Raw genomic sequence first — 144,179 nt, forward strand, 5'->3', positions numbered from 1 at the left:
CATATGTGATTACTGTGATTGTGCACACGGTTGTGGTAACTGCATATGCAGAGAATCAGTTAAACATCTAATTGGAAGGTGGTAATTCTTGAACTGCCATCAAAGCATCATTTCCAAATATACATTTTGGCTAAGTACCTATAATAATACATCTTTAATAATCGATGTGTCCTCTGTATTCTGGGAGACTATCTTCTTCTCCATCAAAGGAGGAGTCTTCTAGAGGCAGTACTTCAGGGAGTGACTGGAAAATATGCCCATGTTGTGATGTGCCAATGTTGGAAACAAGAGAATTAAGCAGTAAAGCTGTTAAGTAGGAAGCTCTACTAAGAACCCAAGGGAGAAGTTTCTTTCCTGAATACATATAATATGCACTATGTATTCTTTTAGTGTACCCAGGAATTCTAATAAAACTCTCAAGAGGATTATATAGTTCACTGGACTGCGGCCAAACCCGTCACACTTAAAGTTCAGTTCTACTCTGAAAAGTGACTGCTTAAAAATGGCATAATTGGGTTTCGTGTTTATTGTATCTTAATGGCCCTGTATCAAATGTGCTCAGTTTACAAGTGAAAAGTAGTTGGGTTTTTGTTTGTTTGTTGGTTTGTTGTTTTTGTTTCTTTTGTTTTCCCCTGACTGCTAGCCCTGTAAATCCAAATTTAGGATTAGTGTGTCACGCTATATTCTTTCCTTCTCATTTATCATCACCATCAACAAATCAAGGCAAAATTATGCCCTTAGTTAGATCTCTGCAACCCCCATGACATTCCCATTTAGATCCATAGCTATAAACTGGTTTACACAAGTATAAATGATCGGAATTTTGTGAACAATTCTGTTGCTGATGCACAAGAACAGAATCCAGCTCACTGTCTCTTGACTGTGTTTTCTTGGCAGAGCTAACACGCATTAAAAACTAAAATTTATGTTAGTTATGCAAGTGAAACAATACAAATTTAATCGAAGATTATATCATTCTATAGAATTCTGTAGGATGATTTAAAAAACTTAACAGAATGAGTCTATTAAATTCTATAAATAGGCTTGTAGAGTAATACAGATCCTTATTGGTGTAGAACCTGACCCACTGAAGTAAATAGAAAAATTCCAGTTGACTTCAAAGAACTTTGGTTTAGGCCTTTAGTTCCTACTTAGTTCTACAGGACTTTTTCCATAAAAGAATGAGTATTGGGAATTGCCATCTTTTGGAGGACATTGAGAAACAAGATCCTAACCACATGTAGCCACTGACGATCTGATGGCACATTTTGCAAGCATGAAAATGTTAATCTTGATGTCCTGATTTAATTCTAATCTGGATAATTACATCCTTCCTCCCAAAATTCACCCTTCAACTTGATACTGTATTCTTCATTTCCCATCTTAAGCTATTGTTCAGTGTTGCTGTTGCAAACATCAAAAGTAACAGCACTTCAGTGACAGGTAAAAGATCAGGTAAGCAAAACTGATTTGAAGGGAAAAAAATGAAAGGATTCCTCATCTTCACCTCTTCTTTATATTCTAACTGCCCCAGCTGGAAACCTTCTGGGCCTTTTTAAAACAGGATTAAAAAGGCAGTTTTCTGCATTAGCACAGCTCAAAAGGATAACCTCAGCTCTTTTCTCTGCCAGCCGGCTTTCTAATCCCGAATCACATGTCACTTCAAATTATGAATATGATTTTCATGTCCCCCTCAGGCCTAAATTTCATCCAAGTAAATCCTCTAATTCAGCATCTGGAGAAACGTGTCAAAAGCAGTGATCTTCAAGCACCAAGAGTGCTCTGGGAGAGATCAAACTGTCCCAGCCTGAACTCTGAGTGCCAGGCATCTTTCTGCCTTTTGCTTATCGCTGTTGACACCCTCTCAGCCCCACAGTCAGAAAGAAGAGGGGCCAGGAGTGAAGAGGGAGGGGAGTTCCTTCCTAGTTCTAAATATGTCTGGGCTTTGATTGTCTCTTCATTTCTGGATGGGCAGGGGGTGAACAAAGACACATGCATTGAACCGATTCCATGGCACTGAGAAATGAAACAATCTGACAAGTTATTGCTTTCTTTCATCCCTTATTACAGTGTTCTAAAGATATGTTCAGCCACTCAGATGATTGGCTCTGAATACCGGCATTCAGCCAATCAGGTTGCTAGATCAGTGGCATGTTCTGTTTTGAGCAGAGGGCACCTCCTAAGAGAAGACTCTTAATGGTGTGTAGTGATTAAATAACTTTTCCCATCCCCTCTTTAAAGTGCTTTATAATCATTAGCTCACATTACCCCTGGCAAAGTAGACATGAAGTATCATCTCCATTTTACAGACTGGAAAGTAGAGATGGAGTTTAAGGGATTTGGCCAAGGCTACAGAAGAAACTATCAGAACTGGGATTAGCATTCAAGAATTCCTGACTTCCAGTCTTGTATATATTTACACTTTGGGAGCCTTAAAAACATCTCCTATTATTGGTGCTTTATGGGAAGTTTTGATACTGGGTCTCTTAAGGTGAGCAGTTTTGGGCATCATCTTTGCTTACTTCAGTGATGTACAAAACCATGTAATAGGCAGACAGATCTTAGCAGTTCTGTAACCTGATGACTGAACTCTGCACAAGCAACAATAGTGATGGGATAGCTAGCCAGCCACAGAGGATTTGCACGTTTATTTCAGTTGGAATCAGTGTATGCAATGCAGTTGCTTCTCTGAACCAGAAGTTCAGACCTCTTTGGGGGAGAAACCAGACTGAAAAACTCATGAGAACTTCCTGGTTTTGAATGTCAAAAACACCACAAGGGAAACCTCTCAAAGGCCCACAAATTTGTTTTTTAGCTGACTGAATGGTTTCAGTCCTCGGAAAGACTGAGTATTGGTTCAACTCTGGACGTAAAATGTATGTCATTTTTAACTTAACCATTAATTATCACCATCATTGCTACATTTATTTCTAAGGTGCACCATGATATACTTTTAAAAGTTTATGACACCCCTCAACAAAGAGGTTCAAAGCTTCCCTACCATTCTCAGATTAAAGCCATTTAAGAGGAATCAGATCTGAAACTGGTTGCTTATTCCAGTGCCTCAGAGTGAATTATATGATGGGGTCAAATTTTCTACAAAGCTGCAGGCCAGATTCACAAATCCTCAGCACCAACAATTGGTGCCAGATTTTCAAAGATCAGCTCCCATTTAGACAGCCAAAGAAGGGCCAGATGTTCCCAACTGCTCAGCACCCAATGTTTTTGGCTCTTTGGATTATCTGGCCACTTATTTGCCTAAGTGGGAGTGGAGAAATTCTGAAAATCTGACCCTCATTGTCAGTGTTGAGGTCTTTGGAAAATTCTGGGCATAATGGGAGAGGTTCACTCCAGTTCAGGGGCTTAAATGGAGCATAGGTCTTGTGCTGGTCCACTGTCCATTGGTGATTTTCACCCTAGAGCAAACATTTAGTTCTATGTGCATCCTGCTGATCTGCATTAACAGTTCATTAATGCATTTTGATTTAGTCCCATTTCAAAGAAGACTAAATCAGTAGTTCTCAACCTATTTACCACGGTGGGCCGCACATACAGCTCTCTGTGTGTTATGTGGTCTGCATCCACACAATATATATACTACCTGTACAGCCCTAAGGATGTCACATGGGCCACAGCTGTGTGCTAATTGGGCCGCAAGTGGCCCGCGGGCAATGGGTTGAGAATCACAGGAATAGATCAAAGTACATTAAGAAATTGTCAATGTGCATCAATAGGGTCCACATGGACAATTAGTGCATGGCAAGCTAGTGTGCAGTAGATTCACATGCCCGCTTGCCACAAACTAAATGTTCGTGTAGACAAACCCTGAGATGATTGCTTCCATTGATGCTTTTCTCTGTGTTGGTACCCTATGTACTACCATAGTACAAATACATGAAAAGAGTGGTTAGGTCATTAGTTTGGTACTCATGAGCTCTGGGTTCAATTCCATGCTCTGCCACAGACTTCCTGTGTGACCTTGGGAAATTCACTTGGCCTCTTTGTGTCTTAGCTCCACATTTGTCAAATGGGTATAATAGCATTTTCCTATTTTTCGGTGATGTTGTGAGGAAAAATACATTAAAGATTATTAGGTGCTGAGTTACTACAGTGATGGAGGCCATTCATGTAACTAAGATATCTAGGTAAGTGAAACTAGGTACCCATTGTGCTAGGCACTGTACAAATAGTGAGAATTTACAATTAAATTGACAAGTGACAGCAATGATTCATCTCTGAATGTAGTGCTGATTAGAGATGCTGAACTGAAAGTCCTTAAGGGGGAAATCTTCTACACTGACTCACTTTTCCTTTGGGAACCAGACCTTTGCTTCTTGATATTCAAGAAAACAAAACCCAACACTCAACAAAGAGAGGTATAAACTTTCTACTTATTGTAGGTACCAATGTGATGCAACTCCTACAAATAATTACCCTGTTCAGCTATTCTTAAAGTTCTGATCCAGATGTTGGACTTGAACTTTCTTCCCAAGTCTGTGGCTAATCAGTTCTAGTTTGAGATCATCTACACTTAGCACACATTTGTTGAGTTTTTAACTTTTTCAACAAAGTCTAGGGAGCAAAAAAGGAAAATGTCTTAAAGAAAATGTGATAGGGCAATCTGAACTAAACCTCTGAGCTGTTTGCTTTAAAAGCTATTAAAGAGAAGATCACAAACAAACACTGAAATAAGGAATGATAAGTGCAGCTTTCTCCAATGACCCATGGTAAGGAACAAGCGTTAAAAGAACGGCTCAAAAGATATGGTTGTGATTATGGTTTCCAGTTTGAGCATAGAGCTTTCATCAGAGGGGACGAGGGTGAAGATCTACTGATGGCATCATGGAAGTTACAGATCATTCAAAACCACATTGCATTGCATTGCATTTCAGCACAGCCATGTCACATGTCTTCAGAGACAGAGTGACAAAACCATTTCCTATTAAAAAACCCATCACTAAATGTTTGCAGATGAGTAAACACAAATGTGGGAATGGCAGTAAAAAGATAATTTTACCTTCCCTTACCTTCCCATTCACAACATTCCCATCATCAACAACATGCTAGTGAACAATTGTACATGCCAGGACTTTTAATTTGCTGGAAGACATACTTTGACAGAATCATGGCATGTTGCTTTTGAAGCTGCTGCAGGTAAACAGAAGCATAGTAGTAGGCTGCCAATAGAGCAGGGTAGGAAACATTTTTTACACCATATGAGAATTTCAACTTTTTTTTTTTTATAAACGTTTTTACTATAACTTAAGATTCAACTTTTTTTTTAAACGTTTTTACTATAACTTAAGATTCCAAATAAAAAGTCATTTCAATCCCCCCAAAATCTTTGAAATTACAATTTTGAAGCTTTTTTCATTTTTTTTTTTTTTTTTTTTTTTTTTGAAATGGGAAATGTGTCAAAGCCAACCCACAAACAATTTTGGTTTCAGCAAATTGGCATTTTCAAATGAAAAAAAAAAAAAAAAGTTCCGTTGAAAACATTCCCAGCCAGAAATAGTTGCCAGTTCCATTTTAATGGCTGCCATGTTCCAGCATAGAGATGACATCATTTTGGTGACAGGTGAAGAGAAGTGATCCCTTTTGTATAGAGTTTGTAATTTTTTAAAAGTGCTTTGGGGCTTGCAATAGAAAATGTGTCACTACTTAGTCTAACAATGAATAAAAGCAATATTGGCTTCAGAGTCCCCCAGATGCTTGTAAAACTGAATTTGTAAAACACTGAGCTTTTTTTCTCTCCTCCCACTGAATGATGGAATTGTTTCATTTTAATTTTGGCAGAAGACTTTGTGAACATTTCTAAAAGAAACATTGAGGGCCTGATCCCATGGTCTATGAGAAGACAATACTCCCAGCTCCAATTCTCCATGGTCACTACAACTTCTGTAACCACTCACACAACTGCAAAGTGAGTGCAAAGTGATATCAAATGGCACTGTTCTGATTCAGCAGCATTTTACACCATTTTGCACTGGTGTGGCTGGCTACTTTAGATGTAGGGCAATGGAGAATCAGGTCTTCACTCCTTACTCAGATTTCGGTCCTGCTAGTCCTAGGTAGTGCTCAGAAAGGGGTAATGCCGCTTTGCAGCACAAGTGATGATGGTGGCTTACACGTGCATGCAAATCAGATGAAACGCTTCGTATAGTCCTCTCCACTCAGCTGGTATTAGTCCCAGAGCTCCTATGTTCCTGATTCCTTTGCCTCAAGAGCACAGGGTAAAAAAGGGGTGAGGCACATTTTCAGGCTGGGTATGTGTGCGAAGACAGTCTCAAGCTTGCTGATCACCATGTTAATGAAGCACTTCGTCGTGTGAGCCCGGATTTTTAAAGGTAATTAGGCATTGCTGCACTCGGCACTGCAACATCTAACTGAAACAGGAGCCTAAATCTCATTTTCAAAAAGGATTTAGGTACTTAGAAGCCAAAAATCCCATCAGCAATCAATGGGATTTAGACTCAGATGTATCTAAATCATTTCTGAAAATGAGACTTGGGATCCTAAACCTGTTAAGTGTTGAAATGCTGATTGTAGCAACACTTACGTACCTTTAAACATCTGGGCTGTGGTCCCCACTCAGGCATCACTCTTTTTACTAGGTTGGTGAAATTTTACCATGAGCAAAAATAGTGAATTTTCCAAAATTGTGTATTGTGTTTTTTTAAATAGCCTCCATTAAAAAATTTAAAAACTTACAAATGTCTGAAGTTACTAGTACCACAACCTGGCATCTTTTTTCTCCATTACAGTAAGTGCAATTATCTTTTCTTAAAGTTCTGGACCAAATCCAGATTCTATTTATTATGATTAAGGAGTGTTCTTCTCTATTTTGTCATCTGTTGTTTGCAAATTGTGCTGCGGGGGGGGGGGGGGGGGGGGGGGGAGAGTATGTGAGCAGAAGATGTGCAGAAGTGGTTTTTTAAAAAAGCATGTGGTTACCAAAGCCATTTGATTTTTCATACATTTGCAGTAAAATTGGAAACAAAGCAAATATAAAGAGTTGTGGTGGTTTCATCTTCATGCCACACCAGCCTAGAGGAAAATCACATGCTGCATTTCATAGAGGTCTAAAAATAAGTGGCTTGAGAAAAGGATACCCTATTCTGAATCCCTTTGCATTCATAGACTTTGGTCCAATCTGTGCTCTCTTGCAGTCTTTTGGGCTCTCAGGGGACACTCTTTATTACTGTTTAATCTTTTGGAGAAGGACTATAGTGTGAGACTGAGTGCTGAGAGGAGACAGGCATCACACATTTTATAGCCTGTTTACATGACCTTTAATCAATGCACTTCAATCCTTCTGTTCTGGTTTTGCCTCTTCCCACCACATCTCCATAGATATACCTCAGTCATGACTCGTAGCAAGCCACTGCTGTTTTTTGGTCCTCACACAGCTCCGCAGCATCCCAATAGACTAGTCACTGGCTTTCTAGGCAGACATGAACCATTGCGTCAGACTGTCAGGTACAGGTTTCATAATGCAGAAAAACTGCCCAACCACCAAATTATTGTGACTTGTGACTCAAGCAGGAGTGAAAGGTTGCTGGGTGGCTACCTCTACGATGGAACTCTTCTGGGCCAGCTTTGGGCAAAAGCTCTCCTCTTACCCAGATGCTGTGGGGATACACTCCAGTAGTACCACATCTCTGCTGGCTGCTTCCTCACAGCCAGCCTTGTGAAGGTACCAGAACTAGACTGTCCTGACCAGCTATTTCTTGACACCCATATCCTGCTGCCCATGCTTTGCCAAGAGCACATTGACTCCTTTACTCACTATTAAAGTTCACATTCAGTCAGGTAAGATCGGCACAGCCAGTTTTGGATTCCTGCCTCAACCGCTTGTCCAGTCCACATGGAAAAACACAGAACTAGAGGAATGATTATGGGTACAGCAGCCATTTAACTATCATGCCCCAGGGATAATATTCGGTCACTAAGGTGATCCTCAGGATGAAATTCACCCTGCTGCAGAAAGCCAGCACAAAGCCTATGCACCATTTAACTCCCACACTAGCTCTATTGTGAGGGGCCACGTGGGCAAGTTTCCAATAGAAGGAAGGGCCTCTTTGGAAACAGGACTGTTGATGGACGGAATGAGAGAGGACACTCAACTGGAGGTAGGTAGTGAGAAGCGATTACCCATAGCCTGGGGAGATTGTGAGAATAGAGTCTCACTCTGGCTCTCAGGCCTGGGTGGAAACTTTTCCTGAGACATCAAAACACAAGTGTTTTGTTGTTTTATTTAAAAGAAAAAGACCAACACCAACAGAAAAGCCGGGAGTGGTTTTGCTATGTTATTTGTATAATGGCTTTACTCTCAATGTGGTATTAGCATCAGTATATACTATGCTAGCCTCACATTAAACAGATGGCTGGGGAATTATGACATCTGAAAAACCCGTAGCATCCTTCACTTTTAGCTGGAAGTTAATAATACAGGTGGCACTGTGTGGAGGGAAGAGGCTTTGGCACTGCTCAGGGATTGAACTAGTCCACAGGGTCCAATTCCCAGTTTGATCATATTCCTTGCCTCCCCCTTACCAACACAGACATCTGGTGTTATTAAAAGCCATTAAAAGAACTATTTTCAGAGCTCACTCTCCAATACTGCCTGTGTAGCCATATGTGGTAAAATAGCATTACATTAAAAAAATAAAACCCAGCCTGCTTATTGAAGATCAGCAATTTTATTTTTTATCGGTATCCTTTTTCTGCTCATGTGTTTATTCATCCTCATAACTTCTCACATAGCCTCAAACTATTTCACTAGATGTGAGTCCAGATTCATTTAAATGGCTTCCCCATTCTGTTCCTTAGACATCTAAAGGCCTTATGGCTGGTTGTGCAAACTATCCCAGATCTATATGAATCCCTCCTTCTCCATCTACCTAAAGAGCATGGGCCAGATTCTTCACTCTGCTGCTCCCTCTACACTCACACAGAGCAGTCAGTTTCTATCCAGAAATGTCCAATAGGGCTTCTGCCCTGGAAAAAGCATAAAGCTGGTGGAGGTACCATAGCCACTTCCTGGACCACTGACTCTCAATCCCCAGCATGTTAGGGGAGTGAGTGGAATAGGGGCATGATGGAGTTGAGCTGATTCTTCACTAAGGTACGGTCACTTCGGGACCTTGCATCAATAGTGTAAATTAGAGCCACACAGAAGCAGGACTGAGCAGTGGTGCAGGATCAAGAAGCCATAACTAACTCCTTGCAGGATCCCCCCTTTCCCTGTATCAGAGAACTGAGTGTCCAAACCAAGGAAAAAGATGGAGAGGAGCAAAAGAGAATAAAAAGGAAGAGGAAGATGACAGGGAGAGGGGAGACCAGGCTAGAAATGGGGTCAAACTAAACTCCTGGTTGAAATCCTTGGCTCAGAAGTGGATTTTGATTCAAGTTTATTGCTCAAATCTCTTTGTAGGGGGTAAAGAAACCACTCCCATACCTGAACCCACCTGACATTTGGGAAAGTTCAGATTCAGATTTTGATTTCAACCCCCTTCCCTGAAACTATTTAGCTCTGGACGTGGAGGAAGTGTTGGGCTTGGTTTAGATCCAGATGCAGAGGCGGTGCGTGCATTGGGTCACATGGCCACTCACTGAAATTTGGCCCAGCAGACCCTTTGCACAGCAGAGGGTCGACCAAGTCAACACTGAGGGACATCCATGCTAAGTGAAAGTGAGTGTGGTTCAGCTGTGTGCACCGTGTAAATGATTTCTGGGGTCTCCCCTGATCCTGATTTACGGTCATGTAACTGAGACCAGAATCTAGCCTACTATGCTTATTTGCTGGGTGAGTCAGCCTGTTGACTTAACCACGATGTCACACAATACTGTGCAGGAAAGGCAAGAATGGGAGCTAACTTTCTGAAACAATGGACCTATGCCTGTGGAAGTGATGATCCCAGGCTTTAAAGGACTAATGGGAAATGTGGACCAATTTTCTATTGCTTCCTTCATAGTGACTGGTTAAGGGGAATTACGCGTGCATTGCGGGGAAGTGGTGGGGGAGGGAGAGAGGAAAAAGGGTCTTGCATTTTTGTTCACTGTGTGATTGAACAAAGTTGAATCTACAGCTCACCAAGCCACATTGCAGGGGAAAGGGGAAAACAAAAAAGACTTGCTAGTGCATTAAGGAATCTCCTTCACTGCAGACAGGATGTATATAATAGGAAGGATGTGGATATTGGATAACCCATCTCAAGAATTCTCCATCATTAAGGAAATGGAGGTACTGGAATGTGGTTTGGTTCACACGCTGCTGTAATGAAAAAGGTGGGACACTGCTATACCATTGTCCAAAGAGAAAGTGTCTTTCATTCCCTCTCTCTTCCCCACCCACCTGTTATTTTCACTGTCTACGGCTATTTTGTTAGAAAATTAATTCCTATTTCATTCTTGATTTGCTCACTTTGTACCAGACACAGGGTCATCTAAACTCTCCACTGCGTGGCATCAAAGGGGTGCAGCTTGGGCAAATACCAGCTAAATTCAGCTGCCACTCAAGGAAAGGGGAGGAGAGCCAATTCTCCCAATCCCATAGTTGCTTCACTGTGTGCAAGCCATAGGACTGGGGCTGGGCAGATGCTGGGGGAGACTAGTCAGGGATGCAGCGACTGCTGTAGCAGTGTCCCCTGATGACAACTTCAGAAGCATATCTCTTTTTAAAAGAAAGCAGAGATCCTCAACATAATCACTTTACTTGTCTCCAGAAGCTGGAGATTTAAGGAAACCCCGCTCCCTCTCCATCCCCCCAAATATCATGAGCCTTGCAAAAGGAAAGCAAGAGTTGGCTGCACTCTACAGTGCATGTTATTTAAATGGTCACAAAATGGAATTTTACATTAGTCAGTTTCAAAATCTTCAGAACGATTATATCCCTATGAATTCTCACAGTGAAGCGTTCACTATCAGTCCATAGAGTACAAAAACATCATCATAAAACTGTGAGTATATTTTGAATGAATGAAGACATTTGAGAAAATGGTTGTTTGTGTATATTGCACAAGTAGAAAAAGCAGCTAAACTCACAGAACAACTTATTTGCTGTGAATTATTCATTCAGCTATAATGAGAGGTTTGCATTTTTTTTTTATACACAAAGAAACTCTCTCCTTGAAGTGTTATTGTTTTTATATTGGAAGTGGGGGAATCAAATGAGGCTGACTCTCCATTTCTCATAGCCGATCAATTAGATTTCTCTTTTTATCTGGCCTTTCGTATTTTTATATTGTTAATAAAATAAATAGGTGAATGAATAAAAATAAATAATTTACAATTATAGCATTTTCATCCCAGAGCATCTCAAGGCACTTTACAAGCTATTTCTATTAGAATCATATTCATCTAAATCAAATGGGGTACACTGAACCTGGTTATCTGAATAATTCTAATAAGAGAAAATTGTTCTCATGTAAGTGGCCCACTTAGTGGGACAAAATCGCTTGTAAGTTCCTGACCATGCAGGATGCCCTGCACAGGAGGAGCTTTGTATCCCATAAAACTACCCTGAAGTGAATGGGTCTAAATTAAGTCAAAGAACCTACATTTGGCCAAAGGAGAATTTTAGATGATGTGGGTTGCACATTAGGTCATGAGCTCTTTGCAGTAGGAACCATCTTTTTGTTGTGTGTTTATACAGCACCTAGCACAATGGGAACCTGGCCCATGATAGGAGTCCTAGGCAGTTCCACAATGCAAATAATAAATCATAATAATACCTGAAAATGAAATGCACCCACATTTGGGGAGCTATCTAAAAACATGCACCAACACTACACAGTATTTTAGGATGAGAAATAAAGAAGAAGATCATGTCTAGAAGAAACTGCATTTTAGGTAGGCAGGAAATAGTTACTCAAATCAGAATTTAACTGGGAATTGGGGCTAACACCTCCACTCTTAAGAACAGGGTTGTAAGAGTTTTAATGGCCTAAGTTTTATTACATCTTACCAGGAAAGACCTAAGTTTAGATTTGACCTCCAAAACATTTTACAAACGGAGGAGGAAACCTGAGAAGCATTAAGATGTAGCCTTCCACAGGAAAAAGCTTCCCTTCATTAATGATTCCTAGTCTAGCTATTTGTTGCATCCTCTTTTCCTTAACAAAGTCTCACATTGTCATCCAGCCCTCTTAAACGTACACTGTGTGCCCATTATCGAAAATATCATTTTCAGCTTCACTGAACACGTGTAATGTAAAAAAAAAAAAAAACCCAACAACAAAGAAAAAGATAATAAACCCAGATTGTATTGGTGTAATTATCCTCCCTGGAACAGTCTTTCATAAAAGGATGTCTTTGAGTTTTGTTAAGTCATAAATCTAAACACATAAATTGTCACTGATTAGATTAGTAACTAAACAATTGAAGCCTGACACAAGAAGGCTGCCCCCTCCCCAGACTTGCTTTTAAAAAAGATAGAGTTAATATGGATAAAGAGAAACTTCAGGTATATCCAGATCCATTTTCAGGGCCTAGCTAATAACTCTACACATCCAAATGGGAAATCATTTGCAGTAAATCGGAGATGAGAACAAAGAGTCTGTGCCATTTTCTTTGTTGATTCAAGAGGATAAACCTACACAGAAAATGTCCAGCACTCAGATCAGCCTCTCTCTCTCAGTCCTTGCTCTTTATTACTCTTTACTTATTTTTCTTAATTTTTAAGTGAACTTCAGGGCTGATCCTGCTCTCCTGCAGGTTAGTGACCAAACTCCCATAGACTTCAGTGTGGGCAGGATTAACCCTTTGGTGCTAGACTGCAACCTTGGAAAATGAAATCCTCCAATTGCTGAACAGTTACATCATAGAAAGTTTCCCCGCTCTTTCTTCATCTCCCTGCATCCAATGTGCCTTCACCCGTGACCTGACTTCCAGGGGACTTCTTAGCCTCAGAGCTCCTGATGCTGCCCACAGGGTGCCAAATTAACCAGTTCTTGGTGTTTGTAATGTGGACACCTGTCCACTAGGAAGTGGACTGAGAAACAATTCACATCACATCCAGGCACCGAACACACATCAGATGGTAACAACTTTCAATCACTAACCTCTTGGACAGATGTTCATTTCTATAAAACACATGGGGTCAATTCATGGAACAAACCAGCAGAAAGAGTCTGCAGGAAGAAGGGTTGTATCAGTGCAGACCCCACACGGCCTTTACTTGGTTGGGGGACCTTGAGCGAGCCAGAACAATCCCAAAGATGAATGGGACCAACTATCAGATTTAGGAGAATCAGCACTTCTCCACTGGAAACGTGGCCTGAACTTCAAGCTGCCTTCTCAGTGTGGTGAATCCCCTTATTCTGGTGCAGCTGCCATCATAGGTGTGTACGGAGGAGGGACGTGACTGGCATTTCTTTCCTAGTGGGAGTGAATTGGGTGACCCATTTATTAATGAAAAGTATTCCCGTGAATTAGGTTGGATGCTATTTTACATATCGCCAACTCACACCACACTGCTGGATTTCTATCTGTCTCTGTTCTAAGCATCTGTTCTTAATTACATTTTTGTTAGCATTTACTAAATTCAAGACTCTTTTTGCAAAGGAAACCTGAATGTGATGTCTTATAAGAGTGATAATAGGAAGAGCTCCTATTAGGTCATGCTGCAAGGCAGGGCTGTCTTTTGCGCACATGACTGAATTGCTCTTTTAGGGGCTTAAGGCCCTGGTTAGTCTTCATCTGAGGGGGTGGTAATATCATGCACACAATAGTAAATCCATAATGTATTATGGAGTTCTGCCGATTAGCAACTGGAATACCTGGCGGCAGGTTAACAGGCAGGACAATTCTTCATTGTTAAAGGGGTGGGGGCTAAAATAACAAATGTATGCCTGTAGAAGAGTGACTAGGGTGAGCAGATGTCCCAGTTTTATAGTTACTGTCCCGATATTCAGGGCTTTGTCTTACATAGACACCTATTGCCCCCCACATCCTGAATTTCCACACTTGCTATCGGGTCATCCTACGAGCGACTCACCAGTCAACACAGTACAGTATATCAGGATCTCCTTATCTGGCATCCCCTACTGATAGTCACTCCATCCCTACAATGGTCTGTTTCTTCTTGTGACTTAGCTCTCCAGCCAGGTCACCATAAAGTCTCCCCCTTTCCAGGATATCAATGCATCCCACACAGCTGCAGTCATCAACACAGCATTTTCTGCCCATCCCGGCCTCCTCTGCAGTCCCACTCTTATCTCAAAGTAGCAGGTTTCCAGGCTTCCCCCCAGCATTCCCCAACACAATGCAGAAAACCTCAAATAAAGTAAAACCAACTACAGCGACCTCCACCCATTTGGGCTTGAGCTTTTAGTCCTTCTGGGTTTTCTGCAGCTCCCTATTGCAGAATACGGATGCACAGGGCTACTTCCCTGAAGCTTTGCCCCTTTCCCAGGGCCTACCACTAGGAATAGCCCCTTCCTTCAGCTTCCCTGTGGTTTCTTTCCCAGAGATAAGGAACTCCAACCCTCTGTCTCCTGGGTTCCTTTCTGAAATCTCCCCTGTAGTTTTCATTTCCTTCCTAAATAAAGAAGGTCCAGCTCCTCCCCACTGAGGTCTGATAACATCCTCCAGGTACAGCCAAGAGGGTTAGCTGAGTTTACAGACTCCTGTTAACCCTTTGTTCACCTGTGTGGGGTTTACACCTCATCACAACATCTAATTGTGAAATTTCTTTCAATTTATAAAAATGTGCTTGTCTTTGTCATTAGTGTTTACTATTGTTATGGTGTCGTCAGTGTGCATGGCATTCTACAGACAAGCAAATGATAGCTCGCAGCCCTGAGGAGTTTATCATTCTAGGGACCAATTGTAAATTTATAATCTGATCTGAGTAAGGGGTGGTACAGAGCTGCACTGCCCTAGGAGAAGAAGAGGGCAGGAACTGTGTCTCGGAGTCACAATTAATTATTTTCCTCCAGGAGGAAGTAATCCATGCCAGAACTCAGCCAGTAACAGATTGCTTCTCCTTCTATGCTGGGTCGTCTTGGCTACCTGGTGCGTTGGGAGTGAGGAATCAGAGTCAAGGTCCAATTGCTCGATGCCTATATATACATAAATGGAGCTGGGCGAAATATTTCAGCCAATTTTTTTTTTTTTTTTGGAGGGGGGGGGGCAAAAATGCAGATTCGGTGACATCGAAATATTTTGTGTGAGTTTTGCTGAATTGCTTGGGTTGAATGCCCCTCAAAATTCTGAAAAGCCCAAATGTTTTGTTTCAACGTTTTTTAAAGGAAACATTTTGATTTTTCAGTCTGAAACAGACAAGTTTTTTTCAATTTATGAATTTATTTTTCAAATATGTAAAAAAAAAACCCTTGAAATCACCAAATAAAACATTTCATTTCATCTCAAACAAAACTTTTTGTATGACCCAAAATGAATTTTTTAAATCAAAATTTTGATTTGCCAGAATATTTCGAAAAATTCGTCTTACCATCAGCCCATTTTTTTTTCAGAATTGTCAGTGATGGTGCCCAGGATGAGTGCATTTTAATTTAGTCCTCAAATTATTGTTCAACATGAGATGATGGCTTGCAGAGCCCTAATAACATGTTTTTCATCACCCACAAAATATGTTCCACCCCTGTAAGAGAGAGGAATCCTGCCCAAACTCTCAGCTTCTGAACTTTTCACACAAAATGTCTGACCAGGCAGGAAGCTTGCTTTGCTTGCATGCTGGTACTCGGTTAGCCAACACCCCTGTTTTCAATAACCTCTGCTGGTTTTTGGTTGAACTCTTCTGTGGCTTTGCATCACTTAAGGTCTTTTTGAGTCACAGTCTTGTTAACAAAGGCCTATGTTGGAGAGAGTCAAGCCATGATGAGAAGTACAGAGGACCTACGCTACACAGCACCATACCCAGTGAAAGTTTGGGTGGGAACTCTTGCTGTGAGGTTTGTGTTTTTCCATGGCATTTGTGTAGTTTACTGATTTATTCCCTTTTGCTGCACACTGCTCCAAAGGCCTTTGTTTGCTAGGGTTTAATTCTAACCATGCTGGTTTAGAATGAGTCTCTTCTAATTTATAAAGGGATAGCTAAATTGAAGAGTGGTCTTGGTTGGAGAAATGACTCTGTACAAATGACATTTTGCTGTTCAACATGTAGAGATGGATTACATTTACACTTACTTTAAGGCCCCTATACATTACCAGAGTAGTGTAAAGTGTCCTTAGTGTAAATGAAAGCCCAGCCCTTAGTCTCCATCAGCATCTTTCCAGATCAAATTAGCTCCAAACAAGATTATTCCAGCTGCCAGCCCTGCAAACTCAACCCACTGTCCTGAAACAGAGCTGTGTGCTCTGCTTTGAGCATCTTTAAGCATCTTGAAGATGCATTCAGCAGAATAGACTATGAATAGCTTTGTCAGCTTTCTAAGGCAAGGCATCTTTGTCTTAAGAAACGGGCCAGATCCTCAGCTGATACAAATAAAGGTAGCTGCATTAAAGTTATTGATGTCATGGAACTACACTCATTTACACCACGTGAGGATTTCACCCAATAATAGTGACAATGTGTAGCTATAGTGAAAATGTTGTGTTGATAGGAGTGAAAATTAAGGCTGGACAATACAGCCTAGAAAAAAGCAGAAACAATCGTAGACCTAAACACTGACCAAACCTGAAAAGCGGGAATCTGATTAGTGGCAAAGAGGCAGTTCTGAGCTGAGGGTAAATGGGAAAAATCACACTTGTAAATTTAGATTTAATGGGACAAAATTTCAGCTCATATAGCAGAGTTTCTACACCCTCAAAACTGCTGGTGCAAATAATTCTCAGTGCAAAATTACACCCAGAATTACCTGAGCTAGCATTTAGGCCACTTGGACAACAAAGGACCTGACTCCACCCATAAAATATAATAATCAGAAAACTCTCAAAGTATGTGAAGCCACATTTTTACAGAGCTCAGGACCAGATTTTCAAGTGCTGCTTTGAAAATTCTGGACATAGTGTTTTCTGAGCCCTCTACCATGGGAAAAGGTGAGGTAGGAGTGACTATATGTTATACTTAAAGCAATTTAAGATTTCTTCATGAAAGGCTATCTGGAGAAACTCAAGTGGAGTCTTTGCTGAGAGGGGTGTTTTGTTTCTGTTTTACACCCACGACTTTACTCTCAATCCTTTTAAGTTTTCCCATGCCTGCTTTAAAAAGGCTGAAATTCTCTGTATAACAGCCACAAAAATCAGAGCCTTGTTGTCAACATCCAGGCAGCTCAGAGCTGCAATTTATTTAAAGCTAGCCAGAAGTGAACCAGTTGGTAAGAGCTGGTTTCCTATCACACCTCATTCTGCTTTCTGTCTTTGAAGCCCACTTTACGTAGCTCTAGTATTCCTCAGGGACTTCAGTGGATTGAAGCAGGTCCCAAGATAATGCACTGACTGTTCCCCTTTCTGTATATGAAGAAAAAGAAAAAGAAAAGAAAGAAAGACAGCAATTGTGATGTCAAGATAAATCACTCTGTTATTCAGGGCTTCAATTAGCATTGCCAAGTAGAAGGTTTTTTTGTACCCCAAGTTACGAGTTGCTGAAGACAAGAAAGCTCCCTCTATATTAGAGGGGGTTGCATTTACTCCTGTTACTTTACCTGCTCATGAAGACCCAGGTTTAAAAGTCTGCTGCAGAGTTCAACTTACTGTAGCTGAGCAATTCAGAAGTCACGCAACTCCTGTTGGAGATGTTTATAACAGGATTGGTGGCTTTACCTCACCCCAGGCTGCTTGCAGCTGGAATAACGCCGAGGCAGTGTATAGCCACAGAGCTCTGTAGTTTTAGCATCCTAACAGCCTCTTATTGCACTTATGTTAGAAAGCCTGGTTAATGCAACTAAGGAATCACTGACGCAGCTACCAACACATTATACAAAATAGGCTTGTTTGCCCTGGGTTTTACTCTGACAGTCTCTGGAGTTTACTGTTGACATTTAGCAACATTTACCTTTGGGTGCTTCCCTTTAAGGTGTTCATGCAGACAGCCCAGGTGGCGAGGTACCTAAAGAGCTATGGGTGTTTAACAAAATGGCTTTTTATGGAAGAGAGAGACAGAGCCTGTACAGGTGCATGTGGTGGAGGTATGAAGAAGATGAAAAGTTGGGACCCCAGTTGTCCCAGCCAAAGCACATCATGCGGCAGAAAGAAAAGGTCTCAGCGAAAGTCAGTACAGAGTACACAGAGTAGCGAGAGCCCCTGGCACAGTGTTCTCTGGAACCCAGAGCTCTAGAGCAATATATACACAGGCAATGAACAGTGGCAGCCCTGGGCACCTGGTCTGAAAAATAGGAGCTTCCCTGAATCCTTCCCTCTGCCTGCTCTCAAGGGTTCACATTAGCAAAGCGAGCAAAGGAAGCATAACGAAAAACTGCTCCTAGTGGCTCAAACATCTAGGCAGACCACATAGCAATTTCATGGGAAAATCCTATGGAATATAATAGAGAGTACAGAACCCCATAGGCTGCTATAGAATCCCATAGGCTGGCATATGCATGCTACATGGCGAATATCCTTCTCTATTAAATTCTATAGAATGATCTGTGTAACGACCTGATTGCCTTTATGTAAGTTTAAAATCCAATAGGAATGAAATCAACAGCATGGATATGAGATCCATGTAGCATGCTATAGTGCACCCAGCCAAACCATGGTGAGGGCTGAATGAGCTTACAGCCTGTGGTGTATGTCACATGGGGAAGTGGGTGGAGGGGCAAGATAACATTGTGTTCTGATCCTTCTGTGCCTCTTGTTAGTGCCATGTGTTTACTGTGCCACCATAGTGCCCTGTATGATTTGAGCAGCCATTGGTCCATATACCTGTGTATTAATGTGGGTCAGGGGACACTGGCTCAGATGGGTGTCACAATTATCAAACTGGTTAGGAACTGGTATCATCCACTGGCATGACTGGCTTCTATCAATCTTTGTTTCCAGCTCCTATGTTTAATGACAGGTGGTTATATTTGGATGGTTTTCAGTAACAGAATGGGCCTCAGACTTTTCACCCTGCTATGCTGCCCTTGTGTATCATCCTCAGAAGATTGCTGCTGTGCAGGACTGACTGGCCATTAGCTAACCTCATAGGACCATCCTGCGTGATCATCAGGTGCCATAAAAAGATTGTGGTTTTATGTCACTGCTATAGCACAACTCTGGGAATCTGCAAGATCAGCCTTCTTCCCTGAATGGCCCTTCGTGGGAAAATTCATTTCCCATTGAGCAGTCCCACAGCCCTGCAAATCGCAGCGAAACATATTCCCGGGAGTAGTATGGCCTTTGCAGGGTGGTTGTGAGTATTTTGTGGGCATTCAAAACCACAACCCACAGACCAACCTTATTGGTGGGGTAGATAGGTTTACAATGGGACTTGTTTCCCCTTTTAGTTTTACTGGTTTCCTTCAATAATCATTAAGGGTCATGGCTTAACCATGCTTCTATGTCTTTCCCATGTGCTTATGACATCCTATTGTTCATGTAATGTAGGAAGCCCTGTATGGATCCCATAGGCTTCAAAGCAGGGTCGTTTATGTCCTTGGAATTCCTTCCTGGTTCTGAATGCTTTGTTCTCCATGGTGTAGACCAGCTGAGGAGCACAGCTGGATGAATTATGGATTTTTAGGTTTGCTGGTCATTTTGAAAATTCAAAAAAAATGTGTGTGTGTGTTGTTTTTTTTCTTTTTAATTTTCAGCAAATCAAAAATTTGGGAGGCAATATTTTTTGGTCAAACAAAACACTTCATTTTAATTTTGACAATTTTAAAATGTTTTATAGGTTTTAAAAAAAATAAAATTAAAAGACATTTTGAAATGAAAAGCCAGTTCAAACTGAAAAAAATCAGACTGTTTCATTTGGAGAAGGCTGAAATGAAACATTTCAATTTTGGGAGGACTTTTTTTTTCTAAACCGTTTGGTGAAATCCACATGAATTCACAAATTGTTCCAGCATCACCAAATCTGCATTTTTCACCTAAAAAAAGTTTTGTCTTCAAATTTTTGCCCAGCAGGACTGAGCAGTGCTCAGGGCAGCTGAGGCAAGGGCAAACTGCAAAGCCGGCACCCTCTGATCTTGAGGCCTCTGTGCGTTGGGTCTGTTGTGCCTGGTTTAAGTTAAAACAGCTTGGCCTTAAGGGATCGCCACAACACTCAGAGGCTGCAGTGCCCAAGGATTCTGGGACACATTCCCTGCACTCCTCACAGAGAAAGGGTGCAGCTTTAGGCTATCCTTCGATCCTTGTTATGCAAAACTTGGCCTGCAACTCTGGATTTCAGGCAATGGGGTGGCCCAGTAGCAAAGGTTCTAGTCCTGTATCTTTTGTATGAATTACCACTCTAATCCTAGGAAATTTAAAGGAAAAGAAAATGAAAACACGCACCTCTGACTGCAGGACAGTAAAAAGCAGTAGGCTTTGCAGGGCATAAAATCCGCTGTGATGTGCTGGCAACCAGTCTGTGTGACACTGCGATCGTGAACAGTTTTTGGGTCACTCTGCACATGAGCTCTCCTATTTAACCTTTTAGCAAAGCCCAAACTGCCCACTAGGAGCAACGTACGTCTTAGCAGTAACCATGGTAGTCACACTTATCCTTGTGCAGAGCCACGAACAACTCCTTCTTACAATTGCCCTGGGTGTCACTTCATTGGTTCCTTTATAAAAGTTAGTCTTGCTTCAAATCCAATTCATTTTCCTTATAAATTGGGCTGGATATTACCTTCAGAGCTCCTTGTGGTGAAAAAAGTACTAATGGCGCAAGCCACTGACGGTATGGAAAGATCAAGACTGACCAGAGTTGCTACCAATCATGAACGTAAGGCATGAGTAATCCTGCTCTGAGCTCTGACATGGAGAGACATGAATTTTTTGTGTGTGTGAGTAGCACGGATGACTGGCATTAAAATCTGCTTCAGAGCATCCACAAAATGCATTTTAAAAAATGAACTAAGGTCAGTTGGATCTCTGTTCATCCTTCCAGTAACCAAATGCCTTGTACTTTTGGCTAAGCAGAACGTAATTGATGAAAGAGTTAATGTATTCCAGCTAAGGACAATAGGCTGGATTCTGGTCTCACCAGTGTGAATCGGGGGCAACTCCACCGAAGTCAGCACACCATATCCTCAGCTGGTGTAAATGGGTGCAGTTCGATTAACTTCAGATTTTTTTCCTTTTTATTGAGCCAGGTATAGTGAGATCAGACATTGTACAAGATTTCCTCCCACAATGCCTTGTAATGCACAAGAGGAAAGGTGGTCCTGCAGTTAAGGAACTGAACTGGGTCTTGGATATGAATTCATTTTAGTGATTTGGCTGTAGACTTCTTGTATGAACTTGGGCAAGTCACATTACCTCTGAGGGTCAGTTCCCCATCTGTAAAATGGGAAAAATAGTGCTTCCTTTCTCCCATTCTTTGTCTGTCTTGTCTATGTAGACTGTAGGTTCTTTGGGGCAGGACTACTCTGTCTATGTATAGCTCCTAACACAAAGGTGGCGAGGAGGGGGGGGAGCTGATCTCAGCTGGGATCTCTCTGCACTGCTGTAATAAAATAAAAAAGTATGGTACACGCGGCCCAGAACACCAAATACAAATCAAATACAAACTTTTGGATCCAATTCTAGCACTAAACTGCATGACACATGCCCATCTCAACTTACTCTGGTCATCCCGAGTCTCTCCTGTGCAAAGATTGGCTGCTATGTCAGAACTGCAGGCTGGTTTGTGGTGTGGGCAAATAAACGTGCACTAGAGCAGCAGGCTTATTTTCAAACTTATTTTCTCTGGTAATCTAATCAGCAAACCCAACTTGGCTACATAGCACACAGTCCCTTAGGAAAAACATATTGTTCTCATTAACATGACACACCTTACACTGTAACTGCCAGTGCCAAGTGGTGGACATGGTGGAAAGTTTGCTTTCACATGCCTCTTCTAGCACATGGCACCTCTTCATAAAATAAAGATGAAGACGCAGAGTAGAGATAAAAGCTACAGAGAAACTGTCTAACCATGTACATAAAATTGCCAGAGAAGTAGCTATTAGATATATGAGTAAATTCTAAGGAGATTTTGCTGAAAAAGTGCTTACATTTTTTTTTCCAACAGAGTGTTCATATAAACCTTATAGGCAATAGAGGAAAAGGATACAGTGTCTATAACCAGCTCAGGCTGTTTCTCCCTCTGGGAGATTTCAAGTGATTTGATTCAGCTCTCTAACATTGTTCAAGGTAGACTTCATCTCCCCCAGCACTCATCAAAGCTGCTAATAGGTACTTCAGAACTCATAAAGAGATGACCAAATCTTGGGCATTGGGGACTCTGGCTCATTTATCTTCCACAGACAAAATCAGATCTGATTTTTTTACACTGCCTGCTCAGATGCTAATGCAGTGCATGGTCTCTGCCACTTCATGGAAGCTTCTCTTGCAATAACTGTCTGCTGCTAAAACATGGAAGAAGCTGACTTCATATGAGTCCTATATCTAGTTATAACTATATGAAGGATAGATAGATAGATACTAATTATGGTTAGTTAATAGTTGGTTCTGTTGTTGAGGGTATAGCCCAAAACAACCCAAAACTTCGCTCACACCAGTATCCACACCTGATCCATATAAGTAATTCCACTGAAGCATGTGAGACTACTCACTACTAGCCTGACTAAGAATTTGCAGGAGTAGGCTTGTAGTTAACATGAGATGAGTATATCTATGCCCCTATAAAGAAACTTATAGGTAAGTGTTGCTAATATCTGACTTGCCTCACTTTTCTTGAGTTATGCTGGTCCTTTCCTTACTTTGCAGAGAATACAAAACTCCTATTACTTTGCCCGTCATAATATGCAACATCTCAATTTAGACCTAGATATACAGAGAGAAGTTGCCACAGAAGAGTGATGTTTATGTGATACTTGAAATAGTTGCACATTTTAGGGACAATTTCATGGCGAACTAGTGTGAGAGAGAAGTGACACTTAACAGCCCTTTTCATCAAAATGACTGTTTTGATGTAAAAATGCTCTCTGTGGACAGCAAAGTTGTGCAAATCCTCACTGCTGGGGTTGTGATTGGGGTGGACTTTCTTTTAAACTTTTCTTCAGGAATGCTCAATTTCATAAGAGGGGCAAAACTTTTCAAACAGCTCTGACAGCTGCTTGTATTTTAAAATGAACTAGACTGTGCTCTGACAATCTGCAATATATTCATGTAGTCTACCTGTACAGAGTATTACATAACACATCCCCTAGAACAGAAAAATGAAAAGCTCAGAAAGTCTTGGACTGAGCTTGGAGGCAGCAAACACCTCATGCCTTGTGTATAAAATGAGAGGGGATGCAAGTCATTTTACCTCCTGCAATTGTAATTCTAAGAGATTCAGAATGTTCATGCCTACCAAATGCTCAAGGCAGCAACTAGAGATACCTGGATTTCACCCCCTTGTCTGTGGTTCATAATCCATAATAGGTGCTGCTAAGTATCTATTAGTAGCTTTTTTTTTTTTTTTTTTAACAAAGAGCATTTCCTGGGTAAGAATTTGAAGGACACTGGGATTAAGATATAAATTTCAGATTAATAGATCCTCTGACTGAAAACCTCAGACTTTATAAGGAGTGGAGTAGTTAAATGGTTTATTTCATATTGGGATACTTGGGTTCAAATCATGGTTTAGACTGTATTGTACAATGAAAACGAAGTAGGTAGCCCTTACAGGGCATTTGTCTACATGAAAGACAAACTGACCCATGATTAGTCGTGTCTTCCAAAATGAAGCCTATAACTGGAATAGCAGAGTGGGTTGCAGGTCAACACCAAGGCATGTTGATAGAGCTGTGTGAAGGAAAGCTCTTATTTATGCTATCGTCGCACTTGTCGTTAGTACCTGGCCCGGGCCAGGGAAGCTAATGATCCAGCCAGTGGACCAAATTCGGTGATGAATCCTGGTCACGTGCCACCTGCAGCATGTTATGCATACACTAAGAAGCTGGCCTGATTTCTGAAGCTACTGGTGATCAGCACTGCTGAAAATCAGTCACTTAGTTCCTCACTATCAGTCCTTATTGTTTCTCTCATTATTGTTTTTGTTATGAATTACATAACATTTTTATTTGTATCCAGTATGTTACCCAGCATGCTTTTGGTCCCCAGATTAATATTCACCTATGCCTCCCATGTGCTACCTTTGCTGTTCTGATGTGCAATCTGACTAGCCTTTGCTAATGGTTACATATGAACACTATGCACAAAGTTTGGCACTGGTTTCCCCTTCTTAGTGGAAGACCATTGCAAAGACAATGCTTGCTTTTTGCAGAAGAGACAGGAGCCAGCTGGAGAGAAGTTAGTTAGGTGAAACAGCGTGGTCTATGGATAGGACACTGGAGAGGGCATCTGAAAACCAGTGTTTTGTTCACATATCTGCGTTTGAGTCCTGACCTGCTGTTTGGCCTGGGGCAAATCACTTCCACTGTCTCTGCCTGTGATTCCCTTCCCACTCCTTGTCAGGTTAGGCAAGCTCCACAGGCAGGAATGTCTCTCACATTGTGATAGTCCAATACCTAGCACAATGGAAACCTGATCTTGGTTGAAGGCTCTAGGTGCAAGATGAATAATAAGCAACTCCTTACTGGCAGAAAAAGAAATACAGGCTGGATAAACAGCAATACATACAAGGGGAGTCTGGGAGAAAAAGATATATATATGCACACACAGATCAGCCTGATACTGGGAAGGTTACCAGTGACAAAACAGAAGAGCTCTTGGACAGGCAGGCCATTCAAGATCAATCACCAGCATCCATTTATAAAGAGGAGGTCATCCTTGACTAGTATGATTAACTTCTTGGAGATGAGGTGACAATGAGAGCTGACAAGGGTGAAGTAGCAGACAGAATTGATCTGGACTTCCACAAGGCTTTTTTGATACTGTACTGCATAAAAAGCTTAAGGCTAATAAGTCTGGCATGGATAGTAAAATTCTCAATTGGATAAAAAAATGACTTGATAACTGAGGTTAGACAAGTTAGAAAATGATAGTAAATGGATACAGATGGGGTAATAGTGGGAGGTGAAACGTAGAGTACAGAGAACAGTCTGAAGCCCAGGCTTGTTCATGCTTCAGTGACCCATGGATGAAGGAAATTGGAAACGAAGTGTGCATGTTATTAGATGACACAAAACTGAGACTCTTAGTGAACAGCAAAGAAGAGGGAGACCTCATTCAAGAGCACCAGGATAAAAGCCATAAGGATTGGGTCAACATAGGGCAAAAGGGACTTTTTTTAAATGGACACATGCTACAAGATAGTGATCAAGAAAAGGATGTGGAATGACAGCAGAAAGAATCCATCATCTCAATATCCAGCAAGAGTAGGGACAGCAAGCATCCTGGGATGGATGTAAAGGACTTGTCTGAGCAGTAATTGTTATGAGAGTGTACAAAAGTCTATGAAAATTCCATCTATGTATTGGGTGCTAGAACAGGGCAGATTATTAGCAGCAAAGTCAATTTTACAAACTCAGCCCCTTTAGTCTGTGTGCATATGGTCCACAAACAGACTAACAGTTCATTTGTCTATTATTTAGTGAATGTTTCAAACTACCTACTTATGTACTTATACAGCCCTCACCCCCGTAGTGGGGTAAAATGCAGCTACATTCTCATCATGATTATCCTTTGAACGAAACCAAAGTAGCAGCCAACACATCGAACCTATTGGATCCTGGTTACTGTGGACCTAGACAAGAACAAGAACATGGTGCAATCTCTCTCTCTCTCTTACACACACACACACACACACAAATCATAGTCATGTCTGAGCAGCTCAGTTATTAGTGGACTTTATCCTCTCACAACCCCTTTGAATTAGGGAAGCACCATCCCCATTTTATAGATGGGGAATTGAGGCAGTGAGAAATTAAAAGCTGTGTTGCCAACTCTTGCAATTTTATCACAAGTCTCTCAATTCGTGGCTCAGAAACCAGAAGGCAAAGAGAAAGAACCTCTCATTCATTATTTTCTCAGCATTTTAAAGACAATCTCTTGATTTTTGGAGGGGTCTGACACAGAGATCTTGAATTCTTGGGGTTGGTAATACTTTAAATGACTTTTCTAAGTATACTCAGCGGCTGTGTCAGGACCTGAAATCAGGTCTCCGGAGTATCAGTGTCAGAGGGCATCCTTCCTTCCATGGTTTATAGAATTGCATTTCAGCCTAAGAATTACTTGCCAATTATTTGCCACAACTATAGCTTTGAGTATTATTAAAGCTGATTGAAACTCAGAATTTTTTCCCATTAAAATAATTCTGTCAGCATTCCAAAATTTCAAAACACATCTAAGTATTGGTTATTTATGCTGTGTGACTGGTCACCTCAGTCACATTGCATAGTTTCTTCTCTTTAATGACTGAATGACTCCCAAGCCTACAAAGACCTTTCAAAATGGCCAAGTGAACATTTCAGGTGCATAGCCTAAACAAATATCACTTATACGAATGCTTGCATAAAGGGGGAAGGGGGGGGGGGAAAGGTGATGGTGGTTTGGGGGGGATTACAAATAAATGGATGGCGTTTATTAAAGAAATGTCCATGAATATTTTTACAGTATGTGCCCAGCTCTAGTTTTGACACTATTATGATGACTACCCACTGAGCAACACCAGCAATCGAATCAGTGACCTCTAGAACTAGAGCTATAAGTAGGAGTCTCTACAGCTTGAGTTAAAGATGCAGGTTCTCAAACCAAGAGCACACAGGGGCACAAGTAACACACACTGAACAGAGGATTACATACCTCCTCTGGAGAGAAGAAGCTCGTCCCGAGCTTCTGAGACCCACAGCAGTTCAAAATCCCAGGCTTTAAAAAGCAGGGGCCTGACCTAGGTCCCATTTGAAGTTAATGACAAAACTTTTATTATGTTCAATGGGAGCAGTATTGGATCCTATTGGCCACAGCCAGACAGGTGCTGAGCTGAAGGGTGGGATTTTCAAAAGGGTTGGACTGGAGGGTGGGATTTTCAAAAGCAGTGGTTGTAACTCTGCTGCCCTTGATGTCAGAGGTAAAACTCCCACTGACTTCAGTGGAAGCAGAATTAGGCCAGAGCCTCATGCTTTTGATAATCTCACCTTTAGGTCCACGTTGTGTTTAGGAACTGTTCAAATATATAATAAGACAAGATCTCTGCCCCCAAAAGATTATGTTCTAATTTAATATAAGAGGAAACAAGTGAGTGTAACACATGAAATCGAACGTGGGGTGGGATGAGACTAACAGTAACAAGACCACACAGTTCCATACCCCATGTACACAGCTTATTGGGTCAAACCACAGGAGGCTTTCCACCTTGCCATATATTATCAGCAACGTTAAAAAAATGAAACCCTTAAACAATCATTCTATTTCATGAACTAGTAAAAATCCTCAGACAGGCCCCCATTCAGCAAAACACTTAAGCATGTTTAACCTTAAGCACATACTTAACGTCCCATCAACATCAGTGGGACTTGAACGCGTGCTTCAATACTATGCTGACTTTGGGTCACAGTGCTGATCTGTGAAACCTTTTACATTGATCCATGCTGTGAGTTCAGATGAGACTGGGGGTGGGGAGGGAGTGGGAGAGGGGAGAAGGGGAAGGAAGAATATATGATCACACAACATCCCCATGTCTTGTATCCTTAACAGCAAAAGCCATTTCACTGGTGTCATGTTTCACTGGTGGTTACCCTTTGTCTATTCCAGGAGTTGTGCACTGAAGTTCTTCTTTCTCCCTGCTCAGCATTCACCTCCTGCTTCTGATCCCTGTCATTATTATTTATGGAGGGGGGGAGGCTTTTTTCTTTATCTGCACATTTTGAGATACAATTATTTTGGTGGTTATGCTTCCTAAGTTAAAAAGCCTCCTTGAACTCTTATTTTATGGATATAAAAAAAGCATACTTTTCTGTGTGTACCTTGACACATCCCAGAGGCGGCATGGCGTTCAATTACTTGATGAGACAGCTTTGTGGATCACACACATAATGGCCCCCTGAGAAAAATACAACCTCCAAGGCCTCAGCTAGAATCTCTTTGATGTAGAAGAAGTTATTATGAATAATATGTAGGGACTCAGGTCAAATTCTCACTAATTTAGGGTTTTTTTTTCATCATCTTCTCCCTGCTAACTGTATATACTAACACACCTGCTAGTACAAGGGACAAGGACTTGATCTAGCAATTCACTTAAGCACATGCTTAAATTTGAACACATGAACATCAATGACTTTGATGGGACTCCTGATGTACTTAACATTAAGTGCTTAAGAGCTTTTTCAATATATGTTGCACTGTAGAAATTAACTAGTTTTGCTAATTGCATTTTTCTTCTATACCAACAACATTTGAGTAAGTCAACAAAAAATTATAAGTGTTGCCTGTATACTGCTCACCATTAAAAAACTCAACATTTCCCAACCAGGTACTTGCTGTAACTACTACAGCTCACTGAATTATTCATTAAGAGCAATCTATTGCTAAGTTCATCCTTTTTTATCTGTTCACAAACTCTATGTGAACAGATCATGATTTTTTACAGATTTGTTCATTATTCAAATTTGTTCAATGAATAATTGATGAAAATAATTCCTGAAAACAAATTCCAGCCAATGGTTGTGATCTGCTCATAGAGTTTCTTCAAAAGTTCTCCCCTAAAGCTGTATGTTTGGTCACCTAAGTCACATGATCTCTCCCTATTTATTAGAGCTGGTCAACAAAACAAGTCATAGATCTGGGAATTTCTATGACTTACCATTCAGAAGAATCATTATCTTTTCAAGATTTGCCAGATCACCCACAGAATGGTTGCCTGTCACTAATATTTTGTCTCTTTCTATGTCTGATGACATAGCATTTCTTTGGTCCAATCAGCCAGTTGTTAGTAAAAGCTATTTGAGACATACCACTATATAAGTCTCCCTGTAGAAACAATTTGAGATCAACATGGGATATGTCTGTGCTTATTATCATATTGATTCTAAATAGTGTCATTCCTGAAAACTCATTAATATAAGGATACTTCCAGATCATGTGTATCAACTTGTAAACATTGCAAATTCGATTATATTGCATACAAGTTATTGCTTTTTTATTTTATTTTTATTTTATTTTTTTACATTTTGACTGAGATATTAAGGAAGTGAAATCTCACAGGGGTTTCACATAGCGCTGGAAGTTTATTATTTACTAGACTTGTAGCACTGCAAGCACTGGAGTATACAGTGATGACCCTTTGATTAAAGGTTCATATTTTGTATGTTAACACTGGGGTCTGTGATGCAAGAGCTCTCTTTGTAGAAATGGAAGTATATACATATACATATTGCCCATTCCTTTTAGGATCTCACAAAATCTGCCTGCCTGCCATGAACATTTCCTACACCTTTGATTGTTCCATTGTGCAATTATTAGAGCTGTGCTGATGACAGAAGTTTCATTTTGCAAAGAATTACAAGATTTTGAAATGTGACTCTGTTCTGAATTGGAACAAAACGTGAACGTTTCAAAATGCTCTGTGAAGGAAAAATTTTAAAAATTGTTTTGAGTTGTTTGAAATGCTTTGTTTCAGTTTTGTTTGTTCCCAATGCTATGTTATATTGTAATATACAATTTTAAAAAGTAAGAACATTTCAACATTGTGAGAACCTTTTCCCCCTCTGGCTTTCTAACAAAACTGAATTCCAGCAAAATCAGCCTGATTTCATGAATCATTTCAATTTCAATGGAACTTCACATCCAAATAGAATATGGGTCCATCAAAATTTCTCTGGTCACTCTCACAATTATACAAGTGTGTCATTAATGATACAGCTGTCACTTATATCTGTATTTGGGGAAAAAAAAGAAGAAACTTTGATTAAATCCTGTGGTGAATCAAAGTGCTGGCAATGCCTGCTTGGAGGCAGTTTAAGGGACAATGGCCAGGAGCCACCAAACACAATTCCTAACAATACATCCTTGTCTGGGGAAATTTGTAGCCCAGTACAGATAGTGGGTGTGCTGATTCAAGTGAGATGCCTATAGAGTCCTTTGTGGTTTATAACTACTCTCCCCTTGCAAATCCCAGCTGCTCTTCTTCATGAGTGCAGTGATACAGAGGTGAATCAAGCCTAATATTTATTATAGTTATATTGTGCAGGAATAAACCCAGTGGTCCAATCCTGCTGCCACTGAAGTAAGAAGCAAAGCTTCCCTTGACTTCAGTGGGAGCAGAGTGGAGTTAGCTGGTAGCTCCATGAAGAGAAGAGACAATCAGTGTCTATCTATGTCTATTCCTCTCAGTCCCTTTATATTCAAGGTGAAAAGAGAAGAAGTTATTCAAAAGGAAGAACTCTGCACCTTCGCCCTCCAAGTGTGAATCATCACAAAGGACACACACAATCTTAGCCTCTTGAATGGGAACAGAGACATCTTCCAATAAAGGGATTACCCTGTCCAAGAACTTTGATGGTATCTGTTAAACTCACTGCATCCCGACACCTGCAGAAACACCGCTGAGAAGATACCAGTGAAAGTTTGCCAAACAAGACTTTCTCAGAGCCAGGACGTCTGTTATTAGTATTTCATAGGCTTGGCATAGAGGCCTCGGATTTTTTTTTAAATGGCTTGTTTTCAACCCTGCACTGGATTTCAGATTTTAAAACAAAATACTTTCCCCTTTTAATCTGTTATTCTGGAAAGAAAGGGAAATCCCGAGACAAAATCTCAGGAGTGGGATACAATGAGATCGGGGGTCTCAGAAAAAATAGCACAAATTAGAACACTTCTATAATTTTGCGGGTGTCATTTATTTGTGGTTATCTGAAAAAGTCATGTACAGAATACTACAAACTATGCAGACCTTCTGTACTTGTGGCACTAACCCTAATGCACACAATATCGGTTCTAGTTATTTTTGATTCTAGGTTGAGTTTTTGTTTCCCTTTCCAGTGCATTGACTGTGCAGCACTCTGTTACTGCATGTGTGAACAATATAAAACACATTGGCATGACTCCTGCCGAATCCTGTTCCAGACACTGGTGGAAGCAAGGGTGATGGAGAGAACTATTTAGCTGGAGACTGGGCTCATTCTTTTATTAATTCAGGCCAATCAACAGTGTGTGGAGGTCTCCTCATAAGTAGATGGGGTTCTGAAAATCACAAGAAGAGTAAGGGGAAAGGAAGTTCTGAATGTGTCTATGCTCATTCTGGCATTGCATAGATGTGTGTTTGAAAGAGAGAGACTGATCATATAGGTTTGGCCATGATAAATCATACATCTTTCGGGCACTTGAAAGCAGGAATATTTCTCATCACAGTCTATGGATGAGTATAAGTACTGTGTCAAGTGTTTACCTTCCTTTCTTCTTCTAACTATTGTAAGCTTTGAGGCCTGATGTTTGAGGGGGTAAGGAACTCTGTTCCCTTCTGTTGGTGAATAGGGTGGTAGAATGACTACGGAGCTGTATCTTCTGCATGAGATATTTACTCAGAATCCCAGATGGACAGGAATGCTAGAGGAAAGGAGCTCTCTTTCCCATCTACTGGTGAACAAGAGAAGTACAGCTACAGAAAGGTTCATTTGCATAAGCTTTCTACCCAGAATTCCTCTAGCAATACTTTGGGAACCACTATAAATGAACATAAACTCAGAAGTAATTAGGCAGTTGATCTAAACTGAGAGAAGAGAGAGGGAAAATGGACTACTATTTTGTGGTAAAGAGTGTATGTCCAATTGCAAGAACTCTGGTCAAAGGTCCTATGTTACTGGTTCCCCTCTCCTGAAGATCCTGTGCTATTGAGATAATATTGTGGTGATAGAAAATGCAGATCAACAACTTCTCTCCGCAAAGTTGCCAGGGAGGACTCCAGGTGGAAGATGAGACAGACAGACAGAGGTAGTGCTTGGACAGGTTGCAACGGAGGGAAAGCTCTTTGCTGAAGCTTCAGTGGAGAGTAGCAAATCTGAGTGACCACTAGTAAGGCTCCTCCCACCCAGCAAGTACATAAAGCTGAAATCACTATAGCTGTGTTAGGTGGTGGAGCCTCAGTACAGGACCAAACAATGTTTCCTAAGGGACTGGAGACAGGCCTGCTCCAGTGCACCTCAGGATTTTGGGACTGCACTATCCACTAATCCCAAACGATGACTGGGGTTGAGTAGATGAGGAAGGGGAAGTGATGTAGTAAACGAAGATGTGCCTATTGGATGATCACTCTGGTGAGTGGGAAACCAAATTAACAGATTACTATCAACATTACTGTGTAGGAGTGTTTTACTTATTAATTTAGATTTACTGTTGCTGTGTTTTACCAAGCTCTTGCAGTGTTCACTTTCTACCTGATAAAGATTTTCTTGTTTCATACCCAGATTCAGTGCTTGTGAGTGGGGAAGTATTGCCTAAAAGGGCACCCAGGGAAGATATTTCATGACCACTAAAATTCTGGGTGGAGACCTGAACATGCTGTGTTTATTAGTTTTAAGAAGGATCCCTGGCTATTGAACCTGACCCCGGATACTGCCAACAGCACCAGGCAGAAAGGTTAGACTAGTATTACAATAGCATACTTAATCCCCAACTGAGATCAAGTCTTTGTTTTGTTAGATCCTGTACAAACACAGAGTGAGACCAGCCAGACGTGCTCTGAGGAGCTTACAATATAAAAAGACAAGATAGACAAAGGCCGGGGAACCAGAGGCCCCGAGACTTGAAGTGAGTGGGGCCAAGCTCACAGCAGGTAACAGGCAGAACTGGAAATGGATTCATGTCTCCTGGACCAGCACTCTATCCATTGCAGCTGGCTGCCTCCTTACTTAGTCGGTTTTGCTTACCTACTGCTGCGACATCTAAGGAACTTGACAGTGTTGTTTTGCACATATACTTGGGCAACTCATTCGTGATTTTCACTTTGCACTAGATTCGGATAAAATATTCACCAAAAAATTATTCTGTAGGAAACTTTGCCTGTTTCTGACCTGGTTGACTCATAGACTTTCAGGTCAGAAGGGACCAACATCATTTTCTAGTCTGACCTCCTGCACAACGCAAACTGGGACAAATTGCATTAGTTTCTAACAATGCTTCAGCTGCATGTCACATGAAATATTTTTCATCAGCTCACATGTTTGCAAACAAAACCCCATGAAAAGTCACTTTGTTTTGTTAGCAAAATTCATCACTGGACATTTTGAAGCAAAACCCAAAACAATAGATTGGGTTTTTTTTTATTATAATGGTCATGATAATGCTATTTGTCATTTTATAGTCACTTTCACCCAAAAATCACTAAGGACTTTGCAAATTAAAGACTTGATCTGACGAGCACTTCCTCACCTGAGCAGTCCCTCACCTGAGAAGTCAATACTCATTTTAAAGTCAATGTGGTTACTTGCATAAGTAAGGAGCAAGGGCTGGCTGGATCTAGCCTTACTGACCAAATCCTGAGTGATGGTGATCACCTGGACCCCTATATATTAGATTTAATTAATTAAGCCTTTCATTATCCCTATGAGGTAGGTTTTACTCCATTATACAGATGGGTAAATGGAGCCACAAGTGACTTGCCCAAATATTCACAACAATGGCTAAAGCCTGCTCACCTTGCACAGGCAATTAATCCCCTGATGGTGACTGGGTCCAATCATGTTACAAAGGAAAGGAAGTTTTAAGGATATGGCACCAAGTCAGTGACAGAGTTGCCCTCTCTTCTCTTACCACCAACCACACCGCAACCCATTACAAATTACAATCTGATATTGCTGGGAGGGTAGTTGTGGTTTTTGTTTTGGAACGGCTTATTAGGGACTTGTGCCACATTCAGGGATTGTCCAGAGATTTGTAGTGACACTCACACCTCCCTGAACACTGGCGCTCAGAACTGTGGCATCATCTCTAACTGCTAGACAGATGCCGACACCACTTTGACTCATAGGGTAGAGTCATCTGCTGGGCTTTCTGCCTGGGACAGTCATCTCCAACCCTCTTTCCCCTCCCGCACTGCATCTTAAATCAACCAGAGAGCTTGGCAGCATGTTTGAGAATCCAAAGCATGTGGCAATTGCCTGCTTAAATCTGGTGAATGTAATTATTTCTGGGAAGTCTCTGAAGTCTCTTACTGTCGAGCCACATTGTGATTACTAATGTCAGCCACTCCTGTTGCACACACAGGTTCAGACAAGAGCACCAGCTCAGACGACAGCACCAGCTCAGTCATAGGGCACAAGAGCTGATTTTGATAAGAAGAGGCGGGATTTCTGGGTTTTTTTCAGAGTTGAGTAAATCAGGTTGGAAATTGATTCCAAGGCACCACCCTGCTCTTCTAAGCTTATGTCTACACTAGCCATCTTACAGTGGCACAGCTGTACCAGCGCAGCTACGCCTGTGCTGCTGTAAGATCGTTTGTGTAGCCGCACTGTGCCAATGGGAGAGAGCTCTCCTTTTGACATAATAAAACCACCTCAACTCCATGCACAACAGATGACAGGGGATTCATTTTAGCTCCTGCAAGGGAGTTCAGACCAACTTGCTACTAACCGTGTTCAGACCTCAACGAAAGTTCCATGTGAATCCAGATTGGTTCTTATTTTCATCCAAATCTGGCTTGCCCATAACTCTACAGATATCAATAAAACTCAAGAATCTGCAGTAAGGTCAGTTAGGTGCCGTCTCCTCCTTGCCCCCTTTGGGGTGATGTGTAGCCTGGAGGTACCAGGAGAGTGAGCTGGGATCACAACTTTCCCTGACACATGCATAGTATTTGCAAGGTAGGGGATAAGGCCCCTTACATGCTCCCATCCTGCAAACCCACTTAAGGGCTAGAGACAATCTATTTCCCTTCTCCATCTAACCTTGTAACAGCACATAGCTCTGGATGGTCTCTATGGGTATGTCTACACTGAGATTAAAAACCCACGGTTGGCTTGTGCCAGATGATTTGGGCCCACAGAGCTCGGACTAAGGGGCTGTTTAATTACGCTGTAGACATTTGGACTCAGCCTGGAGACCAGGCTCTCGAACCCTGAGAGGTAGGAGGGCCCCAGAGCTCAGGCTGCAGCCATGAGCCCAATGTCTACAGTGCAATTAAATAGGCCTTCAGCTCAAGCCCTGCAAGCTTGAATCAGTTTGCAGGGGCTAGCCACGAATTTTTAACTGCAAAGTAGACATGCCCCAAATTCCTAGGCTTCAGTTTTACAGAGAAGGGGAATTTCCATGTAGGTTTTTAAATTACATCATTTTTCAAACAAACCAGTTAATTTATTCCATTTTAATCCAAGTTCTTTATAAAAGGAAATGACAAATTTTCCATGCTGTTCTCATCAATGCTATCTGCTTTTCATCTCTTTGTGTGTCCAAAGATTTCCTGGCAACTATGAAAGGGTTAAATCTAGCCTGACAACCTACCCCTTCTCTCTTTGTGTTTGACTAACTAATGGTTGAAAAAAATGCTGTGAGCTGGAAGCTGCATGAGAAGTTGTGTCAGACAGACAGACAGACAGGCAGGCAGTTGGAGAAATGAGAGTCTTTGTAAGTTCCTGAAACAGATCTGAATGAGGTCTAAATTGCACCAAATAATGTGCTTAAATAAACTGCTAGCAAAGGAAACAGCTGTCAGAATATTATACTTCTGTGGATCCAACTGTATACCCAACAGCTATGGAACAGAAAATTAGCAAATAAAGACTTAAAATGACAAGCTGTGTGTGTGGTGGCAAAAGCAGGTAAAACACAAGTGTCATTTAAACCGACTAAGTGTCTCATCCACTAAGTGTTGAAACTTTTCAGTAGTCAGCTTCTATACCTCCCTCCCCTCCCCTCTTCCCACCCCACGCTCCTACAGTCCATTGAATACAACAGAGTCAGGATCACACTTACTGCCTTAAAACAACAGTTGAAATTGTATTTGCTGCTCTTAAAAACAAGGTGTTAGGAATATTGAATTTCACTGAACTAAAATGGGTCTTTTAGAGATTGTTTAAAACTTACCTTGCCTTGATGGTAAATTCTGCAACACAGATACACATTGCCCAAGGGGTATCCTAGAGACCTTGACTTTGGGCATTTCTTTCACAACCAGGGTAACTCCTTTCCAGAGTTATTTACATATCAGTGGCTTAACATGAGTCAGCAATATGACACATCAGGGAGCTTCCTAATATACCACACCTAAGCTGTGTTGTGTTGCACAGCACTAGGTTAAAGGCAGAATGTTTCTACCCTCTCTCGGCAAGACAATATTAAATGGTAACACCACCTAATACTGCATTTTGAATGTCTTCTATCTGCAGCTGGGAAAGTGCTTTAGAGACATTAACTAATGCAACGAAAGTCCCTTGAGAGATACTGTAGTATTATCCCCATTTTACAGATGGGGAAGCTGAGATGCAGTGTGTGATTGAATGACTTACACACCTCCCCACAGGTAGTGACAGAGTCAGGAAAGCAATCCAGGGGTGAAATACCGGTATGACAGATATGGTAGTCTCCTGCAGTCTTTTTGGGAGATCTTACTGTATTAGCTGTATGTATCATTGTGGGCCAGGGATTCTATGTAATGACATGGAGAAGGTGAGCACAGCTTCTCCACGAGATAAGAACAGTGCAGGGTGATTAGGAAAACTCAGTCAGGCTGTGACACCTCCAGAGAAGTACCTGCACCAGGAGAGGCTCATATATAGTTCAAATGGGGTTCTCCAGAGACCAACAGACAACGAAAGCATTTTTGTATAAATAGCCTGAATTGAAACTGACTCAGGACCTGCTTTCTGATCCAGACAGGACCTTCTGTCCAATCATGGGAAGGGTTGGAAGGGTTTTGGCCTATTGAGGCCCCCTAAGATTGAGGGTGACCTCTGGTAAGCTTTTAGCATGTATATAGGCACTTTTATTTTTTTGTGTTACCTCTGTAATGCTTTCACCTTAAGAATAAACGTGCTTGCTTTAAAAAGCTGTGTGGTAACTTGTAACTGAGGGCAATTACAGCTGCTCATAGCCATCTAAGAGAAAGCAAAGCGCAGATGCTGGCCTGGATGCAGTCTGGCTTGCTGAGGATATCACAGTGTAGGTAGGAAATTGTGCAGCCTGGAAAACTCCTGGTCAGGAAAGAGAGAGATGCGTATCTCTGCCCAAGAGAAGTAAGGGCTGCAGAGGCAAAATCCTAAGGGGGAGCCCTTGAGGGACCAAGCGGACGGACAGGGGCAGTTGCTCTGAACTGTGACACCTGGCTCCATTGAAATCAATGGCAAAAGTCCCATGGACTTCAGTGAGGCCCAGATTTCACCCTAGGAATCTTGAGTATGTTTACACTGTAAGCGAAGGTGTGATGGTGTAGTGGGTAAGCATACCCATGCTAACCTTAATCTAGCTAACGTGAGGAACTGTAGCTGTGAAGACATGGTGGCAGGGACTTCAAGACCGGCTAGCAACTGAAGTACGTACCCAGAGTCTCTAGTGGGCTTGTACTGGAACTAGCCTAACTCATGCCACCAGTCTATGCTCTTGTTATCTGTGCTAGCTAGATTTAAACTAGCATGGGTGTGCCTATACATGCTACAATCCCATCTTCACTTGCAGTGTAGACATACCCTTAGTCCCCTGCTCAATACTCCAACCACAGGACCATACAGCCTCCCAGTGTGCCCATGTCTGACCTCTATCATAAAATAGAGATAACACCATATGTTAATGTCTTGTGAATTAATGTAAATCAAAATGAACTCACCAAAGAGATGCATGTATAATATCCACAACAGGGCAAAACTTGCTAACACTTTTACATTAAAGACATACTGACTAGGTCAGGATCCTAGGTCAGGAAATTGGACAAATTAAGCATGTGCTTAAGTGCTTGGCTGAATCAAGACCCATAGCTCCTTTAAATGGAGAAACTGGGCTTCCTAGAATGGGAGTGGTCTAAGATGATTAAAGTTTGATCCTGTAATTTTTAATACCTAGAAGAGCTAGGCTGTCGTGCCTGTTAAGGGTACAAGATGATTTGTCCCCAGGGCATCGTGGCGGCTGTATTTCTGGAAACTGCGCATCTTTGCATTTCTATTTTCTCATGGCTCTGCCTGTGGACCTCATTAATCTCCACAGTATTTGTGAGAGAACAACTGCCCTAATTCCATCTGACTGGAGTGTAAAAAGTTTGAAACTTTCCTTTTTTGTTCTTCTTCCCTTTCCTTTCCCTCCTTATTCTGGAAATGCCAGGCAATTTAACACTTAGCTACTTGTTAATGATATTTCCAGAGCTAGGTTGGTCAGTACATTTCGAGAAATGGGATGATTAATAGCTGGGCATATGGAAACTCTCTGCGGGCCAGACTGCTACTGTTGCATTGACCTTGTTCCATAGTGGATGATCTTTCTTAACATTACAGAATCAAAATTAGAATCTAAAGATATGGAGCTAGGTTTTTTTCCCAAGCTCTTCTGCATTTGATGGACTGGCTTATTCTCTTTAGTGATGAATGTATGAAAAAATTCCCCCTCGGGAGCCAAAAATGAGGGATATATGTAGCTGCCTGTGGATGTAAATTAGAAATGAAAGCACAGTGACCAAAGAGGCACTGTTCTTGTGACAGACAACTTGTCATTCATCCACTACAAAATCCAAAGGCCCAGTGCCAGAATAGGGCAGCTGAGAGTTGAATAAACTTACCTGGGGTTAGTGTTGCTCAAGTTACTTTTGCGAGAGTTTAGAAAGAAGTGGAGCCTGGAGGCAAAAATTTCCTGATGTGAAAAAGTTTCCTAGGACATTGAGGCTGGTCCCAAAATTGAGCCTTTCCAAAAAATTACCACCCCAACAGTGCAAAATCACCCAGCTCTCCAAAACAAGCAGGTTGTAGATATGTTAATATTCACCAGCACCTCTGCGTTGTCCCAACACCTCCCCATCACATCCCAACCAACTCGGGATTGTGCTTTTAATACTCTTTTTGTGCTACTTAGTGTCTCTTGAAATGTAGTTGGGGGTAAATGTTTATTGTCTCTCTACAATTCCAAAGCAAATATGCTCAATTCAAACTCCCCTCCTCCCCCAACTCTCCAAACTCATCCTGATATCTGAAAGGCAGACTGGGTTATTTCCCAATCATTAATCGCTGGATGCAGTGGACCAGATTCTACCCTCGATTACATGTTTACAAACCCATTGTCTTCAAATGTTGCCTTCAGTTTGGCCTTGCAGTTGTATCTAACCTAACAATTCTGTTTATGATGCATGAACCAGTTTAAAATCCAACTCACTCTCCCAGTGCTATATTGGCTCTGCAGTGCTAAATGGAATGAAAATTAGTTTAAAAAAACAAACAAACCAAAAAAAACCCGTCTGTCATGATAGCAACTGAATGTGACCTCCATGCACACAGAGAGCCAAGTTCTGCTCATAGTTACCTTCGTACAAAGCTACTACAATTCCACTGATTTTCATGGAGTTATTCTGAATTTACTGTAGGGTAATTCAGAGCAGATCTGTTCAATAAAAAGGTGCCTTTTTCTCAGTTTTATTTCCAATAGATGCACAATTACAGAACTTCAGTTCTCTTAAAAAGCACTGGGCAATTTCTCCTGTTTCTGAAGCTCACACAGCATTAGCTCCTAGAGTGCTGCTGAGTTGCTCCTCTGTTCTCTGCTTCTCTCTCATCTGTGGAGTTCTCCACCCCTTTCCCTCTTTAACTTGAGATTTTCTGAGAACAGTTTTGACTTTGCAGAGAGGTTTTTTAATTATTATTATTTTAGCATGACAAATGTAAAACATGGCTTTCCTGAAGGGATGACATATTGGCCAATGTTATAATTCTTTCCAGCCTACATTAATCCTCATTAATACCGTTAGCATAATGTATGAGCTGGGGATAGAGCGTGGTAGGAATGCAACTTAGTTTTAGACAATTGCTATTCCCATATTCCTATAATGTAAGTTAAAGTCAGGAGGGGGCCGCCACAGCCAAAACCATGTAAAGACACAAGGCCACATGCTATCTTAGGTCCCTGTACACTACCCCTATTGACATTGATGAAAGCTGCACATGCTCCATTTTTACTTTGCATCCATTCTGTTTTCCTATGCCTGTATCTCTTCATGAGGAAGAAGCAATTAAACACTGTAGAGAGACTGGATGTTTGAGGAGAAGTTTAAGAGGGTTTACTGCAATGCCTTTCGCTTTTGGGTAACTTGGTTTGGTCTTTAGAGGCTGCAAGTTATTCACTTTAAGCCTGTGCGTAAATCCATTCCTAGTCAGCAAAGCATTTAAGCATGTGCATAACTTTAACGTTGACTTCAGTGGGAGTTAGGCACATGCTTAAGGGTTTTGCTGCATTGGGACCCTAGCCACTATCTGTGTTAATCAAATTCTTTGTATTTCTTGATCGGAAGCTCCTTGGGGCAGGTATCAAGATTTTGTTTGTCTGCTTGCATATTTTCATTACCGTAAAGCACCATCTATATCTATTACACTAAGTAAATAACAATGATTAATAATTACAATTAAGACAGATGCCACTTTCTACAATGCACATTTCCATGCTTTGCTAATTGCACCAGCATTGCTGTAACTCTGAAAAACTTTACTTATAAATGGATTCACTTCAGATTTCCACCACCGTTAGTGAGAGCAAAATCTGGCCCCTAATGTACTTCTATTTAAGAAACAGTTAGCAATCCGTTGAGTGATATTGTAAGGAGCGACAAAACAGCATTTCAACACAAGCGACAGAGTAACCTAAAAGAGCTTCAGTGAGACTTAAACTTTGAATCCATTCATTGCAGTTCTGCTTTTAAGGATTGTGAAACAATACAAAACCAGAGCAAGGAAAAGGAAGCTAAAGGGCCAAGGTGCCCTTTCATGAACAATGGTGCAATTTTATTGCCATCACTGGAGTTGTACCAGTATTCCTGAAAAGAAGATTTGGCTTAGTACATGTACACAGAGAATTTCTGTTAACAGAAGAAAGTGCTGACACTTTCCAACTGTAGTCTCGTTACATTTGATATTATCGAAACTGGGCCATTACAGACCAGAAATGAATGGAGTCCATGAGATTCAAGCAGGAGGCATACACAGACGCACACACGGGATACCGTGAGACTCTTAAACACATTTTAAAACAATCCCTGGTCAGCAAAACACTTCAGCACATGCTTATCATCAAATCACAAAACATCAAAGCACATGTGCCTTGACTCAGCAAGGCATTTAAGCATGTTCTTAACTTGCACTGATTCAACGAGACTTAAGCACATGCTTAAATGCTTTGCTGAACCGGGACCTTTAATGATTTTCCATTTGAGTAAATGCAGAAAACAGTTAAAATGCACACTATTTATTGGGTCAAATCCACCACTAGAACAAGTGGCACCTACAGCAGCATCCATCTAAACCAGTGGTGGATTTTGCCATTTAGGTGCAAACAGACCCTGCAGACTATGAGTCCATGAACATGCTGCAGTTTTATATTGAACATAATGATTGAGCTCCTGATTCAATGTAAGTGTTTTTAGTTATTATTTTATTTCCTCTCTCTTTGAGATGTGGCACTATACATGATAATCACTGGTTATTTTTGACAAACTGTGAAATTCAAAATGATGCCGAAAAAAGCAAGTAAATCTGCAAGCTGTTTTTCTTCCCCTTTTTCTTTTTTAAAGGACTGGTAATGAGAAGGAACGTGTCATGTTCTGAGCTCCCAGGGTATCAGAAGGAATGAGATTTGAGAGGGGAAAAATTAATGGCATGCTAAATATGTTGTTGAAATGCACTGGGACGATCTTCACTTAAAAGGATGTAAAAACAGGGGTCAGGCATGAGCAAAAATCATCTATGGAGAATTGAAAGCTCCCCACAGATTACAAAAACACACATTTAACACTGCACAATTAATCTGGCCAAACTGAACATTTAAGAAGGGGTTTTATTTGGATCTATTGTGTCCTTTTTGGTCACACTGCTTTATTCCACATTTCATAATTTATTACAATCCTGTATTCAGTGACATCAGCAAATCAGAAGGCATGGTTCATTATAAATCTTGGCATGTAAGCAATAGTGTGATAAGAACCAAGTTTTGATTTGTTCTTTTTAATGTTGTTGATTTTTGATAGTAACAGCTGACTTTTTTGGTAGTGAGTTTAGCTACAGTAAAAGATAACGGAGAGTCTGAAACCTGCTTTTTAAATGGAGTAGCCCCATAATTTTCAAAGCAGTCTATGTAGTGATTTAGCCCTCTGACTCCAGCTGACTTAATTGGAGGATGGCATCACAGGACTATTACCTCACAAATAATGCTTTGAAAATTTGCTTACACACACCTAATCCAAGAAAAAAAAAATCATAATTATTTTAAAATCTCTGCGTGATGTTGCCTTTCACAGCACTTTATACAGAAGACTCGAACAAGGCTAAATAAAAGAACATCCAAGGGTGAAGAGCAATTGAAGCAGGGATCCAGGAAGATAGAAATCCCATCCATACAATCATAAAAGCGTATTAAGTTACAGTAAGCAAAGAGTGAACTGTACAGATCAATTGTAAACCTAAACTTTTAATCAGCTAGAGAAATGGAGCCTTACAAGTTCACTAAAGGAGGAAGTTCTAGCACCATTCTGCCGAATAAACATGAGACTCACAGCTCCCAAGAAAATGGCATTTTGAAATTGGAACCCTCATGAACTGTCTCTAAGGGAAACGGAAAAAAAAAATTAAGAATTGTAGTCCATTTTCCTCAGCTACTGGAAGGCAATCTAATGCCAAAAGCTTTCTGTTTGGACCTGATCCAACTCCTACTGAAATCAAAAGGAGGTCCAAATAGAATGATTTAAAAGTCAGCAGGATTTGGGTCCTTTAAGGAGTTGGGTCAAAAGAAGGATTGTTATTGCAGGTTGGAAATTTTTGAACACAACATTTTTCCATCAGAAAATGCCATTTCATCAAGCCTACATGTTTTGCAGGAATGTGTTGATTTCAATGACATTTTATTTTGAACCATCCCCCCAAAAAACTAAATGTTTAAAGAATATTGAAATAAACATTCATTTTGAAACAAATTTATACATTTTTTAAAAGTCAAAATTGGAATAAAACATTTTGCTCACATCCAAAACATTTCTTTCCAGAATTTTGTTTCATGGGAAATTTTGAAATTATTTTGAATGAAAACAAATGTAAAAATTTCCTGCAGAATGGAAATTCCTGCTTTCAGCCAGCTCTAATGATCATGCATACATGAACTAGGATGGGTGGAAAATGCATATGTGTATTGTGGTTATAGGACAGTCTGTGTGACTGCTTGTAAGGAAGGATGCTTACACCCAAACAATGGCACTCTAGACAAACGGGCCACTTTGCCAAATCCATGGGGTCAATGGGAGGGTCTTTAAAGACATACCATAGGTTTCACTTAGTGTTTGTAAATTGAGGATTTTTAGCTGGCAAGCTAGAAAGGCTCTTTGCATAATCTCTGGGCTCAGCAAGTCTGCTCTCTTTAAATTGTATTTATATGGATTTTCTTTCTATTTTCTATTTGCTACAGTGTGTTAAATAAACCTGGCTTTATTTAAGATAATTTGGATGTATTGACTTACTGGGGTCAATAACTCTGAGCGATGCCCAAGATGAGGAAAATAAACTCTGGTGAGAGCAAGGGGAGCTGTACCCAGAGTCTGTGGGTACAACTGTACCCACAGAGATTAGGCCCAGATTAATGAATGTTCATTGGGAGCAATTGCACAGGGCTTCCATCTCAGGTTTGGTCTGGCTGCCCCTCCCGTCATGACAGAGTGTGGCCAGGCCAAATCTGAGTGAGTGGAAGGGGCGGCTAGGCCAAACCTGAATGGTGCTGTGATCCCATGCACCATGTTGCAATGCCCGGGGAGAGGAGACAGACCCAGCCCCATGGGATAGGAGCAACCAGTGTGGGGTGAGTGTAGGCTCTTTCTTCAGCCCCCTTTTGGGCCTCCTCTCTTCACCAAGCCAAGATTAGGATTGCAGTGCTGGAGCAAAGGGTACTGCTGCGGGTGCTTGGTGCCCCCTCAACAGTTTAATATAGCGCACCCATTGAACCAGGAATCTGCATCTGCCCCTGCTGAGAGGCAGAGCAGTCTAAGAGCACTGAATCTGACACTCATGGTCAAAGGCCTGGGAGCCAGAGCCCTTTTAGAGGAGGTGATGCAGTTACTAGTTATATGTAAACTAAAGAGTAGAGATTATCGGGGTCAAACTGTTTCAGAGAAAATAAGAATGTCATCCCCTGCCACAACAAAAGACTACCCAAATCAAATGATTAATTTTGAAGATTCAAAAAAAAAAAAAAAAAAAAAAAAAAAAAAAAAAAAAATAACAATGATATCTTTATCTGATGGTCCCAGGAGACTTGAAATACCACAAGAACATGTGTCTTTGTTTTTTCAGAAGCAGGCTGTACCAATGACTTCATGAGAACATATTCCCATGAGACTGTTCAGCCCCCATTTTCGGACCCCGCCACTTCTGACAGGACAGAAAAATATGTAGATATTTTGGGCCAGCTCCTCATCTGGAGTGAATCAGTATAATTCCATTGATTTCAAGGCAGCTGCATGGATTCCCTCCAGCTGACGATCTGACCCTTTCAAAGGGTACCCAAGAACATCCATCAGTTGATCTTGTAGGATGGCATTATTGAAGAGACAAGGGGTAAGATGGCACATTCACCCCAATACCACCATACCCATGTCCTTCTCAGCAAGGCTGCTGGACTCCTACATTCTCGTTCTGTATTGAACTTCTGATACATAGTGAATGTCGAGCTAAATGAAAATGTGCACAGGGATAAATGCAACTAGTAAATAACTGAAAGGCAGTGGAATTGGTCAGATTATTAGCGGAGTGGCCTAATGCCGTAGGCACACACACACTGGTATCACCGTGCTCTCCAGCTCCTGCTATCTCCAAGAGGAGTTGCCAGTCAGACCTGTATCTCAAGAAGCAAGTGATGTCAATCTAGAAGCCTGTACTCTGCTAAAGCATCTGCTGTATGGTGCCAACTCAGAGAGGCTAGACATATCTAATGATTATAGATTTTTGGTGTAAGGCCCTAATGGGATAAAATAGATGCCAAAGGAAAAAACAGAGAGCATTATTCAGGAACTGGGCTGTGAATACCACAGGTCTCCATTTATCCTTGATCAGTCAGTTATAAAATTCTCACTTGCTTAAGTCCTTCAATCAAGAAGCAGCAATGTAAAAAGGTCTCAGATAAATCCCTTGCATGTGCTGACGTGTCTTGGAACTGTGTGTTTGCGAAGAGCGGGGAGAGAGAGTAAATGGGCTGGGGGTGGATTATTTTAGCTCTTTTTCTGTCTCCCTTGGGTGGGATGACTGTGTGAGCTGCTGCTCTCTTATTTACTGTTAGCAAGGCCAGTGAGTGAAGAAAGAGCACTGAAATTTATAGCGGTCTGAGAAATACATAAATCAGGGCAAAAGAGAAGCCATCAGAGTCCGCAGACCCTTGATGATTTTCCCCGTGTATTTTGATTCTATAGTTGAGGGCTCATCAAAATTACCCCACCACGACCATCACTCCCAAGCTTCTTTCTGACATGGGTTGGCTGCTGAGGTTTAAAACAAAAATCCATTTAAGTTTTACACTTAGCCTGCAAGGCTTGATCTGAAAAATAAGTAAGACTTGCACAGTGCCTTTTTAACCAGATATTCAAAAGCTACCTCCTTTTTTGCACTCAAATATGCAGACACAAATAATTTCAGGCACAACTTTAGATGAGCTAGGTATCTGAGTACCAATTGGCAGGTTTGGCATACACAAACGGTCACATACAAGCATAATTTTAGAGGCCCAAATTGTCTAATGTAAATATTTAGAAGAGAGAACCCTTGTGATTCACTGAGTGTATCATGTGAATTTCAATACCCACCTAAATACACACACAGCACACTACCCTCAGCCAGCTGATATAACAGTTTCAGTGGTGGAGCTCTGCCATTTATTGAAAAAACGAATACAACTTTTATAAAGTGTCTAGAAATCCGGATCGCTCAGATGGTTGGCAACAGAATACAACTTTCACCATTGGGGCATGGGTTCAAATTAGTCTGGGCTAGCAGTGAATGCTCAAAAGATTTTAATTTCTGATTGGCTGCTGAAGAGCAATGTGAACTGAATTAGTGGTCTCACTGCCTTTCCTGCCTAAGCTGTGGACTGAATGGGCCTGAAGACTGAGGGTACGTCTACACTGCAGCCAAGGTTGTGAATAGCAGTGCATGTAAATGAATCCACTCTAGCTAACTCTCTAAAAATAGAAGGCTGCCATAGCAGTGGCTGCACAAAGAAGTCCGTATCCAGAGGCATACCCAGGTAGGCTTGCAGAGCCTGTGATGCAGTGTCTTCATTTCTATTTTTAGCGAGCTATCTAGAGCATAGCTAGCACGTATCAGTCTACACAAGCTGCCATCCACTCCCCCAGCTTCAATATACTTTGAGCATAAGGGGTAAGGCATGCTGGCAGTGAGGCTGGTATGAGAAAGTTCAGTACATATGTTATGGATAAAAAAGCCTTTGGGGTGTGATTTTTTCCCAGAAGCACTTAGCATTGGCCTAACTCTGCTCCCACTGAAGTTAGCGAGAGTTTTAACATTGACTTCAGTAGCTGCAGAGTTAGGCCAGCACCAAGTGATTCTGGAAATAGCATCTTCTGGTTCCCTGTCTGTCAATTTGGCACCACTCACCAACCCGAAATTCCTAGAAAATACTGAAAAAGTTAAACGAAGTACTCTTGCTCCGTATTTCAGTGATAGGCCAGAACAGCTGCAAAGGCTGCATTTAAATCTGTTCTCTCAGTCCTCAAATACTTTGGATTTGGGATAAGAATTTGTTTTTTTCCTTTTAATTCATTTCCTTCAATAATTAAAAAAAAAAAGTCAAAGCTGAAATAAATCAAAGCATAAAGAACGATAATACAGGTCAAGGGAAGGTCACTTAGACAAACCCACGTAAGCCAGGAATTATAGAGTTAAGGGTGAAGCTCTATCCACTGTATTCTTGCTTTTGTAATTCAACACATATGGTATCTATACAATACAGTAAGATTGTGTGCTACTCTCACATCACCATTATATATACAGTAAGCACAACAGGAGGGAATGAAGATAGAGTTTCAGCTTGGACTTGGAATTTCCTGCCTTTTGGGGTCTCATGATCTTTAACCAGTGCTGGGATTTAGCTGCTAATGGCAAAGGGACCCACTTTCATTTATTCCAAGAGGCACTATGTATCTTTCTTCAACTGCTGGGTCTCAGCATTGACTAATATCCCACACTGTCCTTAATGTTATTTTGACACAGCTTTTACAATTCTGCACTGTGTAAGCATGTGCGCTATGCAAATACACTGCATGCCAAAAAGTACTGTACATCTTGGCTCCTGAATGATTATAAAGCAAAAGGGAGGGTATTCTCTAATCATGAAAGTAAACATCCTTTAAAGGGCTGTGGGTGTTGCTGTCCCTAATTGTTGCATGTGCCTGTAAGGTTATGTCAGGGATGCTTACTTGAATATCCCTGAGGTGTGGTGATTAACTTTTCTTGCATCCTACATGAGTGACGTCTGTGGAGTATGCCTCTGACATAGTTGTGTGGTCAAATCAAAGGCAAAGATGAAATACTGGGTTCTAGTCCATTTTGAAGCTTTATTATTTTATACAGTTATTTTAACCCAAATGTATTCTCCTCTGCATATGGCCTCCATCACCGTAGTATCTGAGCACCAGACAATCTAACATATTTATCCTCACAATGCCCCTGTGAAATAGTAGAAGCTATTATCCCCATTTTACAGATGGGGACCTAAGGCACTGAGAGAGAGTGACTTGTCCAAGGTCATACAAGAAGTGTGGGACAGAGATGGGAATTTAACTTGTCTCTCTAAAAGCTATGTTCTTCCCTCCATATCTCCCTCCCTATACCTACTTTTTTCTTGTATAGCTTTGTAGCAGAAATGAGGGAAGCCAGACAGCTCCTGTTTCCTGTGTTTCATTCTAGATTTTTATCAAGAAACAAACATAATTTGTGTTTCTTTGTCTGGAACGCAGGAGGGAGGTATTCACTGTCCTAGAAAACTTGGGCAATTTTGGTTTGAAATGGGGAAAAGTGAATCACGAGAGAAGCAAAAGTATATCATTTGGAAAGTTTTTAATAGCCGCACTGGATTCTGAACAGAAGCCTGGCAGGCAAAGAGATTCTCCACAGACTGTAAAAGATGCTGCATAGCAAAACATAGATCCATGCCCAGGCGAGTACAAGAAGACAGACAGGTTGCAGAGTGGGTAAGCTTTGCTCTCTGGACAACAAAATCTTTAAGCAATAAACCAGAACAGGGAATTTTCTGCATTTCTGCTTTGTGCTTCCCCCCAGGCAAGGGAAACGATCTTCATTACACTTAAAAGTAAACAGAAGCAATCTCATTGAGACCTTTAAGAAACAGAAACACTATGGCCTATCAAGCCACCTAAAGCACGGGACTGGGATTTTGTGCTTCAGCCATAGCATGGAACCCACAGCCCAGAAGGAGGGCAAACAAAAGAGGCTTTAAGCCAACCTTCTGCCCTCCTGATTCTGGGCTGGTATGACCCACAGCATATACTAGAACCTGTAGGGACTGCTCTAATTAATGGCTGCCTCCTGAAGGCTGCACATCGAGTACCCTGTAGCCCAAAGCAACCCAAAACATCTGTAACGATAAGTGCTACAGAGACCCCCATGACACATTCTCTCCTACCTTCAGCCCTACCTTTAGAACTGCAGTTTGCCCTCAATCCCACTGTGCTGGGGCTTGTCAAGGAAGAGATATGGGAGGGGCAGTGTAAGGTCAGTTAGGGTGGCCCAGTGCAAGCTGGCTGAGGAGGCTTTATGGCTCCTGAGTGCTGCTGGAGTGAAATAAGCAAGTGACTCTGTAGATCATAGTTGGAACTTATTGCGGCCATTGTCTCCTTTGTAGACTAGTCTCTAGAATGGGCCATGACACACTTAGCTGGGTATAGCAAACTTTCTTCTGTTAGAGCCTGGCTAAGGCCCAGTTCAGGAAAACACTTAGGCACATGTTGCAAGTTATTAGTTTATGCTGTTATCTAATGGGCCATTTGTTGTGCAGTATCTGTGTGTGTAAAAACTGGAGTAGTTGTACATGCAAATTATGCACATATGGTTCTGAAAAACGGGCCTCTAGTTTTCTTGAGCCTTGGTTTGTGAGAAGTGGAAAGGATTTTTAGCTAGTGGTCCAGAGAGAGGATTGGATGTCAAGTTTCCTGGCTGTGCCACTCATTAGATGTAGAAGTGGGATTTTCAGAAGCACTTACTGTTGGCCTAACTCGGCTCCCGCTGAAGTCAATGGGAATGTCACTACTGACTTCAATGAGAATAGAATTAGGTGAGCACTGAGTGCAACTGAAAATCCCACACACAATCTTCAACAAATTGCATAACCTCTCTGTGCCTACTTCCCTGTCTGTAAATTGTGGATGATAATACTTGGTCCCCGCACGTGGGTGGTGGTAAGTATAGTGAGCACATATTTGTAAAGCACTAAATAAGCGAAAAGCACTGTTAGGGCAAAGATCAAAAGTGACTAGTACAATTGACTTCACCATTATTGTAGGCTGTGTTGGATGCTAACAATCTGAAATTTGTCCACATACTTATATATTCACCGCCCTCTCCTGGAGTATATACATAAACTGCCAATACAGGCCTGCCATTAGATCCACATAGATCAGCATGCAGTCAGAAAGTGAAAGAGAAAGAGCTATCACTCTGCTAATTATAGTGCAAATCCTGATGAAGGACAAAGATCTTGCCAATGCATCATAAGGAATACTGTCCCGGGATATTAAAATGGTGTGCCATAGCCTGAATGATGTACATCCACCTAAACCCACACCAATTTGCATTCCAGGGCACCTGTTGTTTTAATTCTGAACTCTCCAGTCCTTCCACCGCTTTTGCCTGGCAGCTCAGGAACGAACACACACACGCATGCGTGCTTGCCAGCACAATTCCAGAAGAGATCTGAGCTCCATCCTTGCCATTTTACGTCAAGTGTCTTTTCTGTAACTCCTTCCTCTGTACGTTAATGAAGACTTAAGCACTCCATCTCAGCCGCACTGATGTAAAACGGCTGCTTATTGCTTGTTCCATCTCACTGACTTTTATTGTGATACTTAACCCAAAATGGTGAACCATTACACTTCATAGCCTGCAAATAAAAGCGGAGTGTTAAAAAGCAGAGGCTCCCACCTCTGATCCAGCCAAAACTGCTATAAACGTCTGAGGCTCATAATCTTGAGACAACTTTACTTAAATCATAAAAGCCAGGGATTGGTGTGGATTATCACCCTCAGAATATGGAGGTAGTTAATTGTAATACTGCAGCATCTTATTATCCTACCTGTGCTCTAAGATGGTGGGCCAGACTGTCAACTGGTATAAATCAAGGTAGCTCCATTGAAGTTAAAGGAGCTAAGTGAATTTATACCACCTAGGGATCTAGCCCATTAATCAGAAATCCTGAAAGATCTGCTGTAGATGGGATAAATTCATTCACCCTTTCTACATGCACTCAGTGCAGCCTCAGAGTATTAAATGTGTACACACCACACTTTCTGGTCTGCGTCATATTGTAGTCACATATGCATTCGACTATACATTTTTAGGGGCAGGAGCTTATGGTTGAGATCGTCTGTTCCATCTGAGCGGCATGGGATTTCAACAGGACACAGTGGCCAAGGTGGCTTTTGGCTAGCTTTGTAGATCCCTGATTCTGAGGAAAGCCAGGGGCCAGTTCATCCCACAGTACAATTTAGAGCAGTACTGGGGTTGCTCCAAGTTACATCTGGCTGCCTATGGCCCCAAGGGGCTACTCTGGCAGCCAGGGATGACAGAATCATAAAGATTTAATACATTTTATAGCGTTTCAGGCCAGAAAGGACCATTAGATCATCTAGTCTGACCTCCTGTATATCACAGGCCATTAACTTTTATAGATGCCCCAGATGTGCTGCATTTCACCTGGGATTCTCTCTTACACCAGGATTGTGAGAGGGGTGGTGGTGTAGAGTAGCTGTGGATTCCCCCTTTATAGCCCCTTTGCACTGTCCAAGTGGAACAAAGAGGTCGTAGCAGGACCAAGAACATGACCCACTACTTTTTGTCACAGTTCACCTCATGGGACAGATTCCAATCTCACTTATTCCAGATTTATAGCAGTATATTTCCACTGAGATGAGTAGAGTTACTCCTGTTTCAGACCCATGTGAGTGTAGAATCAAGCCAGTTTACATAGTGTTACATACACAGGTAGTCCATATCCTATTGTATGTCTACAGTATTATTAATATTGAGGTATATCTAATGCATTTGATTCTTCCCTAATGGCACAGAGACAGAGTGGCTAGTTACTTTGTATGCTGTATAACAACATAAAAGAAAAGCATTTTAAATCATGTAAAGTTGGTATTAGCCTGAAACAGTTTATAAACCATGCTACAATCAGGTCCCTGAATTGGATGCCAGACCTTCTAGATGGGTAATATATCTCATACCCAGTTCTGATTTGACTTAGTTCACTGTCCCTCTGGGACCTGTGCTGTGGCTAACATGCCTTCCAGCGAGGAAGTGGCGATGTGTTTCGTTTTGAATTAAATGCAGTTTCACTAAACAGCTAAATTGTATTAGCAAAAACTTTTTCTGGATCAATTTAACATTTCTTCTGCAGCAAACAGGGGACGTAGAACTAGGGTCTGGTGAACTGGTATGGAAGCGAGCATTTGAACATAGTTGTATTATTTTTAATTGTGTTGCTGCCTCTAAGTCCTGTTCAGTTTGTAGACTCAAGAGGCAAGTTTGATAAGGATCCAAACTTTTGACACTTCTATGAACTGAGCCTTCTAGCCTCTTCAGATTTGCTCATAAATAAATCTGAGGCTATCACTGAAAGCAAATAAGTTTTGTGTGAGCTGTATAGGAGAGATAAATGTTGTACTGTACATAAAGTGCTTCAGTTTAACAAGTGGAGCCAATTTAATGTCATAGCCAATATAGAGATGGCATTTCCTGATCTGAGCATTGCCCTATCCTAATGCTCTGCAAACTCCCATCAGATTCTTGACCAGGACTTTAGAACATCCAAAGAAGAGGACATCCCACAGAGAATCAATCATGGTTCAGCTTAATGGATATTGGGCAGGACTTTGGGACTTTAATCAGTGCCAGGTGAATGATTATGGCAAAGATTTTCAGAAATGACCAGTGATTCTGGGAACATCCATTTCTGAGTGCCCAACCTAAAACATTTAAAAGGGGGTGTGGTTTTCAAGGGGAGGTATCAAACACTTTTGAAAATTGGCTTCCTTTATGGTGTCTCAGTTTGGACACCAGGAAATTAAAGTACTCCAAAACCACTAGCCTCTTTTGAAAAACTTGACAAAAATCAATAAAGCTCAAAGTAAAGCACCTCATTATTTTGTCTCAGTGCCTTGACTGGAGGAGCTCCCTGTAATCAGGGACAGACCACCAATTCCTGAGTTGTTGTTCTGAGGAAAGCAGCCATTTTACTGGCACATGCTCCCAGAATTATGGCCTTTGAGGGTATTACTTCTGATAAGGACACTGCTGCATCAATCATAGTGGGCTGGTGAGATCATGTAGATCAGAACCACTTTTCTGAGTTTGATTCTTTAAGCAACAGTATAAAATATGTCAGCCAGGTGCTTTTAGGGTACCTGCACAAAGATGGCAAATGGATATCATGGATTCTGGCCACTGGGTTTTGGAAACTGCTTTGTTCAAGATGGAGAATTGCATGCTGGCTGGACCAGTAGCCTATGTAGTCTGTATTACTGATGGAAGAGGAGTGTAGAGGGATTGGACCATCAAGAACTTCCAGAAAGACTTAAAAGTAGTTATGCAATCTTCAGAATTGTGCAGAGTTAGATCTTGGTTCAAATAAGCACCTGACTTCTTGAATCCACAACAGTGAGATAGAAATAATACGAGAACACATTTGTGTATACGAGTTTTCCAGCCTTCTGCCTCTGGTCCCAGCCAAACATAAGGAACCATGAGAAAAGCCTTTCAGATAGTACTTCATCAGATCCAGTCATAGCAGGAAGATAGTGGTAAAAAAGTTCATGACAGTGAATAGCAAAGAAAAGTTAGATACATTTTAGATCTTCAAAAAGAGTTGGCTTAAATCTGGTTCTAAAAGCAGGTGAATGTTCCTGAAAGATCTGGGGGGGATATTTTTTCCAGTCTGAGCTGATTTACAAGTTGAATTTTATTAAAACAATAATTAAAAACTTACAGAGGTATTTCAGCAGCTAAAGCTGTATATAGGTGGTTTTACATGAGCACCTAAGTGATTTAGGCACTCTACATCTTTAGGCACCTAAATACCTTGCTAAATCTAGTATTTATCTCTTATATAGCACTCGGCATCCATAGACCTCAACACCTTATGAAGAAAGTCAGTATCACTATCCCTATTTTATAGAGCAGGGAAATGATTTATCCAGTGTCACCTAGCAGGCCAATGGCAGACAGACAACTTGAAACTAGGTTTGCTGATTCCTGTCCACTTCTCCACTCCACAGACCTCACAGCCTCTTAAAAAACACGCCCCTCTCCCAAGCCTGTTTGAAGCAACAATGTGCAGACTAAGAGCTCCTACATCGTCTTCTTCAAAGCCAACAGATATATGTCTATTTAAAGTATTTATATGGTCCCTATTACCATAGTATCTGGGCACCTTATGCTCTTTAATGTATTTATCCTCAAAACATCCTCACGAGATAGAGAAGAGCTGTTCTCCCCATTGTACAGATGAGGCACAGAGAAACTAAAGTGATGTGCCCACGGTCACACCAAAAGCCTACAAAAGAGTGGGTGATTGAACCTCTGTCACCTGACTGCCAGGCTAGAATCTTAACCACTGGGCTTTCCTTCCTCTTAGAGAATGCACTGATAGAGGCTGAATTAACATTAACTCTGCCTGATTTGTCCTGCATCCCATTCCTTACAGAATATCTCCAGTTTCCTACTGTATCCTGCATTCATCACTGTGTGACCTGCCTGCTGTAAAGCCATGGCTCAAAGCCAAAGGAATTCAACTCTCTCTCTCTCTCTCATGGTAATGAGCACTTTAATCTATCAGGAAAATGTAGAGCTTCTTGGCACAGCTTTTTATTTCTGATCTGTGTTTTTTCACTCTCTCTCTTTTAGGTTAATTTATCTGATTACATGCAATGCACTGCAGGCGTGTTAAGGTACCAGTCGAGTTTCCACTTGGAGGCTTGGAGGAAGATTACTATTAAAACGTGACTTCCATCCACTCAGCTGAAATTACTATTGATTGCCAAAGAAAAATATTTGTGCTATGAAGCTGGGAGCTATGATGTTGAACCGTATTAACATAATGTTAGCATAGCTATGGGTGTTTAGTGGCACGCAATCAGATTTGAAATGAACGTTGATTATAGATTGAGATTAATGTTCACATATTCATAGGAACACAATGAAAAGAGCAATTTCCTTTCTACTACAGATCAATGGTTTCCCCATTCAATTATACAGCTGTAATAATTGCATTATGCGGAAATATTTCTTAATGGCTTATTTCATTCTTCATGTGTGTGTGAGAGAGAGAAATCTTTTGTCAGTGATATCTGCTGAAGCCTGTAGACAATGTAAGATGCTTTAATCACTGGTACAAATTTGCAAGCCTGGGCTCTGCCAGTAATCATAGAACTGTAGGACTGGAAGGGACCTCGAGAGGGTCATCTAGTCCAGTTCCCTGCATTTATGCAGGACCAAGCATTATCTAGATCACCTCTTTCTTCCCCATTTTCATGATCCTATAGCAAAACCCTCCATTTCCCCTGCTTGTCTGGGGCTTGTGAGCTGGACCCAAACCAGGCACATGCAATCCACTGGTCAGCGTGTTTCCCTTTGTGCCCAATCCACAATGGATGTGAGTCTGTTACAACAGCAGATAGTGTGCCTGAGCTCAAGTAGTAGAGACTCACGCTTTCAGCTCTGGAGATCCCCATTTGAATCCCTGGTGTGCTGGCAAAGATGGCAGCTGTCACATGCAGGAACCAATTTGCTTGCCTCACACTAGTGTATCATGCTTGTGCTGCAGAAGCCATGCCTTAGCTACTGTTGCGCTCTCGGCTAGGAGGATTGCACTGTGACAGTTGGTGATCTTCTCTTTGTTGGTGTTCTTCCACCTACTCATGAAAAGTAGTCCCTCTAAAAACTAACTAAGTAAATTAAATAATAGCTGCTCATGATCATCTTACCTTGACCTTATTTTTCAGGAGACATGGGCTGTGCCTCAGTTCCCCCTCTATCCTTGAAGGAGGAAGCACCTGGCAGGCCTCCCTCCTTTACCTCTCTCCCTCAAGAGGAGAACAGAATCAGGCTGAGTGAAGTAATGCTCCCTCTCTTTACCGTAGAACTGGCAGTGATTTGGCTCTTCAAGGAAGATATAAAGGCTGCCCCTTGCTATTCCTCTTCAGGGCAATGGAATGAAAGGGACTGGAAGAGGTGACCTATCTCATTTCTCTTTTTTGTGGCGGAGGAAGGATCAGGCTGGGAGAAACCTCCACTTCTCCTCTTCATTAAGTGTAGGGAGATCAGCCTCATTTTCTTTCTTCAAACATGGTCCCTCTCATCTCCATGTCTCATAAGGAGGACAGCACATGGAGGCAGCATGCCTGAGAGGGGACATGAATCTCACAAGAGGAACTTATCTCATGAGAGTAGTGGTCTCCCTATGGGAGTTCAAATAGTGTGTGAGAGGGATAGACCTGGGAAAGACGAGCACACATCAGGAGGGTGTGGCCACAAGTCTCTCACAGAGTCTGTCTATGCTATGTGGGAAATACATGCAGGGCAAAAGGAATGCATAGGCCACTGGTGGCCTGAGGCCTCCACTCCATTGTCCCCTAGAGCAGAGCCTAGTGGTACACCCCCCATCTGTTCCATTCCTGGGCCTCTCCTGAATAGCCTGGCTTACAGATGGCGCTGCAGAGACCTTCTGTTTGAGGCTACCGCTCCTGCAGTGTATGCATGAAACTGTGTGCCAGCAGGACACTACAGCAGGTCAAGATCTGGCTCTAATAGTAACTATAGCACATAGCATAAAGCTCAGCTAATACTACAGACCTTGCACCAGGAATGGCATAACGAGGAGAGCTCTAACCTGCATGACATTTCCCCCTTCTTGGGGCTGGATTCAGTAAAGCACTTACGCACTTGCTTATCTTTAGGTGCAGTGTAGAGGTACCCTTCTCACACACTCCTGCCTCTGGCCATGCTCCTGACACTGGGGACAGAGAGGGGAGAAGATGTAGCACACACCATCATGGATCTATGCCACCACAGCATTTCCTCACACTGTCTGACTCCCCGAGGTGATGTTATGGTCAACTTATGCTGACAGCATAGCAGACAGTAATCTCAGCCCACCAGCAGGGCTTACCTCTCTTGCTATGTGTTTGTCTGTACAGCACCCAGCACAATGGGACAACTAGGCACTTGCACAGTCCAATACTAACAATCACTTTGATACTCCACATCAGGGAGTATCAAAGTTGAGTGTCAAACAGACTCTAACTGAAAAGAAAAAAAAAAGAAAAAAGAAAAAACCCAACCACATCTCATGTGGATAGGAAGGGCTGCTAGACAGGGTTTGCCAGAACTGCAGCATCATCGTTTCCCCTTATGATGCTGAGTCATCAGTTGGTAACCCATGAGCAACAATGAACACAGCCCACAAACTCAGCACTAAAGCCTGCCTCTCATTTTCTCTCCCTGGTATTTTCACATCTGCGAGCAGAAGTCCTTTGATTTGTTGCCCTTCAGAATGAGTCACAAGTCACAAGGAGGGACAGACACAGAATGCTTATTGCTGATGTGCATTTTTAGGCATTCATTCATCTGGGGGACAAGGAGACTCGAGTAACTTTCATTTTCTTAGGTCAGGGTGTTTTTTTGAGGGGCAGTTAATGAATGATAAATAAGTAAAAGAAAAAGATGGGGGATAACAAGTTATCCAAAGGAATGACAGATAAGCATAAAGGTTGAGATTTTTAAAAGTAACTAGTGATTTTGAGTGCCTCAGTTTTTGGAGACCTTTTATGAGATATCATAAGAGAGCCTGATTTTCAGAAAGTACTCAGCACACAACCTCTGAAAATCATGACCCTTTAAGGCTTCTCACTTGGACCCCAAAACCTGAGGCACTCAAAATCACTAGCCGATTTTAAAAATCATGGTGTTTCTACTATTCCCTGAAATGCACTTTAATCCTGGTTGGTGGAAAGATGATTTCCTGGAAATGTGGCAAATATATATTTATCTACATGCAAAATTCTGCTCACAAATAAAGTCAATGTATTGATGTAACAGAGTTACTTTGGATTCTCACCAGCATAATTAAAACCAGAACTGGCTCTGTCTGTCTCCTGCCTAATACACTTTTGTGGACCATATTCAGCCCTGGTGTAAGCAGATGCAACTCAATTGACTTCTAGACCTCTTTAGAACCACACCCTGAGAAATCTCTCTTTCATATCTAACTACTGTTTATAGCGAATTATTAACTATAATTCAAATTTGCTATTTGTAGCTAGAGAGCTTAAATACCTGAAGATGCAACATCAAATCAGTGATTGCTGACAAGAGGCTAGAATTTCTTCATTAATAAATTGCTGAAAAGACATGATGCATTATAACGGAGGATAGAGGTGGTTTGGGCTAGAAGTGTTATTACTTAGACAAAGTGGAACTTTGGGAAAGGATGAATTGAATCCAGGACCTGACGCAAAGTTCATTAAAGCAATAAAAAAGACTCCCATGTACTTAATTGAGCTGATCCTCGCACTTGGGGCCTATCTCTTAATAGACCTGTCCAGAAACCTTGAGTCTAAACATCCTGGATAATATGAAAGTTCAAAATTGGATCTGTGTGCAGCTCAGACCATCATGACTGAGGCCCATAGTCACTAATTATACCCTGACTTGTGGAGGAAATCATATCAACCAGCATTTTCAGCATCCAGTAAATGTGATATTTTCTGAAATTAATGAACTGTACAGTACTGAGTCATGTCATTACTATAAATTAATAAATCCCCACCAAACCCAAAGCACTGGAGGTTTGCCTATAGATTACTCTGAAATCACAAACAATTGTGAGTTATTGGTCAAACAATGTTGTTGAATAGGTAATTTTCTGTAGATTTACAGAGTGGACTATAATTTGATATAAACACTGGACCTTGGAAATGCAGAAGGACATGGTATGACATTCAACTCCTAATAGTCTAGGAAAAGCTGAAGTCGTATCACTTGAGGTCATAGTAACAATTGAGAGATCAGAGGTCAAATTCAAGACCATATTGCAAATCTAGGGGAAATTACTTTTCCAGTAACTTATGACATGACCTCTAGCTCCTATTAGTCTGAGGAGTTCTTGTCTGGCCATTCATACATTCATGTATTCAGAATCCCCAAATTGCATATCAGGGAAAAGTTCTTTCAACATTAACTATGCTGGATTGTTTTTCAGATTTTCTTCTTCTTTCTGGGGGGTAGTTCAATTTTCTGGGAAACCATTTGTATGTTGATTATTTTGTCAGTATACACAGAGCCTGAATCTTCTCTCACACTGTTGTTACATCAGTGTAACTATTAACTCCACTGAAATGATCATACTCCAGATTTATATTAGTTCAAAAAAGACTAGAATTAGGCCTTGTAACTGGATGTTTTTTGACACATATACACCTTGGGCATACATATCTGGGAGAGTAATGTATTATTGAAGTAGGTCAAGAATTGCACATTGGAGAAATACCCTTATAATTTGTGAATATTGCTATTGTAGAAAATCTTTGTAGAATAATTTGAATGAATATTCTAATATTTCATGATATTCTTTATCTTTACTTATTTATGTTCAGATGTGTCTTATCTTGTCTTTCAGGTGAACTATCCTCAAACTGTCTGAGCATAGGTGAGGTATGACGCTGACAGAGTATGGGTTTTAATTGCTGTAATAGATTCTTTACATTTATATTTCTAACTTCACAAATTAAACTTAACTGAAAAGTGACATTTTCCCTCAATGCTGGTGTGAATCGAATGACTTGAATCAGTGAATACTTCTGTTTCCCTTTTCTGCTTGATTTTGTTAATGAATGTATCCCTTTCTAGACCCTTCCTAAAAATTAACTACTGTAATTATAGAAATGCTTTAGATCAAAACAGATTTCTGAGTGGTAAACATGCTCTTTGAACAGTATAAATGTAATATTTATTAATCATTCTGCTCACTTGTCATTTGTGGAGCTATTGTCAACAGAAAACTACTATGATCTTCTTGCTACATTTAAACAAAACAAAAACCACTCGGCATTTCTTTTCTTATGCAGAGTTGTACTAACACCACAAGATAGCCAAACAAGCTTCTGAACAGCTTTCTAGTTTTTCAATTATATTCTCACAGGCAAGACCTTGTCTTGAGAAGACGATCTGTACAAGACCATGTGTGTGTAATAAGAGACAGTTTTAAGAGTCACTTTTAAGAATAGTCTGTTTTGTATTGGTATCATAGTCCATATCTCAAGAATGTGACCCACTGGTTAATGCTGCATAGAGGGGACAATATCAAGAGTGAGGTTGGTGGAAGAGCATACAAGAGATGACCAACAGCAGCATTCATATTGTGAGGTCCTGTGAAGAAAGGCAAGCAAGAAGGAAATACATAGGAAGTATTTCTTCACACAACACACAGTCAACCTGTGGAACTCCCCATAATGGGGTTAAAAAAAAATAGATAAGTTCATGGAGGATAGGTCCATCAATGGCTATTAGTCAGATGAGCAGGGATTGCTGTTTGCCGGAAGCTGGGAATGGGTGACAAGATGGATCATTTGATGATTACCTGTTCTGTTCATTCCCTCTGAAGCACCTGGCATTGGTCACTGTCGGAAGACAGGATACTGGGCTAAATGGACCATTGGTCTGAACCAGTATCGATGTTCTTATGTATATAGAGAGTATCTGATAGTAAAGCACTGAGGAAATCCAGATTTCAAGTAACTAACACAGAATGTGGATGAGAAGGATCTTGTTCCTACTGGGGATGCTCTAAGGAGGAGAATCAAGCAATGCTCAGCAAGAAGCTGACTATGAGGCCCCACTCCAACACCCTGCAGCACATCCATAATCCCCACTAGGGACCAGCTCCTGTAACTTCTAGATGTGCACATGATAGAGCCAAGGTATGTACCCTAAATCAAAGCTGCCTTCTTTGGAGATAAACCCCAAAGATGGGCAATGATGGACCCACCTTCAATCTTTCAGCAGGCTCAGAGCTCCCAGACAGCTGCAGCCTTGCACATCTGTGCACCAGATGGGATGAATCTGGCCCGATACAGATACATATGTTTATTATATAAAAATATATCAAAAGGGTAAAAAAACCACACACACAAGGAAGGAAATTTGTATGTATATTTAAATTGCAAACTATCCAGGTATGGTCCCATCTTACTCTATCTCTAGCTCCTAGCACTACAAGCTCCTAGCACTTGTGGGTGTTATATAAAGGATATTAATAGCCAAAATATTAGTAATATTTAATAGGTGCAGTCAGCTGAAGACATGAAACGGTGCTTTAACAACAGCCCTCATGAAGACCCAAAACCTGCCAGTTGTCATCAAAATGTTGTCCTGAGGAAAGTGTTATGCCCCTTGTCCGGTGCCTGTTTACACCCATGCTACTGAATCCCCAAATTGGAAGTTTCTCACAGCAAATACTGAGAAGTTGGTTGAAGTATGTCATTCACACCTGTTCAGTGAATTATGGAAACAGCTAAGCAAGGTTTGCAAACCAGTGTCTTCTGAAAACTAAGCTACTGTCACTAAGAGAGTAAACAGAGTCTGAGGAAGCAAATCTTTAGTCACATCAGAGGATTTCATATAAGACAAACACAATCATTTCCACCCCTAATGCATTTTTGGAGATATGCCCAAACTAGAAGAGTAAATCAGAACCCTATTGAACTCTAGGACATTTCAGGATTTTGATATAGATCCAAACCTCACCACAGAGGTGTATCTCCGCGGCATGGATATAAAGAGGAACCCCTGGAAATTTAAGGAATTTGAGGTCTTGCTCTGACTCGGTATCTGAATTTCATGGCTTAGACTTAACCTTAAAAAATGTTAAAAGTGTTGTTAATTAGCCTGGTTAATAGAAGCCTGCAAACAGAGTTTAGTGTTTACTGCATTGGATTTTTAAGGCAGACATGGTTAGACATCAGTACAGCAGGGATTCTGGTTAAGAGTTATCTTTATTCTCAATAACATTTATAAGTAACCTTTTGTTTGGTCTTGTAACCTTTTGTATTCCTGACTTGAATGCTCTGCACTTCAATTTGTGTTTTCTTGCTATAGACTTGTTTGTTCCCAAATGCTAGGTTTTCTTCCAAATATCTGCTTGAAGGCTGATGTGCCTCAGAGATCTGTCCCTTTGAGCCATTCCTACTTTGCATGTATATCTTCTGCCCCTTGTTCTGGGTATTCAAAGGCACAGTGTCAGCTTTTACGGTTATGCTGATACAACACAAAAACATGCCTTTTTAGTTATTGTCCCTTCAGTTTTCAGAGTTGGAAAGGGTAGATTCGGTGTCTGTATTTGTTGTCTTTCCTCCCATCTTTGCTAGATTCATTCCCAGTGGATGATTTCTACTGCAAGGTTCAGGACCAGGATGTAGTCTCAAATCCATCTGAAGATTGACCTAGCTCTGTCTGTATCTATTGCTGCCATGACTCAATAGAGCAAAGAATTAAAGAATGCAGCCCTGAAACTTCGTGGGACAACTCATGTGCTTAAATTAAGCATGTGCATAAATCGCTGTAGAATGAGAGCCCAGGATTGCCATTTTTAATGATCCTGCTGTTGTCTGTAACCAGGTCTGTATTGTAGAATCATTTACTTGAGTTGAGGTAAAATAACTGGGATGGATTTGACCTTTTGCTGTCATTTTGCATTCCATGCTGAAGGAGAGAGGCCTGGGTGGGAGGATGTAATAAAAATTCAGGGTAAGCCATTCTAGGTCAGGCTGAAACTTTCATAGTATATGTCAACACTATGAAAGAACAGCCCTTATGCTGGAGTTGTATTAGCTAGCCCCTTCTAACTGGAAAAGCTGATACGTCACCCTACGTTAAGTTATGCAAACAGGTTTCACCTCAGCTCAGTAGGTTCTTGGCATCAATCACAACCGCCTCCTTCTTCACCTGAAGTGGTTTACACAAAACCACCCATAATTCACACTTTGAGGCTCAGCAGCTCAGTGAACCAAATCAAGCCAACCCTGTGCATTCCACGAGGGAGTCACTGCTCCCTTCCCTGCTCAAAAGTGCAAGTAGAGATGTAGGTGGAAAGTATACAAGGCAGATTGCAAGGTGCATATTTGAACTAGACATGGTCTTGATTTGACATTAAGTTCTTGAGTTCTCCTTTTTCTATCTCCTTCTCTCTGTCGGAGGATCAGCTTCCCTTCCAGTAGGGCACAACAGCTGGTGATGTGCTGCTTTATTTTACAACAGTATCTCCACTGCCTCATGCACAAAGGAGATGAGAGCAGTGTTCCTAGCATACCTTTTTTTCCCCTATCAAGACTTTCTTCCTATCTTTTTTCCTCTGTGCAATTTAGTCTCCACTCCTCCACCCCACCCTGCATACATCCACAAACTGTGAAAGTCCTCACTTTCTATCCTGAAGTCCTTGCTCAGGCAAAACTCCTGTTAAAAATCAGAGTGAGGAATGAATGAAGACCTCAGGTTCAGGCCCTTTGAATGGTCTGCATAATAAATGATTTGCTGAAATGGCCGGGCCCTTGCATGGTGAGGGTTACAATAGACAGCTGCGGCAGGAAGGCATGAGAGAGCTCCAGAAAGCCCTAGTGAGTCTTTCCATTCAGTTGAACTAGAGTGGAGAAGAGGAGCATGTAGAATGGCCAAACAAGGGTCCTGACGCTTTCCAGTGATTGAACAAAATTCTCTGGTGCAAAGTGTTAAAACAGAGAGGATCTGGTTGCAATGCAAGGGAGTGCAGAATAGTAATACATGCTCACTTCCTTTCTCCCTGCCTATGGGCTTTTATTTGAACTGGAAAGTACTAGAACAACAGAAAACCCAGGTACCTTTCAGCCTGAGGCAGCTTGATGAGATCTACCGCAAGTACCTTGACAAATTTTGGGGAAAGTAGACTTTTGCTAAGTGAGTACCAACATTTAATGCTATTCTCGTTCAGAGGAAAGTCCCCCTTTCTTATTTTCCCCCAAGACTCTGGCTCTCAATAGGTTAAAATATAGTAGATCAGGACATTACTAGTACTTCCACAGTAGGCAGAAAACTAGAGACTGAGCCAATAGTGCTGAATACACCTTACTGAAAAACATATTGGGGACAGTGGTGGAGGATGGGTAGGGGAACTAAGTGATACAGAGGGTTAATACATTAGCCTATTGCCTCTGAAGATCCTACTTTGTTTACAAGTGAAAATAAGATTTATATAGTCTCAGCCTACCTCCTAATGACCATTTTCATACAACATCATCATTTAACTGAGCGTGCCTGGCAGTCTTTGCTAAAGACAGACCTTTGAATGGAAAAAGCAAAGAATGTTGCAAGTCAGCCTTGAGGTGTGCTGCCAGAGCTGTGTAGGGGCCCACTGCAGGAATGAATACAGGATCACAGGCAAGTGAGATGTTTGCCGCAAATAATTTAATCAATTAATTAATCCTCTTGTTTGTTTGCAGAATGTTCCACTGGCTGATTGCACATTGTTCAAATGTATTAGTTATTCAAATTCACTCATTCAGTTTTGCCTTTTCAAAAAATATATCACCGATAGATCATGAGCAGTTCACTGTGTGGATTTAATACTCAAAAATCAAAATTCAGTCTGTCCTGGCTAGCAACTGGCTGCAAATCACATGGTATAATTTCTGTTCTGGGATTGGATCGTGTTCTTGTAATCAGGAAGAGGTGCGCAAGAAACCCTTGGGGGTGGGATCTCTCAGGGAGAAGGAGCAGATAAACAGCATAAGGGAGTTTGAGATAGTTTTATACCTTTTCTTTGGACCTTCTTCTTGAAGAAGTTAGGCAACTGTCAGATTTCTTGTCTGGGTGCTGAGTTTACATGTTGTTTTCTCTCATCAATTGACCCAAAGGGCTACATTTTGGCAGGGGCTACAGACCTACACAAGGAGAAAGAACCTCTCTCACATCTGATGTAGGCTTCTTTGCCTTTAGGTTCAGGCACACAGAGAAGATGGGCAGGGAATGGTTGGAGTCTTGGGTCTACCACTGTACTCAGAGTATTCTTAGCTGCAATGGGAGGTATAATTTGCTGCTACTATAGGGCAGTAAAGTCCTGCCCCTCATGGAAAGGGATAAGCAGGGGAAGAACTGGGGCTCAGAAGGGTGTATGAAGCAAAATGTCATCCCGTGGCCATTCCTGGGTTGATGCACTTTACACACCACCTATTGGTCAGGGCTGTGGCTAAGGTGAAAAACCAGCTCGAACTAAATTGTGTGCATACATACCCTTAACATTTATCATCAACAGCTCCCACACAAGCTTGATTGGTCCAAATGTATGCGGAAAGGAATGATGAAAAAGGGGCATAAACACTGACCCTGCTTCACTTGAATATGAACATGAGTTTGCAAGGGACAGGTTTTTTTTTTTTTAAATAGCACTCACCCAGGTCTAAACAAAAATGTTGCAGGGCTAGACTAAAGGTACACTCAGAAATATATTGCAATAGCACTGAAAGTGTTGAAGAAGTGCTTAGCAGAGCTGTATGGATGTACATCTTCTGCCCATTCAGCCTCTGGGGCTGTATAGTTAGTACAGTTCTAGTAGAAGTAACTTTCCATGAAATCCAAATTTAGCAGTATAAACAATATGATAAAATCATATGAAAAATACTTAGAGGCCATCACTCATGCATATGTAGCATTATGCCCAGAGTGTGGTATTTTGAAGCAAATGTTAGACGTATGGGCTATGCATGCATGAAAATCCTTGAAGAAGGTTTTACGGTGAAGGACCCATGCTCTATTTTTGCAGTTTCACCCTTTTGTCAAGTTTTATTTCTTCCAGCACTTCACTTTCCAAAGAAAGCAAACATGTCCCATTTCCAGGGAAATGCTTATTCAGTGCCCGTCTTCCCAATACTAATGGCTTTCTCAGATGGAAGATGTCGTGCTAGGCAGGAACCAAATAAAAAACCCCAGCAATTAATGGGTAGGATTCATTGTTTTTTTCATGTCTTCATATTAAGCTTTCCAGATTGGCAGCACCATGGGAAACCCTGCACTTGGATGAAGAATGATGCATATGGCGAACACAGGGGAATGAAGCTGTAAATCAGGTGAGAGCTGAGCTCTTCTCTTTCCCTCTCCCACCCTTTTTCTGGCAGTGATTTTAAAAGTACATACCAGAATATTAAACACAGCCTCAGTGCTGGTGCTTTCCACCTTTGACTCTCAGACTTAGTAACTGCTCCAAAGAGTACTTTAAAATCTTACTTGTACAGATGCAAGACCTCAATGTTTGCCTATGAACAAAAACTTGTATTAAAAACATTAAAATATTTCTAATCAGTTATGAATGGGTAAAAAAACACACCTATCTGATTAAGGGCTTGATTTTTTTTTTTTTTTTTTTTTTTTTAAACTGACCCTTAATTTTTTACCCAATTTTAATGTGCAAGATGAGGGCCTACATTTCTAACTACCTCACTATTACTGCAAATCAGGAATTTAAATGTTTAAACGCTACTGTTGTATGAGGTGTTGTGATAACCGTATGGGTCTTGGGATATTAGAGATACCAGGTGGTTGAGGTAATACCGTCTATTGGACCAACTTCTGTTGGTGAGAGAAAAGCTTTTGACCCACACAGAGCTCTTCTTCAGGTCTGGGGAAGGAACTCACAGCACTCTGACTCAAAAACTTGTCTCTCTCACCAACAGAAGTTGGTCTAATAAAAACAAAAAATCATCACACACACCTCTCTCTAAATGTTACTGTAGCATTTGTGCCCACTATCAATTATCACTACAGTTTTGGACCCACAACATTAAAGGGTGGCTTATGACCTCTTTAAAAATGTCACACTGAATAATTCAAATAAGAGCAGGTTAGTTCCACAGTTGCATAGATTGGAAAGCTCCTTTAGGTTACCTAGCCTATCCTACTGCCAGTACAGATGATTTCCTAAGCTACAGCATGTAACCACACTGCTCCAATGAAGTCAGCGGCAAAGGTTCTGCTGAATATATTGCATGAAGGAATGAGCCCTATATTATCTTGCTTTAGCCAGTCTAATTTTAAAATCTCCAGTAATTAGACTTTTGCGGCTTCCAATGAATTCTACCCACTAACAGACCTGATTATAATTTAGTTAATAAATCTTGTTAAATATTAACTACTTACCCACTGCTAAATGCAATTTGAGGATTAACAAGTATCTAATAAAATGTGGATCCATTATATCATTGTAAAACCTCAATAATTATTTTTAAAAAAAACTCAATTGATATTTAATTAACAGTGTTAACTAAATCTGATGGGAATCATCATCAAATTATTATGTATTAAATAAGAATTCACACTCCTGTGGATTTCAAGTTCTTTACAAACAATAATGAATTAAGACCCATTTTCCTTGTGGAAGGAACAAACATTCTCATGTTACAGAGAAGAAGTCTGTAGCACATCAGGGTTCAATACTGCTGTAAAGTGCTGAGCTCTCCAATCCCCACTGAAGTCAGTGGGATTTGCTTAGCACCTGGATAAATCAAGATGATTTGGTCAAAGCCACTTAATAAATCAGTAGCAGAACCAGCTGTAAAACTGAGAACTCTTGACCATATGCTCACTAGATCAGTGGTTCTCAACCCATGGCCCAATCAGCACACAACTGTGGCCCATCTGACGTCCTCAGGGCCATAGAGGTAGTGTGTGTATATCTGTATATAATGTGAGCTGCATCCACAAGAGAGCTGCATATGCAGCCCATAATGGTAAATAGGTTGAGAACCACTATACTAGATAATGCTGCCTTGTAATAAACAAGGATTATTGGTGACCACATTTAATGGGCAGTTATGTAACAAACACGTTACCTTTACATGGTGTTATTGATCAGCTGGTTATTTACTTACACCAACATTTTCAAAGTATCCACTGATTTTAGGGGGCCTAACTTGGCGTTTTGGATGCTAAGTACCTCTGAAAAAATCAAGCCCTACATATCAAGATGGGCACCCACTATTAGAGGATCCCTAATTTTAGCCTCATGCTGGGATTTTCAAAGGCACCTAATGAAGTTAAGCACACATACCCCCATTGAAATTCAATGGAAGTAGTTTCCCTCACTCCCAGAAGCGTCTTTGGAAAATGCACTGTCCATCAACGGGGGGAGGACTTAAAGCACATCCTTGTGATCCAGGGGGGTTACTCCTAGCCTACCACGGCAGCTGCCACTTAACATTCTGTCCAAGGGCTGGTGGGGGGGGCAGGGAAATGGATCATGGAACCTGTTGGATTGGGAGGAAGAGGTGGGATGGGAGGGATCCCCAGGCTTTTGACTGACTCCTGACCTAGGTTGCTATAATCTCTGGACCTCCTCCCCTATCACACCCCCATCAGACCTGAAATAAAACCAGGGTAGGGTTTCAGATGAAGTTGCTGCATTCCCCTCCCCCCCAACTGTATTGCTGTACGCCCCATTGCAAAGACTTTTTTTCTCCCTAGGGGACAAAAAGGAGACAGATCTATTAACTCCATGAGAAGCTGTGCCATAAAATGAGGCTGCCTCATTTTGTTCTGTGTGAATTAAGATTAAAGATCTTAGTGGTTGGTGTGAGTGGAAGGTCTCCCTCTTTCCTCCTCCAAACTGCCTAACATGACAGACTTGCCTTGCCTCAGACAGCATTCAGCACCCTCAGGAAACAGCCAGGAATCCTGCATCTTTAATCACTGGAACAGAGAGGGAGGAGGGGCCAGGGAGGAGAAGCAGAATAAGAAAAGAGCAAAACTGACTTAGATTGATTGCATGGCTTGAGCCAGGACCACAGACTGTACACCTCAATCCAGAGCCGCCACTAAATAATGGCAGGCTCTGAGATTATCAATAGACCGCAGATCATGGTGTCTGGATATGGACTTTATCAGACAGAGACCTGGAGATTAACCTCCTGGCCCCCTAATCAGGATTGTGCTAGTACACCATTTATTACCACAGCTGGACGTGGGTCAGGCTGCTAAGCAGCAAGCATGCCAGCTGAAGTGCTTAGCTCATCGGGTCCTGCAACACACCACTTGGTCTCATGGTGAATATCTTGGCTTTATTTTCTTCATTAGATTCTAGGGTAAATTCTTGAGCCTTTATTTATTGTCAAGTGGAACTGAGAGAATCTGGAAATGCCCATCACCTAATTAAATCATCTGGAGAGGCGTTTCAGAGCTCCCACCTCAGGAGCTTAATTTAGGCTAGGCCCGGGCACTGGGGCCCTGTCTTATTATTAAATGGAATTTTAATCATTACAAATCCCCCTCTTAGTTTCTTCCTCTGTCCCCCTCTCCTAACAATCTGAATCTGGCACAACTCCCTTCCCCTTTAACCCTCTGGAGCTAAAAATAATATCCTCTTGGAACCAGACAAAATTAAAAAAAAAAAAAAAAAGATGAACTGAAGGTGTTTAATTAGCAGGAGTGAGCTGGAGATGGGATGGGCAATCACATTTTACAGCAGTCTCTCCGGAGACAGGCCAAACATGTTATGAAAAATTCAGGGTCACATGCCCTAGCAGTAAGAAAGCTGTTTTTTAATCCACATTCAGGGCTTTTGTATCTCAGAGTTAGCAACCCTATTCCTAGCCTTTACATTTAAAGGCTATATCTTTAGTCACACGGTGCTCGAGATTCAGCATACAGCCTGCCCTGTGCTGATGAAGGACAGAGCATGTCTAAGAGCACAGGACTAGGAGTTAGGATGTCTGATCTACTTCCACCTCAGACACTGAACATATTACAGAGTAAGACATGCCATCATTGTGCCTCAGTTTCCCTATAAGTAAAATAGCCTGTGAGATAGGTGGGCTGTTGTGAAATACAGGTGTCAAATTCATATCCAAAGCGCCCTTTGAGAGCTTCGGACTGAAGCCACTAAAGATGTTTAAAGTGTATAGCCTGTGAGCTCTTTAGAGCATGGGGTGTCTTTTTAACGTATGTCCACTGCCGAGAATAATGGAGTTTTGACCTCTGATCCTGCCACCTCAGCCCTAGTGCAGTAGAAAAATTATACCACCACCTCTGGCTCATAATACAAGAAAAGTGCATTTATTATAGTCAGTGGAATTACTCTGGATTTACACCAGGGTAACTGCTCATGATCTGGCCCTGGGTAGTTTTCCATTGGAAATGAAGTGAAACCTGAAGCTCTCATTTTGCCAGCAAAAATGACTGCTGTGTAATAGTTCACCAGCAATATTGGAAAAGCCAGGGAAAGTCCTGGTAAGAAATAAACAAAACCCTGCTAGATTATAAGCATATTATGTACCCCATTCTGTATGTGATGTATTAAAACCTAGCTGCAGGGATGATGCTCACATGCAGGAATTTGCACACAGTAGCTTAGTTCTGTGAACCCAGTGACGTGCTTTTGTACTGCACATCGAAGGAAGACACACACTGGGAATGTGATTGAAATTTGAGATTTCCTTCTTTTGAATGAACCCAGTCACCCCTCTTTCTATCTCCTCAATATGACTTAGTCTGAAGTCCCCAGGGGTTCTCCTTAAACAGAGGAGAGAATTTCTAATCTAATCTGGGACTCAACTTGTAGGCAAAACACTACCAGGCTTCCATCAGGTATCAACACAGCTTTTAAATTCAGAGAGGGGAGAAGCAGGCTAATGCACTGGCCTCTCTCTGGCATAGGTAACTAAAAGTATGCTTTATGCTTCCTCTTTCACCTCCCAGAAGGCAAAGGCATTCATAACTGGAGATGGGTCTAAACTGAAATCTCAGGTCCAGATTTCACACGGTGGTGAGCCAAACTACAACCCCACAGCTGAACTCCCTCAGACTTTGAGGCTGTTAAAATCCCAATGGTGATCTAGAGCTGAATTTTCCAGCCAGCACTCCATCTGTGGTTGGATCCCAATGAGCCACCTTTGACGGAAAGGGTTTGCTCATTTTGAGTGGCTGCATTTGACATTTGTGCCCACCAGATGAGAAAGCAGACCTGACAAACTGTTGACCTCCTGTAGCTTCTGATTTGTTTTTTTGTTTGGCTGTGTTCAATACTGGCTGGCCAGCCTGCCAAGCCCATTAACTGTCAGCCATTCGTTGTGTCATTAGTGCCAAAATGACTTTCTAATTGAGTTTGTAATTGCAGCTAAAAGCAACTTTAGCACTGCCTCGAAGAAGCCTTCCTAGAGGCCTCCCTGCTTCCTAGCTTCCATCTACCGTCACTGGAACCTTAATGGAGACGCTGCGTCGGGCTAGGAAACAGCATCAAATAGATCCTTTGCTTGTGTGGTATGTTGGATTATTTTCCACTAAGTTTTGTTGACTCTGTTACAGGGCTTAGTAAGTGACTAGCTGATGTCTGTCTGTTATGGGATATTTGTCTGATGTATCTGGCCAGTAGCTAAAGCCTCCCAAGTGCGACCCAAGGAATTTGTTTTGTTTTGTTTTTAATTACTAGCATTGCTGTGAAAAGGCTGCTACTTTTATTAATGTTACGTCTATGTTATTTCTGTCTGCTTACTGGGCCTGATTCTGCTCTTATGAACACTGGAGAAAATCAAGAGAGACTCCATAGAGGTAATGGGGCTGCCCCCATGGAAAAGCAGCATGATCAAGTGGGGAATAATGACTCCAAGCTGATAAACCAGGCATTAGCAAGGGAAGCAAGTGGCAATTATTCAAATGGATTGAAAGAGAAGGGGGAGCTGCAAGGGAGCTCAGTTTATCTAAACCAGAGATAGAAGGCCAGCTATCCCTCTGCTATTAGCAGAGAAAGAGGACTGGCACTTTCCCCTTAGATTAACCCCTGCAAGTATGGAAAACAGAGAGAAAGGAACTTGTGTGAAAATTACATGTTGCTACATTCAAAGGAAGGCAGCTTTGGCTGCAAAGCAGTGCATGCTGGGAAGTTGGAAGGTTAGAGCTAATTTATTAGAAGCCATTGATGGGTCCCATTACTTTTAGACTTGAGCAATAAACAATCAAGGCACAGGGCCTTTCCTAGGGATGAATGACTGACTTGGAGGGACTGACATCCCAAGGTTCAGATAGGGGTTATTAATCCTCCAAAAACACCCTGTACTGAGATTATTGCTCTTATAATACAACCATAAAAATAAACACATTATTGATTCAGTTTAAATGGGTGACACTTTCAGTTAGTACTTGAAGGGAATTAACACCCCTGTGTATTGGCCAATTAGATTTCTCAGGTGGTTACCTCGACAGTCTCATCAGCTTCGGCTGAATGCTGAAGTGGATATTCAACAACCACATAATGCTATAGACTAGGGTTTTATAGTACACTCTGGGGTTGTGCCTGCCCAATTTCTAGCAGCCAAATTTGTTGCTTGTGTGGTTCTCCCATCCTGCAACTGCACTAGCATGCAAGTGAGAAAGTGACTAATAGTTCACCCAGCCCATGGCTACAGCTCAGAACCCATCAAGAGAGATGAAGCACCATTCTCCATTGACTTAAATGGAGTTACTCCTAATTCACACCAGGATGAGCAGAAAAAGTCAGGCCCAACATGTGGAAATCCACCCCCCTACACACTTTTATACCAACACCTGCTCTGCAGTCCTATGACACTTTATATAGCCCTTTTCCATCAAAAGATCTCAATGCACTTCACAATTGAACATATTTCTCCTCACAAGACCCCTCAAGATGAGGATAATAGCACTTCCCTATTTTAGGGATGGGGAAAGTGAGGAACAGACAAGCTAAGTGACTTACAAGCTCTCTCTATGACCTTGAGTAACAAGCAAGGAACTGAACCTAGGTCTCCCAAATTGTAGGTGAGTGCCCTAACCCCTGGCCCATCCGTGGCATATGAAGAGTTTCCAGCACCTAGGGGCCAAGCCTACATTTGAGCCCCCCCACAGGCCTCATGCCCCTCCCCCCATGCAGGGCAGGAAGAGTTCCAGTTCCACCCCCCAGCAGCCTCAGGAAGAGGGTTCTGTACCTGGGGGGGAGGGGAGGGAAGGAGGAGGGGGTAAGGCACAGGGCAGGCGCAAATGCAGGCTTGGCTCTGCAACCTCTCCCCCCCTGCTCTTACTGGCCATGTGGCAACTGCCTCTCCTGCTTCAGGCCCACAGCCCAGCACCGGCTTGGATGGGGAAGCCTCACCCCCCAGGCCTGAGGAAGGGGGCTGGGCCAGCCCTTCATAACAAGTGGGGGGAGGTACTGGGGGCACACCTCAGAGCCTCCTGCATCCCCACCTCCTGCACGTCACGAAGGGCTAGCTTGGCACCCCTCTCCCCGGCCAGCGCCTGGGGGCCCGGCCCCCCCTTGACATGCCACTGCAGCCCATTCTTCCTTTAGAAGTGATAGAAGCAGTGCAAGCTTCACTGTTAACCACTAATCTGTCCCCTCCATCCTCTGAATATGCACAGATGCAGGTGAGAATAGGTTTTGTGCCAATGTCAACAGCTACCACTTCATCTCAGCAGAGTGTTGGCGTGACACATTAGATAAAGCCCTTAGTCAATCCCTGCCTGGTAAGGATACCATAGTTCAGCTGTCTGCTAGGCAAGCTATAAATCAGTAAGTGCTCCAGGAAGCAGAAGAGACCAGAAAAAATAGATCTTTCCATTTTGTACACACTCCTGTAGTCTGCACATACCCAGACTCAAGAAACTGAGGTCCCACCTTTCCACATCACACCCAACTCTTCAAAACTTGTGAAATAAAGTATGCCTTATAGGAACAGATTATCCATGTGCAAAGTATTGAACTAGACTAGCCAGTCCAAAAATTCACACCAAGTACTGTTTTCTCCAAGCCTCAATTCTTGACACTTGCCATGCACATGTGGCAATAAAAGACAAATGTTTTATATAAGCAGAGACCTAAAAGTGGGGGAAAGGCCAGCTCAGGTTTATCCCTCCCCCTTTTGCTTCCCGGAGAGCTATTTTTGTTTCCTTGTCTGCTGACTTCAATCTTCAGTCTCCAACCTTGCCAGGTGAGACCACCCTGTACAGGTTGGTAAGAGTTAAGAAGAGAGTTAACTCCCTCCACACTGATGATTAGCGGATATATGCAGGCCCCAGTCCTGCAAGAGGTGCTTTTTGTCCAGACCCCTGCACCTGTGTGGACCCCTACTGTAAACCGCTACCTAGACTTAGTGTGGTGGTGAGATTTCATATTGTAACATTCTCGCATCATGGTCTCATTTGTGGGCAAAGTCAGTAGGGAACAGCTACACCTAAAACCTAAGGGAATAAGGCAGAGAAATCCAGATAAGGAACCTATAGCTTTATTTACACTATGCTCAGCACTGAAAAAGAACCACAATCAAAACTGACAACCATTTCTCCAACAGCAACTGGCTAAACATTCAGGTAATCAATATTTATAGCACTGTCATCTGGTGACATGCACTAGCATGACACAGAAATTGCTATGGGGTGTGGGAGGGGAAGGAAGAAAAAAACCTCACCCCAGTAGAAGGACCATGCACCATTTAAATCCTCACTAGAGAGAGAGGATAAAGGGAACTCAGGCTGGTCACAGGCCTTCTGCAAAGGGCTGTTTTACCCAGAATGATTTGTGCAGCTCTGGTGAAATGTTTAAAAGACAATCTGACTTTTCATAAATTTAAGTTATCCAAATATTTCCCATCACTCCTCACCAGACTGAATTCTAAGCGAGGCTCTTCCCTTGTGGTTTGGTTGTTTTTAATTCTGGTCATTATTTTAAAAACCTCCCATTTCTCTGGGTTCAAATTTGAAATAGGTCACTAGAACTTGACTACTTTGGAATGGTTTTCTTGAGAATCAACCTGAACACTTCTGTGCGGGGCGGGGGAAAGGCAGAGGAAAGGGAAATCAAAATGTATTCTGGATTCTTCACTTTACAGTGTATAATCTTACGATGCCATTATCTGTTCTTATGAGCACACTGGTAGAGGCTAGGAAAAAAAAAAAAAGCTTGATGCTTTACCACAATTAAAAAAATAAATAAAAATCAGATTTGAATGTTGCTATCCCTTGTAATTTTATTGAGAGTCATGATATTTGGTGTTTTTCTTAAAGCCCCAGATCCTGGGGTCATGTGAGAATCTCAGCTCAACGTCACACCTTCACACAAACAGAGCTCAATGGAGGATCAGGGCATAGGTGACAATTCAGCCTCTAATCCTGTGATATGAGCACCACTGGAAACATGCACGCATCTGGAGCCCTAATGATTTTAATGGGATATCTGCACTGGTGCAGGACCCACCCACATTTGTTTCACCGCAGGACTGAGCTGCAGTTAGGAATAGTAATTCTAATAGGCACCTGCTCTAGCCCCTCCCATGTCACCATAAGAGAACACATGCATGCAGTTATCTGCCCACATTAGGACTTGGTTACAGTATAACTTTAAAATGGGAAGACTTTTCTAATGGCTGGATTTGTGTAATTAGAAGTCAGTTGTGCATTTGCACAAATATGTCTGGTTGAAAGGTGCTAGCAGGTAGGGGCTTGTGTGCTAGGGCACACAATGGTACAAAAGTGTCTTCATTATGAATGGACATTCCATTACATAATAAACATCTACCGCTGCTGGTGGGGAGAGGTAAGTGAGAGCAGCCCCCCTGTCCTATTTTTTCCCAGGAGACTCTCACATAAATCTTCAAAGAGCAGGGCTAGTTGGAAGGTTTGCCATTGACCATGGACTCGTCCCCCAAAATTAAAGTTTGTCAAAGTTCTCCAGTTTTTTGACAAACTAGAAACCAAATATATTACAAAAAATAAGTTAAATGTTTGGTTTTCAAAACATTTTGCTTTTAAAAGCACAGTTGTGAAAGTGAAAGTTTCAGCTTTTTAGTTTCAGGTTTGTTTAAAAAAAAATCTGCTAGATCTCATGAAAAATAGGCATTTTTGGACCATTTATACTAAAAAGAGCAAATATGATCAAACTCAACAGCTGTTAGGAATTTAAATGTTCATGAACATTGTTTTAGCAGCATCCGATGAGTGCTGCTTCCTGAGCAGCACTTGGCTTCCCAGAGCAGATATATCTTTCACTTATTGGGACATTAGCAGGCCCTACATTTTACAGTCCATTTTCAAAGCGTTACTTGTGTATTAACAGCACAGCTTCTGTATTTGGGAATCGGGCATAATGGGAATTAGGCAGCTAAAACACATGCATGGTTTTGAAAGCATACCCTCTCGAAGCACACAATCAAAACACAAAACCAAACCAGAGAAGGCAGCCATATGCAAGGGCATTGCACAGCATATTGTAAGCAGAGTCAGTGAACCCTAGGAAGGGAAAATATACACTATGGGCCAAAAATGCAACAGTGTGAAAAGGAGAGGCAAAATAGCCTTTCAGTCATCATTTCTGTATAAATGACAACCCAAGAAACTTCTAATACAATCAAAGATAACCACAGAGTTTTTATGAGAAGAACCCAGCCAGAGTCTGCTCTAACTCAGAGCTGACCTGGCAATCCAGAGCTGCCGTCTCACATGGGTCAGAGTCAACCCACCACTTAGATTCAAAGCTGACCCATCAACCCATGGCTATAGTTGGACTTGGGTCAAAGCCAACCTGTGAACCAGAGACAGGACCAGACTTAGATCATAGTTAGCCTGCACTTCAGAGCAGGCCTCAGACCATAGTCCAGAGGTCACCCAGCTCTCCACAGTTGGAATCAGAACTTGTCAGAGTTTGGCAATCCAGACCCATCAAATGCCCAAATTAGTACTGACCTGGCAATCCAGAACCCCAAATCAATGCCAATCCAGAGCTGAAACTGGACCTAGGTCAAGGATGATCTAGCAACCCAAAGACAGAATGAAGCCCAGGTCCCTGCTAATCACACTTAGTTCAGAACTGAATTGGCCATTCAGACCTAGAGTGAGACCAGATTTATAAAGGTATTTAGGTGACTAGTAGGATTTACAAAAAGCTTAAAGGCAGGTTTACACTTAAAATACTACAGCAGCATTGCTGCCTCAGTGCCGCTGTGCTGCGCTGCAGTAGTGCTTCAGCAAAGATGTTACTACACCAGCTGGGGAGCTTCTCCTAACTGTGTAGTTAATCTACCTCTGTGAAAGGCAGTAGCTGTCCACAGGAGAAGCCCTTCCGTCAACATAGCACTGTTTTCAGCAGTGATTAGATCAGTGTAACTGCATCACTCAGGGGCATGAATTTTTCAAACCCCAGAGCGATGTAGTTATACCAATGTAAGTTTATAGTGTAGACGTGGCCTAAGTGAGTTTGGCACCTAACCTCATTGACTTTCAGTGAAAGTTAGAAGCCTAGTAGGACTTACAAAAGTGCCTAAGGAAGGTAGGCATCTATCTATCTACATTCTTTGAAGATCTGGGGGTCAAAGATGACCCAGCTACCTAGAGCCAGAATAAAAACTGGCCTACAGCTGGCCTTCCTGTTCTGTGTTAAAACACCATGCAGTGTTTCACAAAGTTTGAAAGTCCCACTTAACAGGACCTTCATTTTCCTTTGAGCCAGCTGAAGGGAAAGTGTTGTTAAACTCCCAGGCTGGCAAGACACAGTTTACACAGATGGAACAGTTAGCATAGACCACAGAACAAACACCAGCCACCAACCAGTTTCACACTTCTAAAGAAAGAAAGAAAGGAATGGCAGAGGCAGGCCAAAGCAAACAGGCCTTGGAAAACTCGAACCCGCTGGCTGGAATTTCTAGCTGTTACTATTCTTTTCACATTCGGGCTTTTTTGGAGATCTCTCAATTCAGCAAAGCCGAGAGAGGGCTTTTGCATTCATACTGGAAGATTTAAGCCTCCTTGAGGAGAACTGCAGTCAGTCCCAACAGCCACAAAACATACATTGTATGAAATTTTATAAGTGTGGTTTCACTGAGAGCCACATGTTTAAAAAATATATTCTCTTTCCAGCAAATATGTTGTTGAATCCTCCACATCATGACTAGCTGCGGCAGTGGGGCGCATGTCATTTACTTTTTTAAATCCAAGCACTATTCCTATGACCCCAATGAAGTGCTAACAGTCTCTTCATTTCTCTTCCCTTCCTGCTCTTCTCCCCACATGCTATCCAGACAAGATGGGCTTGGATCCCTTTGGATTCTACCCATGCTACCCCTTTTATTCAGTCAGTAAGGTTGCTTCTGACTATCATAGACTGAAACCTCTGCAACACCCTGAGCTGCTGTTAGCCTGAAAAGCAAAGAACCAGAACAGGAATCAAAATCTGGTCTCTCATGTGGCAATGGCAGCAGAACCTCCAGGACACTCAGCATATGTTACTTTATTAAGCTAAAGTAGTCATGACTCTCACTTCATATTACCAGCTCTGCAATCTTCTTTTCCTATCTTCCCCTAAAAAGAATCTGCTGAGGAATAAGAAACCTCTCCTCAAACCCAGTGTGCACACATGCATGCTTTAGCACTCCCTGTCCCCATCTCAACCACCATTAAGGGTTTCACACAGTGATTTCCAAGTTAATTGATTTCAGATATTCCCAGTAACTTGGTTTCAGAACACACACCTTAGTATGCAATCTAAACATCTCACATTACTGAGAAGAAAATTCATAGTTTATACAATGAGCCAGACTCTGCTCCCCATTCCACTGATGTAAATTGGAATAAAGAAGGACTCACCAGCCAATAAGCTCCCTCATGGCTGGGTCTTCTGTATCAGAGTCTCTTCATCTGATATCCCCTATTGACAGCCACTCCAGCTCTACAATGACATGCATTTTCCCATGACTTAGTCTTCCATCCAGGTCACTTTAAAGTCTTACCCCCCTCTGGGGTATAAAAGTGTCCTATAAAAATCATGTCCTAAAAAAGTCTAAATTATCAACACAGCATCTTCCATCTGTTCTGGGTTCTTCCGCAGCCCCACACTTCTTCAGACTAGCAGGTTCCCAGGCTTCCCCACTGACATCCTCCAGCACAACACAGAAAACTCCATACAAAACCAGCCCAACTAAAGCAACCTCTGTCCATCCAGACTTCAACTTTTAGTCTTCCCAGAGTCTCCCCAGCTCCCTGTTCCAGCACACCAATCCCCACAGCCACCTCTCTAGAGCCTTGCCTTTATTCACCAGGGAAGATTACGCCTCTTTCACAGTTTTTCTCAATTCCTATCCCCCCAGGAAAGAACCATAATCCTTCTGGATCTTTTCCTCTAATAGCTTTCATTTCCTTTCACTATGAAGAAGTTACAGGTCCTCCCCCAGCTGGGTCTGATAACAATTCAAACCTAACACACCCTCCAGGTGCAGCCAGATGGGTTAATTGAGCTCACAGTCACTCCTGTTAACCCTTTGTTCACCATATGTGGTTCATATGCCAGCACATGTAGTATAGCTCCAGATTCTGCTCCTAGTTACTTGGATGAAAATCCACAGTAACTTTGAGTTGTTCTGGATTAACACCAGTGTAACTAAGAGCAGAAGTTGACCCTTAATCAAACTGTCCACCTCTTGCTAGGGCGTCCATTTTGCTGAAGAATGGATTTCTGCATATCAGGGCTTGGAGAAATTACTTTCTATCTTGCTTTAATAGCAGCCCAATGTTGGAAGTGCTTTACTACATAAATATATAGAGTTGAATTATCCACTGGCTTGCACTTTGTGCAGTCACTGAATCCCAGATTCTCAAAGGTATTTAGACTCCTAACTTCCATTAATTGCAATAGGAGTAAGAGCATAAATATCTTTGAGGATGGGGCCTTACCCCTGTGCAAAGTTGATTTAAAATACTACCAAATCAGACTCCTCCATTCATTTACACCAGTGATTGTGTTTTACACATACGTTTCACTTCAAGGCAATGAAGAATCAGGTCTGAAGGTTCTAATTCTTGGTGACATAAAAAGCTGTGTGGCATTGTCAAGTACAACTTGAACTGGTTTGGTATTCAGGGGGTGTGTGCAAAATAAATGTAATTTACATACTGGGCAGGGAGAATGGGGGTGGAGTAACAGAAAAAGCTTGTAACTTGTGTGCAGGACAAACCTATCCTGCACACTTCTGTTAATTGCTTTTCTGGCCACACTATTTCCTTTCACTTGCTTGTGGTGTAATTTACACTTGTTTTGTACACTCTCTGAGCATCAAGGACTTGATTCTCTGTTGCCCTGCATCTTGTGAATTCATATACATCAGTGCAACATGAGTGTAAAATGCTACCAAATCAGAATAGCATTATACGCCTAATTTGCACTGGTGGAAATGACTATCCAAGGTGCAGGGCAAAAGAAAATAAAGGCCCTGTTCTCCACTGGGGTAAACTAGCAAAGCTCCACTGACTTCAGTGGAGTGACACCAGTTTACACCAACGGAATTTGGTTCCAAGTTGATGTAGATTGTATTATTTTATCACCTGTGCTACTGTTTACAGCAGTGCTGACTTTGGCCCAATTATTTCCATTGGAGCTAACTCCACTTAAACCAGGTCTGCATTTGACATAAAATAACTGGAATATTTAAAGATTAAATCTTTGAGGAGGATATAGGAGGCCCGTAAAGGGAAAAATAACTGACTTTCATTCTTCCCTGTAGTTCTCTGCTGTTATTACCTATGATGACTAGTCCCTCCCTTTCAAACAACCTTTGCTGACAGCAGCCCGCAATGATACATTGCAGGATGCATTTGAGTCCCAAGGAAGCTGGTGCAATATGACGCATTTACTGTACTACAATGTACTGTATCTCAGGACTAAGGACATTTGGGTACTGAACTAGCCTCCCCAGGGAGCAGTGCTGTAACACCTGCTTTTTGTGGATAACCTAAGTTTCATCCCTCTGCTGCAAAGGGGGGGAAAAGACCTTTTCAGAGAGGTAGCTGAAGTGGAATGTCACATTAGGGCAGGCTTGTTAATGACAAGCCATTACAAGGTTGGCAAAGTGTTCCAAAAGCTGCCCCCAGAACCATAAGTACAGGAACATTTCATGTATTGTTGAATTATTCAAGTTTGAAGTTCTACACAAGAAAATAAAATACAATATTTTCCCCAATTGATTTTTAATAATTGCCTGTGCACAATAACAATCCTATAATGGTAATCTACACTTCCTGGTCCAAGGGACTCTGAGATAGAAGCGAGCTAGTGAGAACAAAGGTCCAAAATCTGCCCTTCATTACACCAGTGAAGTCCAATTTAAATAGTTAAGGTTGCATTGGTGCATCCGAGAGTCAGGTTTGCTACTGAGCATCTACATGAAGACTATTGTGTCTATGAAGATTCCCTCTCTCCCCCTCCTCCCCCATATTTATGAGATTGAAATATGATTGTATGGTCTCCAGCAGGGTGCATGCATTTCACTGGCTATACTGATATCTGGGAAATCTTTTATTCATGTAACAGGAGGTAAATATATCTATATTTCTACACCTTTAATTTCACCTTGCCATTTAGCATTGTATTTTCAAAAGAAAAGTTGATGGTGCTCTTCTAAGCTCCTCCCACAAATTAAACTGCCCACTGGAGATATATAAATTTAGTGCTGCTCTAAACCAGTGGTTCTCAAACTTATTTGATTGCACCCCCTCATCTGTAGTAGTTTAGGCCCCTTCCCCCCCCACAAGTACATATACCGATATATGTGGCAGCAGCTCTTCACTTGAATCAGTTTTGGCTTCCTTTGTTTTTCACTTGAGGGTTTTTTCCTGTTGCACAAATGAGCCAATGATCTATTGTAATAAGAGCAAGAGCAAGAGCAAAAGCAAAACCGTGATTGTAGTCCATGCAGGCCTGCCGACAGGGGGGAGCAAAGGGGGAAATTGCCCAGGGACCCAGCAATTTAAAAGTGCCCGGGTGGAGAGGAGGATAGCTATGTATCCTCCTCTCCTCCATACCCACTTCTCCTGAGGCTCCTGCCGCTCCTGCTTTCATTCCCTCCCTTGAGCCAAGCTTATTTATTATGTGAGTTTTCACAGTGGCTTGTGATCTTCCCTCTCCTTTCTTACATGTTTTGATGAATAGTGAAATAGTTATCAATGGTGATTTTAAATTATCATCATTGGATACCTAAATGAACACCTCACTGAGATAAATGGGGCATTTCACACCTCTCAGAGCTATTTTTTTCAAGCTTTTTGCAGTCAGGCAAACATCACTGATGTATGTGAATGTGATCACCAGGACATGACACTTGGTTCACATTTTTTCACAACCATAAGAGCTGTAGGTTTACTTTGTTTTTGTTTTTGTTTTGTTTTATGAACTCTTAGATGCTGGGGACCAGGGAGGCAGCTTGGGAGGGTGCCAGCATACTGTACTGCTTCAGGCTGTCCCAATTCCAGTTTTATTCACAGCCAAACTCAGAGATTTCCAGGACATTCCACTGAACAGAATCGGAATGCATGTGACAATGCATACACTGACTTTGTGTTTCAGTGAATATTGTGATATATCATGATCCAGAGAAAATGTTGAGCTTAACTTCAGTTCGGTCAATATTTTCTTTAAAAGAGCCAATATCTGCTTGTTATTTGACTCTTCAACTGTATCTATGAAGCATTTTGTGATGCATTTTGTATGAAAAAAAGGTATGTAAAATACAGTCATAATATACTGGTCAAATCATGTTGCTGAAAATATAGGCCTCAAAACACCTTTTTAACCCAGACATTTTTCTTAGCTGTCTTTCCCATTTCTAGCTTTTCCTGTTTTTATAAAAAACAGTATTTAGATTTTGCTCTGTACTTACTATCACCTACTGAAATATAAAAATGTAGTAACTTTTCTAAGATGTATGCAGCACTGTCTATAAGATTTTTCCTCACTGGGGATATAATAAATGCCTTAAAAATGTCCTCATGCCTTTCAGTCGAGATTTGTGAACTTAAAAGTGTAATTTTCCTGTGCAGCATGAAGCCATTTGCAAATGTGCCCTGTTCACTGTATAGAGAATGTTCACTTCTCAATGCACACACCTAATTCTCACTAACATTATTTAACTTTAACTGCGGTTGCTCATGACAACAGTGTCCTCGGAATTGGCAAAAGTTTCAAAAGGGTGATTTCCCTTTTGCAGCTGTAATTTGTGCTTCTGCATCCACATTTGAATGGTGTGTGCAAATGCAAGTTATTGTACCTGTTACTAGCAGAATGCACCTGCAAAATGGTAGGCCAGGCCTCAGCCAAACATTTAAGTCAATGATTCTGAAAATTGCCTTCAAGGAAGGTCTGTCTCAGATCTTTCCCAATGTACACCAAGAAGCAGCTAAGATTAAACGTTCACAAACGTCACAAATACCCATTGTATTTCATGTTGATGGTTGTGATGGAGGTGTATATCACATCCAGTCTCTAAAAGAATTAACAGGAGCTGAAGCACTTAGTTAGGGCACCTGGGTGCATCTGGAAGGCCAGGCTCAATTAAAGATGAGTGCCAGCTATGGGAAGAGGAGCTGGAGGGTTTGTGAAAGTCCAGAGTAGAAGAGCTACAGGGGAAAGGGAATTTTGTAATTTTTCCTCTATGCATTAAGAGGTTTCTAGGAAGATTTTTGTAAGGCTAGGGAAGATTTCACTGCACTAGAGGTAAGAGAAAGCCCAGGAAAGAGTGCTTTGGGTCCTCCCCTGCGTACAGAACTTTGACAAGTGATTAGAAGAAAAATGGAGAACTTAGCAGGGTGGAGTACGCTTCAGAAATGAGCTCTTATAAAAGGGTAGGACTCAACCCCCCCAGGAAGGTGTTTGAGTGAGGAACAGAGTAAAGGGAAAATTTAAGATGTGTGAAAGCTTAAGCCTGTGTAGGGGGGAAAAAGTGGTTTGTTGGTGTTTTCATTTGGGATTTGTTTTGGAGGAGTCCAAGGGAACCCAGTGAGTCCCTGCCCTGAAAGAAGGATGAATTGGGAGGGGCTGTGGAGCCTGCAAAGATAGATGTTGTGAAGTCTTGAGGTGAGGGGCTAAAGATCACTGACTCCCAAGGCTAGGGACCTGACACAGGGTTAGAATTATTTGTTGCAATCTTGTTTGTTGGACTTCGTTATCCTAGAATGAGGTGGGACTAAATAAACTGTGGATGTAGGACTGAGTCATGACAAGAGGAACAAAAGTGCAGGGCTGGACTGATTGTTGATAGAGACTCCTCCTTCTATACTATGTCTAGCTATGAGGGGGTACACTAGAGGTGAGTCCACTCTTCTACAATAGCATTATTCTTTACTTGGCATCTCTCTAAGGAATTCCTTTGGAAGGAGGTTTACTGCGTTGTGAGGCCCCTCATGTAAATGGGGTGATATGTGGTCTCCCATCTTTTCCCACCTCTCTACGGGCCTATCCAGTGATCCTTGCATCCATCCATTTTGTACATGTACCGGTTAGACAAGTAGTCTCCCAGTTTGTGCACACACAAATCCCGTGCAAGCATAGAACACAGGCTTGCATATCTAGCTACGTAACTAAGTTCCCAAGTGGGAACTGAACTTTTCTGAAAGTCTGGGCCTAATACAATGTTCCTCAAACTGGGGGGTCCTGATCTAACGTGGGGGGGGGCACAAGACTATTGTAGAGGGGTTGCAAGAGCAGCAGCTGCTGGCCAGGTGCCCAGCTCTGAAGGCAGCACCACCAGCAGCAGCACAGAAGAAAGGGTGGCATGGCCTGGGGGTAGGGGAGAGGGGATTTTATGTCTTACTGCAGCTCTGTACAATTAAATGTTCTTTCAGCAGTCTTAACTTTTAAATGCATATAATGTAACCTAGCTGATCTCACAGGCTAAGTGGAGTTAAGCCTGGTCAGTAGTTAGACAGAAGGCCCCTAAAGAAACCCAAGATTCTGTAGAGGGGAGGCTAATCAATCGATAGAAAGTGCTCTTCCCAATGAGTGAACCAAATCTGACATTAAACGGGGGCCTGACCACTGTGAATAAGGCATAAAACCAAGGACCTAGATTCTTGTAGCAGTTAAAGAGCTCAGGGCACTTTGAATAAGAATTAGAGCCATTTGCTCCAATATCCTAGCCAGATTCCATTGTGGCTAATGCATAGATTATAAGGTTGGAAGGGACCACAGTGGTTATCTAGTCTGACTTGTATAACACAGACCATAAAACTTCCCTGAATTAATTCTCGTTTGAAATAGAGCTGATCTTTTAGGGAAAAGAAATCCAATCTTCGTTGTATTAATTGTAGTCTCTTTCTAAAATCTCTCTGTACTTTAAAACTGAACATAGAATTTTTTTGCACTTCCTATCCTACAGTACTGTTTAACGCTCTGTATAAGCTGCCATGTTTCATTCCAGAGATGGCTGCATTTCACAGGTGGGTGAAGCATTTCCTCTATATAGACTGGAAAGTTATTTCGGATAGTCTTGGATGACAAATATTATTACTGCATTTAATTTTTGAAACTCCACTGGAAGAGTTAAGCACTTAAAGAAACTCTTGCACTTACTATATTCAGCGTTTTCTCTTGTAAGAAATGGTGAGTTTGTGCTTTTAATTATTATTCTCCCTTGAAATTATAGGCAATACACTCCATGATATTTGAAACGTAAATTACTGGCCTGAAGCCTCCTACTACTATTTCTCCATATCCCTGCTAGGGCTGCAAATCAATTTTCTGCATTTCTTTCAGATTTTTCTGAGAAAAATGGTGGAAAATAGCTGTCGGCACATGGCATTTTTCCACACTGGTTAGCGTTATTGAGTTGTGCAGTAATGTGCTGCCGTCGTGAAGCCAATCCAGTTAAAAATGCCAACCTCAAAAGGATCAGAACACTTTCTCAATCTGGATTTCATAATGTTTCTACAGGACGAGCAAAACAATCTGCTTGGGTTTTGCCTGTGGCCCCGTATCATAGTAAAAATGATAAGATAAAAAATTAAAATAAATGTTATTGCTTCTTAGTTTTCTTCACCTTTTGGTTCTCTCCATATTCCTCCATCCGTCGTCCTCCCCCCCCCCCCCCAGTGTGGTTTCTCTCCCTTCCCCCATTAGGCTCCTGCCATAGCTCCCTCTGACTGCATAAGATTTCAGGAGGGTTTTGTTTTGTTTTAATCTATTTACTCATTCTTTGGTATTTTAATGGGAGATCTCAAACTTCATTTAGGTGCTGTAGGGAGTCGAGCTGATCGCTTCTTCGGCAGCACTCTGTACTTTGAGTACTGTATCAGCTCCCTAGAATGGTTCTAGGTGGTGGTGTGATATTAGAGGTACCTCTTCTGAAGGAATGTGGTTTAAAAGATGGTCCTGACCATTGGCGATTATAAACCTCTAGGAAGCTGCCCAGGCCTGAGGAGCTTTACACCTTCAAGGCTAACTAATTTCCTGGACTTTTGTGGCTATAGGTAAGATGCCGTGCTGAGATATTTTCCCAGTAGAATAGGGATGGGTGGACTCTTAAAGGGAGCTACTGTAGTCCACTCCACCTTTTGCAGAAGGAGCAGGGGGCAGATGGACCTCACCAGTGTGCGCTACCAGAGTCATGGAGCAAAGAAGTGGCTCCAGGCTGAACAAGAAGCCCTTAGTAAATTCAGATAGGAGGTGAAAGAGGGTTTCTTCAGGAAGTGGGGCACATTCAGCACTTGTGGGGGAAGTTCTAGGCAGGGCATGAGTTCTCCTGCTGGAAAGGAACAGAAGCCAGGGCTAGGTGGAACAAATAGATGAGATCTGAGTTTCCTCCACTTAGAACCCGGAGGATGAGAATACCGATTTGTAGAATTCTAAGGGTTAAAGATGCCATGGGACTTTTTGTTGCAAGAGTATTGTCATTAATCCTGGTTCTAGAGCTGGACAAACAGAGAGAGAAAGCTGTTTTGAATTTGATTCATTTAAAGCTTGAGAAACAAGGTCATAGCTCAGATTCTTACCTCTGAAAAAATGGTTCTTCCAAAATCTCTGGAGAAAGTTAGCATCTGGGTTTCTGATTATATGTTCCACTGCAAGAGAGTGATGTAATGTCATACGTGATTTAAAAAAAAAAATAAAGGGGGGGGGGACCGATCTTGAATTGGAGTCAATGGAAGTTAACAACTCTAATCCAGGTTTGGGCACTTCAGATTTATCCAGCCATAATTTTGGAAGCAAATCTTTTGAGGTTGGAATAGTTTATGAGTGACAGAGGCTGTCAGCTGGTTTAGTCTGAATCGTATCTTGCCAAGGCAGACAGAGCTGCTGCAATGTGGTTGTAAAAGTCATTTTAAAAGGGAAAACCAAGTTAACCTCTGGGTCCTTAGGCTAGTGTAAAGTAATGAATTGCTATCTTCATTAACAGAGAGGTGGCCAAATGAGTCAGAACAGCCAGAGAAACAATCCAGCAGCTCTTAATGAGTCAAAGAGGACCTAATTTGTAATGTGAAATTATTGATAATCCCTGTGTTTATATAACAGTGATTCTAGGTCAAGGATCAAAAAACATTCCCACATACACGCCCCTGCAAACTGTTAGATGACAAACTCCTCTGAACAGATGGCCTGTGTTAAGCATCTGCAATCTGAAAAGATGACATTTTCAGATAAGGCTTCTCATCAGCTCCTGTAGCATGATACGTAGGGCAGATGTTGATTTTTCAGTTAACAGGTTTAAGGATCACTAGGAATGTTGTGGTACTTGGTCAAAGTAATTCATCCCAAGAGATTCCAAGTTCGAAGACAATTTTCTTTTTTTAATTCTCTGTTAAGATCTTGCTGCAGCTAGAGGAACATTTTTTTTTTTTTAACTAAAGTCCTCCTCTGAATTGGGAATTCAGTATCTTGGGTGGAACTGTATTAAGTGACGGGAGAACCATTCTGGATAAAATAAACATTGAGGCTTCGGTCTGATCTAAATACAGATTTGGTACTGGTATAACTATCACTTTGGGGTGTTTTTACCAATGTAGTTATACCAGTACAACTCTTAGTAGTAGTAGCCTACTCTACAAAGTTTTGTTGGCATAGCTATGTTGGTCGGAGGGGGGGATATGTATGGGCAAGGGGAACACACCTCTTAGCCAACCCAGTTGTGCCAGCAAACCTCCCAGTGTAGACACAGCCATGCTGACAGTGTGCTTCTTCCACATTAGCTAATGAAATCTGGGGAGGTGGCGCTGTTACTATGTCAGCAGAGAAATCTCCTTCTGTCAGCATATCTGTCCTTCTGTCCAGGAAGGCTGTACAAGAGACATTCTTGAACCCACGAGACCTGCTCTTATCCAAATTCATGCACAGTTGGGAATATATGCATTTTTAAATTCAGAGACCTAAGTACATGTATGTGATGCATATATTTTCCTAAATGGCAAAAGAACTGGGTGATGGGAAGGATCAACCTAAAATCTCAAACCTATTGATTTCCCATGGTCAGCATTTAGGCTCTTAGAGTAAAATGGGTGCTGTTAAAAAAACTACTGCTATTGATAAATATCCAAGTACATGGAAACTGATAACAGGTTTGTATAAATGGATGTTTAGCTCATTATTGTTCAATGGTAAGATAACACCATCAGAAAAGTGCTCAGTGTGAACATCAGAGATTAGACTTGGACTCGGGCTTCTGACGTTACTACTCCCCAGAGACCAGCAGTGGAACCAAGGGAGGGGGATGCATTTTACAATTGAGGATGGCCCCAGTGAGTTTAAAAGGCGCAAATGTTAATACTTGTGGATGTTGCAGATGTTAGACTGCTCAAAGGGCACACCAAGTAAAGGTGCTCGTGACCGCAAAGTGCAAGTAGCAGTTTGAGCATGCATGTATGAGCAAAGCCAAGCATTAGAAAGCAACCATTTAAAGAGTCTCAGCAACAATACCTTGCATTGACAAGGCTTGAGATTCTGTTTACCCTAATGTACATATCAGACACCTTTTTTTGAAATGTGTGTTCTGCTTAATTGCTTAGGAGAGCCAACTTCAGTGCATTCACAAGAAGGGGCAGGGTGTTTCACTTGAATAATTTTACCTCCCTCAATAATACTCCTGATTATTTGTTGTTGTTAAGTGATTCCTAGAAAGCATGGTGTTGAGCCAAAAATGCAGCTGAACTGGTGTCCTGTTGCATTGGCAAGAACAGTGATTGCATATCATTGAGCCTCCAAAGCTCTTAGTGCTGCAGCAGAGTACAGGAGGAATTTCTCTTCTCGGAAAAATTGATATGTTCCCCTTGGCTATAGGAAAGAACAATGGGCAAGAAAATCAAGGGTACTACTCCCTACTACACAATGCGCAGTATGTCTCCTTCATTTCAGTGTGTCTCCCTCACAATTAGAAATGTAGATACTTATTACAGAAGGGACCAAGCCACAAATTTCAGATTTCAATTTTGCATATGCGTAGTTGAAGGGAATTTGTTTGGCCCATTCACAAGAAAGGGTTTACTTGCAGAATTTGGATCTTGATATGGGTTCAGATTTCTAACACTCAAAAACTTTGAGTCAGCTTGATTCAGGATCCTGCTTCAGGCCCATTTCTAGTAATGATGAGTGAAACTGACTCTTGTGCAAAAGACCTGTGTACCACTGATGCCACCACTTAAGCCCTTGAATGAGGTGGTGCATACGCTTTGTGCTGTCTCCCTTCACAGTGGGCATAGCTGGTAAACCCAGTGGAAAAACTGTATCTGCCTCTTCCACAAATATTTAAACAACTCTGATGTTGTTTCCAAATCTATCTTTATATGTCACAAAAGTGAAGAGAAGGAATTATGGTTTTGAGATAAATTCCCCATTTTCACTGTGAACGTTGTACTTTTTTTTTTTTTTTTTTTTTAAGCTGGTGTGAAAATTTGCTCTTTATTTCAAAGTGGAATTACATCACTTTTTGGCAGAGAATTTTTTTCTCCTGGTGGGAAATTTAATCCCTGACTAAACTCACAAACCTCCCAGTTCTCGCAAAACAAATCTAATACAGTCTCAACTGCTCAATCGTTGTGATTGCCTGTGGTATTTGAACTGTTCCTCTTGCTGGGGTAGAATATAATAGGACCCACAACTGGACTGCCCCCTAAGAAAAAAGGCATGAAGGTGACTGTCATTGGACCAGAATTCAAAAGGCTCCAATTATTTTGGATGACCTCTTGTCAGCACAAGTTTGTGGCTACATAACCTCTCTCTCCTGTTGGCCACTGCTACCTGCTATCATGCTCACCATCTTGCTCATCCTCTGGAGCTTCCTCTACTAATCTGAGTTGAGTAGTTGGGTCCAGTTTTAAATTTGACAATGAGCTCTAGCATAATAAAGGTAGGACACCATAGTGTATGTATGTGTAGGAAATAAAATGACTGATCATAAGGAGGGAGCTATATAAGGTCCCAGATGATACGTTAGAGTGCTTCAAAACCTATGGAAGGCTCTCCTGCCACCATTTCACTTTGCTCCTCCTCCTTCAGCACAAACACACGCACGCACACACACACCTGCAGTGTCCCCTTTTCTACAGTACAGCTGTGATGGGAAATCAGGACCACTGAGTTGCACTGAAGTCAGAGGGTGAAATAGGTCAGATGAAAGTGTGTGGAACTAGAATGAGAAAAGTTACTACTTTTATCCATCGTCAACAGGTAAAAAGCTCAATTCAGGGAGCAGAGGAGGAGCAGGAATAATATATTTCAGGGGGAAGAGGTTGCGGGGAGTGTGTGTGTATGCGCGCGCAGGAAATTTCTCTTGCTCCCTTTGTGTTTTAAAGGAACACTGTCAAGTGGTTTAGATCCAAAATTAGTTTTCTGTCTGATCACACAGATCCAGTACCCACAACCCCCCAATTCCAGGCCTAGAATAGCTGCTAGGAGACCCATAGAATTGTTTCATACTCTGTCCTTGTGCTAAGGCTCTGATTCCTACTGACTTACTTCCAGATAGTTCTCATACAAAGTCCATTTACTCTGACTTTCTGCAAGGAATGACATGCCTCCTATCAGAAAATATGTAGACTACAAATACTTCCCTTAGTAAACAACATATCTGAAAACGAGATCATCCTTTATTTACACTTTTAGTGGGAGCATAAACCAATCTCTTGATAATTGGAGTTAAGAAGAAAATGTCTCTGCCTGCTGCAAGGTTCTTACACTTTTCAGAGACAGGATACTGGAAAAGATGGGCCTCTGGTCTGACAGTTGCTAAGTCCCTTTGAGAACTCCTGTGTTATAAAGATGGATGAGTAGGAACATGCTCTGGGTTTTTTTTGGCTGAGATTCAATAGGCACAGGTAGTAACATAGGATAAACCAGCTACACAACACGGAAAAATGAAACTGACCTATATTAGGTGGTGTGTGTGTATATAAACTGTATGGATCTTATATATTATTAGTTGGTAAACCCCATGCAGAAGGGTGTGAATTTAGAATTGTTTCACTGAATGTATATAAATTGTAGTTAATCTGTCACTTTAAGTGTTAATGTAACTGTGTAAAGCTGTCACTCACACAAGGTTGCTTAGCTTTTCTGGCCAAGAAGGCAACCGTTTACACTGCTGCGGAGATCACATGTGCCCTTAAACTGTGCTTTTGAAACATTGACACATCCAAGATGTGTGTGTGTGTGTGTAAACTGGGGGATTACATTTCATTCCCAGGGCCTCTAGTTTACAAATATCAATTTCGCTTGTTCCGCAGTGACACCTTCTGTGCATTCTTAGTGCTTATCTGTACGTAGAATCTTAGCTGTTTAGCTGCCACAGCGTGCTGTTCTCTTCTGCTTCTCTACACCAGTCACTACTGGGACCACATTTTTAAACAGATGCATGCAACCGCATCTGCATTCACACATGCAGTTACTGTGATTGCTTGTGTCTGGTGGTTGATTGTGTATGCAAATAACTGTATACTGTTGGACATGTGACAAATCTTTGAGTCAAATCACCCCATATGCAGAAGCATTGTGGTAATTTTGCCTGCAAAGATACATGCACAGTTATGCATGCTTTTTTGCCATGGGGACCTCAAACCTCCCTGTTAAATGTCTTTTTGTGTTGTCAATGGATGGCAGGCTTTCTCAGGTGGGGTGGAACAGGTCTGAGGAAGTAGATCTTAGCTGCTTCCTACAGGGTCCCCAGACTTGACCCCAGAGTAGAGGGAGTGTCAGGCTTCCTCTACTGATCCCTGCCCTCAAGAAAGGAGATGTAAAAGCCACCCTGATGCAAGGGGGGACAAGAACTATCAATCCCGGGGAAAGCAGAGGGCCGGGGACATGGTTATTAGACTTTGCTTTATTGGACACATTATTACTCCAGAAGTGGTGGGATTAAGTGACCTGGCTGGAGGACTGTGCCATGGTAAGGGGCAAATCACTCAGGCTTCGATGGGCTGTCAACAGGGGAACAGGAATGGAAGATGCTGCTACCCCAGCTCATCCACAACGGGGCACAATGGATGAGCGGCCCAGTCATGTGTTTGTGCAGGGGAGTATCCTCCATTTCTGAGACTGGAGATAGGGTGACCAGATGTCCTGATTTTATAGGGACAGTCCCAATATTCAGGGTTTTTTCTTATATGAGCACCTATTTCCCCCCCAGCCCCATCCTGATTTTTCACACTTGTTCCCTGGTCACTGTAGATGGAGGCTACTGAGAGCCAAACGCTCTAGCAAAGACACACTAAGTCCCCATTTTAGGCAAGTGTGCGCATAAGTGACTTCCTAGCAAGAGTGCCAGTCAGGATAGCATGAATGCATATCTCCATGCATGTATCCATCCAGCTCAGGAGATTTGTGCACCTACCTAAGGGGTGTTTGCTCATTTAATGTACATCTGAAGGGCTACTTCCACCTAAACAAAGTGTGTTACAGCTGCTGGCTGAGCCCAAATAAGACTTCCACTTAGCTCGTTCTGCCCATGTACCACAAAGGCCTAGGTTCAGGATCTCAGCAAATATATCATATATACAGGCCCAGCTATAAACCTTTTGTTGCAGGTTCACTGCAGTTGGGCTGTCTATTTACTCCCAAGGAGCTCCAGCCTGTAGAAGGATATTGCAATTACTGTATTTGTGATGATGTATGTGTGTGGGTGGTTCAAGGTGTGGATCAATGTCTCCCTTCCAGTGAAAACATGCTGATCATGATGTCATATTGAGGAATCCCAGCTGGTAAAAGGACTGGCAGAGGAGTACTAAAGCAAAAGACAGTAGAGTAGTATATGCAGGTAGAATTTTAGTGCTGACTTAACAATTCTGTGGAATGAAGTCCTGGGCTTGCCCACGGAAAAAGGGACCCAACACCACTCTGCTAATACTCCTCAACCTTGTTTTTAAGTGACCAACTTTAGGAGAAAGAGCTTTTTAGTCTCCATTCCCTTTTAAATCCTGGGCCTTCTGCTGATGCTGCCAACGAGGATCTGAAATGCCGGGTGTCTGATGAAGACATGTATCCATTAGGACCTGGAATGGCACCACCAACTTATTTCAGTGCTGCCCAGTTGGCCACTGGAAAGGTGTTAGACAGAAACAACTGTAGGTCCCTGCTAGTCTAAACCCCATTTCACAGTGGCAGTTCATTTATTGTTATTACTACTAAAAGACTAGACTTCAAAGTTCTGGCACAGAGAATATTGTCGACTGAATTAAAAAAACCCTGTGAACATAAGGGTTTCTAGGAGGAATGCTGGCATAATCTTATTTTAACTGTGAACTGAAACACACATGCATAATATACCCTGTACTAACAATCTACAAAGCGACAGTAGTATAAGCACAGAGGGTTAGATCATCACCCCTGCTCTGGCTTTTTTATGCTGGATGAGAGGCCGGGAGCTGTGTAAAAGGCACTAAGGGCCAGATCCACTAAGGGATTTACATGCCTAAATTCCAGGGCTAAATCCTAGGCTTAGGTATCACTGCAATGCACAAAACTCCACTTGACTGCTACCTAATCCTGTAGGTGCTTAAACTCGCTCAGCACCTATATTTTTTGTTGTAAAAGTCTCCAGGGTGCATGTTTCTGCCTCAAAGCATGCACACAACTCCTTCCTTCTAGGTGTCCGAATGCCTCTCTCAGGGCAAAGTCCCAGCGTGGCCCTCCAGCTGGGGAAAGGCAGGCGCTCCTCTGCTTATCTTGCCTGCAGGGCTCAATTGAGTGGGCACCTAACTCCACACAAAATAGCCGGAGGAAGCAGACTCCCTTACATCCTTTAACCCAGTGGTAAGGCCACGTACGTGGGGTGTGGGAGAGCCTGGTTCAGTTCATCTCTCTGGAAGATGAGGATCAGGGATGTCTCCCATGTCTCTAGAAGTGCTGTAACCACTGGGCGAGGAGATGTTCTGATGGAGTGCTCTCCATCTTTTTTGTCGAAACCATTAAGTAGTTGAATAATTAAATATTGGACCAAAAATAGTGAGACGCATTCTATGGTCCAGAGGCTATGGCATGCACCTGACGTGTGGTAGCTCTCTGGTCATAACCCTTCTAATCAATCAGCAAGGGGTAACTGAACGGGATCTCCTGCCTCCCATGACTGGCCTTCCCGTGGGACTAAAGGTCATAAGAAAGGCAGTTTCCACCTCCTCCTTCACCCCCTTTCTCGGCCATTTTGTGTGACATTAGGCAGGCCCCTAACTCATTCTTGCAAGAAATGGCTTAGGCACCTGCCTCCAGGAGAGGGTCCCCAGCTGTGGAATGCAGGTAGAGACAGGGACCTCTCTGCAGCCTGGACTTAGGTGCTGAACTCCGTGGAGACACATCCCTGTCCTCACCATCTCCCACTGGCTAGCTTACGTGGCTTCCCACCTAGCATGTTTTTGTGGATCCCATTCTCAGGTGCCTCTCCTCATTCATTATATAGGGGGCCCAGGTGACTAGCTCAGGCTTTATGAATTCCACTGCTGCTTCAATGGCTTTCTGGTTGCCTAAAAGTTTGGTGTTGTGATGTTCAGTGTTGCAGTTCTGAGCTCCACCCCTGAGAGAGAGTTTAGAATCTCCCCTGTTGTATTTTGTGTAGCTACACTGATTGACTCCAGTTGAGGATCTTTAGAAATTCTCTGGGCCAGAAGTTAATCAGAGTGTATTTTTATATGTTAAAAGTCTACACCAACACTGGGTCCATATAGTTTAAAAAAACTCCAAAAAACCCAACAACCAAAAGCATGTTTCATAGAATGAACTCTGTTTCAGGAAGTCTCCAGCTCTGCTCTTGTGGTTTGTGAAGTCACCAGCCCTCATTGTGGAATTTTTCCCTTGTAAATCATTCGACCCTTGTTTGTTGTTCTTGTTGCATTCCATCTGTCCATACAGATGTGTCAGCTGCTTGGTAGAGCAGGTGAGTAGGTGAGTGTGCGTGCCCAAATACTGAAGACGTGGTCAGGAAGGACACTCACGCTTCAGCAAAATAACCACAAACATAGAAATGATTCCTTAAATTCCCTAATCTTTAAATCATATGTTTCTATCATGTGGGTAAGCACGACAATCATCTTTAAAGTGGGGGCATGTGGAATCAACAGGCTTAGAGCAACTTTAATGAAGGTTCATTTGAGGTAAGGCAGTGAGCTAAAAACCACATGTTGCTTTTATTGCAACTTTTCCCTCTTGCTTGCCATTCTGAGCCAACAGTTCTCTTAGAGCCCTCAGTGCACACGCACATGCAGGCGCATGCACGCGTGCACACAACAAGTATAACCGGCTTCCCTGCTGAATGTGTTTAATATGCTGTCTGCACTGGCATGCTTTTGTCTTGCTTCATAAAACTTGTTGAAAGCCAGTCAATTCACTAATCTTTTGCCAAGAAGAGTTCAACGCCAAAAGGAGGAAGATGATAGGGCCCAGTCCTGTGAGGTGCTGAGAACTGAAACCAATGGGTGCTTAGTGTGTTGCAGGGTGGAGCTCTTTGTATATTTGCCTCCCCTCCTTTCTGCCTCTGAGATACAGCTGCTAAAATGAGGAAAGGAAGCAGCTCGGTGACTGAAGTCATGAGACTCAGATACTGACTTTGCCAGCTCTTTGAGGAGGTCTATGCTAACAAGAGCAATGTTCCCCCACCCCTCAGACAGAGCTAAGGATAGGAAAGTTAATAGGATCAACTTTTCAAAACATGCAGAGGAGACATAGGGACAGTCTGGCCCTACGCCAAGATCAATCCAGCATTTCTCCTCCCTTCCTGAACTAACTGACAGAAAATCCCTGGCAATGGAAACTTCAAACTGTTTGAAAAGAAATGAGTAATCACTTGAGTTGCCTAGTCCAGTTCTAAAGTGCACTCTCATCAGACCATAGGCTTTTGGCACTGCTGGTAACTTTTGGTCAGCAGTGAGTGTGCCAGCATTCCAGTCCAAACCATCTAGATTGCAAGCTGTTCAGAGCAGGGGGTGTGTGTACGTCTCTCTTGGTGCTACCATAACACAGCAGAGAATAATCATACAAATGATAAAAAAATAATTCACCACTCTCACTTATTGTGAATTGTAGGCTGGGACTCTCACTCCTTCTCACACACAGCAAGTCTGAGGGTGTCCTTTTAAATACTCCATGGATCAGAATTATTTGCTTATGCTTTTAGTCTGTGTCGGTGCTGCCAAGCATATGTAGCCTTCTCCCTGAATTGTTCAGATAAATGGTTATTAAACAGCCACTTTCTGTGAAAATGATCTTTTTCCAGATACTAAACCAAGCTTTTATTCTTGTCAATAATTTAAGATGATTTTCTTTCCTGCACTACGGTATAGTAAAAAATCTGTGCTCAAATTCAGCTATATTGGTCTAGTGGGAGGTGTTTGAGAATCAGGCCCTGAGTGTCTCATTCTGCATTGCTTTACACCTTGTGCAGTCACTTAAACTTTTACACTGACTTGTAGTTGCTTTGTAAAACACCAGGCAGTGGTTCAGTCTGTGCAATTCACACTGGCCTGAGGCAAGGGCAGCTAGACATGCCACAACCACATGAGCAGCTCAAAGAAGGGCTGTGCATCAGAATGGCAAACGCTTCCACCCACTCAGCCTTTAGGATGATGCAGCTGGCTTCCCACAGCCTTGCCTCCTTGCTCCACAGCCCACTGTAGAGGGAGTGGTGGGGACATATACAGCCCATTCCCTGCCCCCTTTGGGGTGCTTGTGAGGGCACACTGAGGAGGCAACCTGTATGTGTAGGGGGCTGCAGCTGGGACAGCTCCTTGAGTGGGCAGCACACAGGCTGGGGGAGGAATGTGGGGCAGATTCCCTGCATGCTCACCCCAGGCAGCCTGCTTGTTAGGGAGCTGTCACAATCTGACCCTGCTTGCCTTCAATGGGGAAGAAGGGGCAGGAGCAGGCCCAAGGGTCCAAACAATCTCCGGCGATCACGGTCTGTCTCCTCCTAACCCTCATCACTGTGATGGGGAACCCTTACTGAGTGGGTGTGTTTCTAGTGGGGTTCCACAGGATCGGTTCATGGCCCTACGTTATTTGACACTTTTGTCCATGACCTGGAAGAAAACCTAAAATCATCAGAGATCAAATTGGCAGAGGGGTAAATAACAACAAGGACAGGTCACATTGATACAGAGCAATCTGGATCTCTTGCTAAACTGGGCACAAACACGCAATATGCATTTTAATATAGCTAAATATAAATGTGTACATCTAGGAACAAAGAATGTAGTCCCTGCTCCAGGATGGGGGACTCTGTGCTTCAAAGCTATGATTCTGAAAATGATTTTGGTGTTATGGTGGATAATCAGCTGAACATGAGCTCCTGGTGTGATTCTGTGGCCAAAACGTCTGATGTGATCGTGGGATGCATAAGCAGGGGAATCTTGAGTAGGAGCAGAGAGGTTATTTTTACATCTGTACGTGGCACTGGTGCAACTGCTGCTACAATACTGTGTCCAGTTCTGGTATCAAGAACTCAGTAAGGGTGTTGATAAATTGGAGAAGTTTAGAGAAGAAACATGAGACTTGTGAAAGGATTACAAAACATGCCCAATAGTGATAGACTCAAAGAGCTCGATCCCTTTAGTTTAGCAAAGAGAAGGTTAAGGGGTGACTTGATCAATCTGTAAGTGCCTACTTGAGAAACAAATATTTAATAGTGGGCTCTTTAGTCTAGCAGAGGAAGGTATAACACAATCCAATGGCTGGAAGTTGAATCTAGACAAATTCAGACAGGAAATAGGGAGTACATTGTTAGCAGTGAGGGTAATTAGCCATTGGAACAATTTACCGAGGGTTGTGGTGGATTCTCCAGTTCTGGCAATCTTGAAACCAAGACTGGATGTTCTTTCTAAAAGCTCTGCTCTAGGAATTATTGTGGGGAAGTTCTCTGGCCTGTGTTACACAGGAGGTCAGACCAGATGATCACAATGGTCCTTTCTGGCCTCAGAATCTATGACAGTAGCAACCTGGTTGCCTTTACAGCTAAATAAATCAGGAGACAGGGATTGGGGAATATCCCAAATCACCCAGAGATGGGTACCTGTTCAAAGCAGAATAGCTAGTTCTCCCTCAGAAGGACATCCAAACTCTTAGGGCTGCAACATTTGTGAGGACAAGCTCCCCTGCTTGATTTTTCAGAACTACCTTGTCACTTGTCAGGCCAGAAGTACAGTAGGAATAGGTTTTGCCTTGGTAATCAGGCACCTCTGCTGGAAACCAGAGGCAGAAAAGGAAGAAATACACTTAGGGTATAGAGGAGCTTGATGTTCATGAGAGTTTGCATGTGAACTCTGGGTAAAGTTTGGGTCTATTTCCTGTTTCACCTCAGCCAAGTTGTCTGACTGGCCCTATTGTTAACCTGATTCTCTTGCAAAAAGCGTTTCCCTATCTTTTGTGAGCACATATTCCCTCCCAGCTAAATGCATTAAATCAACATAGAAAAAGACGCAAGCCTTTATTCTGGGGGCACCGTCCTCCCCGCATCTATGTGGATCTGAGCATCAATGTCTCTGCTTTGAATTATTTTGGAAAACCTCTTTGTGTGGTGGGCGTGGCGAATGGCTGCCCTGGAGGGCTGCCATGCAGGCTGTAATACTGTGGAGAAATCTGAATTTCCTGGATACACCCTTGTCTTCAAGCTATCTGTTGCTGGAGAGTACTTGTATCAGCCAATCCTGGAGTGTTCTGAGTACAGTGCCTCAGCCAGGCCCCTTTCTGGCAGACTTGTTTATCTGGGTGTTACATTGCTTTAGGCCAACGCTTAGTTTCTGTTGTACTTGTGCCAGTGTACGCAACTCTGGCCACCTCAGGCACATGGGAGGAGTGTCATTATACCCCAAGTCTCTCTCTGGAATTGATAACTGTTTGACTGCAGATCAAGGTGGGCACTGGGATAGGGAGGGGTTCCAGCAATGAGGTGGCATATTCAGTTCAGCTAGACACTCCAGACCTAGCTCTTCTTCAGTATATAAATAACAAATCAAGAGAGTTTATATTTTATTTATTTTGATTGGCTTTAGACCAAGATTAATGAATCTCCTACAACTGTTCTACTTTGTCAAGATCTGGAGAAGACAGTATTATAAAGGGGAGAGAAAAAGCACCACTTATCAGCATGCTTAAACAGATAGGAGTCAAAAGCTGTAATCTGATGAGATTGCTTTTATTTCAGACACTGCCATCATAGCTACATCCCTCTCACCCTGTTATGCTGAGACGTAATAAGCATGTTGGAGTCTCTCATGAAGACATTGCACTTTAGAAAGTGTATGAACCAACGACGCAGCTGGCAGAAGCAGCCAAAGAATCGGAGTTGGAACTGTGAGAGTTTTGCACCAGAAGCAACACCAGGGAAGTTTGGCTTTTTATAGAGGTTTGCAAAAAGATGACAATATTGCCCTTTTCACCCTACAGTTGCAGTTTCTCTCTCTCTCTCTCTCTCTTTCTCTCTCTCTCTCTCTCTCTCTGCCAGTGCAATTTTGTAATAAGTCAAAGGGAATTTTCACCAGCTTTTATGAAAACAGAGACAAAGCCAGGTTGCAATGACATCTGTGTAAATCTGCAAAGACGCCTGTGGAAAATTGTTAACAGGATGGCCCTTTGCAAAACTTTGCATGGAAGAAATATGACACTTTTTCATACAGAATGCTCAGCCTGCTCCTGCTCCCTTTGAAGGCAGTAGCAAAAACTTACACTGACTTAACTGATTGGAACCCAGGACTTTTTCACACCACCACGCCCCCACACAATGCAATTTTGGATCATGGCCATATCAGCAAAGTGCTACCTGCAGACTGGGGGCACAGCTGTTTAGTTTGCAACAGAGTTTTTTCTTAAGGCTTGCTGTTGGTGGAACGTATGGAGGGGAGATGCCCTCCATAGCTGGGGAATTTCAGAGAAGTCTCCACCCTCTTTTGTGTTCAGGTTACAGCTGTTTGGGATTCACATCTGTCTGCTGAACAATTAAAACCAAAAATCTGCTTTACAAGCTGTCAAGTCAAGTAAAACTTTCCAAAGCCCCTCATAAAGCAGCTGAGCTGACACACTATCAGCAATAGCTCTGGTTGGTTTTTAAAAAAACACGCAATAATATTACAGTTCCTGCCTCTTTCTGAGGTTTATCTCTCTCACCCATCACACTAGTGTCCAACTGCTGAGTGCCAGGCTAGCGAAACTCTAGTTAAGGTTGTGAAAAGGGTTTTTATGCAGATCCCTAGTTTCAACCCATCATATGTTTAAGAAACTCAGCTCTTACAGGCTGAATTGTTCCATGATAGGGCCCCAATCCCTCCCCCTCCCCCGAATTTATAGGCATGTGGTGAGTAGTTCCATTGATTTATACAGAAACTACTCACATAGCATTAAGTTCAGCAGATGCATAAGGCTTTGTAGGAGTAGGTGCCTCTCACCATTTTATATTCATGAGAATTGGGGGGCCAGGAGGGAAACCTGTTTCTTTACAGTTTTATATTGAGGAAAAAGAGAAGAGAGAAAAGATAGAGAAGATATCATTTCACCTTTACACATCAGATAACACAGTGAGTATGGTCTTTGGCCTGGATTTGTAAAAGTCTTTAGGCATTTCAAAATTACTTAAGCCAAGCTCCTCAAAGATATTTAAGCACCTAACTCCCATTGATTTGAGGATCTGGGTCTTAGCAGCTTAAGTCCTATTGACTTTCAGTGAGAGGTAAGCTCCTAAGTCACTTCTGAAAATGAGACTTGAGGCTCCGAAGTCAAGTTCAGCGTTTCAGTGCTGAGCAAGGGATTTGCTAAATACCCTTAAAAATCTGAGCCTAATGGCCTAGATATATAGCTAAAATAGAGCATGTACCATATCCACACAATGCACTAGAAGCCGGATCCGTCTCTACTCATTCTTGGAGAATTTTGTCATTTTTTAACATAACCAATTACATTTTTAGATACAAGCTCAGCTGTTGCTGCTGTCCTTGTTGCCCTTTGTTCCTGGGTCATGCCCACTTGGAAATGATGCTAGAATTCTGGGAATGAGCTGGAAACCCAGTGACCATGCTTATGAGCTGATGAGAAGTCTGGGAATGATGCCTCCAGGAAGCTACAACCCCTTAAAATTCTGGCAGCCCCCACCACATTAGAAGTGCCTAGATAATATTATTGTGAAAAGCTATGGCATCTAACATGACATACCACTGACTCCACCACCCAGAAGGGCATACCACATCACCAGGACAACCACCGGACAACACACCACGACTGTCACACTACCTCGGTAAGGGCTTCCAGCACCCTCTTCTCCAAATTTGCCACCACTTCCCTTCTAATATCTGCTCTGCACAGTTCTGGAAAAATCACACTCTTTCATGTCTGGGAAAGAGGGTACTCCTAGGCTGGCATTAATTTATTAGAACTCAGAAACCAAATAACTGATTTTTTTTTTAAATGCCTCAGAAACTTCAAACTTTATTCAGATTTTGTGGTGAAAATTTGGGCAGATATTGTTTTTCACATAAAGCAGGCATTCAATCATTTTAAAGGGTAAAACTGAATGCAACCTTAAATAGGGCTGTGTGACAGTGCTGCCATAGTTATAGACAGTATAGTAGCACTTTAAGTCCCCAACCAAGATCGGTGCCCCTCTGTGCTAGGTGCTGTACAAGTGCATAATAAGAGACAGTTCCTGCCACAGAGAACTTACAGTCTAAGGCTGTGTCTACACTGAACAGTTAATCAGGTGATTGGCACATAGGTCTGAGCATCTAGGTTAGCCTCGCCCTGGTGTGAGCATTCTCACTGCACAGCCCTCCCTGTGTTACTGTGTCCTCACTGGTACTGCACCCATCCAGGTGTTTCTGGAGTATATCCCATGGTTCTTTGTGCTAAGACTCTCCAGGATTCCACCCCAGTCAATTGTGGGAGATTTGTCTGTTCTTTGGGAGAAATTGTGGCAAGGCTGTTGAAGGACTATCAGCACTCAAGTGATTTAGCCAGTGTCCATTCAGGAAAGTGGGTGGTTCCAGCCGGAGTTAGAGCGAAGCTGGATTCAACCTATACCTTCAGCTGGACTAACTAGATCCCAGATTAAAACATTCCAAACCTGGATCAAAGGGTTTTCTATGTGGATGTTTTTTTTTTTTTTTGGGGGGGGGGGGGGGTGAAGGGGGGTGGGTTATGACTAAAGACCAGGTATGAGCCCAGGTTAATTGTGCAGTGTAGACACACCCTCAAGAATTCAATGCAGACAAAGGATGAGAGGGAAAAGAGAGGTTAAGTGACCTATCTAAAGTCAAACACCTGGTCAGTGGCAGAGCTGGAAATAGAACGAGTCCAGGTCTAGTGCCCTAGCCACTCAAGCTGCCTTGGGTCACATCCTCTGTACCTTTGCACCAACCCACATTTTTTAAAAGGTGGCTTAAAACCAAGAGTTTGTAGGAGACTTTTCTGCTGATCCACTGTCATGGTGTGATGTAGTGATTGAGAACTTGCCCTCGCTTTGCACCATTGCTAATAAAGGGCACATGTGCAATATATTTTGCACAAGATAAAGAACTGACTACATTACATTTAATGGCAGCATTGTTCATTTAAAAAAAAAAAACGGGAGTAAGGGATCAAGACTGTGCCTCAGATTATTATTATTTCAGATTACTATTATTTGGCCTCAGATTATATTACTATTTATTTGCATTTCAGTAGCACCTAGGAGCCCTAACGAGGCAACAGGACCCCATTGTGTGAGTGGCTGTACAAAGACAGAACAAAAAGGTGGTCCCAGATGTCTCTTCACCTCCGTTTCCCATTTGCAAATGTGGGTAATACTTCCCGCCTCATACTTATGTTGTGAATTTCCACCGGCATTTGTGGAGCATAGCGACAGCATCAAATACCAGGTGCTAGTGAAAGTGGAAAGGTATTATTAGAGATTGAGATCAATTTCACCAAATCAGCTAATTTTCATTTTTAAACATATAAGATGTTATGGGCACAATTTGCTGCTAAAATAAATGGCTGCGACTCCTATGAAGCAGTGGTATTGCAGTCACTTACACTAGCTGGGAATCTGGCCCAGTCTGTTTTGAAACACATTTCTCAACTTCATGTATTTGTTTCCAAATAGATTTAGAATATTTGTACTTACAGATAGCTCGTGACTGGAAAACTCGGCAGGCACTGTAAGGCAGAATTGAACACTTTTTTTTCCCATTTATATATGGGCATTAATATCCTGGGCACCTCCTTGCCTTCATGGACCCCTCTCTGTTGATGTATATAATATAGGGTGACTTTAGCTGAACTTAGCATGGGCTTTTAGAATTCTTGATTATTCTAACTGAGTGCTATACCAACCTACAAGATGTTGTTTTAACGCTGTTTCTGTCCTAGTGATTTTGGCATGATCTTAGTGAATGCCCTTTTGTATGTATCACGTTTGGTAGGATCATGTGTGTGTTCTTGTGGATTTGCAGTAAAGTGACACTGGTATGGTCCTATACGCATCTATGAGTACTGTGTCTCTGAAAGTAACAGCGATCCTCAAATGCTGGGGACTTAGACATGAGCAAATCATGGCAATGAAGAGGTTAATCCCCAGGCCTTTGCCTGCAGGCTTTGCAAAGGACTGGACAGGATTCATTCAGCAGGATTTGACAACAGAGCCCTCTGTTTAAAAAGAGCTCCAAATACAATATGTGCATATAAGCTCTTAACCTGCCAAACTGCCATTATATGCAGACGCAAAATAAAGGCATTGCACCCAAGTGCTGTAGTGCAGGAGGGAACCTGGAACAGTATGCAATTCATTTTTATAATGTAAGGAAAGCTTTTGGAAGCTCAAATTCATGAAAAGAATCACTTACAGTAATTAAAAGTGTTGCAACAATAGGGGTGAGGTAGGGAAAGGATAGACGTGGATGAGGGATGTTCCTTGTAAGAGGATGATCAGAGTTGATTCTTCAGAGAGATCCAACTTCAATAGTGAAGAACCTTTGTCAAGGGCCTGAGAAATCCTGCACCAAAATCCTACAAGGCAGATTCCGTGGTGTAAAGTGATTGACTCCGGTGGAGTCACACCCGCGGTGAACTTGGCCCTACAGCATGGCTGAGATTTTTAAAGAGGCCTAAAGCGAATTAGGCCCAAAGTTCAATCATCTCTGAAAATTCTCCTTTGAAAATACCTACATTTTAAGTCACACCAGGTTCAGCCTCAAAGCTCCTATTAAAATCTCTGGGAATGGCATGGGTAAATCCTGTACGACTCTTTGAACCTCATGGGGCCAGGTGATTTTAGCAGGTGAGTTGTGATAAATCCAGCTGTTTCAAAGGCCAGGGACACTATTTCTTTAAGGCCAGCATCGCACTGCTGGCGTGGAAGTGGTGGGTGATGTTCAAGCACTCTGATATAATGATACAAAGTCCCTTCTGCACCATCGGGGAGTACTGTCTCCTACTAGTATTCTTTCTTCATTTTTTGATTCAAGACAAAATTGAATAGGAACAGAAGAAACCTCTCCCCCCTCCCCCCGCTTTCCCCCTCTTCCCACTACTGTGATGGAAATGGTAGTGGGGGAGGGGGGAAGAGAATGGGCTGGAGCCACTTAGACCAGTTTCATGCACAGGAGAAATAAGACAGGAATTATTTTTCTTGTTAGCCTTTTTGTAAGAAGACAGACAACCCTTTCAGCCTAAATACAATATTGTAATTGCTCATATTCAACTGACAGAGGTTCCCAGATGAGCTTCACTGAAGCGTCATTTACTAATCTGTCATGTTCTATAGCACCCGGCACAGAGCGCTGTAAAAGTGTCTTCTTCTCTTTAAGTTATTTATATAGTTGGCTGAAAGCGCTTTGCTTGTACAAACTAGAAACTATTAGATTAGACCAGTGGAGACAGCCAGAGGCAATCTTTTTAACAAAGTGAGTGGGATTCAAAGTAGGGTTGGAAAGCAAATATTATTTCACTGGAAGTCTATTAGAGGTAGTTCCCTGGATAACAAATAAGTGCTTTGTTAGCTTAGCTTGGAGAAATGCACTGGTCAGGTTGGCACCAGCTGGGTCTAATGGTAAACTGCTTGATAGCCGATGATAATTCTCTGATCAGTGGGATGCATAAGCCAATTTTGCTCCTTCCCCTCCACATCCCCAGGTTTACTTATTTAAAGTACATGTCAGAACTTAGCAGCTGGGGATGACTCAGTTTGTTTTAAAACTTCTCATCATTACATATATGCACAAAAAAATTATGTAAATTCAATGTATCAGAAAGCAAATATTCTCATTGGGTAAGGTTAAAAGGTTGGCCATACCAGAATGTTTTAATAAAAAATGTGACCTGGATGTAACCAAGTTATAGATGTAGAGCCAATGAGGACAAAAAGAACTCTGCATGTCTCTAAGTGTTAAATAAATGCAAATCTTCATAAAAACATAAAAATGATTCTTAGTTACTTTTAGTTATTGGCACTGGCAAAATTTAACTCTTAGTGGCTGCATTTCAGTGATGGATAAAGTACACGGCCGTGTACTGTACTGGGCCAAATGTGTCCCTGGGGTAACTTCACTCATTACCTCACTACAAGAAAATGATGCCAAGGATGAATCTGGAGCAATGTCTGTGAAACAGCTTGGGGTCCATTTCCTCTCAACGAAGGGTACTCTGTACACATAAGGGTTTATTTATTATTAATAACCAGTTATCTGTGAGATGGAAATTCTCTGTGTGGGGCTCCCCAACCTGGTAAGAAGGATCAGAAATCAGCACTTCGTGTTTCCTATGTACTGAGGTGCATAAAGAACAGTCAGGCCATGGATTCCTCAATGTGCTAATGGGGAGATTATGAATTTTTGCCAAACATGGGCTGGACTTAGTCTGACTGCAGTTGGGTGTCTAAGACAGAAGAGAGGGTGCAAGGATCCTTTCCTAGATCCCCTCATGTATTTGCACAGTCCCTGACCTTGTGTACATGAAGTGCAAGGTTGGCTCTAGGTTGGTGCCAAGTGATGCTGGGCTACAGAGACGCCAGGACCCTCTGTCCTGCTCTGAAGAAGCCAGCAGAGATTGTCTTCCATAGGGCAAATACATGCTTCCCCCTGTAAAAGAGTAGAGCACAGGCCAGTCTGGCCACACTTGCTCAGAGCCTCTGAGGCCATCATGCCTGCCAGTAGGCATTGTCACTAGCCCCCCTGCACCTTTTCTAAGGGGAACTTGTGCATTAAATGAATGATCGAGGCCCAAATGTGGAATCCTTATTTATTACTTACTTTACTGCATTTTGAAACCATACCCAAATAGTTTAACCAATCCTTTCTGGCTCTTCATACACACATCATATTGAGGGCAGGCAATCAGTTGAGCAGACAGATAATGCCTCGCCTCTTGTGTAATATAAAGTGCCACTTTTTAAACAAATATCAAAATTTATCTGTAGGGCCATTTACCAAAACACTGTCATTGAGAAATGCTGATGATTAGCAGGATCCCTGTCACACTGCCAGCCAGAGATTGCCCAGAAGACTAAATGCAGAACCATTGTGGTCTGCTCCCACTCCAGAAACTTTATGCAAGTTCTCCTGAGAGTCATTTTGCTTTGATAACCCTGCTGTAAACCTTCTGGGAAGCAAGCACTTTTGCTTGCCAGGAGCTAGTGAAAAACATTGCCGGCAAAAATCCTAAAAGAGATGGCACAAACTTGCTTGTTCATTCCCAAGTGGAGAGTGAGAGAGACTTTGAGACCCAATTTAGTGGGAAATCCAGGCCATGATTTACGCATGACTGTTACAGGTGAAAACCAGTATCCACTCATAAATGCTTCCAAGTGAATTAGGAAAGTGAGGGAGTCCCAGGGAAAAGTTTGGTCTCTAACTTGCCTGAGGGGTGGGAGAACCCAGGTTCCCTCCCAAGCCTAGCTCTCTCCTACACAGTGGCATTCTCTCTCTGCCAGAGATCTTGCAGTTTACCTCTAACAGCGTTGCTCCCTGATAATGATAGGTTTAGCATTTCTGCTACTGGAAGGAGGAAGCTACACCACTGCTCCCTTTGATCTTCCCTTTCACTCCTCCCGCAGGGCCACGTTTTCCTAAGGGAGAAGGGGCAGACATGCCAACAGCTCCCTTCAGAACAAGTCAAACAAGTCTTTTATCTGTAGGGAGGTTTCACTCCATTTAGAAGGATTAAGGCTTCTCAAATCTGACTAGAAGCCTGGGCCTGCTGATAACAACGTACTTCAGTAGCTCAGCACTCCTGGCTCAATACATCAGAAGTTGCGTCTTAAGTGGGCAGCATATTAAAAGCACCAGACAGGGCCCCTTGGGTGTTGGCAATCCAAAAGGCAGGTGATAGCTGAGTTTTGGGGTGGGTTGACTCAAATGAAAGTTCTAGTGGAGCTGGTCAGGTTATCCATTCTGAATAAAGTACCCAGCATGGCAGCCCATTTCTTCCATCTATAAATTAACCAGAGACAGGCCACGATTCTGGCTAAGTTCTTTGCCATTCATACTCATTCAAAGCAAAGAAGATGCACTGTGTGATTCATCCTGTGTGTGATTGGCTGTTAGCATTGGCTTGCTGGTGGCCTATATCACATAAAGAAATAACATACAAAGCAGAAAAAATTCAGAGGGAAAAAGCTTCTGATTATCTTGATACTCAGTGGTGATGGGTGGAGGGAGAAGAAAACTGCACTAGGAAAAGCATATGGGAGGGGGACATCAATACATATTGGGCCAGATTGGTGTAAATTGGTGCCACTCCATTAACTTCAGTGCAGCTCCTCTGATTTATATCAGGGGGGATCTGCTCCATTATTTGTGCTTTGGGCCTGAGTGTGGCAAGTGATGTCCTTTCTCCAGCAGGTCACCTGACGCGGAGGGCTCAATCCCAAAAAGGGCTGAGCATGCTGCTTCTGATCCAACAAACCAATAAAGCACGGGATTTATGTCAAGCTCATTAGTGGTCTCTGTGAATCCCAGGAGATTGTTCATGAACCTAAAGTTAAGCATATGCTTAAGTACGCTGCTCACCATCTTAGAGGACTAAGCCCAACAAGAGCATTTCACTGCCATTATTTATTTAGACCCTGATTCAACCAGGTAATTAAGCACCTGCCTGTCTTTAAACTCAAAGAATCCCATTGAAGTCAAGGGCACTCCTCAGATGCTTAGTTAGGCACACACTCAAGCACTTAGCTGAATTAGGTCCTTAGGCTGGAAAATGCTTTCCCCTTTTTGCCACTTTCCTATGTTCTTTTCCCCTATCATAGTGGAACTCACTAATTTGGGGATTAGGAGGCATGGTGGGGAATAGTCTGATTTAATTAGTGGGTGCAGTTCACCTGGAGTGACTTACAGTCGGATGGAAATTCAATGGCATGGGTCTTGGCTGAAAGAGATTTTCTTGTTGAGGGGTGCTAGGTGGGGGGCTAGTTTTTTTTGTTTATCATCTGCTCCTCCACTTCCTACAGCTGGATTACTCAGTTCATATCAGTCTCAGACAGGCTTTAATGATCTTAACGCAGCTCTGATCTATACAGGCCAGCAGCAGAGACTGATGATATATTGCAATCTTTATTGCCCTGTTACTCCCATTCTCTCAAGTGCTTCTTCAGATCGATGGTGAAATTTCTCTAGTCCAGTAGCTGTGAGGCAGCATGCCATTTGCACACCAGATGCTAATGAGCAGAACTGTCGCAGTCCAGCCTACAAACCTTACAAATGCTCAGCATATGAGGGACAGACCATATGGGGGCAGGCTTCAAACCTGCAGGCACAAGACCCTGAAAGGGACAAGGAAGAAGTGATTTTCTGCTGATGTCATAGACCCTGCTAATTGATTTTTGGTGAGAATTATTTCTCCTCAGGAGGCCTGGATCCTCTCCTCACCGTCAGGCTGCTACTATTGCTGCAACAAGATGAGCCTTTTAAAAGGAGGGACAGGGTGGGATAATGTGGCTGTAGGGTCAGGGGTGGGTCCTGTTGGATAGGAAGGAAACCCCAGTGAAAGGCAGGAGATTTTGTTCCCCAAGAAATAAGACTGGGTGTTAAACCTCAGCTACCTGATATTAAAGCCTTGGGTCTTGGTTCTCAGAAAATTCTCAGTAAGGGAGGACATGTACATCACAGAAGGAAAGCGAAAATCAGCTAAATCCAATATTGCCCAGTTCAAAAATCCTGCCAGTCCCCCAGCCCTGATCATGAGATTGCACCCAAAATCATAAGGGTTTTTTTTAAATAGACTATATTGTGCTTTTTGGTCATTTTGATTTTTGAGCTCCCTTTACCCATCACCTGTGCGTGTGTGTCTGCATGTAGCAATTAAGGTGGCCAATGTCCCACACCTACAAAGTAAAGTTATTCTGCCCCACCCATGAGCTCTTGCTGACTGTGTGATAATGCAGAGCTTTCAGGTTCTCGCCAAACCCCAACGTTCTCGTTAGTTCATTTGGGAGTAGATACGTCTTGCAGTGGATGAAGAATCTGTGTTTCTGCCCCCAGGTTAGCACTAGGGAGTAGGCCAGATTCACCTCTGCTGGTGCAGGGAGGAAAAAATTGTGGTTCCCTGTGGCAACAAGGATTGTTGTAACCACATGATTTCCACAGATATCCTCCCTCAGGGTTTCTAACAGGCTCCAGGCAGCTTTACCTCCCCATTTCCCTCCTCAGCCAAACTAGCTTTCTTTTGGAGCTGCACTGCTAGCCCCCACCTAGAAGAGGAGATGTTGTGGCTGCCACTGTCTGCACCTGATGGTAGATTTGATAGGGTCTATTCTGAGCTCGGATATGACTTCTAGTTCAGACCTGAGTGTGAATAGGGCCCTGAAAGAATAGATTGTGTTTTCCAACTGAAATGTTGGAGGAGCAGGTATGGAACATGGAAGTAGAGATGCTATGAAACACGTTTTCAAAGCCTATTTCTAATGTCATTCATGTATGTGGGAAAAATGTGTTTGCACATGCAAACTGTAGTTAGGCAGCCTGAATTTGTAAACAATCATGTGTGCAAAAGTGCAGGTGTAAAGAGAGAGGCCAGATAGAACTCCCTTGGAAAATTTGGTCTGAAAGACTGAAAGTACGTTCATTGTGGAAATGAAATGAAAATCATGAATGAAATGTACCATCAGGACCCAATCTGACATCCACTGAAGTCAAGGAGTGTTTTGCCCCATTGACTTCAATGAGAGCAGGATTACGCCCAGAGTGGACTCCTCTCTCAGGAGCTGGTGAAATGGCTTTACCTGAGAGAGCTGATGATAAAAGAGGTGGCAGAGGTTCCACAGAAAATGTCAACTTTTCATAACCCCTTCTCCCCTTGAAATTTAACTTTTTGGGGTCAGTGAAACACTGACATTTTCCATAGAAAACAGACACTTTTTCCTGATAACAATCACCAGTCAAAAACTCAATTTTCCACTGAAAGAGCTTCAAGAGAAAATATTTGACCAGTCCCATTACCAGAATCAGCTGCAGCTACCGCTACATTGGTCTAGGGGAGGCACAGATTATTCCTGTTTGCAGTGCAGATCTGATTGCAAAGAGGACAAGAATGAGTGCAATCTACAATGCCTAAGAAGCGTTTGATCAGTGGTACTCAAACTATGGTCCAAAACCCAGCTGGGCCAAGAGCTTCCAGCTGGTCCATGGAACTGCTTCTGATGGGGCAGCTGACAGTCTTTTAGCGTTTGGTCCTTCTAGCTATTTGGAATCTAGTCTGGGGGACCCTCAAGAATTCTAGAAGCTTTTTTAACCAACTATATTAAAGCAAAAACATCCAACCACAAGGAGTTCTATGCACTAGATGGGAGCTTTTTATCTTTGTTTGTCTAAAATCAACTGTGATTACACTTGCTGATGAAACCAACACTAGAGCAGTAACAAGCACACAAGACACAGATGGGAAATGTGTCCTGGACAGATTACGGCAGAGTAGACTAGAGAGGAGATTTGTTACCACTAAATGTAAAGTCCTTCATCTAGGAAGAGGGAGTGAAAGGCATGGATATGACCAGAGCTGGTCAAAAATTTTCAGACAGAACTATTTTCCATTAGAAAATGCTGATTTGACAATCAGCATTCCATTGGGAACGTATCAATTTAGTCAAAACTTTCTATGGAAATCAGGCATACAGGAAATGCAAAATTTCTCCTGGGATGGAAATTCCAGTTCCTGCACAGCTCTAGCTATAACCAATCAGCTGGAATTGCTTGGCAGGCATTTACATATTTCAATGATTGGCAACAGTATAAAATCCCAGGATAGACAGCTGCACTCATCCTGAGTTTTTCATCTTGTTTCTTTAACATTATTTAATAAGATGTAACATTAAGGCAAAGTGCTACTGGTGACACAGGGAACCTGTATGTTTAGGCCTGAGGGATAAAAGAAGAGGTATCTACAAGAGTCCCACCGAATGAAGTTGTCTCCGGTATGAACAAATTTGAGACCCAGCATACAAGAGACTCCCCAGTCAATTGGATGATGCTGTGTTTGTTGGGAAAGCTTCAGTTTCTTAATGAAGGAAATTACGATTCTGAAAGTAGCTTAGAAGAGGAAATTTCTCTCATTCGGATGCATTTCACTTATTTTTTTTATTTTTTGTGAAAGATGGAAATAAAAATGGAAGAAGACATAAAATTTAATAATGTTATTGCTAGGAACTAAAATGGGGAAAATACTTAGAATTAATTAAAACAAAAGCATAAAAATGATTAAAAATAGAAGAGAAAGAAATAGAAATGGTCAGGCAGAAACCAAAATAATCCATTTATTCCCAGCACTGGAAGAGCCAATCAGTGTTAAGAAGAGGGATAGGGATAGTGATTAAAACAGTGGACTGGGAGTCAGGTCTCCTGAGTTCTCCTCTCCTCCCTTAATGCAACTCATTCTATCACCCTGAGCAAGCCAGTCAGCCTCTCCGTGCTTCAGTTTATTCATTTATAAAATGTGGATAATACTCCCCTGCATCACAGTGGTGTCGTGGGGCCTAATTCACAGTCTTGTGACCATTACATAGAAAATGCTCTGTAAATGCAAATTATTGCTATGGAGTGGAAGAAGTCACTGCATAGTTAAGGTTGAAATTATATTCCCATTATAAACCCTCCTCCTCCAACGTCCCCAAAGAGAATCCAACACCCCCTCCCACCCAACCCCTGAAATTTCACATGCCACATCTCATGCCAGTGTGATTCTTGTAACCTAAAATCATTCATGCCAGTGTGATTCTTGTAACCTGAAATCATTCTTTAGATCTCTGGTGTGGGGGGTGTATAAGAGGAATCAGTCTGAAATGGCTCTCTCCTGCTCATGAAGTGGAATCAGTTCTCTTAATTAAGACAAATATTATTTTTCTAATTTACCTACAGACTCCTCTTAAATAATGTATCAAATCTAGGGGTCCTAGTGTGTGATGCCCTGAACTGAGAACTCCTATTATTTCAAATACACTTTATAATCATTGCAGTAAAGATATCTGTATACCATTTAAAACATCCAACTTGTGGTCAGTCTCGGAACTGTTTTCTTAGACTCATTTCTGGGAGGTGCTGGTGAGATTTCCTGTTTGCTGACACTGAATGCCAAATTTTGAAAAGGCCTTTCCTTTGTGTACATCTAAAATTTGCTTGAGTATTTGTGTGTTCAAGGCAGGCAATTAGGTATACAAGTAGCAGATTTGGAAATAAAAATGCCAGATTGCTTATGTAAATGTAGGATCTGCTCATTCACAAAAGAGAGGCCATTTGAAAATTTGGTTGTGCCTGCTTAGGAAGGACTAGTGGAGCCAGAGGATCCTGCAGTCTGATAGGTAAAAAGTGGTCTGTGGCTCACATGCTTTTCCAGCTCAGTTGCTGCAGCTGGGCTCAAATTGCTAAAATTAGGGGGTTTCTTTGTTTTTGTTTTAAAATGTTGTTGTCAAAAGCCACAGAACATGGTTTATGTTGATGGACAAACCTCAAAGTTTGGAGGTTTCCAGTTTCCCCCAAACATTTGACTTTATCCAAACTATCAAAATGCCGCAAAATTCAACTGGTAGTCTCAAGAGAACAAGTGGTTTCACAAGATTTCTGACGTTTCCCGATTCAGTTTGGGCTAGAAATACTGGAAGAACTCTCTTTCGTGTGATATTCTGCACTTTCAAACATTATTGGGGGTGGGGGACAGCGTCAGGGTTTTATTATGACCGTGCCTAGGAGCCTCATCTGAGACTGACGCTTCATTGTGCCAGGTGCTATACAATCATATAGTATGAGATCCTGCCCCAAACATCTGACAATCTAAATAGACAAGACAGCCAAAAGATGAGAGAAGGGACTTCTTATTTTGATTTCTCAGCGAGAGGAACTGAGACACAGAGAAAGGTCACACAGGAAGTCTCTGAGAAAGCTAGGAATTGAACCCATCTCTCTTGAGTTCTCGATAGTGTCCTATCCATAAGACTATCTTTCATCTCACTCTGTCAAACACCTCTGAAAACCCAGAAGTGCAGTGATACATGCAAATACATAATGAGAAAATAGTTAACTGCATTTCTAAACATCATCAAAATAAATATGATTTGACTTTTTAGCAACAACTCAGGTAATTTCCAATTGTAGATGAACTGCTTTGACTATCCCTAGTTTATAATAGCAACCATCAGCAGAGCATTGGCAATTAACCAATTTGGTAATGACTGCTTTGTTGAAGTGAGGCTGGACCAGGTGTCAGGCTAAGGAGAGGAGGGGTTTCATTGCAAATTTCTCTGAACAGACTTTAGTCTTCTGATAAATGGTTTCTTGAGGTTTTTTGCTGAAGTACCTGGGACTCTAAGGAGAGAAAATGTTTCTCAGACCAGATGCTGTGAGCAACACAATGTCTATGGAGGATGATGAGGGAGAATTGTGGTTCTTATAGAGGAAGAAAATCTAGAGCTCTGTAAAAGTATTAGGCTTGTCTTTGCAAGCATTTCTATTTCAGACGTGAACATCAGGCAAAATATTACCATTTCCGTGTGTGTGTTTGTTTGTCAGATTTTCAGACACCTGCCTTTTAAAGATTGAGCCCCCAAATTACAAGGACAAATTATGCAACTGGGTTTTCATATCAGTATTTGGACATATAACCTTGGTACTTGGCAAAAATTAGCACAGGTTAGTGATGATTTGAACACCCAAATGAAGAACCCAGATGCACATTTTAGGTGCCTATGTCTGAAAATTAAACCTGTGTAGAGAAAAGCAGAATTTCAGCCACTAGGAAAATAAGGCAAATTTTCTGCAAGGGAAAATGTTCATCTTTTTTCAGTGAAATTAGCCAACTTTTTTTGCCCAAAACTCTCTCAACACACACAGACACTTCTTTCTCATCTCATCCTCACCAGCTGGGCTGTTGTTTTCACTGGATTTACTGAGGGCTTTTCTATATGGGAAAGTTGTATTGTAAGAGATGAGTTTAAACCACTGTAGCTAGACTAGTATAAATCTCCATGTAAACTCTTAGGCCTGGTCTACACTTAAAATTTTGATCAGCATAGCTACATCATACCCCCTGAGCGATGTAGCTGTGCTGACCTAAACCCTTAGATGTGGCAAGGTTGACAGAAGGAAACCCCCTTCCATCGCTTTAGGAAATATCTACACTGTAGTTGTGCTACTGTAACACGCATAGTGTAGAAATGGCTTCATTCTGGTTTGACTTATGTCACTTTGGAAGCAGTTTAAAGTAAGCTAAATTCCCCCCATTCCCCTTATAAGTGTTCACATGGGGAGTTATACAGATATAATTGTAATAGTTAAACTAGAGTAGTATAACTATACTGGTATAACTGGAAAAATTTCTTATGTCGATAAACCCTCAGTAAGGATTTGGCCCACATGCCTGTCTGTCTGGATAACTCCTAGTTGCCTCTGTGAAAAAAACACTTTATATGTTCATAAAAGAAGTGGAAATTTTCAGGTGAAGCTACCAAGCATCTCCATTTATTAATGATTGGCATTTTTTTCACAAGGCCCTGAATGGTTTCTTAACTTTCCGTTACTGATCTAACCCTCTCCCATATCATACCAAAAATGTTCAAATTCAATTTATCAGTGAATTCTAAATACTTCAGATGGTGTTACTTCTGTCTGTTCAAATACAGTGCGGGTGCCTTATTGAGTGATGGAATACATGCACATCACCTGATTTTCTTTTTAACTTTCCAATTACCAACCAAATTGCATAATTCATACTAGAGGACTATTTAATGTACAGATCCACTTTGACACCTTTGGTTGTAATTGAAGGTATTGTACTGCAATATCCCTAAAAACGTCAGGAACAATCTTGTAAGTTTTGTAAGTCCAACCCTTTCCTTTCTCACCTGTTCACTCCCCTCTGTGTGATCACCCCTCTTCAGAAATTATGGGCTAGATCCTCAGATGTACTAAATTTTTCCTTGATATATCTGGTGTCAGAGTTGGCTCTGTTACCTCTTTATTCCCCTGATTCTGGAACCCGCAGGGATCTTTCTATTAGCCAGAGCATATCCTGTCCCCTCCTGCCTGGCACATCCCTTACACCAAAGGGCAGAGGACAGAGTGGCATAACAATGACTGGGGAAAATCCCCCGTTGCCTTTTTAGAGAAGGTTTTGTACTTTAGCAGCACTAAAGGGACTTAAGATTTAGATCTACCTCTAGGTTCAAGCTTTTCAGAACAGGGGCTGTCATTCTGTTTTTATTCTATTTATTCTATCTTACCCATGGATTTTTATCTTCTAAAAAGAACATGGTGCACATCACAGTGCATATTAGATTGGAAACTCTTTGGAGCAGGAACCATCTCTTTGTTCTGTGTTTGTACAGTGCCTAGCACACTGGGATCCTGATCCAGGAATGGGGTTCCTAGGTGCTACTGCAATTTTCTGTTAAATAACAATAATGGAAAATAAGCTACTCTCATTGCCTGATGAATTACATGTTACTTTGCACTTGCCATGTAGTTTTGCTTTAGGTGCATGCTCATGGCCCAGAAAAACTGAACAAAACCAAATTTTTCCAGGCAGACGCACAGTATGCGAGCCTGTCAGTGTGTGTGTGCTGTTGCCAATTACTAAATGAATAACAGTATCCTGAATGCCAGATGCCTTCATTAAAAGGTGTGTTTGGGAATATTCTGGGATTCTGCTCCCTCTGCAGTTCTTGAATCGACTCCAGCCTCTTGCTAGTGAGGAGCAACGGTTTTAATAACAAATTGTGACTACTTGCTACTGGCTGCAAAGCATCTCTCACTGAAGCACACAGCCCTTGAGGTTGTTGCAGAGCACATGAGTGTTTAGTTTAATAGACAGCCTTTCGAGTAAAAGGCACCATAGTATAATCAGAATATTTGCCTTTGGTTGTATTACCCTAGGCTGGAAAATAGGAATAGGATTTTCGACTTTAGGTAAACCCAGCAGGTCTCAGTAAAATATATCAGCATTAAAAAGGAGGCGGGAGGGAGCAGCTAAAATCAATTTTGATTTTAAAGAGAGGGTGAGCTGCAGCCACTCCTCAAAGATAAGCTTCTTATCAGCAGAGAGGGCTTGATCCTTTTGTTGAAGTGAATAGCAAAGCTCCCATTGACTGCAATGATGCAGGATCAGAGCCATAGCTGACAACTACATATATATTGTGTCAGTGCAGATGATCATCATTTATTATTTACGGGGGGAAGATTTTCTAATGCACCAAGAACAGTTAGGTGCCTAAATCCATTTGGGCCTGTTGGAAATCACCCACAATGTGCACAGCACATCTGATGGACTTGACCTGTTTATTATAATATCTATAAGCTTTATTTCTGCAGAATTTGATTTGCTTTCCAAGGCTTGGGTGCCAGAAAAGCAAATTTTCTATTCAGTTCAACTAGGCACTCCAGTGTATTTTGTTTGCATTAGCTTCACTCTGTTGCATTAGTAATGTCCCATCATGTCATATTAGTAGTCTGCTTTGCTAATATAGGAAAACTTGTTCAGGCGGTACTGAAGTCTCCTTGTATTAGCAGTTGTTTTCCATTGTATTTCATTACAGACCGACGCATTGAACCTCGTGGGGGAATTTCTTTGATACCTGGGGCTGGATTAGTCCAAGAGGATAATAGGGAGATGTTTTGTGTTCATTTGAATTGAACAGAAAAAATGAAGTTCCCTTTCCTTCTTTATCTCTTTCCAAATGTGAATGAATAGGTCTAGTGATGATTACGCTGCATGATTTTTCAGAGGGGTTTTGTTGGGCTAGTTGAGATTTTTTTTTTTTTTTTTTTTTCAAATTTAGGAAAAAATATTCATCAAAATGTTCACTTCTTTTCTATCCACCTCTTTCTCAACCAGCTCTACTGCTGACAACTGTAGCTCCCATTAACTTCAGAGGGAAGATTATGCTGCCCTATCAAAAAGCCAAGCCATAATTAATGTTGATATTTATAGGAAAATGGCTTCTGGATAGACATCACGATGAAGCAATATAGACTCTGATATTTAAACTACATCCCTGAAATGCCTGAGGTGTATCTCATCCTGGGCACTAAATGCCCCAAGAACCGTGGGGGTGAAACCAGACCATCACTACGCTCTCAAATGAACTCACACAGAACAATGAGAAATGACCAAAACACCATATCCCCCATGGGAAAACACTTTTCACAAAAACATATCTGACATCTCTGTCCTTGCCCTCAAAGGAAACCTGCACAACAACTTCAAAAGAGGAGCCTGGAAGCTTAAATTCATAACTTTGCTGGACATTAAAAATCATGGACTTAATCAAGATGCTGAATTTATGGCTTATTACAACCATCTGTAACTCACCAGCCCCTTTCTTGTCCTGTGACTGCCGGGGTATTAACAGGCCACTTCATCTTTAATGGTCCCTTAGATTCGAATGTGTTAACTTTTTATGCTGAACAATATGTTCCAGCTTGTATTTAGCTGTGACACTGAGAACCTTTCCCAGACCTGAAGAAGAGCTTTGTGTAGCTTGAAAGCTTGTCATTTTACTAACAGAAGTTGGTCCAGTAAAAGATATTACCTCACCTACCTTGTCTTTATAAAGGGTCTGTGCATTCCCTTTTTAGTTCAAGCCTTCTGAAGTCTAATGCATTTGACAGGTTGCTTGATTTCCAAACAGGCAGGAACAGATGAGAGCTGTTTTCATCCTCCTTCTCCTCCTCCTCCCTGTTTTTTGACCCCAAAATCATCTGAAAAATTTTACAACAGTGGTGCCTAATGTTTAGCACAAGAGTTCATACCACCCGTGAAGAGCCAAAATTTACCACCTGCCTACACTTGCCCTGGAACCGAGTGAGTTCACAGTTGATCAACTGCAGATAGTATTTATTTTATTTCAGGTGACTACAAACAGGAAATGTCTTGTCACTTAACAACCCCTATTAAAGCTGGTGGGAATGGGCTGGATCAGTGGTTCCCAACCTGTGGCCCTTGGGGGCTTTCAAAGTGGCCTGCCACTCCCCTCCCACTGGCTTCAGAAGGGAGATGCTGCCTAAGGATCTAGGCGGAGCATGTTGCCATGTGGCTAAAAGACCGGTGCAGGCTCCTTGCTGCAGCCAAAGGGCAGGAGATCAGCGCTCTCCTCCCCCTGGCTGAAGCATAGCAAAGCGCTCTGTCTGGATCCCTAGGTGCTGGGGTCCCCGCTGGAGCCAGAGGGAGGGGAGCACTGATCTCCCTCCCCCCTGGCTGCAGAAGGGACCCCAGCGCCTAAGGCCCCAGGTGGAGCGCCCCAGGTGGTGATTTCCTTGCTGCAGCCAGGGGGATGGGAGACCAACAAGGAGGGAGGCAGCCTCCTTGCTGAACTCCTTTTGTCCAGCTGCAGTGGGGGGATGGGGGAAGCTCTGCTGGCAGAGACTGGTGGCCCTTCAGGGTTGTAACAATGATATCTGTGGCCCTCAAGCCAAAAAGGTTGGGAACCACTGGGCTAGATCCTCAGCTGATGCAAATCCTCATAGCTTCATTGAAGCTTTTGAAACTACATCCATTTACCTCAAGCAAGCATCATGTCTGTTGGTTTTTTTTTAATTAAACTATGGGCATTTATATACAAACTGGAACAACAAAGTATTTTCTAATATTAATTTAACTCAGAGCATCATTACTTAGCATGGACTGTTGTTCCCTCCACCCCCCTCCCCCAACAGTAGTGTGGGGCTCTGCTCAGATGATTATATGTTGATAATATGCTCTATGAAACTCGGCACATCCTTAGGTTAATGTTTTATGGTTTGGACACTCGTTCAATCTTTTGGAGTAAAACACACTGCTGAACAATGCACTTCTTGTGAGCAAAGGGAGTCTCTTTAAAAAAAAAAAAAAAAAAAAGTTTTAATAAACTAATGGGAGAGAAGAACTCCAGGCACATTCCTGTGTCAGTTTTGATGTGTGCTGGGAGATTACATATGCACAGACAGAGATCTCGCTCTGATCAGAGAGTGAAGCTGCCCCAAATGGATGCTTATACAGGTTCAGTGTCACAATGCTAGGCATTCTGCATTTGTCACAAATCTGAGACAAAAGCTATTTGAGAAATGTTTCAGATGCCTGCACATATTGATTGTACTCATTTGCAACCCTCCTGTTTTAACACCATAGGCAAAATGTTGTACTATTATTTTATTTATTGCAGGAGTGCATAATAGCCCTTGTCATGGACAAAGACCCCATTGTGTTAGGTGCTGTACAATCACAGAACAAAAAAATGGTCCATGCCCCAGGAATGGTCTGATTCAAGGTGCACAAAAGACTGGGTACACTGGATGCTGAGCTCTTTTGAAAATTTGGCCCTCTATTTAGATGCCTAAATAGGAGCTGATTATGTCTGGAAATCTGGCCCCAGAAATAGAAGTGTACTAAGAGGAAGAGAAAAATGATAATGAATACATTTTATAAACCACTACTGTTTATGTAAGTGAGCTCTTTCTATTGGTTGAGATTTGATGTCTCGAGACCTGCCAAGGCTAAAAAATATGCTAAACTGCTTGGAAGGGGAGATTTCCCAGCTTTTCAGGGGAGCAAAGAGTTTGTTTCATAAGATATTGGACCTTAAACCTGTGTCTGGCTCAGGAAAGAATATTGCTCATCCCATATTCAAGAACAGGATAATATTTGATCAATGAGCCACACCTGGAGGACAGAGACACACTTTCGGAGGTGGGCAATTTTTTTAAATGTCAGCTGCTTCAAACGGCTTGCAGTTTCTAATGGCTGAGGTCATGGCTGAGGCTAATGGCTGAGGTCATGTCTACCCTAAGGGCTGTATAGTGCCATAGCTACAGTGCCATAGCTAGGCTGCTGTCACCCCATAAGTGTGGATGCAGACTAGAGTGATGGAAGTGATGATTAGGGGGCTGGAGCACAAGACTTATGAGGAGAGGCTGAGGGAACTAGGCTTGTTTAGTCTGCAGAAGAGAAGAACGAGGGGGGATTTGATAGTAGCCTTTAACTACCTGAAAGGGGGTTCCAGGGAGGATGGAGCTAGGCTGTTCTCAGTGGTGGCAAATGACAGAACAAGGAGCAATGGTCTCAAGTTGCAGTTGGGGAAGTCTATGTTGGACATTAGGAAAAAGTTTTTCACTAGGCGGGTGGTGAAGCACTGGAATGGGTTACCTAGGGAGGTGGTGGAATCTCCATCTTTGGAGGTTTTTAAGCTGTGGCTTGACAAAGCCTTCGCTGGGATTATTTAGCTGAGGTTAGTCCTGGTTAGTCCTGCGTTGAGCAGGGGATTGGACTAGATGACCTCCTGAGGTCCCTTCCAACTCTATGATTCTATGATTCTAAGAGGTTTTTCCATTGCTGTAGGAACTTCACCTCCACAAGCGACAGTAGCTAGGTCGATGGAAGTATTCTTCCATCAACCTAGCTGTATCTACACCAACGATTAGGTTGGTATAACTATGGTGCTCAATGTAGCTTTTTCATATCTCTGAGTGCCGCAGTTATTCTGACCTATGTTTTAATTGTAAACCAGATGGATTACTATGATGACAGCTAGTATAATATTGGATAGCATAGATGTAAAGCTTCTAACTTTATTTCAATTCTGGTATAAGTAAACAAACACTGATTTAAAAAGCTAAAAAAACAAGAAAAATGATTTAAAGTAGAGATGGTTGGGAACTTTTTGACAAAACGGGTTTTTTTTTTTAATATCAGTTTATCAAAATTAAAACTTTGTGGGGGAAGCATATCAGTTTTGATAAAAACTTTGTCAGGAAGGTGTGGGAGGTCTCTGATACAAAGTAAAAGCAAAATTTGAAACCTTAAACCTTTTTACAAAACAGCCCTAATTTTAAAGTATAGCTGGAGAACAACTTCACAGAACCTATTTCCTAATCAATAAAGTCCTAAGTAGTCAATAGCTGAATTTCAAAAGAATATTAATTAAGAAAACAAGCAGAGAAATTTAATCTCAATACTACATATAGAAACACCGTACTTGAGACATTTGGCTGTACATCCCTATCAAAGACCCCGATCCTGCACTGCCATCTGCTAACATGGACTCCTACATCGGTCAGGACCCTTGAGGCCTATGCTAGGTCCCAATAACTGTCGCAGAAGTCCACACAGGTATGTTACATTGATGGATTGGGGCCAAAGGGAGGAAGCTTCCTCACACAGCTTTCTCAGTGCACCTCAGTGTTCACATTCATTATCATACTTTGGTGGTGGGCCTGTACAGTTTACTAGGCACCAGAATTAGGCCATCCATCCCATTTTCACCCATGTCCTGTGGTGAAAGGAGTAGAGCAGCAAACCTCCACCCTGCTAAATAAAGCCTGTTTATTAGCGTAAAATAAGCATCCATGTTTAAGTTTAAGGATTTGATAGTCCTGTCATTCTGATGTAAAACATAAGTGACTGAGATTACACCAGTGTTAAAACTAGTAAAGTGAGTTCAAAATCAAACTCTCCTTGACTTCAGTGGAGACAGTATTTCATCCTAAGGGTATGTCTATACTACAGCCGGAAATTACAGCTCAGGGAGACATACTTGTGCTAGATCTGATCGAGCTAGTATGCTAAAAATATTAGCCATGGTGGCACGAGTGATGGGAGAGACTAGTTGCTCCGAGCATGTACTTATGGTCTCAGATGTGATTGTATACAGCATGGCTAGCCCCGCCTGCTGCTCATGGTTTCACTTCTATTTTTAGCACACTAGCTTATCAAAGCTAGCATGGGTATGTCTCCTCAATTTGGAATTTACACCTTCCAGCTCTAGTGTAAACATACCCTAAGAGTTTAAAGTGTTGACCAATAAATTCAGCTAAATGCAGAAGAGTTGGCCATGAATCAAACTCTTCAGGGTCTTAACTCATCATGGGCTCCCAAGACATAGGCAACTCTTGTAAAGTAATATTAATTAACCCAGTTAAGGTGCCAGCTTAATGTGTTTGACCTTGTGGAGAAGAGGTAAGGAGAAACTGGGCTGGGTGCATTTCCTAGATTGTGTTCTGGATTTGATGGTGGCTCTATTTGCTAATGTCTAAGACTTCAGTGTGATATAGAATTAATATTGTCTCACATGTCATGTAATGCAAATAAAGTAAATTGCTAACAGGGTGAACATGCGCTGAAGATGAGCTCTGTGACATCCATTATTGTAGAAGCAAAATCACCTTATTTCATGAAGGAAGGCAGTTTGAAGGCTAAATTTAATGAGCCTGTTGCTGATCTTGCTTACACTGGGGTAAATCAAGAGTGACTCTAGTGAAGGCAATAGAAATATTGTTGTAAAGTAAGAGGTGAGTCCAATGTGTTAATATAGCCATCTATGCTTCATGTAAAACCTTAGTGCTTGCTGGAGTTTGCTGTTCATTAATCTCTGATTTTGACAGTAGGTGCTGTTGTTAGAGAACCACCAGGAGTTTCTAATTTGAGATACAAATTAAAAATAATCCTCCGGTACCTTTTAAAAGTACCATAAACTGTGGTTTTTGGCACTGGTGTCTTTCGAGCTAAGGGAGGGGGACTCACAGTTCAATTCAGATAGTTAGCAGGGTGCTGACAGTGACATGTTGGTACAAGACTGCACTTCTTTGTTTGGTTTTGTTTTAATTAAAGCAGCATTTATTTTTTAAAGCAGGTCATAAAGCTTTACTCAGACAACACAGAATTGCATTATAAAATCATTCCTTTATAATAATTATAAACTTCTGCTAAAGCAAAGTGAAATGGAACGAAAGTACTGGCATAAGTTACTTCTCTTTGTGATAGGATCAAAATTGCCACTGAATGTTCCAAAATGTTATTTTTGGAATATATTCCTACAGTAAGTTTGGGAATTTTCAGATCTTTGTCTCTGCAAATATGATGAGATAACTTAATTAGAAGATGTTTTTTAAAGGATAAATGCAAAGGAGCTAAAACTTCTCTGGACCGTACCTTCAACCTGTGGAAGGTGGTGTAGCTCAACCGGCTAAGACTATGAATTAAATGATTCAATATCCTCTGTTATGGAATGAGAATTTTTGGCATCACAACTTCAGTGTCTGGTGATATGGTTTAATAAAAATAAATTGTCAGCAGTTCCAGATGAGATGGAAAAATCGATGGGAGGGTTTCAGGAGGTTTGGAATCTCAAGTCAAATGACAGGTAACACAAGCATCTGAAAGCTTGAGTCTGGAAAAAAGGGGTGGAATTCCCATGGGAACAAGCATTCCCATGGGTTGTTTTTTGGCATTTTCAGTTGTGTTCTCCATTAGAAGTCCTCTTAGGATTTCTAGTGGAGAAATCAATCTCTTGCATGGTATTTCAATACTTCTGATTCTGGTTGGAAAGTAGGGGCCAGCGTCTCAGCTGCAATAAACTAGTGCAATTGTATTGATATAAATGGACCTTCATCAGTTTACCCAATATGAGTGAGGATCTCACTCAGGAAATCTGAAAAATGAAAATCTGTTCAAACATTTCAAAACCTCAAACTATCTGGTTCAAGTTCCCTTAAAAGTGGGTGGGATTATAGCAGGAAGAGGGTGAGGAGGGTTGTTGCATTTGAATCCATTACCTGCTGCCCAACCCCTAAACAACAGACTTTTCACCTGTTTCCAGTTGATGGTGAACCCATGTGATGAACAGCAGTGAGGATGTCATTGCCTGACTTCTCAGCCCCTCTATCTCTCATTGTGTCCTCACTTTTGGAATTAATTAGGAGTATTCTCAGTGCGTCACTATTTCAATAAATATGGGAAGTCAGAAAGAAAACAGAGTTTAAAACTGGTAAATAACTTGCATGCATTCAAAGCTAGTGTAGGGTATCGCAAGGGATTCCCTTGGGATATAGAAATATCACTGGTATATTGGGGATTGGATGTACAGTAGAGTTCATTTAGTAGTTGAGGCAGAAGACAAAGCTAGAACTGGAAAAGGTATTGCACTGAAAGACCCACCCCCCAAAAAATCAGACTTCAATACACTCCAACTGAAACTACCTATGAAGACAAGGACAGGTGAGAAAAATTTAATTGAAACAGTTTTTGTTAGGAAACTGCCATTTTGACAGAACTGAAAATTTTCATGAAATCAGATTTTGACCTAAAAAAAAAATTGAAAAATTGGGAAAAACATTTCAACACATTTGGAACTAAAAGCGTCATTTTTCATTTCAGAATGATATTTTGTTTTGAAATTTACTTAATTTTTTTTATATATAAAGAGATTGAAATTAAAGTGAAATGTTTTGAATTTTATCAAAATGAAACATTTCCATTGACCTGAAACAAATAACATTTGGAATTTTGTTTCTTAAACATGTCAAAATTTTGGCTTTTGGGGACAATCTTTTTTTAATCTTGAAAATTTTCATGGAGTGGAAAATGCATTTCCCAATCAGCTCTAACAAACTCATCAGAAAGTTTAGCTAGTGTAGAGCTTAGAAGCCTACTCAACTACTGGTAAACACGGATGGAGCATGTTACATCTGTGTTGCTTCTAAAGCTGACTATCAGTACGTTTCTAAATGTAATTTAAGGTCTTGAAATAAAATAAAACAAAGCTGGCTTGGATCTTGCTTGCCATAGAGATCAGCTCTCTTTCCTCATTCATTCTCATTCATCTTTACAGCTGTCCAGGTTAGCTACTATATTGTGTCTAACAGATCTAAACACTGGAAGTGTGTGTATGGGGTGGAGGAGTGATGTGTGTGGATGAAGGCACTTTCCAGTTAGGGACCCCCACGTCTGCAATTTACTTTCCCCACTGGTTTGGCAAAACCGGATTGTAATAAGCTTTTCACTGTGCTTTGAAGGCCTATCTATTTACTCAGGCTTTTCCTGAGAATGCTGCCTAGGGAAGTTGAAACAGGGATTGGAGATGGGGGTGGGGAGAAGCTTTTCTTTATTTATATCTGAAATTTTGTAATGGCTTTTCACTGTTTTGTGAGTGCCCCCAGCAATCGTGATGGGGCATAGTTTGAAATTGAAAAACAAACACCACCAATAAATAAACATCAAGCAAGTCCTTTTCAGGCCACAGCAATGCAGTGACAACTTTTGCCCATATTATCCTTTTTTCAGAGGTGTGATTTCTTCACCGGGCGAGGGTGCCAATATTTTAAAAAATAAAACAAAAACTGCATTTTTAATTTGAGGGCACAGTGGGTAATATATAAGAATTTATCTGCCTCCATCAGATAAGGTAGGTGCTTATTCCACCCTAGTGCACAAACTCTTACTTGCCAGTGGTGGTATTGTCTAGCAGCTAAGGCACTGGACTGGGAGTCAGAGCTGGGTTCTATTCCTGATTTGGAACAAATCACGTCACTTCTCTACCTCCCCTCCCACCCTTTCTATGTCATGTCTATTGAGACTGAGCTCTGTGGGGCAGAAACTCTCTAACTAGGTGTATATACAGGTGCTAGCATAATGGGGCCCTGATCTTGGTTGGAGCCTGTAGCTGCTGTCCTAGCACAAATAATAATGGGAGAGGAAATTAAACCATCCCAGGCTTTAGGCCCATTTACTCACTGAGTTAATATATTAATTACCATTTGCATCTCCTTTATTAAAGTGAGCTGTCTGATGGCTTCGGTGTATATGAGTGCACAAAGCCAATACTTGTCACAGATGTTAGACAATAATTTTATTACCAGTTTTGTTATTACAGTGAGGCCACTGCAGCAGTTGAAAGAAGGGGCTAGCTATGGTAAAGCACAACAGAGGGCTCTATGAACCATTGATAAAGAAAATTTCTATCTGAAAAAGAAGCAATCCTCAGAAGCACATTTCCGGTGTAATACAATGGGATGGAGTTTAACTGTATGTTTCCCGATAACCAGAGTTGTGGTAAATTCCTCTGCATTGCACTGAAAGTATACTTGAATAAGAACCATGGCATTTATTATTCATGCAATCTGGACATCTAAGATTAGATTTTCTTGACAATGGTAGTGCAAAAACGCATGGGCCATCACATGCCAGCTCTGTGCAGAAACAGTCAATAATATATCTGACTACTTGTATATGCAGTTATGACAATTGAATATGCAGTCAAGGTATATCAGCATGAAAATTAGGTACACACTTCTATGCACATTTTTGTGCATGTGCATTCACTGAAAATCTGATTATTATTCTTTCCTTTAGTATGAATCTGGTTCAATCAATACTCAGTCTGGACTCTCCAAATCACGAAAGATCAAAATATTTTATTTTTTAGAGCTGGTGTAGAAACCTGATGGATTTTTTTAAAAAAATTGAAGCTCACCCTATGTTTGTATACAATGAAGACACACTAGTAACTCACAAGCAGTGATTGATCTGTAGCATCGTGCAAAATTCCGATTGCATCATGCAAGGTGCGTCCTACAAAGCATTTTTTCCAATATCTTTATGTCCATAAGATAGAGTGATGAACACTCTGATAATGCATTTGCTTTATACCAGCATGGAAATAGTTTTAGTAAGTGCTGGAAATGAGACACCTTTAGTGTTGAAATTAGTAACCAGACCACATTTCTTCTTTGATTTGTGGTTGGAAAGCCCAAAGATGAGCCAAAAAAATCAATTAATAAAGGGTAAGTAGAAGATAAGGGAGATGATTCAAATTCAAATCATCAGCAAATTAGATTGCTTTGTTTTTATATTTAAATATATATGTATAGAAAATATTTACGGTCAACTGCTGATCCTCTTGCACACACTGAGTAGTAACTTACTCCATGAGTAGCCCCATTGAGTACTTGTGTAGGAAGGTCCCACACAGTGCGAGCAAGGAGATCCGAATATAGCCCACTGTAAATATTTGTTCGCTAAACAACATGGAGAAAGATCCATTTACAGCCTCAGGCCTTGATCTTGAAATTTCACATAGGTTTCACTTTATGCATGTGAGTAGCCCCATTGATTTTAATGGGACTACTCACATTTGGAAAGGTAAGCATGTGCATAAGGGTTTGCAGGCTCAGGGACTCAGTAAAAACAAATTGTTTTTATTAATTGTACATATCTGCCTATGCTGTTGTACTTTTCATACCCACAGCCATACACTTAACTTTCCAGGTCTAAGAACAAAGCGTAGGGATCATTTCCCACTTTTTTTTTTTTTTTAAGGACGCTCTGATGAAATACTTCTGTTGAAAATCAGCTGCATTGCTTTTAGCATTTTAACTGCAAGGCAATTACTCAGCCTGTCAGGCTAATCATCATAAATATTGCTGTCTACAGTATTTCTGCAAGTTAATAGTAGTTGGGCTGGTCAGTTCATCCGCAGTCAGTGACCTTACAGGAAAGAGTTGCACCCACTCGTGTCCGTTTCCCAAACTATGGATTAGAGTGATTGTAAAAACGGGCCATTGTTAGTGCGTTGATCTCTTCCCCATGACTCCTGAGTCATATTTACTGACAGAAGTGCATTTTACCACTCTGTCCAGTATACCTGCTGAAGATCAAGCAGTATTCTGTGGTGACCCATGCACCTGCAATAAAAAATGTCTGATGAGCTCTGATTCCAAGTATATCCCCTGTCGAGGACGATGGATAAAGCAAAAATAATCCAGCTTAATTTCCACATACCAGTCTGAGAAACATTTTTTATTTCACTGATAAGCCAAGCAAACTGGAAATGGAAGCCCCTGACAGGAAACACCCAGATGCCATTTTCAAAGAAACACTTTGGCAAATGTCACAGATGATCCCTGGGTGGTACAGGGACACATCCTCAGATCCAATGTCTATTGGCCTAGCTTCACGGAAGTCAATGGTGCTATGCTGATTTACAACAGTAGAAGAACTGACCCACAGAGTTTAAGGATCCTAAATGTGCTGACTACCATGTAGAAAGACAGAAACCTACCTGCCTATCTAGTTATATGGTCTCAACACCATAGTATCTGAACGTCCCCCACATATTTAAAAATAGAAATAAAAATAGAAATCTCTCCCTCTTTTTCTTCTTTGTGTAGGTGGCAGCTCTTTTGCTTTTGCCTTGTACGCTACTTTCACTTTCTTCAAAACCAGACAGAGCAGGGAGACTCAGAATAGTATAATACTAACAACAGTTTGTTACACAGCCCCTTATTCTAATTTCAAAGCATTCAAAGCACATTAATTACTTTCTAGCACTTAGCAGTGTGGAAAAAGTATCCATATTTTACAGATAGGTAAACTGAGGCACAGAGGGACTTTAATTAGCTCAAGGTCAAACAGTGAATTAATTGTGTAATCAAGAGTCAGCTGTTCTAACCACACAGGCCATCTTCTCCCTCCCTGCACCCTCCCCCCCCCCCATTGGCTCATAAAGTAAAAAAATAATAGTTTGGAGTCTTCTAATCTTCATTACTGGCTTTTCAGATGAATTTTGCCTAAAGGGAGTGAATTAATTAGCTCTGCTGATGCATCAGTATGTTTCACTGCAGCTGAAGTAGGTGTCACTTCATGGTGTAGTTGTCTTCATTTTGTCTTGGCTATGCTTGGGAAGATCGTGGCTAACATTTTGTTTGACAAATTCTACTCCACCCCACATAATCACACTCAGAGAAACTTAGAAAAGTACAAAATTTGACCAAAACCACTTTTGTCTCCTGTGGCTCTTTTCTGTATGATCTTTCTTGTCAGTGCTCATTGGAAGATGCATAATCTCCAGTGGTTAAAGCATACGAGTGGAGAAAAAAAAGCACCTAAAATTGGCATTTCCCACAGAAATTTCTATTTCAATGAAAACTAATTTTCTGTGTGTGGGGGGGGGGGGGGGGGAAGATGGAAAATTTTCAACCTTCTCTGAATATCACTCCTCTGTGCCTCAGTTTCTCCATCTGTCAATTCTCCATCAGTTTATCCATCTTCTTTTCAGTTTCTCTATCTGTCAAACGGGTAATACTTACCTGCTTCATATGCAAGTGAGGTCACAAAAGCACTGGAATAATGTGGTGGCCAGGGGCTATGTGAACTTCCCTCCACACAGTTCTACAAGTGCACCTTAATTCTGACCTGTAGGCAATGCTAATGCTACTCCTTTATTGTTCTGCAGCTAATACACACCATTTCTTCTCCACTTCCTCCTAGCAGAGCTTTCCCAGTGTAACTTCCTCCAGAAATCAGTTGCACACCATCTAGTGACCTGGCAAGGATATGCACCTTATTAAGAATGGGTTTATCACTCTTACATCCTCTATCAGTGTAGCAACACAGGGTACATTCTAGATGGTGTAAAATAGTGTCTCTATTGAATTCAAAGGAGCTATATTGATTCACATCAGCTGAGAATCTGGCCCTCATGGATTAAATATTTTTCTGTAAATGTGGCAAGGGCTGTTTATGAGAAATGCTACCAGTTTAGTGTCTGTGCATGGACAAAAGGAAAATATGCCGTTCCCATTGGTACTTGTATACATGCCGTGTAGTTGTGATATGGAGTCAGTGCTTAGCCACAGTGAAATTTCAAATGATTTCCAGTGAGAAAGGACTATAGGGGAAAATTATGGAGAATGGACACATTTTGCTGCATTAAAATGCTTACATTTTATCACATTATCAACTAATTCATGTCACATTATCATTCTGTGGTTGGAAAGCATGTTAGTGGAACTAAGGCTCAAGCATTCACAACCTACAAACAGCAGCTCTGCAGGTGAGCTGGCCCACTCGCTGGCGGAGCCAGCAGAAGTATGTGCAAAGCTTTTCTCAATTATAATTTGCTTGCTTACTTAACTTGCTTCTGCATTGGGGACTCCCATCAAACTCTGTGACGTGACACCGAGCAGATTGGCGACAATACCCCATGGAGTCCGGCATCCCTTCTTTCTAAAACTCTCTTTATCCTCAATGCAATGTAAGTTCCGTAAAATGTTTGAAGCATTTTATCCCTGGCATGTCAAGAAAATAGAAAGAAGCAGGTAAAATAGTTGGGGCTATCGGTATGTGAGCTCTCTGTGCTATAGAACCTACTATTAGGGTAATCATTGTTAAGAAGCTATCTGGGCTGAAGAGAATAGTTTGGCAGGACAAAATTATGGCAAAAGACGCTTGTAATTCAATCTGTTGCGGCACCCTGGGTGGATACTGAATTTCATTAGCCTTTCAAATTGCCATAGATTTGTTCAAAGGAGCCTTCTCTTTTTGTTGGTAGGGCAAAGCGACAAGAACCAGCACGCCTGTGTCTGACAATGACGTTAACCACCTGTGGAGGAGTGGAAGCAAGCAACCAAAGCAGCCAAGTGCTGCCTGCCAGCACCATAGATATAGGAGTTTGTGTGTTTCTGCAGGCACCTGCCAAGCATGATCCATCATCCTCTTCTACCTCCCTCTAGGTGAAACTCGGATTCAGCATCTTTAACAAAACCGCAAACCCAGCCTGTCAGTCTGGGAGCCCTGTTGTCTCTGTTTTCCCTCTGCCACAAGCCTCTGCATGTAACAATCCGACTGCCCAGGGGGGGCTGGAGTGAAGGAACACAGTACGTTCAGTAACCAGTCTTGTCTGACACTTGCTGGTGTTTGAGAAACTGCCGGGCTTTGGAGCACTTGAGGAAAGGAGTCTGCACCCCTGGGGCCACCAGACCTGTTCAGACTTGCAGCCCCAACAAGTTTTGCAGCACGTTCTGAGCTTTGTCACCTGGCAGGGACTTATTTGTCAAATCTGCTGGTTATCAGAAACAAAACAATTCATGAGGATTCCTTTCTAGCCTGTTTTGTTTGTTTTTTATTTTTGTTTTTGTTTTAGTTTGTTTTAATTAAATGGCTTGAAAATATTTAGTTGAAATCTACACACAGGTGGAAGCAGAGAACAAGCATCATGCTAAGACCAGCCACCAATTCAAACTAGAAATCTTGGAAACATTCTAACTCTAACTCATGTGCTAACAGCTGACCCCATAAAGTTTCCTCTACACTGGATAAATGTCATGATGTGGTCCCTGCCTTTGGAGCTGAAACCTTGTGAGGACAACTTTTAAGATTCCTGGTGCCTCTAGAGTACAAATCTGAACTCAAGAGCTCTGATCTGGCGTGGGAAATAAACCTGGGACATTGCCTAAAAGTCATGCAGTTCAGGAGCTGGATCTAAATATCACCTCACCGCCTGATCACTAATGCATGAACCCCAAACGGCGCACAATCAATTCTGAGGTCTTTTGGGGGTTGTTTTTGTCACTTCACTTGTCAGACACATTCCTTTGCATTTAGTTCATTTCTCTCTGATGTACATATTGGTGTCTGTGTATAGTTGGCCTATGAAACAGGAAAAGGGAGTGTGTTGTGGGACAGCATATTCTGAGCTAGTTAGGCTATGGGGACAACACAGCACTGCCAGTGCCCAGCAGCTCCGGAAGGCGGATGTGTTGGGACATTACTGCAGATTCTTTTGTACATCCCGTTGCTGCCTCTCCGATCTCCTTTGCTGTGAAGCCTGGTGTCGGTCTGGTTGGAAAGGAATGAAATGACGATGAGTGTGCACTGCAGCTTTGTTTGCTTCTTCCTTTTCCTGGCTAGCAACCAATTGTAATCCTTTCAGTTTCAGTTGGCCTCAGCACCGCTCCGTTCAGATTGACGACCTGCACTTTCCCAAGGGCTCTACTGAGCCTTCTACAGGTCTCAGGCAGAAATGCCTCCTGGATGGAATTACTTAAGCCAGTTTTTATATATACACATATGTATTAGCTCTCCCAGATTCCCCACTCTCTACTCCTTCATGCTCTCCATTCTCCCTCTCCTCTGATCCCTGCACGTCTGGTTACACCTTGTTTCTACATGCCCAAATCATGCTTTAACTAACCAGCTGTCTGATTCCCTGCTTCTTCTCATACCCAGCTAATTATTTGCAATTTATTGGTAATTTTCCACAAAAAGATTAATGGGTTATTCAACTCTGGCAGCTTGTATGCTCACAGCTGTGAAGCTGTAACAGAGGTGTGTGTGTGTGTGTGTGTGTGTGTTAACGATCACATTTCTGATGAACTTGTGTACTAAACTAAGTTTTTTGTTGTTTTTCTCCTTCTCTCTATTGCTCTCCATAAAAAGCAAAGGGTTTCAAACTCTTGTCAATGAGTAATCACATTTCATGGTTTTAAAAAATAAGCTAAGTTTACAACAGGATAATTGGTAGCATGTGTCTTTTCTGTTTCTATTTTGCCAATATGTCTAATTACACTGGCTAATATGTTTTGGGTGTGAAAGAGGCAGGCATAACACAGAGGAAAGCAATCACTAGCCGGACACTGGACACCGAGACTGCAATTAGCTCTGTCCCAAAAGACTGGTCTGACCTCAGCTCCCATGGCATTGTATTGAACTCGACACAGAATGCGCTCCCTTCATTTACTAGAAGGCTGTTAAAATGGTGGTCCAGATTCTCTAGCCATCTAGGGTCCTTTTGGCAAATGTGGATGCCTAATGTTAGGCATCTAAAACCATATTTTGAGATAAAAAGTAGCTTGATTTTATAGTAAAGCTGAGCAGCTGCAGGTTCCACTGACTCGAGTGGGAGTTCTGGGTGCTCAGTATGTTTGAAAATCAAGTTACTTACTCAGGCATCTAATTATGGATTTAGATGGTCAGTTTGAACTTGGAAAGGTTTTGTTTTAATGCACTGAAATTCTACTCCTCACTGTTACCCTAGAAGTTAAGTCTGGTCTCCTCTACACTGAGGACCCCACCGAAAGAAAAACCTGCCTGCTGGAGCTTACCTTTTATATCTTCTCTCCAACACAAGGTGAAGTTAGTTGCATGCTGGGCATTTCCAGCTCAGCCACAACTTCATTTCAAGATGCAAACATCTTTTCAAGAAACATCTTCCTCTGTGGATAGGGCTACCTAGAATTACCATAACCCCAAGAAGTGTAACTGAGGGTAGAGTTTGCCTGGGGAAGGAGTTGAGGCATGGTTTAATGGAGCTGACGGGAGTGCAGCTTTATAACAAAGAGCGCTAGAAAAAGGATGCCTTGTAACATAAGGGAATCAATGGCACAATTTGGGATTCCTCTAACCAGAGCAATATAGTTTAGCAGGAAGGTAGAATTAGAGGGTAGGCCTAAGATTTTTTTTTCTGAACCACCAGGAGAAGTGAAGGGGATGAAATTGGTCCAGATATTACTAATCCCTCTGCCCCCCCTCCCCCAAACCTACTCTCCAAAATAAACAAACCAATCCTCTTCCTTCTCCCAGACACACGCTATACATCAAGCCTGTTGTCTTTTTCCTTGCTAGCCACCTGGAAGAAATTCACCTCTCCTGGGAAAAGGCGAGCAACATGGCAGTCTTCAGATGAAGTCTCAAGCATGTCTGCTGCTGCCAGCAGCCTATTGCAGGTCATCTCTGAGAATGCACGTCCTTCTCCTCTTACTGCTTTTGTTGAAAATGGCTCAAGGTACTAAAAGCTGAAACATCCTGTTGGGATAGGAATGGATAAGCGTGGGCTAAGGTAGCGTGGGCAGGAAGGCATGCAAGCATCTGGTTTGAATAGCAAAGCTGCATGCAATATCAGCCAATTTTTGTAGGTTTCAGGGTTGTTGTTTTTATCCAAGAGCTCTGGAACCGTGGTGGACCCCACCCTAGATGCACCACCCAGGAAGACTGGAACAAAGTCTATTGAGAGGGGTCAGTCTCCTCCAGTTACAGGAGCTGCAGTTTTAAACTAGGGTTATAAATGATTTTGAAAAGTCAAGACACACTCAGAAAGGTCAAGTGTCTCCTGTGACATTTGGGAGCCGGAGGACCTGCTGCTCTGCTGCAAAAGCAACACGAGAGAAGTGAGTGGAGCAGATAGCCTGAAGGATGCACATTCCTGAACGTCATTTAGCCATACAACCCGCGAGGGCGTACAAGTGGGCAGATGGAAAAATAATATTATCATTGAAAATTCTCTACCTTTAAACTATTTCCTGTCATGTTCCTAATGGGGAGGGCCAAAATGGGAGGGTGGAGTGGGAGGTGGTGGTACTGGACTTAAGTTTGTTTTTCCCCAGAGCACTCCATTTTGAAAACATTTAACCCCAGGTTTCCTTCTCCCTCCCTCCTTAGAGGAGGATCTTGCTAAGTATTACTGGAGCTGGAGGCAGATGGGGGAGTGAAATAAACACCTGACTGTTAAATGTTAAAGGTTTACTCAACCGTAAATAAAAATAGTTCTGGTTTCCTCCACAAAGTTCTAGAATTACATGAGGCAGCCCACTGGAGGTGGAGGCTTGCACAGGGGAGCCTTGAAAGGTTGAAATTCTTAAGTGGGAAAATCCTGAGGCAGTTAGACAGGCCTCCCTCTGTTCCGCGAGAGCCATTCTACTCTGAGAAAGTGCCACAGCTGTTTTCCTTATGGACTCTAAAAATAAACGTTTCCCCCTCCTCTGGTTGAATGGCTGCTCGTATCTGTTTCATGGATGCCACAACAAATCTGTGATATGGCAGTTTACGGGCCAGAGTCTCAAGGGTGGTTACAGTCCCTTTTTGCCACTGAAGGGGCAGAGAGGCACATAAAGCAACCAGCAGTTGCCAGCAATGAACATTAAGGACCCTATGCCAACGGCATAACTTAGTTGTCTGTGAGGAACTCTATGTGGAATCTAGGCTGGAGCTAGCCTCAGTCTCGTGGAGGTGTAATCTGCAGGGGAGAATCAAAGAAACTGAATCTATATGTACCAGGTTGCAGCAGAAGGAGTGTAAGTAAGTTCAGTGGCACTGAAAAGCCTCCTCACTTTCTCTCCAAAACAAAAGTTTAATTCTTCATCATAGCTCTATCCATTAAAATGATCATGATTTATATTACAGTAGCTTTAGGAGTCCCATTCTGCTAGGCACTGTACATGCACGCAACACAAAGATGACCTCTGCCACAAAGAGTTCCCAGTTGAGATGGGGCAGGAGGAGAAGACATGCCAAAAAAGTGCAATGTGTGCAAATTTATCCTGTTCCCATATCACTCCAAAATACTTGGCATGAAACTAAATGTATTGAAATAGATATGCACCAAAGCCAATTTTGTATGTCAATTTATATGCAATCTATCTTGTCTACCACATGTATCTATAGGTGGAGTAGGAATTATCATGTAAAGGTATATGCAGTGGAATAGGTGTTATCCCTTTATGATGTCTGGCTAGTGACCCCAGGGGTTTGTCTGCACAAGGAAATTGACTGAAATAGCTATTGTGGAACTCTGTGGCTTGAACCCACCTCTATTGCTTCCACACACCCCAGGGTGTTATGTGACCTGCAGAACTGATACACCCAGCATACCTTAGTTGTGTTCATTAAAATGCCTGAAATTTCCTTTTTCAGTTGTCACCTTTTAGTGCACTAACTGGTGGCTCTGTTAAACCATTGGGTTCTCCAGGAGACCAAGAACATCATCTTGGTCATAGTACATATGGCATAAGTAAAATTAATGGGCCAGCAAAGTGAGGGTCTAAAGACAGATCTAACATCCTGATGCCTGCCGTCTCAATACACCCCCTTGCTGGCATCATGTCAAGATTTTGATTCTCCTGTTGACATCAGATCTGATTGAGGGTGTGTATTAAAGATAGAGATAGAGAAGTCGTCTATTCATTTATTTTCATCAAAGGACTTTATAGATTGAAAAAAGGCATAACTAATGGGCATCTGAAACTGTCATCACTACTTAGATCAGCTAGCTGTGCCAATTGCTTGGTGTTTGATGACAAAGGCTAAACTATACCTCTTCCTGAACCATGATCAAGCAAATTCATGGACTGAAAATCATTGGCGGTTCCCAGGCTGGACATTCTTAAAGTTGGATTGGTACCAGAAGTAAAAGTCTCCAAGACTCTTTGTCCCCCAGGTGGGGCTCAAAGCCCAGATGAGAGAGCCCTGCTTACAACCAGAATCAGCTGACTTGATAAATGGAGGTAGATCATTATAAAGTTGCTCTCAGAAGAAGTGAAACTCACTGTTGTTAGCCAGGAAGTTTTCAGAGTTAGAAAGTACAGAACTACTGGGCAAAGAGAAATGAAAGCCACCTGCTTAGAGTTAACATTCAACCTACCCCTCTGCCTTCCTTCTTGCTTTCTATCTCTTTTGAAATGCTCCCGGTATCTCTGCTGTCCAGGGAAACATCTTCTCCAGGAAAAGGCAATTTTGAAGGCAATTTTCCAAGGTCACGTGGTAGAATTGGCCAGTACTTTGACTGCAGACATGTAAAGGCACTTAGTCTGCTAACTTGAACGTAGTTTGGAAGAACTTGTTTTAGGAATATACTTTAACTGTATCAGTTTTATTGCTTCTTGTATAAAATGTCAAACTTAATTTGCTTCAAAGAGGAGAAAAATCAGAATGCACAGTTTTATATATTACATTCAGAAACTAAGCTAAAGGAACATTATTTAGGTTGCAAAATCAAGTTCATGTAACCTTAACTGTGCGCCCTTGTTCTTCCATCCTGTGTACTGAACAAGTCAAGGGTCCTGCGGAAAAAATAGTAGGTGATAGAGGAATGAAGTTCTGGAACAGCCTGCCAAGGTGAGCGGTGGGGGCAAAAAATCTAACTGGCATCAAGATTGAGCTTGATAAATTAATGGAGGGAGATGATGAGACTGTGTATAATGGCATGTAGCCAATCTGCAACTGCTAGTAGCAAATATCTCACATGGCCGATGATGGGACATTAGATGGGGAGGGCTCTGAGTTACTACAGAGAATTCTTTCCCAGGTGTCTGGCTAGTGGGTCTTGCCCACATGCTCAGGGTTTAACTGGTTACCATATTTGGAGTCGGGAAGGAATTTTTTCCTGGGTCAGATTGGCAGAGACTCTGGGGGTCGAGGGTGGCGGGGGGGTTTGCCTTCCTCTGCAGTATGAGCACAGATACTTCCAGGTTTAAACTAATGTCAATAGTGGGTTCTCTGTAATGGGAAGCCTTTAAATCAAGATTTGAGGACTTCAGTAACTCAGCCAGAGGTTATGGGTCTATTACAGGAGTGGGTGGGTGAGGGTCTATGGCCTGCAATTTGCTGGAGGTCAGACTAGATGATCAGAATGCTCCCTTCTGGCCTTAAAATCTATGAGACTAAGTCAAAGGCTGTCATGAGGCATACACTCAAGGAAGCTGAATTAAGGTTGCATGGGCAACCCTGACTGACATTTCCTAACTTCTGAATATATTTTGCAACCCCTAAATGTTACTTTATGTAAGTTTCTAGGGTTTTTGGGGGAGAGGGGGTAGTTTGTTTTTAGAAAAAAGGTAAAAACAAATGATTATATTTGGAACTTACACCAGCCCCCTTCATTATACATCAGCAGTAGTGTTTGAATCCTGAGCCTTCAAAACTGACTTTTGCCACTTGAGACAAAGGACAATAGCTGGTCACAGAAGAAGGTTATTATCCCTGAAGAGAAGAGGGGATGATGGGCCAGAGGTACTATATACTGGGTTCGGGAGATGCTCGGAAGGAACTCAGCCATACTCTCTCTCCACATTCTCCTCCTCACCACTGTTCCAACTTGCAGGCAGTTCCCAGGTAAGCTTGGTGAAAGTGTGTGCTGCTGCTGCTGCTGTTTTGGTAGCAGTATAAGTTTTTACAATGGTCACTTATTATTTTGGCCTATTGCCAAAATTTTCCTGAAGAAACGGAGTGAAAGCCGAACAATGGAGAGTTCAAAAGGCTTTATCTTAGCAAAACTTGAATGAAATTTCATGGGGCAAAGAAAAAGCACATCTCTAACCCCAGAGCTTCCCCCCTGCTGAATTTCAAAGGCTAGTTGCAAACAACGCGGTGTTAGAGCTTCCCCTCCCCCATTCCCCAAAAGGTTGCAAAGTTGAAAAGTATTAGGCAACTTAAATATAAATATTGCTGCCACTTCTTATAATATACATTGCTGCAAATTCAAGTGTCAGCACAGATTGTATATTTAGAGCCACCGTCTACTTTGTAAGAGATCTGTGTGCATGTACGGTAAGACATTTTTAATGCTTTGATTTGCATGGGAAGGACCTGATCCTACAAAGACTTAAGTATGAGCTAAATATTGCTCACACGAGAAGCCACATTGGCATCAGTTGCCAATCAGAGATGCCAATTCCTATGAAGACCTCCCTCTTCACCAATAGTTATGCACTGAATTTTTTAAAACTAAAACAACTGAAAAGGGGCATTAAACAAAGTGAATTTAAATTGTTAGAAGTTCCCCCCTCTCCCCCACCCTTCTTTCTCAAAGCTTATTACTAATTGGTATTTTTAGAGTAGAAATTCCTTTTCAGACACTAAAATTAATGGGCCAGATCATCAGCTGGAGTGAATCAGCAAAGCACAACTGAAGCTAGTGAATTTATTCCAGATGAGGTTCTCATCCAAGAGTTCAAAAATGTGCTTTATTTTTTAAACTCAAAATTTAATTGCATTCTTAATCTTACACCCTGATCCAGCAAACACTTAGACAAGATGGCAACTTGGTGCATATGAGTATTATGCAGTATAAAATGATTGATGGGCAAATGTGCAAAAGATTCAAAAGTTCTATGTGAGAATTGTTAGAATTTGTATTGTGGTGGTACCAAAAGGCCCCAGCCAGGATCAGAGCCCCATCTTGGGACCCAGGAGACCTGGATTCTAATTCCAGCAGGCTACTGACCTGCTGCGTGACCTTGTGCAAGTAGCTGTGTCTCAGTTTCCAGATCTGTAAAATGGGAATAATGATACTGACTTCTTTAGCAAAGTCCTTTGAGATATACTGAGGAAGAGATCTAGGCAATGGACAGAAAGTGAGAGACAGTCACTCCCCCTAAACAATTACCTAAATAGACAAGACAGATACAGAGTAAGAGGGGAAACTGAGGAACAGAGAGGCAAAGTGACTAAGATCACACAACAGGTCAGTGGCAGAGTCTGGAGTAGAACTAATCAGGTCTCTTGACTCTCAATCCAGTACCTTATGGACTACATCACACAAAGCATCAATGAGGCTAAATTTTCAAAACTGTGTGTGCAAAACTGCCTGTGTACGTCAACTTGCAGCCAATTTCAGTGTTCAAATAGCCTTCTGCATGCATGCAAGCTAGAGTTTGTCTGCACATGTAGCTCTGCCCATGTTGAAACCATGGCTTGTTCATTGGGTTATTTGCATGTCCCCTCTGGGTTTGTGCAGAAGTGCACCCGCACTTCACATGCTTCAATGCAAATAAGATCCAGGCTAGGGTCTGAAAATCAAGCTGGGAATGATCATTCAGAATTGCTGTTCCTGAAAAATAATGATGCTTTTGGGGATGTGGAATTCAAATGAAACCTCAGGCGGTATATCTATACTGAAAAAAACCACCCCCCAGGCAAGTCTCAGAGCCCCAGGCCTACAGACTTGGACTTGTGCTACAGCACTAAAAATAGCAGTCTAGATATTCCTGCTCGGGTTTCAGATCTTGAGTGGGAACATCTGCACGGCTATCTTTAGCGCCATAGCACAAACCCCACATGCTCAAGGCAGTAGCCCCATGCTCAGACTCACTGCTGTGTGGGTGGTTTTGCAAAGTAAACAGACTCATTTGACAGCTCGTTTCCTATTGGCCAAACAGTGATTAGATGGTAAGGAGATTCAGTCACTGCTGACCTGGGTTGAGTCTAAACTCATAATTTGAAGGCCAAAATTTTGTGTCCCAGTGTCAATATATCGAGCCATCCAGTCCCAAAGCCCAGCAGCAATGATTTGGTCATTTTAAAGCTGGTGATGCAATAATTTTGATTCCTTTTTAAAATGCACACCAGAAAAGAAGACCTGAACCTGTAAACACTCCCAGCATGATCTTATTAAAGGCTTTCTGAGCCTGATTCTGACATTTGCTGAATGCCTCCTGCTAGGTGGTGAGGCTGACTTCTCTGGGAATTAAGGATACTCAGCACTTCCCAGGATAAGGCTCAAGTCACAAGAACCAACCTGGGGTCCAATTCTGCCAGCTGCTCTGAATGTAGACCATTGCAGCTGCACCTAGCTCCATTGCAAGACCTTGATTTATCATTTGCGCCTAGCCTTTCCCAGATTAGAGACAAACAGCAGCAATATACAGCATGAGAACCATCCTTCTCCTCTGCCACTGCTGCCTCACCCCTAGTGCCCCACAGGCCTGGTTGGAGTTTCATCTTGTATTGCAGTTACAAAGTTGCCCATCACTCAGTGGCAGTGAGAAAAAAATGTTTTTTCTCTACCAAACCGCGTTTCTATTGACAGGCAGATCCTGTGGATTCCTCCGGAACAGCTATCTTTGAACTGAGGGCTTCTTAGTGAAGTTGGGAGTTTCCTGGGGTTTTATTTATTTATTTATTTGTATTGATTCTGGAATTTTAAAGCAAGGTTGGTGCCTCTGATCTTTTTCTCAGCAGCTGTGAAATATGTTCCCCTCACCGCCCTGCCCCCCCCCCCCCATTTTCTACAGAAACAGTGTGTTGGAGAAATTAAAGGGGAAAAGGACAGCAGCATATGTCACAAAGCCAAAATGAAACTAGGAAAGCTAATTAAAAAATTCATCTCTGCATTTGGAACACCTGAATATCCAGGGTTTGGGGTTACTCTATTGTAATGAGAGGGTTAACGGCAAACTGGTGCTCTGGATCTCATTTGATTAGGAATACCCTTGTGGTATGTCTACTCTTGCAATGGAACTCCTACGGTTGGCCCATGGCATCAGACTTGTGCTTGGGTTGTGAGGCTGCAGTGTAGACATTCAGGCTCAGGATGGAGCCTGGGCTCTGGGACCCCACAAGTCCCCCTCCGAGACTGCAATTTATAGTCCCACAAGTCCATATCCATTGACACAGGCCAACCATTAGAGTTTTACTGCAATGTAGACATACCCTTAAAGTTCAGTAGGTGTCTGAATGTAGCCTCCATCATTTTGGTTCAGGTCCATAAATACATGTTAATTATTACCCTTTTCAGTCTGTGCCTTTTCAAACACTGAACAAAGAAGTGTCTTATGTGAACAGTTACATTCTGATACATCTTCCAGACTTACCGTATGTGAAGCATGAGGCAATGTCCCACCTGGTATAGAGACCCATAACCTCAGCTGGGGTATATCAGTGTAGCTAAGTTCACTTCAGTGGCGCTATAAGGATTTCTGTCATTTGAGGACCTGGCCCAGCATTTTCAATCTCATAGTCCCGTGCAGAAATGTTGAGTTATTGTAAGTGGCATAACCTCCTCCAACTGATGAACCACAGAAGAACACTGCTGTCAGGTTCAGAGTACCACTCCAGAGAAAACAAGGATCAACTTGAATCTTGACCCAAAAGTTGGTTGGAAATTTTCTTGAGGTTTGAAAAAGTTTGTAACCCCACCCTCATTTTTCTTTTTTGGGGGCAGGGGAAGGAGGCATACCACATCCTGTTTCCAGCTGGAATAAGAAGGAAAAATGTCAACGATAGTAAGAAAGGCTGTTCTTATGAAACTGCTTTCCTGCCTGCACATAGGGAAATGCTAGAAATCTGCATGAAAATGTATTCTAGTGAGATTTCCAGACTCAATTTGGCAGACTTAGGAGATCTTGATAAGGTTTGGCTTAGCATCCAAGCATTTGGGTGGTTTTTCACTCAATTGATCATTCTGAGGCGCTCCAGCCAGTTTACTTCACACGCAACCTTTCCAAATCACGTTGGGACCAAAGAGTTATTTATGCGACCTGCTTAATTGAAAGAGCATTCACCGTCAGTGATCAAATAAACTGTTATTGATCTTTGGCATTGTAGGCAACTTGCACGGAGTATTCTGCTATGCATTTTTCATTAAGACACTTCAGAAAAATCAGAATGCAAATGCAGCAAAAAATTGTACAAGATTCTCAGAAGCAAAAATCAAAAGGTTTTGAGCTATCCACGCCAGAAAAAAAAAAAAAAAAAAAAAAAGGAACCGTGTAAAGAAAAGAAAAGAAAACCCAATATTCTGTCCAAAACTGGACTGAGACCTGAACCACACAATGTCCATGTTTGAGCTCTCCCAAAATTCAGGTGGGTCGGGGGATTTGAATCTGGAAGGGTCAATTGGCCTGTATATAAATGGATCAACTGTGAAGTTCAAAGCCAGCTCTGATAGAGGAAGGAGGGTTCAATGGTTGAGGTGCTAAGTAGGTATTTGGAAGACTTGCGTTCAATTCCTTGCTCTGGCATAGACTTTTGATATGATCTTGATTAAGTCATTTAGTTTCTCTCTACCTCAGTTCCCTATCTGTAAAATGGGGATAATAGCACTGCCCTGCCTCATGTGCATGGTGTGAGGGCTAGTCCATTAAAGATAGTGAGATGCTCAGATAGTAAGTAATGGGGACCATATAAGTAGCCAAGATAGAGCCAATGTGTTCCAAAATTGGGGCATTCTCCTTAAGATCTAGATTTGTGCTCCGGTGTCTATTTGTCACAGGGTACAAACACAGGAAGCATCTTTTCAAGTGTAGCTACGATCTGAGGCAGGTGACCAATGGCAATTTGCAATGTAAGGAGAGAGAAAGGAGTATTTATGTAAGACTAATGAGTCCAAAGCATCTGTGCATCTTTGTGCCCCTTCTATCTCAGGGCTACATATATGGGTCCTATCCTGTGTTGAATAGTTTGTATGTTACAATAAATAGGTACATGCTCCTTTTAAGCCGTTATGACCTATTATGGGCTTGATTCTCATAGCCTTACTCATGTTGAATTGTACCTTACCTTCTGATTTCAGTGGGACTACTTCAGGAGTAAGGGACTTCTCAATGTGAGTAAGGTATCCAAATCTGGCCCCTTAATCAGTATGTTTAGCTCATGGACCGTCTATCCCAGCTCATGCCATTATACAGTGGAGCAAACTCAGTCCTGAATTACACCCATGAAACAACATGGTAGCTGTGGAAATAACTGAAGACAGGATTTGACCCACCTGTAAATAGACTTGACTGCTGTAAATTTCTTTTCAAATTTCAAAAATAAATCAATCCCACAGTGGCAAGGAGATTCTAGGCCAATTTCTATCCTCCATTTGTTATGGCTACAAGTTTGGCTGGGTATCCCAGAGGGCACAATCTTGTGTTTATGGTTTATCATATTTCTTTGTTAAATTGAAGTCCTACTTGAACTTCTGGGTCCCTACTGGACCCAAGTTCTTAGACCATGACACTTTTACCCTCTCTACCCCTCTCTTTCTCTCTCTCTGCCTCTTCCCTCCTCCCCTCCCCCCCAAACCCATGGTCACTGTTGTAAATAAGAGCGGAAAATCATCAGGCATTTAACTTCAGCCCATATCCATTTTACTGGTAGAATTACAAACTCATGAAAAATAGGGCTTATAATGGAAACACCAGCCCAACCTTGCCTACAGCAGCCCTGTGCTAATATCACTGAACTTCCTTTGGGGTGAAGCTTTGCCTCAGGAACCTTAATTATCTGATGTGGTCAATTAATCCAAGATAATGATGATTTTATCAGGTATTACTGCTCAAATATTTTATGATAGACAGGCTATTTAAGTGTATTCCTGACCTACCAAAATGCTTACAGATGACTGAATTAAACACTAAATGTGTCTGTATGGGAGACTAAATTTAAAATCCTCTCATGTTCTCTTTGAGGAATTGTTTCTCTTGAACATCCCTGCCACCTGCCCATGGCAGTAGGGATGCATGCATGTAACAGAGCTAAATTTGGTCCCTGCTTTATGATAAAGCAGAGTTCTTGGAAGAATGGTTGAATGTTCTTATTAAACGAGTCTACATGTTGGTCCCAAACATTATCAGCCAGTTTCTCCCTTCAGCACCCTTCAGGTGCAATTTCCACTGAAATCAGTGGGCCAGTCAGTTGTGCCTACTCTGTTCTGGGACTACTTGAGGCCAGCTTGACCCCCATATACAGATTAGGTTAGCCCTGAGGACTGCTCTAATTTGCAGCCCTGTTTCAATAGTCATTATAAGCCACTTCAGGGGCAGAAAACTGCCAAGGTATAAGCATAACCTGATTACAACTGAGCACGCCCCTGCCCTCGGACAATCTCTGTGCATTAGCTGGCAAAAAGAGGCCAGCAGGACAGTGATGAATCTGGCCTAGCAGGAGTCGTGTTCTGGAATCCAAAAGCAGATTTGACGCCTGATGTTTACAATAATGTTCATGTAGTATTTTCAACAACTAACATAAGGACCGAGCCAAAGCCAACTGAAGACAATGGAAAGACTGTCATTGACATCAGTGGGCCCTTAAAAGTC

At 41.9% G+C, this 144,179-nt stretch overlaps 2 long non-coding RNA genes across 2 annotated transcripts in view; both read right to left on the reverse strand.

Annotated features, from left to right (window-relative positions):
- Positions 1–17,226: 17,226 nt before the first annotated feature.
- LOC137157385 (uncharacterized) lies at positions 17,227–78,558 on the reverse strand. Its single transcript, XR_010921101.1, has 3 exons — positions 78,454–78,558; positions 78,015–78,096; positions 17,227–17,415 (listed from the first exon to the last, which is right to left on the reverse strand). It is a non-coding gene; the product is annotated as an uncharacterized lncRNA (long non-coding RNA).
- Positions 78,559–141,039: 62,481 nt separating this feature from the next.
- Positions 141,040–144,179, reverse strand: part of LOC137157386 (uncharacterized) — an 11,990-nt gene continuing 8,850 nt past the window's right edge. The window contains exon 3 of the long non-coding RNA XR_010921102.1: positions 141,040–141,350. This is a non-coding gene — a long non-coding RNA (uncharacterized lncRNA). The remainder of the gene's footprint in view (positions 141,351–144,179) is intronic.

Source organism: Emydura macquarii, unplaced genomic scaffold (assembly GCF_026122565.2).
Source record: "Emydura macquarii macquarii isolate MOO-44397 ecotype Brisbane River unplaced genomic scaffold, CSIRO-AGI_Emac_v2 contig_1483, whole genome shotgun sequence".
Lineage (NCBI taxonomy): Eukaryota > Metazoa > Chordata > Testudines > Chelidae > Emydura > Emydura macquarii.